General features: G+C 48.1%; 3 protein-coding genes across 4 annotated transcripts in view; 1 reads left to right on the top strand and 2 right to left on the bottom strand.

The window, feature by feature from the left end:
- The first annotated feature begins 14424 nt into the window (after positions 1 to 14424).
- On the top strand, positions 14425 to 21560 carry lamtor4 (late endosomal/lysosomal adaptor, MAPK and MTOR activator 4). Its single transcript, XM_041178905.1, has 4 exons — positions 14425 to 14495; positions 16910 to 16990; positions 17851 to 17968; positions 20936 to 21560. Exons 1-4 carry the CDS (start codon positions 14493 to 14495, stop codon positions 21031 to 21033), a joined length of 300 nt encoding a protein of 99 aa, XP_041034839.1. The 5' UTR covers positions 14425 to 14492; the 3' UTR covers positions 21034 to 21560.
- An 11738-nt stretch (positions 21561 to 33298) lies between these two features.
- On the bottom strand, positions 33299 to 107108 carry trappc14 (trafficking protein particle complex subunit 14). Its single transcript, XM_041178764.1, has 12 exons — positions 106719 to 107108; positions 106410 to 106532; positions 64110 to 64205; positions 54442 to 54571; positions 53004 to 53090; positions 49189 to 49309; positions 46323 to 46470; positions 44926 to 45008; positions 41278 to 41450; positions 38181 to 38335; positions 35755 to 35951; positions 33299 to 33461 (listed from the first exon to the last, which is right to left on the bottom strand). Exons 1-12 carry the CDS (start codon positions 106986 to 106988, stop codon positions 33308 to 33310), a joined length of 1737 nt encoding a protein of 578 aa, XP_041034698.1. The 5' UTR covers positions 106989 to 107108; the 3' UTR covers positions 33299 to 33307.
- A 25437-nt stretch (positions 107109 to 132545) lies between these two features.
- Positions 132546 to 134465, bottom strand: part of LOC121272321 (galactose-3-O-sulfotransferase 2-like) — a 97373-nt gene continuing 95453 nt past the window's right edge. For both annotated transcript variants that reach the window (XM_041178932.1, XM_041178933.1), the window contains exon 4: positions 132546 to 134370. In XM_041178932.1, coding sequence (XP_041034866.1) covers positions 133549 to 134370 — 822 coding nt within the window. In that variant the 3' untranslated portion in view covers positions 132546 to 133548. The remainder of the gene's footprint in view (positions 134371 to 134465) is intronic.

Below are 134465 nucleotides of genomic sequence, written 5' to 3'. Positions count from 1 at the left end.
GACCCCCAAATTTCCAGATTGCAGAGTTCTAAGATGCAGAGGGATCTGGGTGGCCTAGTGTATGAATTGCAAAGGTTAGTATGCAGGTGCAGCAAGTAATTAGCAAAGCTAACAGGATATTCTCGTTTATTGTAAGGGGAATTGAATACAAGAGTAGGGAGGTTATGCTTCAGTTATGCAGGGTATTGGTGAGGCCACATTCTGGATTACTGTGTACAGTATTTGCCTCCTTATTTAAGGAAGGATGTAAATGTGTTGGAGGCAGTTCAGAGAAGGTTTACTAAACTAATACCTGGAATATGCAGGTTGTCTCATGAGGAAAGGCTGGACAGGCTAGGCTTGTATTTGCTGGACTTAACAAGAGTTGAATTTGAACTTGACTGAAACATAAAATCCCGAGGGGACTTGATAGGATGGATGCGGAAAGGTTGTTTCCTCTTGTGGGGGAATTTAGAACTTGGGGTCACTGTTTCAAAATAAGGGGTCAAAATAAGAGATGAGGAAAAAAATTTAATCTCAGGGGGTTGTGAGACTTTGCAATTCTCTTTTTCAAAAGGTGGTTGAGGCAGTGTCCTTGACTATCTTTAAGGCAGAGGTAAATAGGTTCTTGATAAGCAAGGGGGTGAAAAGTTATCAAGGGTAGGCAGGAATATGGAGTTCAGGTTACAACCAGATCAGCCGTGATCTTACTGAATGGCGGAGGAGGCTCGAGGGGCTGAGTTGCCTACTCCTGCTTCTAATCCTAATTCATATGTTCGTATGTTCATCCCTCCAGGGTTCTGATTGGCGCCTTGGTGGGTCAGGAAGTCACTGTGGAACACAAAGCATCTGACCTACTCTAGTAGTCATAGCATAGTTCTGGAGCACTAGTATTCAGCACTTCAGTCATAAAAAAATCGGAGCCAGGCTACACGTCACATAAAGCCAAATCTATTAATGGTAAACTTTGATTGCTCCTTCAGATTAATCGTTTCTCAATTTTGGAGAATGGGACCAACACCAATACACACTGGCTTACCTGCACCAGTGGCTGGGTTCTTACATGGCCAATTAGTCCTAGAGTGGGACTTGAACATGACGCTTTCCAGCCCAGAGGCAGGAGAGCTACCCACTGAGCCACGCCAGCTCCAAGTTTCTGTTTCAAACTATCACACAACAATTTCACATCTGTTATGAATTAAAATCTGTTGTCACTTTGCCTGAACCAGCTCTGATAATTAACCATCTTCGCAGGAACCCGCTGACGAGAGTTTACATAGAATGCTTACGTCTTCTCTCAAATGTCAGAAAGCATCACCAAAATAATAAGAGACTAAAATAACCAACCAAATTTGCTTACAATCAAAATGGTTTGCAAAAGTAAATTGGGCAAAGTCATAAAGCACTATGTATACAATATATCCATGAAACTGTCCACAAACACTTAATTTATTTTCAGACCTTCTCCCATTCATAAAAACAGTCCAGCAAATACTTATTCCAGTAGCCTCTTTCTGCTCTCCATTTGTGAAGTTACAAAGCTGTAGCTTCATGAACCATTAGTCTCTTCTTTAGACTGTATAAAGCAAATAATTCTGAAGTTCGTTGGGATGATTTTGAGGCCTGCCACTAAACGAGAGTAAGGTAGCAGCGATGCCCTGAAAATAGTGGGTAGTGACTCATAGCCCTGTTCCTGCTGATTGATGTGGCAGCTCCCATCTTTCCCAGGAGCCTATCACTAGATGACCTGAGTCAGACGCTATGGCTTTTTAATATGAAAATGGGGTTCTATCGTCTACATAGGACCTCATTTGCCATTTTAGGACAGTACTGGGTATAGACTGCGCATCTCTCTGCAGTTTCAGCTAATGATCCAACCAAAAAAGGAGATAAAGTTTTAATTTATTATGTGGGGCCTGGGGGAGCACGAAGCCACTGACACACCAGGTTCCCCACCTTTCCTCCACTCCCCTCCCAAGCTTCCTCACACCGCCCCAAACCCAATGTTTGCTGGGCCGACAGCAAATGGGAGGCTGATCAGGAACACTTATTTTATTCTTTCGTGGGATGTGAATGTCACTGGCAAGGCAATTTGTTTCCCATCCCAAATTGCCCTCGAGAACATGGTGGTGAGACACCTCCTACAACTGCTACAGTCCATGTGGTTTAGGAATACCCAGAGTACTAATACTTGTTTGGTAGTACAGAACTGAGTATAGCGGAAAAAAGAGACATGTCAAAACTTTTCATCTTGGACTCATAAGGACACTTCGTAAGAATACCAATATAAGGGAGAAACAACAATTTACACTATAGTGCTGATTGGCTGGCAAGTGGATTCTGATTGGTAGAGGCATTATTATAGAGAATGCACCAGTGATGATGACTGACAGTTAACTGCCAAGCATTGTTTTAAATTTAAACCAGGCAGCTTGACCCTGATTGGTCAAGGCATTTCCCTAAGGAATAAGTCAGCAAATGGCTGTCACTTATTTTGTTTAAATATGGGCAACGTACATGTTCTTTCTATCTGCAAAGAACAGGGCCTTGTGTATTAATATATGCAGCTTCCAGTACACATAAATGTGCCACACCGCGAGCCTGACAATCTTAAATTGGTTGTCAGCGTAATTCTTAGCACACTGAGGATTATTCAGCCACCGCTGGTTTGGTACGGTGTGTACTTTGCCCGTTGCGAACAGTGGCTGGGTCATGCCATTTGATATGATTCACCAGTCCTTGGGATGAATGGCCTACATACCTAGCATCACACTGGCACTGAAATTCATATACCTCATTACTCATTTATGTGATAGGCAGAACCTCTTTTTGGCTTGATGGCAGCATCCTGTTACTGGCAAATACCACTCATGTTGCTACTGCATAGTAACAGCGTCATACAGCTAGCTTCACCTGCTGTTCAAGTTTTTGAGATACCTTGCCCTTTCAGGGTAATCTGAGTACTTTACAGGACCGGAAATGACAGCCTTAGGCCCAATCATGAGTTTGCTTGACATACAGCACAAAATGAACGGATCAGGATAGCCATTATCCTACTTGGCAGTTAACTGTCAGTCACCATCAGTGGTGCATTTTCCATGGCAACACCTCCACCAATTGGAGTCCACTTGTCAACCAATCAGCACTCTCTTCATATACAGTATAAATTATTGTTTTCCCCTTATATTGGTATTCTTGCAAAATGTCCTGAGCGTAGGGTGAAAAGCTTCAACATGTCTCTTTTTTCAGCAATACCCAGAATACTGTTAGAGAGCAAGTTCCAGGATTTTGATTCGGCAAAAGTGAAGGAACACTGATCTAGTCCCAAGACCAGACTCAAGGTGTGTGGCTTGCAGGGGAACTTGCTTGCTTTCCATCTCCAACCTACCAATAAGAAAAGGGCTGGGCCATCCATTGTGAAATTTGGCCAGCTACCTAAAACACCATTCAAGGGAAAAAAATCGGTCCTCATGCGCAGTGTAAGACTAGAAATCCAGGTGTGCTACTGAACTCTGAAAGGTTCGTTGTCCTGTGCACTTACTTCATTGAAGACAGGGCTCTCAACCTTCAGGAATAAAACAGTTCAGACTGGCCACAGCAGAATAGAGCAATTCTTCTAATACAAGGGCCAAGATTTTCCAGCACCGACGTGGCTGGACCCGCCATGCGGCCCAGCCAAATGTCCATTGACTTTCAGCTAGACCGAACAATCCCGATGGCAGGCGAGGCTGGAAAATCCCACCCAAAAACACATGCACATAAGAGATAGCACAAATAAGTCATTCGGTCCCTCAACTCTGCTCCACCATTCAGTAAGACCATGGCTCAGCTCCAGGGGAAACAGACTCTCGCCATCCATCCTGGCAATCCCTCCGAGAATTTTATATATTTCAATGAGATCACCTCTCTAAATACTTGCTGGGAAAGGCTCTATACAAATGCAATTTCTTTCTTTTTCAAGCTACAATGAGTTGGAGAGGCAAATTCCAGCTACATTATTAATGCCACTGTATTTAGCAAGAAAGAACCTGCATTTCTATAGCCCCTTTCATGGCCCGAAGTGTTACGCTTTTGGAGGATTGCCACCATTGTGAAGTGCAGCCATTTTGTGCACACCAAGATCTCACTAACAACGATGTGATAATTACCAGATCTTCTGTTCTTATGATGTTGACTGACAGATCAATATTGGCCCAGGACACCAGGGAGAACTAAATAAAAACAAATATGCTGGAAATGCTCATCAGGTCTGGCAGAATGTGTGGAGAGAAAGAGAGCTGACATTTCAAGTCAGGATAACCATCCATCAGAACTGAGAAAGGCTAGAAAGGTAATAGGTTTTGAGGCTATGGAAGAAGGGAGGGCACAAGAAGAACAAAAGGGAAAGTCTCTGATAGGGTGGCGGGCAGGAGAAATTAAATTCCAAAAGGTTTCATGGTCATCGTCGCAGCTGTCACCTGATTGGAGGATGATGTATAAGCAAGGTCGTGAGTTTTAGCCATGGGTTTTCATGTGACTGAACAGGCCAATTCTCCACCCGCAGATCTTTGATCACGTCCACAAAGTAAAGGAACCCGGGGTGCAGGATTTGCTTCCTTTTCTTCCCTTGTCACGAAACTGCCATATTTTTCATAATATTATTGTGGGGTATTGTAAAGCAGGCTTATGCTTGTGCGTGTGGATGGTTCTGTCTGTGCAGCTGATTTAATTAGAGTCGGATAGGCTGCAAGATTGAAATTTTCAAATGAGTTAGGTGTAAAAAGGGTATTTGAAATGCTAATGATTGAGCTAGGGTAAAGTCAGTAGATCAGGTGTGAATGAAATTTGCTTTTTAAGATAAATGGAGAGGCGTTTGGTTTTCAAAGCAACATGATAAAGTTTTACAACTGACAGGATAAATAGGGCAAGGTAATTACGTTTTCTTTTCCCAAACGGAAAAGGCCATATTGACAACATGAAAGATTTTTATAGTATGAGAAAAGTAAATTCCAAAGACTTATGGAAACAATGGGATTTACAGATTAAAGAGGAAAGAATATATTTAAAGAAGGATGGAAGGGTTGTATCAGGGATGGCCGTATGAGGTCTAAAAGATACACCGTGTGGGACAGACTTGGGGAGGCAGCCTCTGGCACTTTGCAGAGGTCTGCTGTTCCAATAATCAAAGGTGTGTTAAAAAGCCGTTGGAATTCGAGTGGGTGTTTGCTGGATGCCTCACTACATTTAAAATCTATTTTGGGCTGCTGCCTTAAAGGGAGTGTGTAGTTGGGAGTCAAGTTAATTAGGAATTTTAGGATTTATCATTTTAAATAATGGTGTAACTGTAATCCTGTGTACGTGTTTTTAATTATTTTCTTTTGCTAATAAATGTCTTAATTTAATCTTTTTTAATCTCTAAAGGTGTTAGTGGACTTAATACTTCTGAATTCAATGTACAAACCTTCCTGTAATAAATACAAATTGCAAAACCGTTGTGATTGCGTGGCCAAGTTTCCCTTGTGGGTTTAGTCAGCCTGGCAAATATCACCTGCTGTATCATAACACCCTTCTCTGCCACCACTCTGCCTCATCATTAAAGCATCGGGACATGGAGTGTGATGGATAAGTTGTCGCCATTCTGAACAATTGATAGCCAATTGTCACTAATGTCAATGCTGCCGCACTTCAAGGAGCTCTTCAGAGTGACTTTAAAGCATTTTTTTTGTCCTGCCCTGGAATTGCAGCCATTTGAGAGTTGAGAGAACAAGAGATTGACAGACAGGGTTTGAGAGTGTGAGTGTGTGGATGTGGGCCCTACTCCAAACCAAGGTAACTTGAAGCCTCCTCTCTGAGATATCACCTGGCCTCCACCTGCTGTGGGAGAAAAAGGGAATGGGAACCTGAACCCTCCTCAACAAGAAAAAGAATAAACAGGGTCGATTTTCCCTCAGAATCGCAGTCCTTATTTCACTAACCGCCTGACAGTGCGGTCCGGGAGGAGAGGAAGGAGGAGGAGGTGCCATCTCCTGAAAATGGCGAAGGTGGAATGTCCTCTTCCTCACACTCGGTCATCCCAACTCTCACCTCAACAGCCGCGCCCTGAATTTCAACGGCAACCACTCCCAGGAATAAAATCAATCAAAGCCCACCAGTGATTTGGGTGCCTATTGTCCACAACCACCAAGATTGCGGCGGCTGTCGAGGTGCCCACCAAAAACTGACAAGATGGCGGTAGTGCCTGTCATCATGGGCCACTAGATCCACTGCCCCCTCCCACCATCCCCCGTAGACTGGGGGAAATGATGCAGACCACTGATACCCTCATCACTTTCTATGGAACCACCAGTAAGTATGGGCCGCACCATTCTATTTTAGGGATTTTGAGGGGACATCCCAGGGTAGTACAGACTACCCTGGGATCTGAGCTTCCCCTCTGATGGGGCAACATGGTGCAGCCCTGTATCTCCCAACTGAGCTTCAAAGGAGAATTTGCTTGACCATCTTTCTTGGAAGGGGTGTGTATGGAAGGGAGAAAATTCACAACTCTGTACACTACCCACTAATCTTTAAAATGAAGGAATGATTTGTACTACAGATTAAATGTGGTTTTTCAGACATTGTGTAACATCAGATCCTCAATTGCCTCTCTGAATGGGGATCCTTATGTTCACCTCTCTTTGTGGGGAACAGATGGCAAATAGTTCAAACATATGAAGGCAATTGTTATATTTCAGAGAGAAGCAATTTGAAAATGTTTTAATCAATCTTCCTGTATAAATTCTGGAATTAACAGGCACAGACAAAAAGAGATATGTGATGACTAGATCAGAAATCCATGGAGTCAATCTATTCCACATTAATCGTATGGTTTGGGAAGAGTGGGTGAGGGGGCAGGGTCTATTGAGGGACGATTGACAGCTGAACAGGCCAACCAGAACGTAATGGGTAGAATGGGTGTCAGCCAATCAGATGAGACAAGGGGTGGAACCTGAGAGATCATGTGATGCTGATTTAACTGAGGGGAAGGGGGTGAGGTCCATTCAGGGATAATTGACAGCTGACTGGACCAAACAGCATGTAGTGAGCAGAGGCCTGTCGGCCAATCAGTTTGGACATAAAGCACAACCTGCACGATATATACAGAACAGCCCACATTTAGTTAATTCACCCTCAAATTTTCACCCATTAATTAAAAAAATTCCAGGAAATACTTATTTCAGTATCCTCTTTCTGCTCTCCATTTGTGGTAATTGCAAAGCTGCAGCTTGTGAACCATTAGTCTCTTCCTTGGACTGTGTGAACCAAAACATTCTGAAATTCTTGGGGAGGATTTTGAGGCCTGCCACTTAACAAGAATGTGGTAGCAGTGATGCCCTGAAAATAGTGGTCAGTGACTTACAGCCCTGTTCCTGCTGATGGTGTGGCAGCCCCCACCTTTCCCAGGAGCCTATCATTGGGTGACCTGAGTTAGGCACTAGGGCTTTCTAATATGAAAATGGGGGTTCTATCTTGTACACAAGACCTCATTTTCCATTTTAGCACAGTTCTGCGCATACCCTATGCATCTCTGTGCAGTTTCAGGGGACGGTCCAGCCAAAGGAGACAAGGTTTTAATTTACTGTGCAGGGTCAATAGGAGTAGGCGTGTTTCTCCTGGCTGCAGAGAAACAATCTAGGCTGCTGCCACACCAGGTTCCCCACCTTCCCTTCCATACCCCATCCCAAGCTTCCCCACAATACCCCAAACCCATCATTTTGATGGGCTGAGAGCAACAGACATTTTCTTTATCCTTTCGTGGGATGTGAGCTTCACTGGCTAGGCCATCATTTGTTTCCCATCCCTAACTGCCCTTGAGAAGGTGGTGGTAAGCTGCCTCCGTCAACTTCTATTTATTCATTCAAGGGATGTGGGCTTCGCTGGCTAGGCCAGCATTTATTGTCCATCCCTAATTGCCCTTCAGAAGGTGGTGGTGAGTTGTATTCTTGAACTGCTGCAGTCCACGTGGTGAAGGCATGCCCAGAATACTGTTAGGAAGGGATTTCCAGGATCTTGATCCAGTGACAGTGCAGGAATTGTAATACAATTCCAAGACAGGATGGTTTGTGGCTTGCGGGGTAACTTGCTTGCTTTCCATCTGCAGCCTGCCAATCAGAAAGGGGCTGGGCCATTCATGGGAATTTTGGCAGCTGCCCAAAATACCATTCAAGGAAAAGAATCTGCCCTCATGTGTGAGTGTAAGGCCAGAAATCCATGAGTACTACTGAATTCTGAAAGGATTTTTCATCCTACGCCCTTACTTCACTGAAGACAGGACTCTCAGTCCATCAGGAATAAAACAGTTCTGATTGGCTACAACAGGAAAGGGCAATTGTTCTAATACAAGAATACCAGCGGATAAGCAATAAAAGTAGGAACAGTTCATTCGATCCATCAAGTCCAATCCGCCATTTTATCAAGAGTACGGTTCATCCCCAGGAGGGACAGTCTCTCACCATCTACCCTAGCAATGCCATGGCATACAAGGCTATGCTGGAAAATAGGATTAGAATAGTTAGGTATTTGTTTGACCGGTGCAGACTCAATGGACTGAAGGGCCTTTTTCTGTGCTGTAGACCTCTATGACTCTATGACTATGGCAATCCCTCTAAGAAATTTTTATGATTCAATGAGATCACCACTCTAAATTCTTGTTGTGAAAGCCTCTATACAAATGCAATTTCTTTCTTTTTCCAAGTTGCAATGAGTTGGAGAGGCAAATTCCAGCTATGTTATCAATGCCATTGTATTTGGCAGGAAAGAACGCGTATTTCTATAGCTCCTGAAGCACTTTACAACCAATGTTACTCTTTTGAAGTGTAGTCACCACTGTGAAGTGCAGCCAATTTGTGCACATTAAGATCCCACTAACAGCAATGTGATAATGACCAGATCATCTGCTGCTGTGACGTAGGCGATTGAGGGATAAATATTGGTGCTGAGACACCAGGGAGAAATAAATTAAAAACAAAACAAAATGCTCAGTAGGTCAGGGAGCATATGTGGAGAGAAAGAGAGCTGACGTTTCAGGTCAAGGTGACCTTCAGTCAGAGCTAAAAAAAAAAGCCAGCGGTGCAGGAAGAACAAAAAGCCGAAGCTCTTTGATAGGGTGGAGGACAGGGGAGATTAAATTCCAAAAGATTTCATGGTCGTCGATGTCGACTGTCCCCGCGAGTGGAGGATGGTATCTACTCAAGGTTCCGAATTTCCGCCGTGGACTGAACAAGCCGATTCTCCACCCTCGGATCTCCTGGCACTGCGGGGGCAGGACGTCCCGTGAGAGAGAGTGGGGTGCGGAGGGAGGCATTTGGTTCCTTTCCTTCCACTGGCCGGCCTCATCATTAACATGCTGGGGTATGAAGCGCGACGCAGCTCGACGGAGAAGTTGTCACCCTTTTGAACGACTGGCAGCCAGTTGTTCCCCGCCATTAACGTCGACGCTGACGGGCTTCAAGGAGAGCTTCAGAGTGTCTTTGAGGTGTTTTCTTTGTCCCCTCCTGGAAAGGTGGCCATTTGAGAATTGCTGTGGGGGGGGGGGGGGGGGGGGGGAGAGAGAGAGGGGTGGAGCAAGAGGTTGGCAGGCAGGGTTTGTGGGTGTGGGTGTGTGTGTACATACATGTGGTGCCTACTCCAAAACCAGGGCCACCTGAAGCCTCCTCTCTGAGGTACTGCCCGGTTTCCACCGAGTGTGGGAGAAAAAGGGGGGGGGATTGGAAACCCGAATTTACCCCTCCTCACCAAGAAAAAGAATAAACAGGGTGGGTTTTCCCTCAAAAGCGCGGTCCTGATTTCACTGCCTACCTGTCGGTACGACCCTGGGGCGGGAGGGAGGGGGAGAGAGAGAGAGAGAGAGAGAGAGAGCGGGCGAAGGAAGGAGGCGCCATCACCTCAAAATGGCGGGGATGGGTTGTCGGCTCCCTCACGCTCGGCCATTCCAGCCGCCAGCAGTCGGCGACCCGAATCTCGACGGCAACCGCTCCCAGGGACTAAAGCGAATCAGACACCGCCGAGTTGCCCGTGATTTGGGTCCCCGAACTCCACAACCACCGAGACTGCGGCGGCAGCGGCTGCGGTCGAGTCGCCCGCCCAAAAGTACCAAAATGGCGGCGGCGGCGCCTCTCCTCGTGGACCACCTGATCATCTGTTCCCCGCGCCCCCACCCGGTACTCCAGAGGAGATGGTACAGCCCGCCGACGCCCCTGTCACGCTCTGCGGATCTTCCGTGGAGAATGGACCCCACCATTCTCTTTTTAGGAGTTTTGAGGGGGACTTCCCACGTCTCTGGTCAACCCCGGGATCTGATCCTCCCCACTTGTCGGGGTAACATGGTGCAGCCCTGTTTCTCCCTATTGAGCTTCAATGGAGAATGGGCTCGACCATCATTTTTTTTTTGGGTTGGGGGGGGGGGGGCTGTGTGTGTATGGAAGGGAGAAAGTTCACACCTGTCTGCACTGCCCACTATGCTTTAACAGGAAGAAATGGTCTATATTACCGATTAAATGTGGCTTTTCAAGCATTGTTCGAAGAAAAAGGTCTGCCCTCATGTGTGGTTGTAAATCCAGAAATCCAAGAGTACTACTGAACTCTGAAAGGTTCTTTCATCCTATGCCCTTACTTCATTGAAGGCAGGACCCTCAGTCCAAATTGAACAAAACAGTTCTGACTGCCCACAGCAGAATAGAGTATTTCCTGTAATACAATAACATCAGCAAATAAGAAATGGAAGCAGGGGCAGCTCATTCAGTCCCTCAAGTCTGCTCCACTATTCAGTAAGAGTATGGCTCAGTTCCAGGGGTGACAGTCTCTCACCATTCATCCTGGCAATCCCTCTTAAGAATCTTATATGTTTCAAAGAGGTAAACTCTCTTATATAAAAGCAAAAAAACTGCGGATGCTGGAAATCCAAAACAGAAACAAAAATACCTGGAAAAACTCAGCAGGTCTGGCAGCATCTGCAGCGAGGAGCCCAGTTAACGTTTCGAGTCCGAGTGACCCTTCAGCAGAACTAAGTAAAAATAGGAGGTAAAATGTAAGCTGGTTTAAAGGGGAGTGGGACAAGTAGAGCTGGATAGAGGGCCAGTGATAGGTGGAGATAACCAAAAGATGTCACAGGCAAAAGGACAAAGAGGTGTTGAAGGTGGTGATATTATCTAAATGACAAAGAGGTGTTGAAGGTGGCGATATTATCTAAGGAATGTGCTAATTAAGGGTAGAAAGCAGGACAAGCAAGGTACAGATAGCCCTAGTGCGGGGTGGGGTGAAGGAATCAAAAAAGGCTAAAAGGTACAGATAAAACAATGGATGGAAATACGTTTAAAAATAATGTAAGTAGGTGGGAAAAGAAAAATCTATATAAATTATTGGAAAAAAAGGGGAGGGGGAAGCGGAAAGTGGGTGGGGATGGAGGAGAGATTTCATGATCTAAAATTGTTGAACTCAATATTCAGTCCGGAAGGCTGTAAAGTGCCTAGTCAGAAGTTGAGGTGCTGTTCCTCCAGTTTGCGTTGAGCTTCACTGGAACAATGCAGCACGCCAAGAATGGACATGTGGGCATGAGAGCAGGGTGGAGTGTTGAAATGGCAAGTGACAGGCAGGTCTGGATAATACTTGCAGACAGACCGCAGATGTTCTGCAAAGCAGTCACCCAGTCTGCCTTTGGTCTCTCCAATGTAGAGGAAACCACATTGGGAGCAGTGAATGCAGTAGACTAAATTGAGGGAAGTGCAAGTGAAATGCTGCTTCACTTGAAAGGAGTGTTTGGGCCCTTGGACGGTGAGGAGAGGGGAATTAAAGGGGCAGGTGTTGCACCTTCTGCGATTGCATGGGAAGGTGCCGTGGGAGGGGGTTGAGGTGTAGGGGGTGATGGAGGAGTGGGCCAGGGTGTCCCAGAGGGAACGATCCCTGCGGAATGCCGCCGGGGGTGAAGGGAAACTCTCTTGCTGTGGAAGGCTGTATAGAAATGCCATTTCTTTCTTTTATTCAAGTCGGAATGAGGAGCTGGAGGTACACCAAGATCTCACGAACAGCAATGTGATAGCGACCAGATCATCTGTTTAGGTGTTTTTGGTTGAGGGGTAAACTTTGGCCCTAAGACACCAGGGAACATGATGCAGCCCTATTTCTCTCTATTGAGCTTCAGTGGAGAATGGGCTTGACCACATTTTTGTGGAGCGAATGGTTTATGGAAGGAAGAAAATTCACTCCTTTATAGGGTACCCAATTTTCCCTAGGAAAGAAAGGTTCAAATTAGGTTAAATGTTGATTTTTCAAGGATTGTGTAACATCAGATCCTCAATTGCCTTTTTGAAAGGGACCCTATGTTCACTTCTTGGTGGGAAATTGTTCAAATATTTGGGGGGAATTGTTATATTTCAGAGAGAAGCAATTTGAAGATGTTTTAATCAATTTTCCTGCATAAATGCTGAAATTAACAGGAACAAATAAAAAAGAAAAATGTTTCGCAACTAGGTCAGAGTTCATAAGGCATCAAACTCTTCCCTTTCAATCTGATGGCCGAAGAAGTGAGGGGGAGGGGCAGGTCTAGGGATGGGTGATTGTTGGCCAAACACACCAACCAAAAAGTCATAGGCGGGTAAAAGTAAAATACTGCGGATGCTGGAAATCTGAAACAAAAACAGAAAAACTCAGCATCTGTGGAGAAAGAAAAACTAAATTAGCATTTCAAATCCACATGACCCTTCTTTAGAGTTGAAGAGTAGGGGAAATCTGATGAAATATATACTGTTTAAGGCAGGGGGTGGGGTGGGGCAGGTGGAGCTGGACAGAAGGCCAGTGATGGGGACAAAGGAGGGATTGAGAAAGATGTCATGAACTGAAGGACAAAGGGATTGTTATTGGCAGTAGTTAGTGCTAAAAAAGGTGCTAATTGTGGCGTAAAGGTAAGAAAGCAGAATGTGATTATAGCAGAACAAGGGTAGCATTGTGTGAAAGAGCAACATGAAACAAGCACTTTACAGCCTTCCAGACTGAATATTGAGTTCAACAACTTTAGATCATGAACTCTCTCCTCCATCCCCACCCCCTTTCCAATCCCCCTTTTTTTCCAATAATTTATATATATATTTTTTCTTTTCCCATCTATTTCCATTATTTTTAAATGTATTTCCATCCATTGTTTTATCTCTACCTTTTAGCTCGTCCTGCTTTCTACTCTATCAGCACGTTTCTTAGATAATATCACCACCGTCAACACCTCTTTGTCCTTTTGTCTATGAAATCTTTTGACAATCTCCACCTATCACTGGCCCTCTATCCAGCTCTATTTGTCCCACCCCACCCCCCTTAAACCAGCTTATATTTCACCTCTCTTCTATTTTTCCTTAGCTCTGTTGAAGAGTCATACAGGCTCGAAACGTTAACTGTGTTCCTCTCCGCAAATGCTGTCAGACCTGCTGAGTTTTTCCAGGTATTTTTGTTTTTGTTTTGGAACAAGTAACAGATAGCCCTGTAGGAGGAGATGGGGTAGCCAATGGTGGAGGGGGGTGGGGGGAAAGGATCTAAAATAGGATTTAAAAAAAGGGGAGAAAACTACGGATAAATGAATAAAAATAAAAATGTGGATAAAAACTAAAAACGAACGTAGAAGAAAGGGGATTGAAAAAGCGGGTGAGGATGGAGGAGAGAGTTCATGGTCTGAAGTTGTTGAACTCAATGAAAGCAAAGCGGTCACCCAGTCTGCGTTGGGTCTCTCCAATGTAGAGGAACCCGCATTAGGAGCAGTGAATGCAGTAGACTAAATTGAGGGAAGTGCAAGTGAAATGCTGCTTCACTTGAAAGGAGTGTTTGGGCCCTTGGACTGTGAGGAGACAGGAAGTAAAGGGGCAGGTGTTGCACCTTCTGCGGTTGCATGGGAAGGTGCCATGGCATGGGGTTCAGGTGTAGGGGGTGATGGAGGAGAGGACCAGAGTGTACCGGCGGGAACGGTCCCTAAGGAACCATAGATGGGTAGGTGAGTGGGGTGGGGGGAAATGGGTGTTGGCCAATCATATGGGACAAAGGGGGTCATGTGACACCTCGTTTCCCGGCAACCGCCGAGGAGCGGAGCCTATTGAGGGATGATTGACGGCTCCATAGACCAATCGGGTTGGAAAAAAAAGGAACTGCCTGCCAATTAACTGAAAGAAGGGGCGGACGCTGGAGGTCATGCGTCGCAGTTTCGCCACGAAGGGGAGGGACAGGGCCCAATGATTGATGACTGCATGGACCAATCAGATAGAAAGGGATGAACCTATCAGCCTATCATCTGGGCTAAGGGGCGGGGCCTGCGTGAGGAGGGGGTGTGGCGGTCATGTGATGCTGGTTTTATTGACAGTTGGAGGAAGGAGACGGATGTCGATTGAGGCATGATGGACAGCTGGCTGGACCAATCAGATGACAGTCGCACCCGTATCAGCCAATGAAATGGGATATGGGGCGGATTCTGTGACGCGGTTTGACAGGCGGCGGCGGCGGTCGGAGCGGCTCCTGGGTCTGTCTCTATGGTGAGTTCAGCCGGTGGGAGTGTGGGGTGGTTAGGAAGGGGGTATTAACTCACCGGATCCGGGCGATTTATTTCCTCTTGCGGTCCGGGAGCATCGCCGAATCTGTGCTTCGAAGTCATTGAGCCACCAGACCCTTCAATCTTCGGCGTTTCCTGGGAGACGCAGCCCGGGAGGTCATAGGTCATGAGCCTGGTGCCCTTTTAAGTCACGATCACTGGCGAAACCAAAATGCTTTAAATTCCAACATTGCAATTAATTTGCATTGCATTGCATTGATTAACTTGCACTGGATTTTATTGTGCATTGATTGCATTTCATGTTTTTGCAAAATGGTCATTGCACCTTCCTCAGGCGCAACCTGCTGTCTTGTGGCCTCCACTTCTCTTTGCAAAATGAGGAAAGGGGTGAGAGGTGGGTGTCATTTGAAAAGTTGAGGATAGGTAAAGGATTTGGTATCTACCTTGGTTGACTGGGTAGCGCACACACACTCTCTCTCCCTTCCACTCACCCCTTGAGTAATGCAGAAAGATCAATAACCAGGGGCATAGATTTAATGGAATTGACAGCAGAAGTCAAAGGGAGTTTGAAGGGGGCAATTTCTTTTGCCCAGAGGGTGGTCGGGGGGGTCTGGAGCTCACTGCTGGAAAGGATGGTAGAGGCAGAAACCCTCGTTGCGTTTTGAAAGGGACTGGGATATGCATTTGAATTTGGTGGGATGCGGGCGTCGCTGGCAAGGCCAGCATTTGTTGCCCATCCCTAATTGCCCCTGAACTGAGTGGCTTGCTCAGCCATTTCAGAGGGCACTTAAGAGTCAACTGCATTGCTGTGGGTCTGGAGTCACATGTGAGCCAGACGGGGTAAGGACAGCAGATTTCCTTCCCTAAAGGGCATTCGTGAACCAGATGGGTCTTTACAACAATTGATGATAGTTTCATGGTCACTATTACTGAGGCTAGCTTTTGTTAAATAAAAAGCTATCAGTGCTACCCATTGACCTTTATATTCCAGATTTATTTAAATTCCACCAGCTGCCATTAACCTGAGCCTCTGGATTACTAGTCCAGTGACATTCCCACTGCATCACCATCTCCTCTTGAAGTGCTGTAACCTACAGGGTGAGAGACCAAGAGCTAGAAAGTGGGATTAGACAATCCTTGAAACCTACCTCTGACCAAGATATTGGAAATCTGTCCAAAAATCTCTTCATGTGGCTCGGTGACATATTTTTGTTTTATAATGTTCTGGTGAAGCTCTGGGGTGTTTATTTACGTTAAAGCTGCTGTAAGATATTCTTGTAAATGTCTGTTAGTCTCTGTAAGAGCATGGGTGTTCTCCTTAGTGCCCTGGACAATATGTCAAAACCAGCATCACTGAACCAGATGACCTGATCGATATCTTGTCATGGGAGCTTGCTGTGCACAAATTGGCTGTGGCGATGCCTACATTACAACACTAACCACGTTTCAAAAAATACATAATTGGCTGTGAAGCGCTGTGGGACATCCAAATTCACAAAGGAGTCACAAGGATGATAGCAGGACAGAGAAAGTATTTACTGATCCGGATTGGGTGATACCAGAACAGACAGAGTATTTATTCATCCAGATCAGGTGGTACCAGAACAGAGAGAGCATTGACTGATCCGGATCGGGTGCTACCGGAACAGAGAGAGCATTGACTGATCCGGATCGGGTGATACCGGAACAGAGAGAGCATTGACTGATCCGGATCGGGTGATACCGGAACAGAGAGAGCATTGACTGATCCGGATCGGGTGATACCGGAACAGAGAGAGCATTGACTGATCCGGATCGGGTGATACCGGAACAGAGAGAACATTGACTGATCTGGATTGAGTGATACCAGAACGGACTGAGCATTGGCTGATCCGGATTGGTATAATGTGCTGTTTAGTGAAGTGAGGCTGATGGGTGACCAAGTGGATAATGTTAAGGTTATCACAGGTTTGACAAGGCAAAGTGTGGGCGAGTCCAAAACTGGGAGCCATAAACATAAGAGTCACTAATAAATCCAAATGGGAAATTCAGGAGAAACCTCTTTACCCAGAGAGTGGTGAGGATGTGGAACTTGCTACTACAGGGAGCGGTTGAGGTGAATAGTACATTTAAGGGGATGCTGGATAAACACGTGAGGGAGAAAGGAATAAAGGGATATGCTGGTGGGGTGGGAGGAAGCTCATGTGGAGCATAAAGACCAGCACGGAGCAGAGGGGCTGAATGGCCTGTTGTTATTTTCTATGTAAGTCGCTGATCACAGGCTGAGCTTTGTGGTTTCCCTTTGCACTCTATGGCCGGAATGTGGCTGGTGCTTTGCGGTGTCCACTGATCACGTTAGCAGCTTGTAACCCAAACCTTTTATATTGTTTCTCCTTATCATTTTCTTCTTGTAACCAGGCTTCCGCTTTGACTCAAGGGTTGGAGAGAATCCCAGACCAGCTGGGTTACCTGGTCATTAGTGAAGATGGAGTGTTGTCTGTAAGTATGACAGGTGGCACAGATATTTCAAAGAACAAAGTAAAGGGGGGTTCCTGAAGCTCAGGAAGAGAAGTTTAAAGTAAGACTGAATATCCCCAAAGGCTGAGGTACCTGCTGTATGTCTCCCTTTCAATCCGGAAGGGGGCATCTTGCACTTGAGGTGGTCGGAGAGGCAACATAAATGCAGGTGATCTCCCTGCCAAAGGGGGGTCTCTTTTTTCTGGCTAACGGCACTGAACAGCTCTGCTCTTGCAGTCTCTCCCTTGCCTAGCTGTCATAGAATCATGCAGTACAGGTGGAGGCCACTGGCTCCATCTGTGAAAGAGCTGTCCATTTAGTCACGCTCCCCCCCACCCCACGCCCCCATTTTATCCAAACACCTGCACATTTTTTCCTTTTCAAATATTTATCCATTCTCCTTTTGAAAGTTCCTGTTAAATCTGCTTCCACTGCCCTTTCAGGCAGAGCTTTCAGATCACTGCAACTCGCTGCGTTAAACAAAACCTCTCGATTTCCTTCCTCTTTATGTTAAATTTGTGTCGTCCCCCCCCACAAGGGAAATTTCGGCAGCCTCAGGTTCCACGGTGGTGGCCTCAGCTTATCGTCGCATCCGAAAGACGGCACCCGACAGTGTGGCACCCCCTCAGTACTGCACTGGGAGAGTGTCAGCCTAGACTTTTGTGCTCAAGTCTCTGGGATGGGGGCCTTGAACCCACGGCCTTTGGATTCAGAGGCCGAGGGAGTGCTACCCACCGAGTCACGGGCGCCGTGTGGTGCTGATTACCATCCAGACTTCAGTGCCAAGGCAGCAGGCCTGTTTACTTGCCCTGTTATTGTGTAACGCTCATCCTTTGATATAGTCGGCAGGTGAGCTGGAGAACGACGAACATGCTGCTGGGGTGATCATGCGCATGATGCAGACCGCCGTCAAACTCTGCATGAACGGCAGCAGCGAGCCTTTCTTCAAGAGGATGTCTGGTAAGCTAACACGTGTCCCACTCCTACAGCCACACTCATCCATGTAGCTTGATGTGGTGCTACCTGTCAGATGCGACTGTCTATTGGGGTTAAGTCTGTGCAAGGAGCGGTTGAGGTGAATAGAATAGATACATTTAAGGGGAAGTTGGATAGACACATGAGGGAGAAAGGAATACAAGGATATGGGGAGAGATGAAATAGGGTGGGAGGAGGCTTGTGTGGACTGGCCTGTTTCTGTCCTATAAAAATCTGTGTGGTGTCTCTGGGTGGGGGTGAAGGAAAGAGCACATTAGAACAGTAAACAGGATCTACACACAAGGTTAGTGTCAGTCAACCTGCTACTTTGGCAGCAGCCTCCATTCCCAAACTGCATCCTTTAGTGATTATAGGAACCTGAGGCAGCTATTCAGCCTCTCGAGCCAGTTCTATTATTCAATAAGATCATGGCTGATCTGTACCTTAACTCCAACTACTCGCCTGGGCTCCACAATCCTTAATTTAACACAAACAAAATCTATCAATCTCGGCTTTAAAATTTTCAATTGACCCCTGTCCCCATCCCATCTCAAGAATTTTGAGTTTTTTTGGGGGAGGGAGTTCCAAATTTGCATTCCCCTTTGTATGAAGAAGTTCTCCCAGATATCACCCTAAAACAGCCTGGCTCTTAATTTTAAGGTTCTGTGACCTTGTTCTGGTCTCCCCTCAGAGGAAACACCGTAAGCACCGTAACCATCTTGAACAAGGAGCAGGCGTAACAGCCAAAAGCTGATGAGAAATTGGTGCTGTGTGTTGACAACTCAGTTCTCTGCCGGAGCAGAGGGAGGCAGAACCAAGTCTCTATCCCCACTCTTGTGGTGTAGAGATGCTAAGTAGAGTTCACAGGCCTTCCCATTGCCGTAAATGGAAAGAGAGATTTGCATTCCTATAGCGCCTCTCAAGACCTCGACTAATATTCCAGTACTGAGGGAGTGCAGCATTGTCAGAGGTGCTGCCTTTCAGGCAGGATGTTAGACTGTTTACTTGTTTGACCTGGTGGACCACTGCACTATCCAAAGCACTTTACAGCTTTATAGTGTCATCACTATTTTAATGCAGGAGATGTGGCACACAGCAAGCTCCCACAAACAGCAACGTGCCAATGACCTGCTAGCCTGTGTTAGGGATAAATATTGGCCCCAGGACACTGGGGGTGAACTCCTCTGCTATTTGAATAGTGCAGTGGTCCACCAGGTCAAACAAGCAAACGATCTAACATCCTGTCTGAAAGGCAGCACCTCTGACAATGCTGCACTCCCTTGATACTGGAGTAATAGCCGAGTTTGAGCCCAGTCTCTGGAGCGGGCTTTGATCACCATGATCTTTGACGCAGAAGGGAACGCGAGCGTTCAGCCACAGCTAGCAATCGGCAGCATTGATTGGTTCATTAATGTCCTTTCAGTTTGCTGTTCTTCTCTATTGTGAGTTATATAACTAACTTCAGTTCACACCTTACATGGTTAACTCCTGAAATGTCCTCCAAAGTGGCCTAGGAAGCCACTTGGTTGTATCAATGTGCTGCATAGAAGGCGGCCCCCATTCAGTACCCACGCTGGGGTACCAAACGCTGACCTTGCCTGTGACTCCAGCATCCCGAGGATGAACAATAGAGAAAAAACAGATGGAGAAATCAGGTGGATTTGGTGGATCGATTTTGTTTTGCTGTATTGGGTGCAGATATGAAAGGAATAAGAAGGAAATTGGCATTGTGTAACAATTGAGAAATGACACAAGTAGTTAATGGTCGATGCTCAACACAGAAGGAGGCCATTTGGACGGTTGAGTTCATGCTGACTCTGTGTGGAGCAATCGTAGCTGACGCAGGAATTGCTTAATGTCAGTTCAGAAGACTGAGTGTTGGGCCCTGAAAAGACCCGAATAAGACGGTAAATTGTATAGAAAAAATAAATCAGCAACTCCATAGGTGAAACTATTTAAGATGGGTTGTGATGAAGGGAGATCGTACTAGTTAACTAGTAATCCAGGCCTTAAATGGTAACGTGATTAATGTGAAGACACAGCAATGATGGGAAGTGGTAACTCGATGGATGGACTGGTTGCAGAACATAGGAAATAGGGACAAGTTGGCCATTCAGCCCTTCAAGTCTGTCTAGCCATTCAGCTAGCTTGTGGCTGATCCTCTACTTCAACGCCATTTTCCCACATTATGCCCATATCCCTTGATATCTTTAATACATAGAAATCTATCAATCCCCCCTCTTGAACATGTTCAATGACTAAACCTGCACAGCCTTCTGGGGTAGAGAATTCCAAAGATTCACCACCCTCCAAGTGAAGAAATTCCTCCTCATCTCAGTCCTAAATGGTCTAGCCCTTTTTCTGAGACTGTCCCCCACCACCCCACCCCCCCCCCTCCCCGGTTCTAGATCCTCCAGCCAGCGGAAGCATCCTTTTAGCATCCACTCTGTCAAGCCTTGTAAGAATTTGTACACTTCAATGAGATCACCTCTTGTCCTTCTAAACTCGAGAATACAGACCCGGCCTCCTCAATCTCTCCTCACGGGATAATTCTGCCATCCCAGGGGTCAGTCTGGTGAACCTTTATGGCACTTCCTCTACTAATATATCATTCTTAGGCCGGGAGACTAAAATGGCACTCCGTGCTCCAGATGTGGTCTCAACAAGGCTCTACAGAACTGCAACAAGACTTCTTTACTCCAGTACTCAGGCTTTAGAATTAACTCACCTCACTTGTATTGATTTTGTGCTCTCTGTATCTGTAGTATTATTGTTAACCTTATCCTGAGGTACTTTTGGGGAAATGTTGTTTAAAAGTTGTGAGCAGCCTCTTAATTACACGTTGCACAGCCGCTAGTGTCACTAACTGCGGTGAGTGGGGTTGAGTGAGTGGCTGGTATGAGTAGGGTCAACAGCTGGGAATGAACTCTAATGGGATTCTGTCACTTGCAGTGGTATTCGGGGAACACACATACATGGCAACGATCTCTGGACAGAAGGTGTTTGTGGTAAAAAGGCACAATAACCCTCACGAGGCAGTTGAAGTATAACTTGGTATCGGAGAGAGATGAAGCTGCCTTCGTTCCTAATGGTGTGGATCATACCATCAAGAGGACTTTTCACACAAACCCATTTCCATCAGTAAACTGAATCTTCTGTTTAGGAACAGCCAAATTTTTTTGCTGCCTCCTGACTTGTTCCTTCAAAAGAATGTCTGGCTTCCTCCAGCCCGATCTCTCGATGTCTGTGACTCCTCTGCAACGTTTGACAATCATTTTCCCGTCGCGTGCACACAAAACAATGCTGAGACTATGAAGCTGTTAGACTTAATTTTCCCCCCCACCTCTGCCCTCAACTTTTTCATTAACCAGTGAAAAGATAACTTCAACATGCATTAGTCTAAATATCACCAGACTCTCTCTCGATGCTATGTATATTAATGGAATGGAGAAGATGGGGAGAGATCGGTAGAAATTCAGATGCTACTGTACTGTGGAATCTATCATTACTGCTCTGCTTGTAACTTGCATCGTATCAGTTAACTGTAGAGTCACAATAAAGTTTTGTTATACACAAATCTACTGTTGCCTTCTCTTCCAGTCTGTAGTCTATGTGGGGGAAGCTAATATTTTACTAGGCTTATCTAACAAGGCTGATGATTGCAAATTCACATCCCAAACCTGTGGCCTCTACCACCTAGAAGGACATGGGCAGCAGGTGCAGGGGAACACCACCACCTGCAAATGCCCCTTCAAGCCACACACCATCCTGACTGGAAAATATGTTGGCTGTTACTTTGTTATTGTTGGGTCAAAAATCCCAGAATTCGCTCCCTAACAGCACTGTTGGTGTACCTTCACCACACAATGTGCATCAGTTCAAGAAGGTGGCTCACCACCTTCTCAAAAGCAAGAGGAGATTTGACTTGTGTTTGTAAATGGCGGACAGGCTTTGGGGAGTCAGGAGGTGAGTTACAGCCTACCTCTGACCTGCTCTTATAGCCACAGTATTTACATGGCTGGTGTAAATAAATTCCTGGTCAATGGTGACCCTTACGATAAATCACACTTCAAACAAATCTGGGGCATTAACTCAGTGATTGCTTGACTTGTACCAACCCTGGGCCTGGATCACAAACCTAATCTAACGTTTTGCTCCAAGTGTTTGCCTCTAAAGCACTAACAGTGAAGGGATGTAGGTGTGTGGTTGCACAGTAAGCTGATTTCAGTCCAAACACTTTGGGTAGTTACTAAGTTGGGTGGGTAGGTGCAGTTGGGGAGAGGTGCACAGGCAACCAGCAGGGGTAAAGAACCATGGCTGACTGTTCTACTGAATGACCTCCTGACACGGATTGACCAGATGTCTTTGCGTATATGCACACTGCTCACACGGTGTTTGCCATTTCCCAGTACTGGTTTGTGCCTTGTGCATAATGGCAACCTCACCCTTGCTACTTGCAGCTGGGAGAGCTGTCTTTTTTTTGCCACTGGCCTACTTCCTCCACTGGGTCGCAAACCGCACACCCCCCCCCCTCCCGCCCCCCAGAGCTGCAGTTCTTACTTCTGTCTGATGCTCCCTCATCAGTCCCCATATCACCTCCAATTTACAGAAACTCCTGAGTTCCCAGCTCACTTTTACTCCTGGAGCTTGCTGCTGAGACTGTGCTTTCCAGCCAGGGGGAATCCAGGAATCACTGCCACCCCACACCCCCCTCCCCGCCCCACTCTTTTGGATTGGATTTGGTGTTTGCATCTGCTTAGGATGTTGCTGGCTTGAACGGCACAGGCACTGCAACATGTTGCGCCCTCTGCAGTTGAAACATCGCCAAACACAGCCTTTCTAATATTTGTAGTCTTTTGCTAGGTCAAAATAACAGAAGCATTCTATTCTAGCTCAGTAAATATCCCAGCAGATGATTATTTTATTTCATCCTTGCTGTCAAATCCCTTCATGGCCTTGCCCCTTACCATCCCCATAATCTCCTTCCGTTGCTACGACCCTCAGCCTTCCAAGATCTCTGCGCTCCTCCGATTCTGGCCTCTTGAGCATCCCCCGATTTTGATCACACTACCATTGACGGCCGTGCCTTCAGCTGCCTGGGCCCTGAGCACTGGAAGTCCCTCCCTAAACTCCCCCCACTCCACCACCACCAACTCCCCCGCCTCCTTTTGAGTCACATGATAAAACCCACCTCCTTGACCAAACCTGGCTGCTTCAGAGGACGTTTTGGTGAAAGCTTTGTGCCAAAGGGAGGTGGGGGGTGGTTTGCAGACTCTCCTCTAGAATAAGCTCAAAGAAATATGCAGCACCTTTTCAGGAAGCAGTGTTAGGCAAATGTGTGTAATAAACAGACCGTGAAACAACATGGTGATGATTGGGCACTTTATTTACAGCAGTGCGACGTACAACCATACTGTACAAGCAATCTAGGCAGATTATCAGGGCAGTGATCGTGCTCTTAAATCAACCCATTAACACACAGAAGGAAAAGGGTTTCTCAGTAGTGACATTGATTGTTACAGCACCCTGAATCTCCCCACAAGAATAAACACAGGCTCGAGAAAACACCACATACACAAATTCCAGTTTTCTGATTGTTAAAACAAAGTAAATAAGTTAAATTTAAATAAAGTGCATTCTGTCATTAAAACATACTTTAAAAGTTTTTACACTGAAAGGCTGTTCTCTGATGCTTTTTGCTTCATGATTTCAGATTCTTTCAAGTATAGTGTTTCTGTATCAGTAGTGTTGCACATAGTGGCGTTCAATTCCCTTAAAAAACACTTAAATAGGAACTTCTGAAATCTCGGAAATGGGAGAATTTCCGAATTCTTACACACAGAATTGTTTAACTTGGTAACTTGTTCTGGTTGGATTGTACCACTGTGTTCCCTTAACAACCCACTCATTGTAACATAGCACTCAGTGCAAGGGGTTGGCAGCCATAGCTGACCAGAGTCATCTCACTCACGATTTATCCTAGATTGAGTGTGTACAGCAAACTGCCCTTCTCTTTAACCATCCTGGCAACAGATGGTGGCAACCAGGGTATTGAAGGGAAGGTATTCATGCCATCACAATGCTGTGCCCAATCCTCATGCTTCCAGATACCACCATCCCTTCTATTCACTGTCATCGCCTCTCCTCACCCACCCACTTCAAGCTCTTCTTCATATCCGAGCTTATATAAAATGGGCCTTGGCAGTCTTTCACATCTTTCCAACGCCCTGAGATCGGGACTGAGGCGAGGGGACAGAGCAATGCAGGGAACTGTTGGCAGGAAACAACAGAATCTGAAAGGGGGAAGGTGGATTAACATCTTGGAATTTTCCAAAGAGCTTCCACCACTGAAATGTCTGTCTCTTGCAGACACTGGCCAATCTGCTGTCTCTTCCTAAACCTTACCAGTTATTGGATTACCCGGCTCATACGGACCATCATTCCGTCTCCTGTATACAGAACAGATTTCCAATCTGCAACATTTAGTTTGTTAGGCTTTGCGAAGCTTCTTTGGCAGGAGAATTTGAAACACATGGACCAAAGGGGGAATGAAGTACTGACTTCCCTCCATTATCAAGAGGTGGCCTGTTGCCCTAAAACTCATGTTCAAGAGATTCTGGAACATGAGCTACAACACAAACCTCGCAACTCTAGCCAGGTCAACTGATCCGACAAGTTAACTGGGAACAATCCAGGGTTCCATCTGTGCGAAGTGAGCCCACCTCTAGCCAACAGCAGGTTTGTCACGGCTGTTCTCAAACCCACTGGAGGGCAAAAGCCACCCAGACCCCCCTCTCCCACAAACCTCCATCCCCCTTGAAACTCACTGGCCGCACTGTCTCAAATCAAACCGCTTGGCAACTGCCAGATCCGATTTGGTGACTTGGAAGCTGCTGAGGGAACCCAGTCCCATGACACCGTAAATTTAGAATCAAGACTTCAGGAAGGGGAGGAGAGAAGAGAATTGAAAACAGAGGAACAACTTCTGAATACGTTCATACCGACTGTGCGTCAGGGTTGCTGTGATCCATACGGTGCCATTGGTTGACCAGGAATGGATGGGTCATGGAAGCGGAATACTGACCATGATCCCTGGTTGAGAGGCTGAGAAGGGTGTGCTCAATCTAACAGCAAATAAGAAATTCTTAGCATCTCCTGGAGCTGGCTGATGTACCTGACCAGCAAGTAATCAAACCCTGAAGGCCAGCGCATTCCTGAAGTTAGTCCTCTCTGCTACATTTTGCGCCTGTATTGTGGGGACAGTAGGGTCACAAGTAACCTCAATGTCCAGGGGTGGGGGGGAAGAGGAGGGTGGTGGTGATGGGTGGGAGGAAAGAGAAGCCAGGGTTCCAGGCCCCCCAATGCTGGAACATGCAAGGAGAGGTGGCTGGATGAGTCAGGTCAATCTCCCCCTCAACCCAACACCAAATAGTGTCTGGCCAAGTCTCTCACACGCTTGGAAAGGCACTGGAGAGCAGAGGGACAGATTCTTCAACCATAAAAAAAAAGGGAGGAGGGGGATCTCGCACAGGGGAGGGGGCTCTTGCACAGAGATGATGAGGATTCATTTTGAGGTGGTGGGAATACAGCAGAATGCTGAAGGGTAAAGAAAAACATTGACTGACGAGAGGCAATCCTACATTGGGACACATTGCATGTTGGCATTCCATTGCATAGCCTTGGTCTTGCTCGTGAGAGCAACACTAAAGCTGGGTGATTATGTGCCAGAACTGCAGGGATGGTCGGACTGAGTGCAAGATTAAATCACATCATGGTTCAGTGTTAGATCTCAAGTGCAATTGACTGATTAAAAAAACCAGCTGATTATCAAGTAAAGAATACAGATACATCATCACATATCACAACAGCAGCAAACATTAAAAAAAGTCACAATATCCTGGGTCACTTTCCATCACCGCAAACATTTAGCTCCAGAGTATTAGCAAGAAAATCCCCACCCCCACTCCCACCTTGCACGCACCTTAATTTCATCCCAGTCTAGTATAAAGGTTCTGATCCTTGGCTTCAGGAGAGTTTCAAGAGGCAACTTATACATTATATACATACATACACACACACAGTTGTCAAATTTGGAGTGAGGACATTTCCCTACAACCAACTGACTTGCCCACCTCGCTGGGCAGAAGTGGGTGGTAAGTGGAGCATGCGGGATTCATGCTGTCACTGCAGGGCGACAGGGCACGCAGGAGATGTGCACTGCGAGAGAACGCTTGCACTTTTTTTTTTGTTGTTTTTGCTCAGCAGTGACCAGTGTTATCGCACCCCTACCCTGACACACCCCAGTTACTAATGTAAACAGCCCTTTAATAACACGCAAGAGATTGGCTAAATAGTAACTGGGGTTGACAACGCTGACACCCTGTCAGCCGGGAGTAGTCTGGGCAGCGTCAAGACTCATAAAACCTCCAGACGTTGCGGGTTCGATGTTCAATACAATGAATCTTGGGACTAACTCAACGATAACCCTAGCCAGTGGATTGTGCTCAGTAAATAGCCCCCAATCAGCCTACTTGCAATGTTGCTCTTGGAGCAGTTTGCAAGGTTGTGGGGGCAGGGAAGAGAGAACCGATCAATTTTCCTGCTTGTAATGCCTCGCAGCAGAAGTATATAGAACACAGGGGTGGACTTGGAGAGGTTAACAGAGTGAGGGGCAGCTGCGCAGGCTTCTCATGACTGCGTGAGAGGATAGACAGTCTGAACAAATAAAAAAGGGTTGCATAAACCCATTGTCTAAAACGTACAGAAGCTTGCAAAGCATTTCACCAGCAATGAACAACATAACCATGGGAAAAAATAATACCACCTGGAAAAACTCAGCAGGTCTGGCAGCATCTGCAGAGAGGAACACGGTTAACGTTTCGAGTCCGTACAACTCTTCAACAGAACCTGAAGAGTCATACGGACTCGAAACGTCAACTGTGTTCCTCTCCGCAGATGCTGCCAGACCTGCTGAGTTGTCCCAGGTATTTTTATTTTTGTTTTGGATTTCCAGCATCCGCACTTTGTTTGCTTTTAACATAACCATGGGGGCTTCCTTCTCTCAGCAGCCACCCAGCACGGACAAGCAGTTGTATCCTGGATCCCCACCCCGAGGCTCTTCCCCTCTGACACAGAATGATGGTCATGAGCAGTCGATAAAGAATCTGGAGTGAAAGTGGCAAGCCTCAAATTAAAAACTATTAAAAACAACGTACAGCAGCTACCTGGGGTACAAAAATTAATTTACAAGGCTAATGGGATGGTCTTTATCTCTGGAGCTTTTTGGCAACAAAAGGCTGCATATTATGCTGTAGTTTTATAAAGCTCTGCTTAGACCCCATCAGGAGTAACTGTGTTCAGGTCTGGGCGCTGCACCTTAGGAAGAATGTATTGGCCTTGGAGGAGGTGCATCATAGATTCACCAGAATGATACCAGGGGGTTAAAAGGGTTAAATTGCAAGGACAGGTTGCATAGGCTAGGTTTGTATTCCCTCGAGTATAGAAGATTAAAGGCTGATCTAATTGAGGGTGTTCACGGTGACTACAGGGTTCAATAGGGTTGATAGAGAGAAACGATCTGCTCTGGCAGGGGGAAAAGAGTCCAGGTCAAGGAGGCAGAACCTTAAAATGAGAGCCAGGCCATTCAGGGGTGATGTCAGGAAGCGCTTCCTCACACAGAGGGGAGTGGAAATCTGGAACTCTCTCCTGCAAAAGAGCTGTCGAGGCTGAAGGGTCAACTGAAAAGATTGATAGATTCTCGTTAGGGGTAGATGCAGCTAAGATCTAATTGATTGGCAAAACAGTCTCGAGGGGCTAAAATGGCCTCCTCCAGTTCCTATGTTTAGAGTTTAATTGATCCTACATGTCCCATGACACAGTTTGCAATTGGAAATAAAAAAAATAAATACAAACATTCGATCTGTTGCTTCAATGAAATAGTAAAAGTAATTATTTAGCTGCAGTTTCAAGCTCAATAAAATATACATCCATTTCCTAGCTGCCAGGTTACCCCACTCTCCTGGAACCTGCTTAGATGAAAAATATCAGAACTAGGAGCTGGAGTAGGCTCAAGCATGCTCCACCATTCAGTAAGCTCATGGCTGACTTTCTACCTCAATTCCACCTTTCCACACTCTCCTTGATTGTAAGGTTCAGACTCAACAACCTGCCAGCATACAGCCATCTTCAGGCTTAGAGAGGAAGTACTCGGGAAGCATTTGTGCACGAGTTCTTAACTTAATATTGTTCCAGTTGCCGCACCACAAAGTCTGGAAGCAACATCGTCACAACTGCAGCTTTAGTGCAGTCCTGGCTGTTAATAAGAGTGAGGGCAGCAAGGGTTGAGCCACAGTTTTAGTGCATTCACTGCAATATGTACAAAAATAGAAAAAATAAATAAAAATCCCTGCCACGGAGATCAGATTTTATTTTTTCAGTACTTTGTGCAAATATTTCTTAATTGCTTGCTCGAATCGGAATTCTGTCTCCGTGGCAAACGCAATCCTTGCGCAATCATTCCCATCTCCCGTTAACAGCCGTGCACTGTGAATCTGGGATTACAGGAGGAGAAGGGAAGTAACTTTTTCCCTTGGCAGGGACTTTTCACAACGGATCGGCCCTGGAATATTTGCCCCTGCATTATAAACTCCAAGGGTGAAAAAGAACAGAACACATGCTATGCAACTATTGGACAATAAGCCCCCAAGTCAAGAGAAAGGTACATGGCGCGATGTTGGATATTTGCCAGACTTGCATTTCACTGCACACGTCAAACCAGATTATTCATGCATACAAAATACCATAAAAGCAAAACAAAACAAAAAAGGTCCCGACTTCGGCACCTTTCCAGTTCAAAGTGAGGTAATGGTCAATTCCCAAACGGTGAAGCAAGTGGGTAAATCCTCCCTGTGGGAAAAGCAGCCCTCCCATTTATTGAGTAGCACTGTTCAGTAACCCTCTCTCACGCGCACACATGCTCCGCCTCATACGGGCACACACACTTTCTCTTCAAAAACTGACTCAAATCCCAGGCAGCAGGTGACGTCTTCCAGCCTTCCCCTCCCCGCCCCCTCTAGCATTGGCTTGGGATACCCTAAGCAACTGAAATTGCCAAGTTCCCTTTTCCCTAGAGGAATTTAGCTCCCTAAAAAGTTTCCCTAAAACAGGGGCTGGGGTCTATAAAGCAATGAAAGGCTGGAGCAGCCTGGAAATGCTCTGAAGGCATACAACAACAAAGGAAATGCTGCAGAAGAGCAACAAGGAAGCAAGCAGGTCCCTGTGCAATGCAGGCAGCAAGCACAGTTGCTTAGATGTCACGCAGGGCAATATGGCACCACTGGCAGCACAGATAGAAACCTGAGCTGATTACACCACTCAACGAGGCCATGACTGATCTGTCCTCATTCCATATACCCGCCTTCGCCCTATAAAGCCCTTAGTACCTTTGGCTGACAAAATTCCATCAATCTCGGATTTAAATTAATTGATCCAGCACCAATTGCAATTGTGGACAACAGTTCCAAACTTGGGTGCATGTAGAGGTGTTTCCCAATTTCACTCCTGAAATGTCTGCCTCTAAGTTGCAGGCTATATGCTCTCATTCTAGACTCCCCAGTCAAGCGAACCTAGTTTCTCTCCATCTACCCTGTATGCAACCCTTAATATGTTGAAAATTTTGATCAAATCGAATCAATTAGCCTTCTAAATTCATGGTTACCAACTGCCAAAGGGCTCCTCATGGGGGAAGGGGCTTCAGGTCAGTTGATGCTGTGGGATAGGGGTGCAGTGAAGAGACACAAAACTGAAAAGCACAGCACCACTGGATGATCGCAGCAATGCTAAACACAGCCTCAGCTTCTGAAGGACAGCCCCGGGAAAATATAAAGGCGTCCCATTGTCTAAGTGTGATTCAGAGCTCCTGGGTACTGCATTCTTCCTTTCAAACAAAGGGCCACCCTCAATGTCTGCAGCACAGCAATGGGATGATGGATGGGGTGAAGGGGTCACACAAGAGAGCAGAGGCGGAGATATAACTGCGGAGGTTGCCGCAGTGGCCAGTGGGTGGCAAGAGGCCTTGGAAGGAATTGTAAATAAGAGGTCGAGGGTCTTGAATTTCATGCAAGGAGTTAACAAATGGTGCTGATGCCCACTGGAGCACCCCTAGCAGCATTATCAATTAGTGTGGCATAACCAAACCAGCATCGGTGCTGCTGCTGACTGTAAGAACACTAAGCGTAAACACAGAGGCTGTCGAAAGACAGAGAGATCAGGAGTGTGCCTGTCACTTTGTCGGCTCTCTCGATGGAGTCACCGATCACCCCCCAACAAGATTCCCATGTCAAGGGAGAAAATACCAAACAAATCCAGGTTGCCCAGTGCAGCCTTAAGTTGAGAGAGTACCTGGGTACAAAATGATGGATTACAAGCTCACATAAGAACACTGCACCCAACAAGATTGGCCAAGATTTCAGTTCTAAATAATGAATGCGAGGCTTTTTGAAGAACTCGAGGTAACTTGTGAAAAGCTTGATGCTTATGGCACATTAGGGTTGGAGTGTGAAGATCAGAATGGCGAAAATCACTTCATTTCTTTCCATTGCTTTCTACAGTCGACGAAACTTTTCCCTGGGCATGGAATGCGTATGTGGAGAATAATCCAGATTGCTCTCGTAGGCCGTCATCAAGCCACCGATTCCCAGCTTCACTATAAATTTATACGTACAGAATAAATCTTACCTCAGTCCTTTAGCCTGTTAACAGAGTCGTTCGTAAACACACCGAACTGGATAAAGAACATCATTTCGAAATCCACAGGGGTGGAGCAAGGAGAGGCCCTACAGACACTGGCACCCGACAAGATGATGCAGTTGGATAACATCAATTCTGAAATGCTGGACACATTGATAGATGTCTTGAAGTAGTTCCCTTCTCAATTACCCCCCACTTTGCCCATTTTCATAGTTTTCCTCCAAGTGAGATGATATATGGGCAAGTGGGTTAAACAGTAGCACTCACATTGTTTGCATTCTGCTACAATATGCAGACAGTAAAAAACAGTCAGACCATGCCAGTTTCTGAGCTGTCGCTTTAAGTCAATGGAACAAACATACTATTTATTGATCTCATTCTTTTGAAGGTTGATTGCAGCCATCGATCGCCCATCAGTGACCAAATCTGCATCTCTTACTGGAACATGGCCGTTGCCAATGCTGGCTGAGGAGCTGACCGTAGTTAAGTTGTGGTCTTTGTGGAAGGGGCAAACTCCCAAAATGCTGCCCTGTAACCGAGATCTCCAGTGCCTGCTGTCACTCGGAATGTCAAACAGACCAGAGTTGACCATTTGTGCATTTACAGTTAAGAGTAATGGTTACAGAGCTTGGCTAAAGTGCATCTGGTTAATAACTCTCAATCACATTCTCTGCAGTACTTGGATGAAAAGTCTTGCACTGATCAGGTTAAAATACTTAATTAAATCTGTACAGTTACCCCATTACACACATGAGCAGAAGCAGTAGTGGGGTGTCTCCAGTTACAGTACCAGTCCCATCGTTTACATTCCAATTGGATCTGGGGATTTGGGCAGTGACAGTCATCGCCCATCCCAATGATGCCACGAGTGGACTCAAGAATTCTCTAACTCATCAAAGGCTCAGACATCTGCTTGACTGATGCCCATGGTTTAAGGAACTGGACTAGTGTAGCCAAGGCTCAGAGAACCAACATCTGTGGCAAGGTGCCAATATCAGTCGGGTCAGTGCTTTTATAAAGCACTGGTTAGACTGCAGCTGGAGTATTGCATCCAGTTCTGGTCACCACACTTTAGGAAGGATGTGAGGGTCCTTCAGAGGGAGCAGAGGAGATTTACCAGAATGGTTCCAGGGATGAGGGATTTTGGCTGCAAGGTTGGGTTGGAGAAGCTGGGATTGTTCTCCTTGGGGCGAAGGAGATTGAGGGGGGATCTGATCGAGGGGCACAAGATGATGACAGGTTTAGATAAGGTGGACAAAGAAAAGCTGTTCCCATTTGGGACAAGGGCTCGAAGACACAGATTTAAGGTTTTGGGTAAGAGTTGGGTGGGGGGGGGGGGGGGGGGTTGCGGACGTGAGGAAGAACTTCTTTATGAAGCGAGTGCTAATGATGGGAACTCGCTGCCTATGAGGGGGGTGAAAGTGGATTTCAAAAGTAAAGTGGATGGACACTTGAGGAAAATAAACTCGCAGGTATATGAGGAAAGAACTGGTGGAAGGGGACTGACCGGATTGCTCTGGAGAGCCGACATGGGCTCGATGGGCTGAATGGCCTCCTTCTGTGCTGTAACGACACTACCAACAGAGATTGCTGGGGCAGAAGGGAACAAAAGTTGGAGCCACTCTCTGCATTGCATTTGATGCCAGTCATAACAGCATTGGCATAGTGCAAGGCAAGCTTAGATGGCTGCAGGAGTAGGTGCGTGGCAATGAAGACACCACAAATTAATGTCGAGAGTGCAAAGCACCCCTGCCACCTCCACTACCGTCCCTGGGAGCCTCTGAGACATTAGGGCCATTTTCACAACTGGCATATAACCACTGGTTGAAGAGCTTTGCAAGTTGGTGAGTCTAAAGGGAGCGCTTGGCAGTCTCGCTGTTACTAATGGAGTGTGCAGCACAAAACTCTGCCCTGGTGCTTTCCAGCGTCACATCTAGATGGTGCATCAGAGAAGAAAATGGAAGAAACTTGGACTGACTCGATGCAGAAATGGCATCCAGGGTTCAGATAGCTTGTTGGGATCCTACCCGAATGGGTAGAAATCAAAAAATGGGTGGGGGAGGGGGTGGAATTTGACATTTCAACTCTGGATCGTGAGGGCTGATACAATTTGTGACCAGCTCCTCTCCCCTGTAAAGCAAACCGTGGACATAGTTAATCCGTGGCAAACCCGTAATACTGGATTCAGCTATGTGCGGTTCCTCGGATTAGAAAACACAATTCTGGTCAGAGAATTCATATCCCAGCCACCACCCAACCCAACCCACCCCACCAATATGCGAAACGACTCGCAAACAATACCAACAACTTCAACCAGCGTCACAAAGCACGAGACACATAACACACATCGTAAAATTGAGACCGGGGGTTCCCAAGCCGGCATGAAGTAAAGGGGTGAGGATGAAAGGGCTTCTCCTGGGATGAGTAAGCAGCGAGTGCTTTGTGCTGTTCTGCCTGATGCAGAGTTGCTCAGATGTAGCTTTGTTCAAGGCGGCAGCATAGCCGGATTTCCCCCACTTGCCCCCCCCACCCCAACGCCCCCACCCCCTCCACCGACTTCCCCTCGCTGCCTTTCTCCTACTTGACAGGCTCCACCACCAGCACTTTGCACTCGCGTTTGGCGATCTTGTCTACGGAGAGCACCGCTTTCTCCGAGGGCAGGTAAAGCGGGCGGCCGATCGGAGACCCGACGGGAGGGGTGATCGCTCGGCGCTCCATCACGCTCCCGGTCCTGCGTAGGGAGGTAATGAAAAGAGAGAGAGAGAAAAGAGGAGGCAACGTCATGAGGGGGGTGCAGAAGCAAACCGGAAAGAGTGAGTGGCTCAGGGCGGATCCCAGACAAGAGGCAACATTCCCCAGAGGGATGGGATGTTGATCAGAGGTCCGGATCACGATTGGTTGGGGAGGCTGGGAGAAGAGATAGGAGGGATTCGGGACCATGAGTAGATAGGAAAGGACCAAGAACCAGATGACACCGATTTAAGGTGAGGGGCAAAAGAAGCAATGAGGAAGCATGAGGAAACCGTTCCTTGCACCGCGAGCGGTGAGGATCTGGAACAGTGCGGTGGAAGCAGGTTCAACTGAGGCTTTCAAAGGGGAATTGGGTAAACGACAAGAGACAAAATGCGCTGCACTACGGGGAAAAGGCGGGAGGAGTGGGACTAGCTGAGTTGTTCTTGCAGAGAGTCAGCACAGATGATGGGCCAAAGGGCCTCCCTCCTATGCTGTAACTGTTCTATGAATCTTTGAAAGGTGAGAGGTATCTAGAGTTGAGCTCCTGACTCCAGGGTGTGTAGCTCCTGGGGAAAAACGTATTCTGTAAACTGCTTGTGCTTGACATCCTTGTGCAAAAGCTGGGTTTTAAACTTCCCATTTACCATGGTCCCTGCTCTCTCCCTTTTTCTGTAATCTCCTCCAGCCGCACAACTATCCAAGGCATCTGCGCTCCTTCAATTCCAGCCTTTCGAATCCAACATTTCCAGAGAGGTGTAGGGAGGGAATTCCGGATCATAGGGCCCTGGCTGCTGAAGGCATAGGGGAAGTGATGGAAATCCAAATGCTCAAGAATGCAGAGATCTTGGAGGGTTGTAGGGCTGGAGGAAGTTTGTCAGTCAGATATAATGATGTTCTTGGAATTTATTGTAAAATAGTGGTATCTGTGTCTGTGTGCGCGGGTGTATGTCTGTGCTTGTGTGTGTGTGTGTGAGAGACTTAATTGGATTAAAGGCAGCTGGTCTGAAGGCTTTGATATACTGGAAGATAAGCTCAGTTTGAAATGTTAAGAAGGTAAATGTGGGGAAGTTTAGAATGTAAAGTGTAAAAAAAATTTGCATTTTTAAATAAACCAGGCTAGATTGTTTTCAAAGGAGGAGTGAAATGTGTCACCTAGCCAGGTGAAGTTCAGAAACAGTGTGCTTATTTTTCCCAAAGATTACTGGTAAAATTGGTAATATGATAAGTTATGATCAGGGAGGTCCAAAGACATTGTGAAACAATGGGAATTTGCTTTCAAAGGGGAAAATATATATAAAGGAGAGAAGTCTGTGTGTAAAGGCAGGCATTTTAAGATCTAACAAGTGTGAACAGCCTTCAGCATCTACGTCTCAAGCTGCTGTCTACAACAAACTGAAGTTAAGAAACTCACTTTGAATTGGATTGTTCAGGGTATCATGTTTCTTTGCCTGGGTCTTTTAAAATCTGTGTGTCTTACATTTGCCTTAATGGAGATGTAACTGGGAGTCAGATTACTTAGGGGATTTAGAAGTTATTATAGTATATTATAGTAGTAATTTGTAGGCACACATATGTGCTTATAATCAATTATCTTATTAATAAATGTTTAATCTAGTTTTGTAAAAACCTATAAGGCTCGGTGGTCATATTACTACTGAATTCAAAGCCCGGAACTCAAAACATACAAATTGCAAAAATAGTTGTGGCAGTTGTGTCAAGTTTCCCTCTGGGATTTGAACAACTCAGCATTTACCATCGGCTGTGCCATAACAAGGTTACAGAGATAGGGAGGGGGTGACGTCCATGAAGGGATTGAAAACAAGGATAAGAATTTTAAAATCGACGATTACAACCAAACCTGATCATTTCCAAGAACAATAAAGTAGAGTTGAAACGGATGGACGGCCTCATGTTGCCCTTGTGTTTCAGATCGTGAGGGGTTTTGATAAGAGTAAATCAGGAGAAACTGTTTCCAGTGGCAGGAGGGTCAGTAATCAGAGAGTCACAGATCGGAGAGAATTGGTAAGAGACCCAGAGGGGGAGATGTGGAGCTTTTACTTTTAAAAGCAGCAAGTTGTTGGGATCTGGGTCGTGCTGGCTGAAAGGGCGGCAGAAGCAGATTCAATAGGAACTTTCAAAAAGGGAATTGGATAATTACCTGAAGGGGGAGGGCTATGGGAAAAGGGGAGGAATGTGGGACTAACGGAATCATTTTTTCAAAGAGCTGGCACGGGCATGATGGGCCAAATGGTCCTCTTATACTGGCTTATTGCCTTTGGTGGTGTCCTTACCTCATCAGGTGGCTGTTCCGTGAGGGCTGCTGATGGGAGAAGGACTGTGAACGGCCCAGGTTGGCTTGGTGACGCTCCATGAGATCTCGGACTGCAGGGCTGCTCGGGCTGTTCTTCCTGGAAACCGGCCGGGCCTCAGGAGGAGGGTTCGTCACGCTGGCAGTGAACTGTAACTTCAGCTTCATGTGCTGGCTCAGCTAATGGGACCGAAGAGACCGAGAGAGGGTCGGGGTGTTGATGGGGAGATGGACAGAGGGAGGCCGAGCGAGGGAGGGAGGGAGGCCGAGCGAGGGAGGGAGGCCGAGCGAGGGAGGGAGGGAGGGAGGCCGAGGGAGGGAGGGAGGGAGGGAGGGAGGCCGAGCGAGGGAGGGAGGGAGGGAGGGAGGGAGGGAGGCCGAGCGAGGGAGGGAGGAAGGGAGGAGGCCGATGGAGGGAGGGAGGCCGAGCGAGGGAGGGGAGGCCGAGCGAGGGAGGGAGGGAGGCCGAGCGAGGGAGGGAGGGAGGCCGAGCGAGGGAGGGAGGGAGGCCGAGCGAGGGAGGGAGGGAGGCCGAGCGAGGGAGGGAGGGAGGCCGAGCGAGGGAGGGAGGGAGGCCGAGCGAGGGAGGGAGGGAGGCCGAGCGAGGGAGAGAGGGAGGCCGAGCGAGGGAGGGAGGGAGGCCGAGCGAGGGAGGGAGGGAGGCCGAGCGAGGGAGGGAGGGAGGCCGAGCGAGGGAGGGAGGCCGAGCGAGGGAGGGAGGGAGGCCGAGCGAGGGAGGCCGAGCGAGGGAGGGAGGGAGGCCGAGCGAGGGAGGGAGGGAGGCCGAGCGAGGGAGGGAGGGAGGCCGAGCGAGGGAGGGAGGGAGGCCGAGCGAGGGAGGGAGGGAGGCCGAGCGAGGGAGGGAGGGAGGCCGAGCGAGGGAGGGAGGGAGGCCGAGCGAGGGAGGGAGGGAGGCCGAGCGAGGGAGGGGGGAGGCCGAGCGAGGGAGGGGGGGAGGCCGAGCGAGGGAGGGGGGGAGGCCGAGCGAGGGAGGGAGGGAGGCCGAGCGAGGGAGGGAGGGAGGAGGGCGAGGGAGGGAGGGAGGGAAGGAGGGAAGAGGCCGAGGGAAGGAGGGAGGGAAGAGGCCGAGGGAAGGAGGGAGGGAAGAGGCCGAGGGAAGGAGGGAGGGAGGAGGCAGAGCGAGGGAGGGAGGAGGCAGAGCGAGGGAGGGAGGAGGCAGAGCGAGGGAGGGAGGAGGCAGAGCGAGGGAGGGAGGAGGCAGAGCGAGGGAGGGAGGAGGCAGAGCGAGGGAGGGAGGAGGCAGAGCGAGGGAGGGAGGAGGCAGAGCGAGGGAGGGAGGAGGCAGAGCGAGGGAGGGAGGAGGCAGAGCGAGGGAGGGAGGAGGCAGAGCGAGGGAGGGAGGAGGCAGAGCGAGGGAGGGAGGAGGCACAGCGAGGGAGGGAGGAGGCACAGCGAGGGAGGGAGGAGGCACAGCGAGGGAGGGAGGAGGCACAGCGAGGGAGGGAGGAGGCACAGCGAGGGAGGGAGGAGGCACAGCGAGGGAGGGAGGAGGCAGAGCGAGGGAGGGAGGAGGCACAGCGAGGGAGGGAGGAGGCACAGCGAGGGAGGGAGGAGACAGAGCGAGGGAGGGAGGAGACAGAGCGAGGGAGGGAGGAGACAGAGCGAGGGAGGGAGGAGACAGAGCGAGGGAGGGAGGAGACAGAGCGAGGGAGGGAGGAGACAGAGCGAGGGAGGGAGGAGACAGAGCGAGGGAGGGAGGAGGCAGAGTGAGGGAGGGAGGAGGCAGAGCGAGGGAGGGAGGAGGCAGAGAGATGGCGAGAGACAGGGGCGAGAGGTAGAGAATAAGGAAGGGGGAGCAAGGCCAGAGCACAAACAGAGAAAAAGACAGAACCATGTTCAATACCTCGATGCTGACAGTTTAAAAACCTCGATTAGCAAAGATCGTTCGAGGCTACAGTAGGAAGAACACAGTTAATTATAGGTAACTAATTCAGCAGCATTATAAGCACACCAAAATAATCTTGTTAAATTAATCTCTACAACATCAACACTCCACACATAGTAGATATTAACTAAATAAAAACTGGACACTCAGGATTTGTGCAGCATTACATCCAGTTCCCTTTAGGAAGGATGTCAAGTTCGGGAAGAGGGTGCGGAGGAGATTCACAAGAATGGTGCCAAGGATGAGGATCTTCAGTTACGTGGAAAGACCAGAGACTGTTCTACTCTGCGAGATACAGGTCTCCGGAGGAGCACAGACATCGCCTTGGACCAGTTGGGCTGAAAGGCCTGTTTCTGTGTTGTATTTAGTTTGAAAAGATCTGCTTTGTTAAACTTGGCATCATTTGGGAAGCTGCAATGGTTCTAGAAAAGAGCAAAGCTGTAAATGATTTGGAGACCGTTCTGAAAGCACGAGGGCGGGGTGTTTAAACGGTGTGCCATTACCTCAAAGAGTCCAGCACGGAGCACCTGGAAGGCCACTTTGTAGGTCACCGTGCTGCCTTTCTTGCAGTAGCCCAAGTGGTTGAGCGGCGTGTGGCACACGACTGAGTTGAGGGTGGTCTCAGCAGCCCGCAGATCTTCCTCAGACAGCTTCTTTCCTAATGAAGGTGAGAAAGGGCGATCTGAAGAAACGTTCAGGGAAATGCAACAGCAAACACCACAGCAGCTGGAGCGAAGCGGGCTCCGGACAGAACAGACCACGGCCACCACAGTAACAGTGTTATCCCCTAGCAACTCTGCAGGTTCCATCGCATGGAAACAGGCCATTCGGCCCCACTGGTCCCGTGCTGGCATTTATGCTCCACACGAGCCTCCTTTCCACCTTATCAGCTTAACCTTCTATCTCTCTCTCTCTCTCTCTCTCCCCCCCTCATGTGCTTAACTGGCCCACTCAGCTCGTGGCCGCTTGTGGAATTCCACTAGTGTAGAAGGACTGCTGCGTTTGCCCACAAAACAACAGTTACACTGCTGCAAAGAGAAACATGTCGCCGAAGCTTTTCATCTTGCACTCATCGGGACAAACGCAAGAATGCCAAATTTCAAACTGTCACAACAATTTACACCACAGGAGAAAAGCCGACTCCGAGTGGCCGACAAGCCGACTCCGACTGGCCGACAAGCCGACTCCGACTGGCCGACAAGCCGACTCCGACTGGCCGACAAGCCGACTCCGAGTGGCCGACAAGCCGACTCCGAGTGGCCGACAAGCCGACTCCGAGTGGCCGACAAGCCGACTCCGACTGGCCGACAAGCCGACTCCGACTGGCCGACAAGCCGACTCCGACTGGCCGACAAGCCGACTCCGACTGGCCGACAAGCCGACTCCGACTGGCCGACAAGCCGACTCCGACTGGCCGACAAGCCGACTCCGACTGGCCGACAAGCCGACTCCGACTGGCCGACAAGCCGACTCCGACTGGCCGACAAGCCGACTCCGACTGGCCGACAAGCCGACTCCGACTGGCCGACAAGCCGACTCCGACTGGCCGACAAGCCGACTGCGACTGGCCGACAAGCCGACTGCGACTGGCCGACAAGCCGACTCCGACTGGCCGACAAGCCGACTGCGACTGGCCGACAAGCCGACTGCGACTGGCCGACAAGCCGACTCCGACTGGCCGACAAGCCGACTCCGAGTGGCCGACAAGCCGACTCCGAGTGGCCGACAAGCCGACTCCGACTGGCCGACAAGCCGACTCCGACTGGCCGACAAGCCGACTCCGACTGGCCGACAAGCCGACTCCGACTGGCCGACAAGCCGACTCCGACTGGCCGACAAGCCGACTCCGACTGGCCGACAAGCCGACTCCGACTGGCCGACAAGCCGACTCCGACTGGCCGACAAGCCGACTCCGACTGGCCGACAAGCCGACTCCGACTGGCCGACAAGCCGACTCCGACTGGCCGACAAGCCGACTCCGACTGGCCGACAAGCCGACTCCGACTGGCCGACAAGCTGACTGCGACTGGCCGACAAGCCGACTCCGAGTGGCCGACAAGCTGACTCCGACTGGCCGACAAGCCGACTCCGACTGGCCGACAAGCCGACTCCGACTGGCCGACAAGCCGACTCCGACTGGCCGACAAGCGGACTCCGACTGGCCGACAAGCCGACTCCGAGTGGCCGACAAGCTGACTCCGACTGGCCGACAAGCCGACTCCGAGTGGCCGACAAGCCGACTCCGACTGGCCGACAAGCCGACTCCGAGTGGCCGACAAGCCGACTCCGAGTGGCCGACAAGCCGACTCCGACTGGCCGACAAGCCGACTCCGACTGGCCGACAAGCCGACTCCGACTGGCCGACAAGCCGACTCCGACTGGCCGACAAGCCGACTCCGACTGGCCGACAAGCCGACTCCGACTGGCCGACAAGCCGACTCCGAGTGGCCGACAAGCCGACTCCGACTGGCCAAGGCGTTGCTATGGAGAAAGTAACAGGGAACTATTGGCTCCCGAAGCTCCCAGTAATGTGCAAGGCTTGAGCCTTGCTATCTCAAATTTGAGCCTTGTAAATCTTTGGTAACATGTCTCTCTTTTCAGCAATATTCGAGTTCTGTACTACTAAACCAACAGTTCGACAGTAACCCACTGCACAATCAGACAGCAACCAAACGCAGGGGATCGTGAAGTGCCTGAACAGTCTGAATTCCTTCGCATCATCTCCTGTAGTAATCGTCACAACCATAATCGATTAATCTGCTTGTGGTGGGAGGTTCCTCATTACAGTTTTGCTTTCTATCAGCTGAGGCAGGACAACCACATACAAACATACGAAACAGGAGCAGGGGGAAACCATTCGGCCCCTCCAGCCTGCTCTGCCATTCAATAAGATCCTGGCCGCTCAGTTTGCGTTTCGAGTTCACATTCCCATCTACCCCTCCCGATAACCTTCGACCCCCTTGTCTAACAAGAATCTATCTACCTCCGCCTTAAAAATATTCAGTGACCACCCCCCCACCTCCGGAGGCAGAGAGTTCCAAAGCCTCAGTGAAAAAAATTTCTCCTCATCTCTGTCCTAAAAGGGCGACCCCTGATCTTAAAACAGTGACCCCCTCGTCCTGGACTCACCCACAAGAGGAAACATCCTTTCCCACGTCCACCTTGTCAAAACCATTCATAAGACATAGGAGCGGAAATTAGGCCAATCGGCCCATCGAGTCTGCTCCCCCATTCAATCGTGGCTGGTAAGTTTCTCAACCCCATTCTCCCGCCTTCTCCCTGTAACCTTTGGTCTTACATACTTCAATCAAGTCGCCCCTACCCCACCATCGCTCTTCTAAACTCCAGTGGAAATGAACCCAGCCTACCCAATCCATCCTCTTTCCCCAGGCTTTTGACAGAGTGAAACATTTGACTCGCAGCAGCCGACAGGCCAGCGAGGTGCACAGGGCCTCACCTGTCAGCCGCCCGGGAGGCTCGCACCGCTCCCCCCCCCCCCCCCCCCCCCCCCCCCCCCCCCCCCCCCCCCCCCCCCCCCCCCCCCCCCCCAACCCACCCACCCACCCACCTACCCACCCGGGAGCGTCCGTCAGCACTCACCGGCCTGCGCGCTGAGGGCACTCTCTGGGGTCCACACCAGCCGGACAGCCAGGAAGTCCTGCAGGTTGTTGAGCAGCGTGTACTTGACGGTGAAGCGCTTGTACAGGGAGATGGGCGACTCGCATGATGCCATCATCACAAACTTGGGGCGGTTCAGCTGGATGTTGGGAAGTCTGATCGGAGGAGAAAGACATCAGTGGCGGAAGCGAAATATTCCCACTCCGTCCGTTCCCCCCCCCCCCCCCACGCAAATGTTTTTCTTCTTACAAAAACCAAAACCCTTGCTAACAAAACCCAGTTAGAGGGAAATAACAGAATGACAATACTCGAAAGAAATGGGCATTCGCGTTTATGCAGTGTGAACAAAGATTAAGGGGGGATCTAATTGAGGTCTTGAAGATAATTCATGAATTTGATGGGGTCGATAGGGGCGGGTGAAGTCCAGAACTAGGGGCAAAACATTAAGATTAGATCCAGGCCATTCAGAGGTGATGCCAGGAAGCACTTCTACACACAAAGGGGGGTGGAAACCTGGGACTCTCTCCCTCAAAAAAAAATCCGGCGTCAATTAGGACCGAGGCTGATAGAATTTTTTATTGTTGGGCAGGGGGTTTAAGGGTTACAGACCAAGGCGGGTAGCTGGAGTTAAGAAACATCAGCTCATGATCCAAATGAGCAGTGGAACAGGCTCGAGGGGCCGAATGGCCTTCTCCTGTTGCTGTGTTCCTAGTCCCCTTATTGTTTCTCAAATGTACTGGAGCACTTCACATAGAGCGAGCAACTTTGGAACTGAAGTGACTGCTTCATGGGCAAAGTTATCAGGTATCGGGCATGGACTCAATGGGGCCCCTTCTGTGCTGTAATATCTCTACGGCTATCATCGCGTTGGAAACAGATTTATTCTTTCCACCAAAAAAAATACCAGGCAGACAAGTAATCTGCTCCCACGTCTTGCCTCCCCCGTGCTGCTTAGAAGTATTTGACAGCAGCTCTGTTTGTCTAGCTTTCATCTAGGTGGTATAAATTATGGGTGAAAATCCATGAACTACCACAGGGTGGCGCAAGTTAACTATTCCCTGCAGCCTATTGCAGAAATCCTTTTGCACAGAACTAGCAGACTTCACTGTAGTCTCAACTGGGCCAGCCATATAAATACTGTGCCTACAGTGGCTGGGAATCCTGCAGTGAGTATCTCACCTCCTGACCCCCCAAAGCCTGTCCACCATCTACAAGTCAGGGGTGTGTTAAAATACTCTTCACTTGCCTGGATGAGTGCAGCTCCAAGATGCTTGACACCATCCAGGACAAAGCAGCCCCGCTTGACAGGGGACCCATACGCCACCTTCAACATTCACTCCCTCCACCACCGACGCACAGTAGCAGCAGTGTGTACCATCTACAAGATGCACGGCAGCAACCCACCAAGGCTCCTTCAACAGCACCTTCCAAACCCACGACCACTATCATCTAGAGGGACAAGGGCAGCAGACACATGGGGAACACCACCACCTGGAAGTTCCCCCCCAAGCCCACTCACCATCCTGACTTGGAAATATATCGGCCGTTCCTTCATTGTCGCTGGGTCAAAATCCTGGAACTCCCTTCCTAACAGCACAGTGGGTTTAACTACACCACAGGGACTGCAGCGGCTCAAGAAGGCAGCAGCTCACCCACCACCTTCTCAAGGGGCAATTAGGGATGGGCAATAAATGCTGGGCCCAGTCAGAGACACCCACATCCCCGTGAATGCGCTTTAAAAAAACAAGTCCATCCCACATTTTTAAAATGGGACTCGGGTGGGGAAGAATATTGAGGGGTGAAGGGGGGACCCCCAAGGATTTGAGAGACCATCACCCCACTTGCCCTCAGACCAGGTAAAGCATCTTGGTCTTTATTGCAGGCGGACTGAAGAACAGGAATGAAGAAGCGATGCTGCAATTGTACAGGGCTTTGGTGAGGTCACACCTGGAATACCATGTGCAGTGTTGCTATCCATTTTTAAGGAAGGGTCTTCTTGCATTGGGGGTGGTAGAGAGATGGTTCATCAAATTGGTCCCTGGGATGAGAGGGTTGTCCTACGGTGAGACACTGAGTAAATGGGGTCTATATGCTCTGGAGTTCAGAAGAATGAGAGGTGATCTCATTGGGTGTGGTCATCACTGGCTGGGCCAGCATTTATTGCCTATCCCTAGTTGCCCCTTGAGAAGGTGGTGGTGAACTGCTGCCTTCTTGAGCCGCTGCAGTCCCTGTGGTGTAGGTACACCCACCGCACTGTTAGGGAGGGAGTTCCAGGATTTTGACCCAGCGACAGTGAAGGAACGGCCGATATATTTCCAAGTCAGGATGGTGAGTGACTTGGGGGGGTACTTGGTGATGCTAAAGGTAGGCTTGACAGGGTAGACACAGAGGTTGCTTCCCCCTGGTCGGGGAATCTAAAACACGGGGGGCACAATCTCATGATAAGGGGCCAATCATTTAGCACTGAGATGAGGAGCAATTACCTCACTCAATATTTGGAATTCTCTACCCCAGAGGATTGTGGATGCTCATTGTTGAGTACATTTAAGGCTGGGAGAGACAGGTTTTTGGTCTCTCAGAGAATCAAGGGATATGTTGTGTTGTGTGTAGTGAGGAAGACACAAAGCAGCTTCAAGGGGGTTTGGACGGGCTTTGAGAGTGGGCAGGAACATGGCAGATGGAATATCACATGAAAAAATGGGAGGTTATCCACCTTGGCAGGAGGATCAAATGTGCAGGGCATTTCTTAAAGGGTAAGAGATTAGAAAGTGTAGATTTGCAAAGGGACTTGGGAGCTTTCGTCAATAAGTCACTGAAAGCTAACTTGCAGTGCAGCAAGCCATTAGGAAAAATAATAGTGTTGGCCTTTATCACAAAAGGATTGGAGTACAGGAGCAGCAAAGCCTTGCTTCATTTGTATAGAACCTTGGTTAGACTGCACCTGGAGTACTGTGTGCAGTCTTGGTCGCCTTATCTCAGGAAGGATATTATTGCTATAGAGACCGTGCAACAAAGGCTCACCAGACTTGTTCCCAGGATGGTGGGACTGTCTAATGAAGAGAAATCAGAGGAAACTGGGCCTGTATTCTCTAGAGTTCCGAAGAATGAGAGGCGATTTCGTCGAAACCTACAAAACACTCAAAGGGATAGACAGGTAAGCTGTTTCCCCTGGCCGGGGCAACTAGGACCAGGGGGAGACAATTTCAAAATAAGGGGGAAGCCGCTTAGGACTGAGATGATGAGGTTCTTTTTTACTCAAGAGGGTTGTGAATCTTTGGAATTCTTTACCCCAGAGGGCCATGGAAGCTCAGTCCTTGAGTGTGTTTAAAGCAGAGATTGACAGGTTTCTAAATACCAATAACATAGGGATATGAGGATAGCGTGGGGGGAAAAAAGCACTGAAGTGGATGACCAGCCATGATCGTATTGAATAGCGGAGCGGGCTCGATGGGCTGAATGGCCTTCTCCTGCTTCTATTCCTTGCCTGTACGTAAACAACTGAAATAGTCACAAAGCAATAAATCATTAAAAGTAGGCTTACTGTTTGGCAACACACAGGGGGTCACAGTGAAGAAATGGCTGATGATGAGTCACTGTAAAAAGTGGGAGAGGCTGCGCTCCAACACCCACCTGTAATGTGTATAGATCTTGTTGTCAAGGTCCAGGTTAGCAGTGGACCAGCACACTATCGCAGTCAACGGCACTTCCAAACCCTAATCGTGTTTCAAAAGAGAAGCAAAAAAAACAAGGTGGGGAGAATAAAAAAAAAAGAGCAAATTATTCAAGCTGACATGACCGAGCATCAGGACCGTTTGGTGAGACCGGACTGGAATGAAGTCAGTCAATTCTGACCAGATCGTTTAAACTGCAAACTGGGTGCCAGTGGCAGGCGGCAAGAGGCCACCCTGTCTATCAAGCCTGCCCCAGCACAGTCACGGTGCGCACAGCATCAACGTCAGACAGGGCCTGCACTCCACGCACCCCCAGCAGGTCACGTCATCTCCCCGAGGAAGGGGGGGGCAAGACAGGGCCGTGGATTAATGTCACTTCCAAGTCCAAGGTGGATAGTTTCTTGTTTCAACGGGGGGTGGGTATCGAGGGAATTGGAGTGGGGGGGGATAAATAGGGCCGAGATATGGGTCAGCCAGGAGCTGATAGAATGTCGGAATAGGCTTGGAGGGGCTGAATGGCTTCCTCCTGTTCCCACTGCCAACAATGGCCCATATATAGAGTCATTACGGCACAGGACACCGCCATTCGGCCCATCGAATATCTTTCCTTATCTTTGACCGGTTTCACTAAGATGGAACCCCACCACCGCCCCCCCCAACCATTGCTCCCAAATATCCTTGGTGTAAAATAGTTAAACGATTGGCCAACTTTTTCGCTTGTCCCAGGGAAGCACTTCAATCAACACGCCCATGAAATTAGTCCCCATTCCTCATTCAGCCCATCGTAACAGCGCTGTCTCCCGGAAACAATTATCCATTCTGTTATCCCATCCCCCCTAGCGCACCCCCCCCCCCCCCCAACCCCCCATCAATTTTTTTGTCTTTTAGTTGTTTTTGGCAGGTGGGCGCTAACTGGCCATCCCTAACTGCCCCTCGGGGAGGCTGCCTTCTTGAACCACTTGCAGCCCATGCAGGGCAGATGCACCCAGGGTGCTTTTTATCTGTCGCGGGTTGATACCAACCGGCGGGGTTCAGAGGGGCAGTTAAGATTCAACCACGTCACTGTGGGTCTGGAGTCACGTGCAGGACAGACCGGGTAAGGGTGGCAGATTTCCCTCCTTAAAGGGTGTGAGTGAACCAGGTGAATTCAAACATTTTGTTCCAGGTCTATCGATGAATTAAATTTAAATCCTCCCCGGCTGCTGAGGTGGGGTTTGAACCCATGTCGCTGGAGCATTAGCCCGGGCCTCTGGATTACTAGTCCAGTGGTGTCACCGTTAGGCCTCCTTGGCTAATTTACTTGCAAGTTTTTTTCCCTTCCGCAGAAGCGGCTGCTGGCCTGACGCGCGTGCCTACCTCCTTTGTCTCCTGCTGTGGCCGCTCATTAACCTGCAGCTGGAAGAGGAAAGCCTGCTCCTCCAGGGCGCTGAGCTTTGTCGGGAGGTGGCTGGAGATGCCGTCCATTCTGTAGAACGAAGCCACGGACACATCACCCGACTGGTGGCTGTGGGGGTAGGAAACCCAATGGCGGGCAAAGGTTCAGGTTCAAACCATCGCGACAGAGAGCCCAACATCAACGGCTTGCATTTACACAGCACCTTTAACATGGTTAAGCGTCCCAGGGTGCATTACAGGAGCATTACCCAATAAAACGTGACCCCCGAACCACATAACGAGCAATTAGGACTGGTGACCAAAAGCTTGGTCAAGGAGCTAGGTTTTAAGGAGCGTCTATGAGGGAGGGTGAGGCGGAGGGGGGGTTGGGGAGGGGGGGGGTGTGAGGAAGGGGGAAGGGAGGTTGTGAGAGGGGAAGGGTGGGGGGGGGGGGAAGAGGTTTAGGGAGGGAATTCCAGAGCTTAGGGCCCCAGGCAGGTGAAGGCACGGCCGCCAATGGTGGAGCGATGGAAATCAGGGACAGGCAATAGGCCTGGAATAGGCGGAGTGCAGGGATCTCGGAGCCGTATTGGGCTGGTGGTGGTTACAGAGATAGAGGCGGGTGGGGTGGGGAAGTTGAGGTTGTGGGGGGGGTGGCGGGGGGGGTGGAGAGACCAGGACATGGAGGGATTTGTGAACAAGGACGTGAATTTTGAAACGGTAGCGCTGTTGGACCAGGAGCCAATGTAGGTCAGCGAGCACGCTGGGGTGCGGCAAGAGACAAACAGGACATGGCGTGAGTTAGGATACAGGGAAACAGAGTCCGCTTCTCCCACGTTAAAGAAACGTTCCATAACTCTCATTAGGCCGAGTTGAGACTCATTTGTCAGGAAAGGCCCTGACAGGAGTCACATATTATAGTAACATTGTCAGAAATTCTACAGTGTACTTGCAGGGAGTTTATGGATGTGCTTTTAAGGGCTCTACATAAGGTACTGGTATGTGTCATTTCAGATGCTGCTTGCACGAAATTACAAAGTTAGGACTGAGAAAGGAGAGACACACAAAACCGTTATTCCCGATTCACTGCACGAAGCAGTTTTTTCTGAAGTTCCCCAATATTACTCAACGGACCTGGAGTCAGTGACATGGGGTTCAAACCCCACCTCAGCAAGAAGTTAAGCTGCCATCTGACCAGCCTTTAGCGATCTCCCACCAACTGGGCCCAATGCATAAAGAGTCCATAGTACTGACTCAGCACAGCATAAAGGCCATTTGGTCCATTGGGTCTACACCATCCACTCCCCCAGTCTAATCTCGCTCCACAGTTCACCACCCAAACATTCTTGCCCCTCTCTGAAGAAACTGTTTCTGAATTCCCTATTCGACTTGTTAGTGACTACTTTATGTGTATGGCCTCTAGTTCACACACCTCCACAAGTGCAAATATCGTCTCTATGTTTAGCTATCAAATCTTTTCATAATTTTAAAGATCTCAATCAGGTTATCACTCGGACTTCCAGAGAAAAATGCCCCAACCTGTTCCGTCTTTCTTGATGACTTTAACCTTTCAGTTGGCATCATCCTTGCAAATCTGTTTTGCCAGTCTTTCTACATCTTTCAGGTAGTATCGAGACTGGAACTGTGCACAGTGCTCCAAGTGTGATATGGAGACCAGGACTGTGCACAGTGCTCCAAGTGTAATATGGAAACTGGAACTGTACACAGTGCTCCAAGTGTAATATGGAAACTGGAACTGTGCACAGTGTCCCAACTGTGTTACAGAGACTGGAGCTCTGCAGGTATAGCAAGTGATTAGGAAGGCAAATGGAATGCCGTTTATTGCATGGGGAATGGAATATAAAAGTAGAGGTGTTTTGTGACAATTGTCCTGGGCATTGGTAAGACCACATCCGGACTACCGTGCACAGTTTTGGTCTCCTTATTTAAGAAAGGACATATTTGCATTAGCAGCAGTTCAGAGAAGGTTCACATGACCAATCCCTGGGCCTGTATCCCGTGGAGTTTAGGAGATTGAGATATCTTATTGAAACATAAGATCCTGAGGAGAAGTCAAAAAGTAGACGTTTCTCCTTGTGGGAGAGACTAGAACCAGGAGGACACAGTTTAAAAATAAGGGGTCCCCCATTTAAGATGAAGCTGAGAATATTTTTTCTCTCAGAGGGTGGTGAGTTGGTGGAACTTTTCCCCAGAGAGCGATGGAGACCGGGTCATCAAAAATTTTTAAGGCTGAGTTAGATTTTTGACTGACAAGGGAATCAAACAGTACAGGGGGGTAGACAGGATGGTAGAGGCTGCAATAGGATCAGCCATGATCTTATTAAGTGGTGGAGCAGGCTTGAGGGGCTGAATGGCCTACTCCTGCTCCAAATGTGTATGTTCGGATGTGTTCTTAAGTTTAATTCTATTGCTCAGGTTTGAATCGCACCCAGGAACTCCTAAGTCTCACACTGAGCCCGAGCAGGGGGTAACCAGGCTGCTATTTCAGCACAGGTCGCTGGATAACCCTCCACGCTCTTCTCCCCTGCTATTCCACCCCCCCCCCTTCTCCTTCCCCAGGACGATCGGTGCAGCCCGACCACCACTCCAGATTCACATCACGCTCCTTGCCGCTCCTCCCAGTTGCAGGGGGCGCCAATGCCAGGAGGCAGATTGCACAAACCCCACCGAGCCCCAAACACTGAGCCAACGGGACCAGGCTGAAGTGCAAATCCCCGGCGAACCTGTCACCGGTGGGACACCGACCCAGCCGCCCGTCCTTCCCGTCTCCTGCCCAGTCCCTTTATAAATCCCAACAAGAAAGAAAGATAAGGAGCTCAGCTCTCACCAAACATTGTCTACGAGCAGCACCGAACCATCAGGCATCATGGGCAAGTAACTGGCATTGAAGTTTGGCAAAATCCGGATATCCTGGATGGAGATCTCCTCCTGAGAGGAGGTGTTTAACACTGTGGGGGAAAAGAGAAAGCAGCCGTTTCAGCATCTGGCTGAGACATGACGGCACTGGCAAACGACAATCCCCATAAAACGTCGCGTTCAAACCATCAAAACCAGCTCACGTAGGAAATAAGAGGGGGAGGCGGCCCCTTTGAGCCTGTTCTGCCATTCGACAACACCACGGTTGGTCGCCGACCTCAACTCCACTTTCCCGCCCTATCCCTCGATTCCCTTCGCATCCAAAAATCTATCCACCCAAAAACAGAAGAGGCTGGAAAAACTCAGCAGGTTTGGCAGCGTCTGCGGAGAGAGAGAGAAAAACAGAGTTAACATTTTGAGTCTGCATGGCCCTTCTTCAGCGCTCTGAACAAGGGCCATACGGACTTGAAACATTAACTCTGTTTCTCTCTCTCCACAGACGCTGCTTTTTCCAGCATTTTCTGTTTTTGTTTCAGATTTCCAGCCTCCGCCTTATTTTGCTTTTAATCTATCGACTCTACTACAGCTTTGAGCATCCACTGCTCCCCGGAGCGGAGAATTCAAAAGATTCACAACCCCATGAGTGAAGGGGTTTCTCCTCATCTCAGTCCTTGATGGATGGCCCCTTATCCCAAGGCCGTGACCCTCTAGTTCTAGGTTCCCCAACCAGGGTAAAGAGCAGCATCTACCCTGTCAAACCCCTTAAGAATTTTATATGTTTCAAAGAGATCACCTCTCATTCTTTTAAACTCCAGGAAAATAGGCAAGGACTGTTGCACTCTGAACTGGTCTCGGAGGAAGCAGCTACTTCCTGAGGAGGTCAGATAAGTGGATGGAGACCAGCAGAAAGCAGAGGCAGAAGGTGAAGAATAACTCGGGTTGTATTCCCAGAAGTTAGAAGGTTAAGGGCAATTTGGATCCAAGCTTCCAAGATGGTGAGGGGAACAGATAGGGTCAACTGGGAGAAAATATTTCTGTTGGTTGGGGAGTCTACAACGAGGGAGAGGGGTCAGAGTCTTAAAAATTGGAGCCAGACCTTTTCAGGAGTGAAATTAGGAAATACTTCCACATGCAAAGTGGAGTAGAGGTTTGGAACTCTCTTCTGCAACCGGCAGCTGATGCTGGATCAATTGCTAATTTTAAATCTGAGACTGATAAGAGTTTTGTTAACCAATGGTATTGAGGGATATGGGGCAAAGGCAGGTATATGGAGTTGGAGGCAGATCGGCCATGATCTCAGTGAATGGCAGAACAGGCCCGAGGGGCTGAATGGCCTCCCGCTGTCCCCACGTTCACACTCTGAGCAAGTAATCCAATAAAGGAGTCGCCTAGACCTCCTCGGCGCCGCTGACAATGGTAAGAGGTTTTCAGCCGAGGTGCCAAGGAGAGGAAGGTAAACCTTCAAAAAGGGTTCGATTACCCTTCCAACGGCTGCTCAGCATCGTGCAGTTCCAACCCCAGCTCCCATCGGCACTGCAGCTTTCCTCACGCTCCATATATCCAACTGTCCTTGCCTTTGAGTTAATTTTGTGATAAACCTGTCCAACTGGCACAAACGAGCCATCTCTCGCAGATCGGCCAGCTCAGAGGGCATTTGTGAAGATGCAGAGACATGTGCCACGCGATTATTCAGACTTCCCCACCACCCCCATCCTCCCAAACACAATGATTAAGCTGACACAAATATTTGGAAATTCGGGATGAAGCTTTGCTCATCGTAGCCTATATCATTTGTGGTTGCTAATGAGAATATTGCCTCCAATTCTGGTTACGACACTTTAGGAAGGATGGGAGGATCCTTGAGGGGGTGGGGAGGAGGAGATTTACCAGAACGGTTCCAGGAATGAGGGATTTTAGCTACAAAGGTTGGGTTGGAGAAGCTGGGATTGTTCTCCTTGGAGCGAAGGGGTTTGAGAGGAGATTTGATAGAGGTGCTCAAGTTTATGACAGGTTTACATAAGGTGGACAAAGAAAAGCTGTTTCCATTAGTCAATGGTAAAAGTTTTAGGAGAGAGAGAGATCGCGGGCAAGAGATGTGAGGGAGAACCTTTTTTTACGCAGCGAGTGGTATTGACCTGGAACTCACTGCCTACGAGGGGGGTGGAGGGAAGTGGAGACGATGAATGATTTCAAAAGGAAATTGGATGGGCGCTCGAGGGAAATAAACTCGCAGGGGATACGGGGATAGAGCGGGGGGAATGAGACTGACTGGATTGCTGTACAGGGAAGTCGGCATGGACTCGATGGGCCGAAAGGCCTCCTTCTGTGCCATAAACAATTCTATAATTCTAAACTGTTTGTTAACAGAAGGCGAGTAAAGCTTTACAAAGCTTGACAAATTTTAATTAAGTGAATCAGCACGTATCCACGGCCGATTGAGCCTCCGTGTCTGACCTGAAGACGACTCGAGAGAACGATCGGTCAGGCCCGACGATCTTAATATCCAAATGATCCTAATACTGAGCAACTCAGGGCCAGGCAGGTCACCGCTGGGTGCTCAGCCTAGGGAGGGGGTGGAGGGAACATGTTTTAAAAGACACACGGTTACTCTGCACCGACTGAACGGAGATCACGCAGGAAAGGCAGGCAGACGGTGACAATCAGTCTTAACACCCACACGTCTTTGAGTGGGGTGGGAGGCGGGTGGGGAATCGAAAGAAGGAGAGAATCAGCCAATGTCACCGCTGGTTCAAGGGATAGTCAGAGGTGTTCCACGCTATGCAACCTTTGACCCACAAGGCAGCCTCTTAACACCCTGTCACGGTGCAGGGAGCAGAACAGTAAACTTTATGGGGGGGTGGGGGGGACAGGGAGAGCCGCAGAAAGGGCTGACTGCACTGAGAGGGAAGAAGTGGAATTTCCACTTGTGGGAGCATCCAAAACTAGGGGCGATCAAGGTAAGGTGGTGGTGGTGGTGGTTACAGTTCACCCAGGGAGCCCAAATTGCGGTGGCAAAATGCACTTTTACATGCGTGTTGTAGCCTGGAGCTATGGATAGTGGTGGCGAAGGCTCCTTCTGTCACAGGGCTGACCAGGAGGCTCTCCCGTTCTTACTGCCCATCACCGGCGTGCGTTTGAAAGGTTTGGCCACGTTATGGACGCACCTTCCTCGGCCATTGAGTCCTGGGTGGGACTCGACCCAGGAGCTTCTGATTCAGAGGCAGGGCCAGCACCGACTGTGCCACAAGATCTCCTCCAGATAAGACAGTCAGTAGCAAATTCAGCAGGGGATTCACGGGAACCACCTTTACCCAGAGCATGGTGAGAACGTGGAACTCGCTCCCACAGGGAGTGGTTGAGGTGAATAGAATAGATACGTTTAAGGGGAAGCTGGATAAAGGACATGAGGGAAAAAGGAATATGGTGATGGGAGTGAGAGGAAGAGGAATGGAGCCCGAAGGCTTGCTTTCTTACGCTGGATGTTCTTATGTCAGTCTTTCCAGGTGTAAAATAACAGGGCAGCTCAGTCTTAGTCCCCTGACTGCTCTACGTTTTGAAGATTATGACACAAAACACAGGAGGCTGACGAAGGCTGCAGAGGAAGGTTGAAATACCGAGAGCTTCAAGTGGGTTCGGTCCGAGCAGCACACACAATAACGTTTGTGCGCCAATGCACTCAAATTGTCTGATTTTTAACGCGCGATTGGCAGCCCACTGTGCATGTTAAAGGGGATGTTTCTGCAGAGCTGGCAAGACAATTGCTGCAAAGTGGGTCGACACCATTACCTTTAAGAACAGTCAGCTGTTTCCCCGAGACATTGAGCTGTCGACACTTGACCGTCGGAGGTGGTAGCACCGTTAGCAACGTACTCACTGCAGTGGTGGGGGGAGGGTTGGAAGGAGGGCAAAAGAGACATTAAAACAAAGCATAAACGACTGTCATCACACAATCAAAACATACAGGGAAGGGGGCGGGTGAAACCCAACTCAGGCAGGGACGCCAGACAAGTGCCTCCAATCAGTCACTCGCTCCATCAGATACCCTGCTCCATTGGTGTCAGGAGGAACTGTATATCGGGCATGTCGTATAACCGTTGGTCAACTTTGTTCCATCCGTCTTCCATTCCCACCCTCCCCGTCTTTGCTTTGCATGGAGACCCCTTCAATTGTGCCCTGCTCTCGAGGGGGAGAAACTACTTCCTGGCAAAGCTATTCAAGCCAGTCTGGGGATTTAGAATTTTACAGGGACAACAGGAAACCATTCGGCCCATTGCGTCTGCACTGGCCCGTTGAAAAAGGGGTGGTGCTTGCTGGCACGCCTCTAACTTTTTGTCCACAATCCTGCAAATTGCAAATCCTTTCATAGTTATTAAATCGCCCTCAGCCAACTTTCCAGGTCGGGCATCCCAGATCCCAACTCTTCACCATCTGGCTTCAGGAGGAGTGAAGTCAGAAACCAGGCGCCAATCTTTTCAATATAACATTGGGTTTATTTACAGAACGCAGCATTATATGTGTCTGCCTCCTCCCCAAGCAATCTCAGGGGGGTTGTAGAGCAGGAGGAGGTGACAGAGGTGTGGGGAGGGGATGGGCGTGGGATTTGAAAACTGAGGTGCTTCTGGGCTGGGAGCCAACGTAGGTCAGCAAGGCGTGTCGATGGGGCTTGGTGCAAGTTCGGACACAGGCAGCAGAACTTTAGGACGGACTCATTTTCTGGAGAATGGAAGGTGGGCAGGCCAGCCAGGAGAGCAGAGAAAACTTGGAGCCTGGAGGCAACACGAGGGTATCAGCAGCTCACGGGCTGAGGCAGGAATGGCTGGCGGAAAGGATACAGGGTCTGAGGCTCAGCTCAAGGGCAAGCAGCAAAATGGAACTGTACTTGGAACGCACCCTCCTTAACAATTTCCTACTCCTTTGAGGAACTCAGATACAACGACTTAGAAGGTGGTTGAACATGATGATTGTACCTGGGTCTACATGTAGGTTCCACACAAGCACACACTCGCACAGTCTCACAACCACAGCACAAGGGAAATTTTCCCACTTCTCAGTCTGGACATCTTTCATGTTGATGAGAATTAAGAACAAAATAATCATCCTATTTGCACTGACCTTGCTATCTTTGCAAACATACCTTGGCTTTAAATCTTCTGCAGGATGTCAGCGCAATATTCCTGACTCTCTTTGCAGTGTTATATTGCTGGGCTGTCTGCCATTCACCTACCTTGGGCTTTAAAGGAGTATTGATCTTCCCGGAAGATTTGCGAGGGGTTGCGGTTCTGGAGGATGGTCAGGTAACCGTGCTCCCGCACTTCTGCTTTCTCCCGGTCCTGTTTCCACACGGTGACGATGATCTGCCATTAAGTAGATGGTGCAGTGAGGCCACTGGTGCAGCATTTCAGTGTTGAAGGAGAGGAGGGAAGGTGGGGGAGAAGAAAAAGAGAGAGACAGAGGGCGGGTGGGGAGAACTGGACAGATGGGGAGATGAGAGGGATGGTGGGAGTGAAGCGAATGGGGGGTTGCAGTCGGGAAGAGCGCACGAGGGGCAATGGAAGAGAGAGGGGGGATGGGAAGGGGAAGAAGGGGGAGCGGGAAAGGGGAAGAGAGACAAGAGAAGAGAGAGAGAGAAGGAGGGATGAGAGGAGAGAGAGAGGGGGGCGAGAGAGAGAGAGAGAGGGGGCGAAGAGAGAGAGAGAGAGGGGGCGAAGAGAGAGAGAGAGGGGGCGAAGAGAGAGAGAGGGGGGGGCGAAGAGAGAGAGAGGGGGGGGCGAAGAGAGAGAGAGAGGGGGGGTGAAGAGAGAGAGAGGGGGGGCGAAGAGAGAGAGAGGGGGGGGGCGAAGAGAGAGAGAGAGGGGGCGAAGAGAGAGAGAGAGGGGGCGAAGAGAGAGAGAGAGGGGGGAGAAGAGAGAGAGAGGGGGGGCGAAGAGAGAGAGAGAGGGGGGGCGAAGAGAGAGAGAGGGGGGGCGAAGAGAGAGAGAGGGGGGGCGAAGAGAGAGAGAGGGGGGGCGAAGAGAGAGAGGAGGGGCGAAGAGAGAGAGGGGGGGCGAAGAGAGAGGGGGGGCGAAGAGAGAGGGGGGGCGAAGAGAGAGAGGGGGGGCGAAGAGAGAGGGAGAGGGGGCGAGAGAGAGGGAGAGGGGGCGAGAGAGAGGGAGAGGGGGCGAGAGAGAGGGAGAGGGGGCGAGAGAGAGGGAGAGGGGGGCGAGAGAGAGGGAGAGGGGGCGAGAGAGAGGGAGAGGGGGCGAGAGAGAGGGAGAGGGGGCGAGAGAGAGGGAGAGGGGGCGAGAGAGAGGGAGAGGGGGGCGAGAGAGAGGGAGAGGGGGCGAGAGAGAGGGAGAGGGGGCGAGAGAGAGGGAGAGGGGGCGAGAGAGAGGGAGAGGGGGCGAGAGAGAGGGAGAGGGGGCGAGAGAGAGGGAGAGGGGGCGAGAGAGAGGGAGAGGGGGCGAGAGAGAGGGAGAGGGGGCGAGAGAGAGGGAGAGGGGGCGAGAGAGAGGGAGAGGGGGCGAGAGAGAGGGAGAGGGGGCGAGAGAGAGGGAGAGGGGGCGAGAGAGAGGGAGAGGGGGCGAGAGAGAGGGAGAGGGGGCGAGAGAGAGGGAGAGGGGGCGAGAGAGGAAGAGAGGGGGCGAGAGAGGAAGAGAGAGGGGGCGAGAGAGGGAGAGAGAGGGGGCGAGAGAGGGAGAGAGAGGGGGCGAGAGAGGGAGAGAGAGGGGGCGAGAGAGGGAGAGAGAGGGGGCGAGAGAGGGAGAGAGAGGGGGCGAGAGAGGGAGAGAGAGGGGGCGAGAGAGGGAGAGAGAGGGGGCGAGAGAGGGAGAGAGAGGGGGCGAGAGAGGGAGAGAGAGGGGGCGAGAGAGGGAGAGAGAGGGGGTGAGAGAGAGGGCGAGAGAGGGAGAGGGGGCGAGAGAGGGAGAGAGAGGGGGCGAGAGAGAGAGGGGGCGAGAGAGAGAGGGGGCGAGAGAGAGAGGGGGCGAGAGAGAGAGGGGGCGAGAGAGAGAGGGGGCGAGAGAGAGAGGGGGCGAGAGAGAGAGGGGGCGAGAGAGAGAGGGGGCGAGAGAGAGAGGGGGCGAGAGAGAGAGGGGGCGAGAGAGAGAGGGGGCGAGAGAGAGAGGGGGCGAGAGAGAGAGGGGGCGAGAGAGAGAGGGGGCGAGAGAGAGAGGGGGCGAGAGAGAGAGGGGGCGAGAGAGAGAGGGGGCGAGAGAGAGAGGGGGCGAGAGAGAGAGGGGGCGAGAGAGAGAGGGGGCGAGAGAGAGAGGGGGCGAGAGAGAGAGGGGGCGAGAGAGAGAGGGGGCGAGAGAGAGAGGGGGCGAGAGAGAGAGGGGGCGAGAGAGAGAGGGGGCGAGAGAGAGAGGGGGCGAGAGAGAGAGGGGACGAGAGAGAGAGGGGACGAGAGAGAGAGGGGGCGAGAGAGAGAGGGGGCGAGAGAGAGAGGGGGCGAGAGAGAGAGGGGGCGAGAGAGAGAGGGGGCGAGAGAGAGAGAGGGGGCGAGAGAGAGAGAGGGGGCGAGAGAGAGAGAGGGGGCGAGAGAGAGAGAGGGGGCGAGAGAGAGAGAGGGGGCGAGAGAGAGAGAGGGGGCGAGAGAGAGAGAGGGGGCGAGAGAGAGAGAGGGGGGCGAGAGAGAGAGAGGGGGCGAGAGAGAGAGAGGGGGCGAGAGAGAGAGAGGGGGCGAGAGAGAGAGAGGGGGGCGAGAGAGAGAGAGGGGGCGAGAGAGAGAGAGGGGGCGAGAGAGAGAGAGGGGGCGAGAGAGAGAGAGGGGGCGAGAGAGAGAGAGGGGGCGAGAGAGAGAGAGGGGGCGAGAGAGAGAGAGGGGGCGAGAGAGAGAGAGGGGGCGAGAGAGAGAGAGGGGGGCGAGAGAGAGAGAGGGGGCGAGAGAGAGAGAGGGGGCGAGAGAGAGAGAGGGGGCGAGAGAGAGAGAGGGGGCGAGAGAGAGAGAGGGGGCGAGAGAGAGAGAGGGGGCGAGAGAGAGAGAGGGGGCGAGAGAGAGAGAGGGGGGCGAGAGAGAGAGAGGGGGCGAGAGAGAGAGAGGGGGCGAGAGAGAGAGAGGGGGGCGAGAGAGAGAGAGGGGGCGAGAGAGAGAGAGGGGGCGAGAGAGAGAGAGGGGGCGAGAGAGAGAGAGGGGGCGAGAGAGAGAGAGGGGGCGAGAGAGAGAGAGGGGGCGAGAGAGAGAGAGGGGGCGAGAGAGAGAGAGGGGGCGAGAGAGAGAGAGGGGGCGAGAGAGAGAGAGGGGGCGAGAGAGAGAGAGGGGGCGAGAGAGAGAGAGGGGGCGAGAGAGAGAGAGGGGGCGAGAGAGAGAGAGGGGGCGAGAGAGAGAGAGGGGGCGAGAGAGAGAGAGGGGGCGAGAGAGAGAGAGGGGGCGAGAGAGAGAGAGGGGGCGAGAGAGAGAGAGGGGGCGAGAGAGAGAGAGGGGGCGAGAGAGAGAGAGGGGCGAGAGAGAGAGAGGGGGCGAGAGAGAGAGAGGGGGCGAGAGAGAGAGAGGGGGCGAGAGAGAGAGAGGGGGCGAGAGAGAGAGAGGGGGCGAGAGAGAGAGAGGGGGCGAGAGAGAGAGAGGGGGCGAGAGAGAGAGAGGGGGCGAGAGAGAGAGAGGGGGGCGAGAGAGAGAGAGGGGGCGAGAGAGAGAGAGGGGGCGAGAGAGAGAGAGGGGGCGAGAGAGAGAGAGGGGGCGAGAGAGAGAGAGGGGGCGAGAGAGAGAGAGGGGGCGAGAGAGAGAGAGGGGGCGAGAGAGAGAGAGGGGGCGAGAGAGAGAGAGAGGGGGCGAGAGAGAGAGAGAGAGAGAGGGGGCAGAGAGAGAGAGAGAGAGAGAGGGGGAGCGAGAGAGAGAGAGAGAGAGGGGGCAAGAGAGAGAGAGGGGGCAAGAGAGAGAGAGGGGGCAAGAGAGAGAGAGGGGGCAAGAGAGAGAGAGGGGGCAAGAGAGAGAGAGGGGGCAAGAGAGAGAGAGGGGGCAAGAGAGAGAGAGGGGGCAAGAGAGAGCGAGAGGGGGCAAGAGAGCGAGAGGGGCGAGAGAGAGAGAGGGGGCGAGAGAGAGAGAGGGGGCGAGAGAGAGAGAGAGAGGGGGCGAGAGAGAGAGAGGGGGCGAGAGAGAGAGAGGGGGCGAGAGAGAGAGAGAGAGAGGGGGCGAGAGAGAGAGAGAGGGGGCGAGAGAGAGAGAGAGGAGGGTGAGAGGGGGAAGAGAGCTCATTCTGTTCAGCAGCAAACACAGATCAACATGAACATACAGCCATACATTTACTGATGCTCCACCACTGACACACTTGGCTCTAATGTTTTGTAAAATGGAGGCCATGGTTGGTGGTGAAAAGAGGCAGAAGTGAGGAAGTGGTACGTCACGAAGATGAGTTGGAGGTGGCATCGAAGCTGTTCCTCTGGATTAAGAGGAACTGGAATACATGGCAACCAAGACCAGGACAGTGGGAAATGGGGGGGGGGGGGAAAAGAGACACATACTGTATGCAACAGGTACACACTGTACTGTAAAAGCAACACACAAGATCTCAGTGGCTCAGAATCAACAACTGGCTAGACTAGACATGCAACTGTGCCAGCATCTTGGTGACTCAACTGGATGTTGCTTTGGTTAACTTCAGCCAGCCAAACCTAATGTTTGCACTGCCTCACTTTGCAAGGACAGCCCAATATGGAGTCTTTGTGGCTGGGTCCAATAAGGAGCCTGGCAAAGAACCATAAAAAAGTTATGGCACAGAAAGAGGCCATTCAGCCCATCGTTTCTGCACCAGCTGCCCATTCCAATCCCATCTTCCAGCACTTGGTCTGTGGGGTTTCTGACTCAGCCACCAAACCGGGCACCGAATGCCAGACACCTACCGCCCTCTGGGTGAATAAGCTTTTCCAAAGAGCCCCTCTAATCCTTCTACCAATCGCCTTCAATCTGTGCCCCCTGATAACTGACCTCTCCACTAGGGGAATCAAGTCTTCCAACAAGGCATTCCAACATAGACCCAAAACTGGGCAACATGCCCAACAGCACAGAAATTGTACACTTGCTGCTGTAATATCGAGGCACCAAATCACAAGAGGTTTTGGCAAATTTACAGCGATAGTCAGTTCCTCGAGCAGATTAGCAACTCTTCGTTCATCCTCCATTCTGGGTCAAGATAGCCACTGAATGCACCAGTGACATCATTCCCACCAGCTAACCAGAGTGGGTTTTTAAAATATTCTTTCATGGGGCGTGGGTGTCGCTGGCAAGGCCAGCATTTGTTGCCCATCCCTAATTGCCCTTGAACTGAGTGGGCTTGCTAGGTCATTTCAGAAGGGCAGTTAAGAGTCAACCACAGCGCTGAGAATCTGGAGTCACACATCAGCAGATTTCCTTCCCTAAAGGACACTAGTGAACCTGATGGGTTTTTACAACAATCGATGATAGTTTCATGGTCACCATCACTGAGACTCGCTTTCAATTCCAGATTTTATTAACTGAATTTAAATTCCACCAGATGCTGTGGTGAGATTCAAACCCATTCACCAGGCCATTAGCCTGGGTTTCTTGGTTACTAACCCAATGACAATACCTCTCCCCTCTTGTTCACTCCACACCTCCGAGTGGGCAGATTTGAGATTGCCGGAATTTATTTTGCATGGAGCATTCACAGCTGGACATCGAAGACCAAGTTTCAGAGCAGATCCTAAAGGTGAAACGACAGTGCCCAAAGGCACTCCATGACCCACAAACCCCCGTCACTTTAAAATCCCCAAATCCCTCGGGGGGTCCGGAGAAATAGACTAGAAAGCCTCTCATTATTAAATGAGTAAGCTTATTAAGAGCATCTGTTAATGGTGCCAGCCATGGTTCAGTCGACAGTACATTTTTTCCTCCAAGCCATAAGGTTGTGGGTTTGAGGCCCACTCCAGAAACTCGAGCACAAAATCCAGATTGATATTCCCAGTGCTGTACTGAGGGAGTGCTGCACTGCCAGAGATTGTCTTTCGGATGAGATATTAAATTGAGACACTGTCTGCCATCTCCAATGGACGTAGAAGATCCCGCGGCCACGATTTTGAAGGAGGGGAGCTCTCCCCTGTGCCCCAGCCAATATTTACCCCTTGGTCAACATTACATAGAAGATAAATTATCTGTTTATTACTTCATTGCTGGTTGTGGGGTCTTGCGTAAATTGGCTGTCACGATTTCTACGTTACAACAAATAACAACGCCTCAAACGTTCTACATCGGCTGCAAAACACTTTGGGACAACTTGAGGCCATGAAAGGCGCTACAGAAATGCAAGTGCACCCTTAAGCTTAACTGGCTTGAGAAGTTGCACCATCTATAAGGAGTCAGAAATAGGAAAGAAAGTCAGGGTCCAGTTTCAATCCCTCTCTGGTTTACCAGCTGACCTCAAAGAGAACATTCCAGGGATGGAACAGAAAAGACTGATTTATGAAGCCTTCCCTTAGTTCCTGTCAGTTCTCAAAATAGAATTGTTGAACTTGGTCACACAGGTTATTTGGCTTTCCAAGTCAACCCCCACAGTGGATGCTAGGAAGAATGAGGTCATGGTGCATTTCCTCTGTCTATTTTCAAACTGAGCCCCCACATCGCACAGGGCGAGCTTAGGTTGCCAACTCCAGCCAGACATTTCCTGGAGGTTTCACCATATAGCTTCCCACCCAGGCAACTTTTCTTCCTCCCACAAATACTGAAAGACCAAGAAAAAGTCCTAGAAAAAGACGCACTGTTTTTTAAGTGTCCTCGCAATTTCTCGCTCAGTGCTCCAGGATTCATTTTTTTTAACTGGCAGCGCCAGGACACTTCCTGGAGGGTTGGCAACCCAAGATGGAGGTGGTAATGTTCAATGGAAGGCCATTCAGCCCACAGTCTATGCTGGCTCTCGACAGATAATCCAATCAGTCCCATCTCTCCGTTCTCTCCCTGAAGCCCTGCGAGTTTATTTCCCTCGAGCGCCCATCCAATCTCCTTTTGAAATCATTCACCATCTCCCCTTCCAGCCCCCCCACTTGTGGACAGCGAGTTCCAGGTCATTACCGTTCGCTGAGTAAAAAAGTTCTTCCTCACATTCCCCTACATATCTTACCCAAAACCTTAAAGCTGTGTCGCCTAGTCCTTGTGCCATCAGCACAATAGATTTTCTTTGTCTCTCTTTTCCAAACCTGTCATCATCTTGTACACCTCTATCAGGTATCCTCCCCTCAACCTCCTTTCCTCCAAGGAGAACAATCCCAGCTTCTCCAGCCTACTCCACGCGGTGCTTGGAAACAAAACGAGCTGCAGTGGGTGCAGTCCTCAGTGCTTTACAACGTTCTTGTAATAAATGATTTACCTCGTTAGGCTGGCCATCGGTTTAATTGAGGTGCATGAAATGATGAGGGGCCTTGAGAGTGTGGATAGGAAGGACCTGATTCCCTTAGCAGACAGTATCACCAGGGGACTTTTTTCTTTATTCGCTCTTGGGATGTGAGCATCGCTGGCAAGGCCAACACTTGTCACCCATCCCTGACTGCCTTTGAGTAGATGGTGGTTAGGCGCCTACAACTGAGAGGCTTGCTAGGTCACTTCAGGGGGCAGTTAAGAGTCAACCACCCTGCCGTGGGTCTGGAGTCATGCGAACCTGCAGTCCATGCGGTGTAGGCGCACTCACAGTGCTGTTAGGAAGGGAGTTCCAGGATTTGGACCAGCGACGACAAAGGAGCATCGACACGGTTCCAAGTCAGGGTGGTGTGCGGCTTGGAGGGGCTTGCAGATGATGGTGTTCCAAGTCAGGACGGTGTGCTGCTTAGAGTGGAACTTGCAGCTGGTGGTGTTTCAATGCACCTCCAGCCCTTGTCCTTCCACGTGGTAGAGGTCGTGGATTTGGGAACTGCTGTTGAAGGAGCCTTGCTGAGTTGCTGCAGTGCATTTTGTAGATGTTACACACTGTGTACCATCGCTGATGTACTTCAGTGGTGGAGGAGAATGGATCATTAATGAGACAGCTTTAAAAGGCTTGGTTAATGCCTAAATCAACACATGGCCCCTAACTTTCACACAGCGTGTATTTAGTACAGCGTGTCGGCACACCCCACAAGCATTTACCTGATGGGTAGATTTTTTCCACTTTCAGCCATAAAAAGAGCAGGAAGCAGAGTCTCAATGAGATGTCCACTGCTGGCGAGTCTGACTCTACCTCTTATACTTCTATATTGGTGGGGTTTATGGGTTCCTCTGTTGAAGGAATGTGATCATTCTTCATGGGAGACCCAGGCAGTAAGGATCAGCAAGCTATTCAACTGGGGAAGGCATCTCGCACTAGGCTTTATTTCTATAGATACAATTGAAAAGTAGGGAAGTTATACTATACCTGTACCAAACTTTGGTTAGACCACATTTACAGTACTGTGTGCTGTTCTGGTCGACATATTATAAAAAGGATATGGAGGCACTGGAGAGGGTACAGAAAAGATTTACAAGGATGATACCAGAAACATGTGAGTATACATATCAGGAAAGGATTGACAGGCTGGGTCTCTTGTCTGATGAGAAAAGAACGCTGAAGGGTGACCTAATAGAGGAGTTAAAAATTATGAAAAGTTTTGATCGAGTGGATAGAGAGAGAATGTTCCCTCTTGCGGGGAAGAGTTTTGAGGCCATCAATTTAAGATAGTCACCAAGAAATCCAATCAGGAATTCAGGGGAACTTCTTTACCCAAGGAATGGTGAGAATGTGGAACTTACTATCACAAGGAGCGGTTGAAGCCAATAGACATTTAAGACTATTGTCTTAATAGACAATATTCTATGGTGATGGAGTGAGGAGGAGGAGGGTGGGAGGTTCCTCTTTTTCCCCTCTCCCTCTCTCTGAGGTATTGCTATTCTCTGCAGCTTTAGTTGCTCTGTTCTCAGCCCTTCTTGATCATTGCCATTATTCTCTCTGTTATGATGCGTGCGTCTGACCTCTGCTTTCATTTCTACTGTCGCTGTGCTGCTGTCTCCAGCTTTGTGAAGTTACATATTATCTTCTCAAATTGTCTGTTCAAATCAGTTCTGTATGAGGTGGTGAACCGCACCCATTTTTAATATGACTAAACACATGAAAGGAAACGAAATACCTTAACAATAATTAACAATTGAGACCATACTATGCTGTAATGAACTGCTGACTGTCTCTTGATAAGCTTTAGTTATTGCTTTGAGAGTTAGAAAGAAATTCCTGCAACTAATTGACCTCAGGACATCCCAAAGTACGTTACAGCCAATAAACCACTTTGGAAGTGTAGTCGCTGTTGTAAAGAAAGAAACGTGGCAACCAATTTGTACACAGCAAGCTCCCACAGAAACGAAATGTGACAATAGCTAGATAATTTGTTTTTTTGTGATGTTGATTGAGGGGTAAGTATTGGCCAGGACACTGGGGATAACTCCCCTGCTCTTCTTCGAAATTGGGGCTGTGGAATCTTCGACATCCACCCCATGGGGCCTCAGTTTAACTTCTCAGTTGAAAGATGGCACCTCCGACAGTGCGGCACACCCTCAGTACTGAACTGGGGGTGCAGCCTAGATTTTCATGCTCTAGTTCCAGGAGGTGAACGCAGAACCTCAGGGCTCAGAGGCAAGAATGCTGCCCCTTTGAGCCACAGCTGACACTCACCAATCAGAAATAGGCTGACCTTTCGATTCCTTCGACCAGAGGCCATTTGGTTGGACAACAGGAATGGAAAGAATTGCACCCCAGAAAGAATCTGCACCTTCCGGGGGAGACAAAGTCGGAGTACAGAAAAAGGCAACCTCCCCCAGAAGCAAAATATCCCAAGCGATCCAGCCTGCAACCAGCCCCTTAACAGTGGAAAGATAAATTTCTGAGGAGGGCACATAAGACACTAGCATGTTTTCGGAAGCGGAGTTGACTCTGAACAGTGCCTGACGCGTGGTCACATAATAAAGTCTCTCACCTTCGCCTTTACAGTTCCAACCGGGAGCTTGTCCAGAGCCACTGAAAGGGGGAAAATGACTTCATCGTTGGAAATGATTGGTTCCTCCACCACAGTCTGGAGAACAAGAGAAACAGAAACAATGAGATACCATGTGGGGCATGGCCCTGTTAAGCGCATGGCAAAGGTCAATTTGTTAAAGCACATCCTGATGTTGCTTGGTCGTTCAGAGCTTGAATATTGCTGAAAAGAAATATGTGTTGCCAAAACTTATTAACTTGCACTCATCAGGACAAACACATGGATGTCAAATTTCCAACAATTTATATTATTGTAGTATAAATCATCGTGATCGTTTGAAATTTGACATTCTTGCATTTGTCCGGATGATTGCAAAACGAAAACATGTCGGCGCCACCTCTCTCTTTTCAGTAATATTCTAATGTGGAAAATATTACAGGACTAAGAGGATGGAACAGATCAGTGAGGGTAACTGAGTAGCTCTATCATAGAGTTAGCACAAGGACATTAGGCCAAATAGCTGACTTCTGTGCTTGAGCATTCTGTGATTCTACGCTCGGTACCCTTGCGTTCATACAAAAACTCAACGGGTTCAATAACGGCCTTCAACCAAGGCAAAAGGAATGAAGGCTTGCCTTTCTATAGAGCCTTTCACAACCTCAGAACGTCCCCAAAAGTACGTCAGAGGCAAAGAAGCACTTGGTTAGGCAGGTGCAGTGCTGGGTTCGAATCCCATAGCAACACCCGATAGCATACACAAAACCTTCTCTCCAGTGCAGGGCTGTGCTGCTGAGGTGCCATCCTTTGGACGGGACTTTTAGCCAAGGACCTGTCTGCCCATTCGCATTCCCGCAGCACCATCATAGCATTGGGATTTCTGCTAGTATCCAGGCTAACACTCCTACCCCCTTCCCAACCCACCCTCAACTCATACCAAAACAGTTCAGTCAACAGGAAGCCATTGTCATGTAAGCCTAGCTATTGCACTCCAAAAAATATTGAACTGCGACAAGATGTTGTGATAAGGTGCTATAGAAATGAAACTTGCCTTTTTAATAAATGACAATATGTCCATTTGATCTCTATGTGAACTTAGAAATCATCCAAAATTTGTAAAAATTAGGTGAACCCATAACTGGCAACATATACAAACAGGCAGGAAATTAATCACTTAATCAAGGTTTCTTCACCTATATAGTTTCTCTCACTGGCCTTCTCTCATTTTCTGTTAATATTACAGCTGTTTCATCCATGCTACACTATCAAGAGGCTCTAAGCTTCTAGAACTGACCAATATCTGAGCGAGGTGCGTTAGGAAAGCTCCAGGATGTAGTTGTCCCACATTATAAATGGCACTGACTCCTGGGTTCATCCATCAATAGACCTTCACTGCTGGTGCTGACATATAAATCCTACTGTAGAACTGCAACACAAGGCAAATCGATTGCAACAGCAGAAGCGAGACTCTCTCGGGAGAAGGTTTATAAAAGGAGAAGCTCATTGCACTGCCGGCCCTCTGGATCTATCAGCAAAGTGCGATGGGATTACGTGCGAGCTAGATTCACAAGAGGAATGCTGCAAGTGGCAACAGCACACTGAAAGGTCTGAAGTGCCGAGATAATGCTGACAAAATGCAGCTTGCCCGTGGGAGGTAATTAGGGGAGGATGTCCAGAGAGTCAGGAATCCAGCTCATATATCATCCACACATCACCCCTTCTCTTCATCCAGCCTGTTAATTATCCTCAATGAACAGACTTTGATAAATGAATCAACGAGGTCAGGCAATGAGCCTCTTGTTTAATTGTGGGCTCCAATGGTGCTCCCTTGAGCTGCCTGTATTCCAAATGGCTTTGTAATATGGAAGCTAGTGCTCACAAGAATGATACAGCCCAACAGGAGGCCATTCAGCCCAACGTCCCTTTGAAAGAGCTGTCCAATTAGTCCCACTCCCTCGGCTCTTTCCTCAGAGCTCTACAAAGTTTTGTTTATTGCTGAAGAAAGAGATAAGCTGTTGAAGCTTTTCACCTTAAACTCATCAGGACAGATGAAAAAATACCAAATTTCAAAGAGTGCAACTATTTACACTGCATCAGAAAAGGGTGCTGACTGGTCTGGCTTCAGACTTTCTTGGACTCGAACGCAAGTTCTGTCGAAGGGTCATGAGGACTCGAAACGTCAACTCTTTTCTTCTCCACCGATGCTGCCAGACCTGCTGAGTTTTTCCAGGTAATTCTGTTCTTGTTTTGGTTGACTCTTAACTGCCCTCTGCAATGGCCTCGCAAGAAAGCCACTCAGTTATTAGGGATGGGCAACAAATACTGGCCTTGCCAGTGATGCCCACATCCCATGGAAGAACAGAAAAAGCATTAGATGTAACACAGCCTCTGGGCGACATCATTTACATTGAATCATAGAACGATTACTGCACAGGAGGAGGCCGTTCGGCCTGTTGTGTCATGCTAGCTCTCTGCGACAGCATCTCACCTATTCCCACTCCTCCATCTTTTCTCCGTAGCCCTGCCAATTTTTTCTCTTCAGATAATGATCCCTTTGGCACAACTGGTCAATTGAAGTGTTCATGCCCTACACAAGCCTTCTCCCACCCCTACTTCACCCCAGCTTCTATTTCTTCATCTGCACTTCAACAACACAAACCATTCACAAGCCAGAACAGATCAGCCCCCAACTCACTACTTCATTGGCACAGTACACTGGAGCGTCAGAGCGACAGGGGATCCCTTTGTCCTCCTGTCGTCCTCCTTACAGTTTAAAGTATAGGAACATCAGAACAGAAATAGTCCATTCAGCCCATCGAGCCTGTGCTGCCATTCAATTAGATCATGGCTGACCATCTACCTCAATGCCACTTTCCCTCACTATCTCCACATCCCTTGATGTCAAGTGTGCAAACTATCTCAATGATATTTCTAATGCCTTCACGACACAATGCCCATATTTAAATATAGGGTCAGAAATGCATGAACTTGGCAGAAACTTCCTCATAAGGGACAGGTAGCTAAAGTTAAAGCTCACAGACCTGAAGGCAAATGGTTGACCTAGTGAGGGGACTGGTTAGGCAGTAAAAGACCGAGTAGCAATAATAGGACTGCACTCCAATTGGAAGGAATTAACTGATGGTGTCTCACAAGAGTGTGTGCTGGGGCCTCAACTATTCACTACATTTATCTAATGACTTAGATAACACAGCCCATGGTTTCCAATTGCACAAAGGTTGATGGTACATGGAAGCATAAACTTACAAAGAGAAGTTGGTAGATTAAACAAGTAGGCTAAGCTGTGGCAATGGGATTTCAATGCAGCTAAGTTAGTCCAAAAAGGATAGACTTGAGTATTATTTAAATAGCAGAAGCTAGGAATAGTGGAGGGTTGAAGCCCTGGTTAGATCACCTCCGCACTGATGGCCGTGGTTCAGTTCGTAGCACGCTCTCTCTCGCCTCCAAGTTACAAAGTTTAGAGTTCAAATCCCACTCCAGCGCTTGAGCACAAAAACCCAGGATGACACTCCAGTGCAGTACTGAGGGAGTGCTGCACTGTTGTAGGTGCCCTGTTTCAGATAAGATGTTAAACCAAGGCCCCATCAGATGGGTGCAAAAGATCCCAGGGTACTATTTTGAAGATAAGTGAGGGAGTTATCCCTGGTGTCCTGGCCAATATTTATTCCTCAATCAACATCACAAAAAACAGATTTCCTGGTCAGTATCATATTGCTGCTATGTGCAAATTGGTTGCTGTGTTTCCTACAACAGTGGCTGCACTTCAAAAAAAATATTTCATAGGCTGGAAAGTGCTGTGTGATAAAAACAGAAAATGCTGGAAAAACTCAGCAGGTCTGACAGCATCTGTGCAGAGAGAAACGGTTAACGTTTCGAGTCCGTGAGACTCTTCATCAGTGCTTTGTGATGTCTGGTGGTTGTGAAAAATGCTATCTAAATGTAAGTCTTTTTTTTTGCTGTGTACAGTTGTGGGTATCGCACCCCGGAAAGGACGCCCTGGCCTTGGAAGGAGTGCAGTGCAGAATCAGCAAAATCAGGGCTCCAAGGGATAGATCGGGAGGAGATATTCAATAAACTAGGCTCGTATTCCGTGGAACAATCCAATTGGGAGGATTTTGAAAAGAATTGTTTGATTAGAAACATTGCCCAGTGCTGGGGTGGGGTGGAGATGTGGTGGCACTAGGACAAGGAAACCCTTAAAATTAGAGCCAGATCTTTCAGGAAACTCTTCTCCACACAAAGGGTAGTCAAAGTGTGGAACTCTAGCACAAACAATAGTAGATGCTCAGTCAATCAATAATTTGAATTCTGACTGATAAATGTTTGCTAGTCAAGTGCATTAAGGGATGTGGAGCTAATGTGAGTGGATGGAGTTAGGATACAAATCAGCTATGATCTCACGGAATGGTAGAACAGGTTGAGGGAGCTGAATGGCATGCCGCCATTTCCTATAGAGAACGTTCCTTCATTGTCACCATAATATTAGTGGGGCCATTAGCATCACCTTGCTTTCTTCTCTGGCTTTCTTCCAGCTTCCCTCAGTCCATGACTCAATGTCATCCACCCGTGCGATTTCTCTTCTTCCTCTTCTGTTTTTACCCTCAATTTCTCCTTCAACTGTTGCCAAGGCTGTTGGGTCTTCGTTTTCAATGTCTGTACTTGACTAGCTGAATCTTTCTAACTGTACACAGCAACCCCTTCTGATCTTTCAACTTCTACTCTTAATCTAACCCACTCATTCGTCTTTCCATTCCTTTCCTAAAGAGAACAGCAGCAAAGGCACTAAAACCAAGGCACTACCTTACTGTGATCTTCTGGATAGAGAATAATTAACCAGAATACCTGACTCACTCTCAGATTTGCATTACTCAGATTCTTTTATGAATTTTTAGGGGTGCAACCAGGCCATTTTCCTAGTTCGTTCATCCTTTCTTTTTTAAAGAAACCAGATGACAGAAAAAGTCTCTCCCATTCTCCCTCAAAGACTTCCTCACTCTTCTAACCACTTCTATTGATTTTTATCTCTTCCAAGTAAGTAATTGGTCTTCTCCAGACCGCAGCACTCAATTAGTTGACCATAATTTGCATCACATTTCCCAACATAAATCTATGCTCTCTGATTATTGACCTCTCCACTCAGGGTAAAAAGATCCTCGACTGCCCTTGACATCAAGGAATCATTTGACAGAGTGTGGCATCAAGCAGCCCTTGCAAATTTCCAGACCCTAACCACTTGTGGTGTAAAGATGTTTTCCTCATGTCACCATGGCTTTGTTTGCCAATCACCTTAAATTGGTGCCCTCTGGTTCTGCATCCTCCCACCAATGGGAACAGCTTCTCACTAGCTACTCTGTCCAGACGCCTCATGATTTTGAGCACCTCTGGTAAATCTCCTTTCAACCTTCTCTTCCTCAAGGACAGCAACCCCAGCTTCTCCAATCTGAAGAAAAGACCCCAATTGTTTGCAAGTCTTTGTTTTTGCTTCATATTGACAGTGGGGAAAAGTCAAAACTTGCACCAACTGCATTACCGAGCTCCTTAGAGCAGAGAAAGTTAAGGAGTTTTGATAAGAGGTGTTTAAATTCATGAAGGGTTTAGGCGAAGAAAGTAAAGGGAAACTTTATCCGACAGTAAAGGGATTGATAACATGAGGACACAGATTTAAGGTGATTGGCAAAAAAACCAGGGGGCGACATGAGCAAAACCTTTCGACGCAATGAATGGTTTAGGTTTGGAACACACTCCCTGATAGGGCAGTGGAAACAGGTTCAATTGTGGACTTCGAAGGGAACTGGACAAATACTTGAAAGGAGAAAAAAATTGGGGGAAGAGGGAAGGAGTTGGGACTCACTGGATTGCTCATTGAAACAGCCAGGGCAGACATGACGGGGCCCGAATGGTCCATGTTGTGCTATTCTATGACGCCTGCTAATGCACCACTGGCTTTGGGCATCCCCTGATTTTAATCGCTCCACCACTGGCATTAGTGCCTTTAGCTGCCTGGGCCCTAAGCTCTGGAATTTCCTCCCTAAAACTTCCATCCATCCCTCTCTCTCTCCTCCTTTAAGACGCTCCTTAAGGCCAACCCTCACTGACCAGCCTTTTGATCACCTGTCCCTAATATTGCCCTTTTTTATTTCACAGGATTCCGGCATCGCTGGCTTGGCCAACGTTTGTGTGGCTCGGCGTCAAATTTCGGGCTGCTTTATTACTTTAATGGTGCTAGATAAATCCAAATTACTGTTGCCAGATTGGCGGGAATCACAGGTAAAAGGAACAGTCATGGCAAATTAAAGTTTGACTTTCTGCTCAGCTAAACACACTCTGGAGGCTAACTATCATGTTCGAATCCTGAGCTCCTTGACTCTATGCTAGGAAAAACATTTACTTTACGGACACTCTGGAGAATTAAACAGTAACCAGTGCAACAAACCCGCACTTACCATGCTGTGAGATTAACTGGTGTCTCAATTTACTGGAAGGGGTGAAATGCTGACAATCAGAACCCAATACTGAGCATTGTTGCTGAGTGGACTCATGCTGCACCTATATTGAGGATTGCAGGGGCTCCCTCCAGAGCTTCAGCCGGCTCTTCTTGTTAACTCTGCCTGAGCTGCTGAACATTTGACATCCTGGGGTTTTACTGCAGATTTCATTGTTTACCTGAAGCATCTCCTCTATCAAAGGGTTCGAGGTGTCCCACAAGTGAAAATAAACACATAATAGAGCCAGGTACCATGGGATGAGATCCACGCTGTGTTAATGTCTAGGGTGGGCGGGTGGGGGGCGTCTTGGTGGTAAGAAATGAGACAGCAAGGAGTGGAGGGAAAGTAGGGGCGAGAGGGGAAGGGGGAAAGGGGAATGAGGGGAGAGAGAAAGGTGGGGAGAGACAGAAAGCCGGAGGTAGGGAGAGAGAGAGAAAGATTGAGAGAGAAAGAGAGATACAAGGGGGAGAGAGAGAAAGATTGAGGGAGAAAAAGAGGTGAGAGGAAAGAGACAGAGAGAGAGAGAAAAAGAGATAAAAGGGGGGAGAGAGAGAGAGAGAGAAAAAAAGAGATAAAATGGGGGGAGAGAGAAAGAGAGAGAGAGGGGGGGAATGAGAGAGAAATAAGGAAATGGAGAAACAGAGAAAGGAGGGAAAAGAAAAAAGAGGGAGGGGAAAAACCAGGAAGGAGGGGAGTGTAAAATCATAGAAGCTGGAGGAGAAAAAAAATCAAAGTAACACTTAAGCTGTTAAACATGTCCTCACACCCAGTTCATTACTTATCTGTCTCATGGAAAAAACAGTAGGATAGGAAAGATTAAAATGCTGGCAAGATAAACAGCTGTTTAATGTGAAACAAAAGAATCCTTACCCAGTTGCATTGCTCGTGTCATTTTTAAAAAGCTAGACAGACAGGATAAGACAGTACAAGGGTCACCGCAGCTTTTACCAGGCTCTCAGCATGAACAGTAACTGGAGTCTGTTTTATGTTATTAAAAAGAAATCTCATTAGCCTGCTCATGAATGTACACATCAATTTGGAGACCATAAGATTGCAAAACAGTAATTTTTATAGATTGCCTCTGGAGGATTCTTGATGTATGACCTGCTAATCAACTTCACAATGGGATCTGTCCGCAAAGAATAATCTTTTCAAAACCAAGTCTGTGAAGGTCACAGCATCCAGTCAAGCACTCAGTAAATTGACAATTTAAACTGTTCTGAGCTCTACATTGCCCCCGACGTGACAGCAAAGTTCTTTTACTTGGAAGGTCTTTTCTCGACTCCCCTGGGATTTAGTCCCAAGCACTGAAGAATTCTACACAATGCTCCATTAACCTGGTTTTAAAATGGTTGTAGCAAAGCACTTTCTGCATTGGTTTCAGGAACGTGCACTTTGTCTCCCCAAGGCATTAGTCTCTACTTCTTGCCCTGGATTCCTGCCAACCACAAGTGTCTTGGAGTGTTAAATGGTGCCAAGAGCAGAGTGGCATTTCTCAAAATGCAATACCAGCGTAAAATCGTACCTTTCAGCTGTGCGGATTACGCTGGAGAGAATCAAGGCCAAGTAGACACAACTAAAGGACGTTTAGTCTATGGAGATCAACGTCTGCATATCCTGTCCCACAACTGCCCTGCAATTCATTTGACCTTTTTGATAGCAACCACAGAAAAACTTGGCACAGGACTGCGTGTATGCGCATGCATGGTATGTGGGGTGCGTGCATGGCATGTGCAGTGAGCATTTACCCAATACTTTTACTCTTGTGAATTGTTTAAATGTAAATAAATTTGATTAGTTACTTTAGCCTGCATGCAGCTAAATCATCCAAGGCATGAGAACTTCACTATTCGACTCTGGTGCAGCTTGTTGCTCCACGTTTGACTGCTGGGATCATTGGACAGAGCACTTATGAAAAAAAAAATTACTCCACAAACAAACAGCACCTGTGTATAGGTGGGCAGTAGGGTCACCACAAAGAGGTGCTCTTTCAAACTAGTGAGGCTCAATTCCAGATGCTACCCACAGGAAGCATAAAGGCCCTTATGGAGAGCCAGTATGGTTCAGGCGGGATGGATTAACAAAGGGCAGATAGTTGTACAGATCCTTTGTCAGACTCTCATCTGGAACAGTACACCCATTTTAGGACACAGCACTTCCACAGGGACTCGCTGGCCTTGCAGACTCAACAGGACGTTACCAAGGATCAAACAATTGCTGAAACGTGGCTTGCATTCCGAGAACAGAAGATCAAGGGGTAATCTGATCGAGGTGTTTTAAAAATGTTAAAAGGATTCGATATAGTTGATTCTGAGAAACCATTTCCTCATATCGGGGAATCAAGGACAAGGGGGCACAATCATAAGTTTTGAGCTCGGCCATTTCGATGGGAAAATAGGGAACACATTTCCAGAAGAGCAGTGGAAATCTGGAACACTCTCCCCAAAAAGGCTAGAGGTGCTGGGGGCCTATTGGAGCTTTCAATACCGTGATTGGTAGGTTTTTATTAGGTAAGGGAGTTACAATATTGGGAGTTATAACATTGTTCTAAGCTATATTTTTAATCTTAGTTAAAATGGAATAAAGAACAAAGGAACTTGCTGAAAAGTGCGAAATGCTCACACCTGGGACAAAGGGCCAGGGCAGCTGTGCTCACAAAGTATAGGCTTGGCGGCTGCAGGCTTTTGAATAGAAGAGAGAAGAGTGGGAGGGTAGAGAAACAGCAGTTCTATGTGATCAGCAGAGAGAGAAGGCTAAAAACAAAAAAACTGCGGATGCTGGAAATCCAAAACAAAAACAGAATTACCTGGAAAAACTCAGCAGGTCTGGCAGCATCTGCGGAGAAGAAAAGAGTTGACGTTTCGAGTCCTCATGACCCTTCGACAGAACTTGAGTTTGAGTCCAAGAAAGAGTTGAAATATAAGCTGGTTTAAGGTGTGTGTGTGTGTGTGTGTGTGTGTGTGTGTGTGTGTGTGTGTGTGTGTGTGTGGGGGGGGGGGGGGGGGGGGGGGGGGGGGAAGACAGAGAGAGAGAGAGAGAGAGAGAGAGAGAGAGAAGTGGAGGGGGTTGGTGTGGTTGTAGGGATAAACAAGAAGTGATAGAAGCATACCATCAAAAGATATCAACAACAATAGAGAGAAGGCTGCTTGGCTTTGCAAGCTACTACAGCTGGATGTGGGAGGGATACAGTCTTTAGTCGAAGAGACACACCCTGCTGCCTTTTACGGATCCCAGGAGATTTGTTCCGGCCTGGCCAGAGGAAAGGGTCGGCATCGGAACAAGATTTACTGCTTATGGTGGATTTAAGAAACTCTCCAAAAACTGAGGGAAGTGCATGGAAGCAGTCACTCAAAGTTACCACTTGCAAAATGCTGATACAGGAACCCATTGGAAGCTGGGAGTAATTATGAATTGTTTGCTAAAAGGAGTGCAATTCCTTGGAGAACGTGATGGATAAGTGGACAAGGAGAATGGCACAGTATAAATTGCCTACAGAAAGGAAATAGTGTTTAGTCAAGTGTTTTTTATTAGTCATTTGTTAGTAAAAGTTTTAAAACTTGAAATCTTGTCACTCCTTCAGCTAATAACTTTAAAAAAAAAGAGATGATTCAAACTTCTAGATATTGGACTCTATGGAGAATTGAACAAGGGCATCGAGGTTAAGGCGGCCGAATAGATTTGAGGTGTAGATCAGCATGATCTAATTGATTGGGCAGAGCAGACTCAAGGGGCTGAATGGCCTCTCCTGTACAAACCAGTGGTGCATTCTTGTTCCATCATTTGACCTCGACAGGCATTTCCCCCAGCTACTGAGAAAATGGCAGCAGCCACAAGATGGTCACAGGCTGTGCCTTTAAACCAATGCTGCACACACAGCTTTCTTCCCCTGGTTCCATGCTGTTTAAAATACCGCCCAATTAGGTAGATAGTAACTTTACTGTGTAGAGAACTTCACACAGTAGTAAGGATTCCTTTCAAGTTTGCAGAGGGAACTTGAAAGGGGAAGTACTCCTTCACTTAACACAATTCTAGTACATGCACATCAGAGAAAAGAGCACTTACTCAATATTTCTACTCTTTATGCATCAAATAAGTGTAAATAAATTTGATTAGCTATTTTAGCCTGCATGGAGCAAGGCTAAAGTGTAATATTTCCTTCTTCTGAGAAAAGCAATGGGAATCCTGCAGAAACTCCAATAACCAAGTGACTGCCAGCAATGTAGGTTGCCAGACCCATGCTCCAATGCAAATTTGCAAGCCATTTGGATAGTAAGGGAAATAAGCCTCTTTGCAGAAAAGAGTCAGGACATTTAAACCAGAAAAATACCAACTCATAGCAAACCCCACAACGCAAACTGAGGTGCAGAACCAATTTGAAACCCATTTACATGTCCTAGATGACACACTTTGATTGTAATTATCTGTTGGATCAAAATGCATCACAGGTATATAAGCAGGTGAGATGGGCAGCAGAATCGTCGGCCACTTCTATTAAACATATCAAAACCGCCTGCCGCTACACCAAGTGCTGGGGGAGGGAAAAGGGAAGCTGAAGTCATTTTTGTTGGAGGAATGCAGCATCAATTCTGCACCAAAATAAATGATGTAAGGAATTAGTCCACGAGAATGTCATCTGCCCACAAACAGCACCAGTTAATAACTGTTACAAAAGACAGTAATATGTTGTCCTCCAACATCACCACTGCTTGCCAAAGTCCTTACTAAACTAAGCGAAACATACTCAACATCACAGTGGAGTCATTTACATTGCCCATTTCCAGTATGTACCTTATATATAAAACAGTGACAACTGCAACATTGGTAGACCAGCAACCAATTATAACATTCTGTTGCAAAGACGTAATCCTTTAAATGCTTATTTCCAATTTCAATTGCTTCCCACGTCCCTCTCTAGTTTGACGATCACACTTTATTCTGAATCTGCTTCCAAGTCATTACCAGGATAAGCTGGTGACTAATGATAGGGTAGACATGAGTTAGGGATTTGTATTGATCCTGCCAACTATCTGATTCACTGCGAAGTAAAGTTGCATTGTGAGGTACCTGCCAGCAACATGACCATGTAACCTCCTGACCATTGGGAACTAATCACTCAGAACTCAACTCCGCCAGACGGGACATGTCGTTTGTATGCCTGACAGCAGATTCAGAGCCTGGTCGCAGCAGGAGACTTCCAGGAGGACAGCGGAAATGCTTTAGGGCTGTCCTCAAAAGAGGCCAAAAATCCCCGCCAACTCATTGGAGGCCCTGGACCTTTGACAGACCAAAATGGAGAAGGCTGATTCGGTAAGGCACTGAACACAGAGGCTTCTTTCGGGAATGTTCAGAGGTGAAGTTAAAGCATTGGAGGGAGTGCAAAAAACCTCCAAGCAACCTTATCTACCCAACAGTCTGAGCATAAGCTGCCCTGCATGTCTCAAGAGTTTGCAGATCGCGCATTGGACTAATCAGCCATTTCAGAACCCATCGAACTGGAGTGGGAGCAAGTCATCCTCAACCCCCCCCCAGGGGCTGCCTAAGAACAAGAGGGAACAGAAGTGGACATTCAGTCCCTTGAGCTTGTACCTTGAAGGAATCGAGTGTGTGTAGGCCCACGCACCTTTCACCGCTGCAAGAATCCTGAAAGGATCTGGATATCAACCTTTTATTTAATTAATGGACCACTATGATTGGATTGCTGTAACTCCAGAGAAAAGCCAACTTCTTCATTCAATAAGCTAGCCCCCGCGTTTAAAAATACTTCCAAGTACAACGATTCACTTTGAAGTGCAGTGGAAATTAAGGAACCATGGCAGCCAACTGGCACACAGCGAGATTCCGTAAACAATGATGAGATGAATGGCCAGTTGATCTAGTTTAGTCGTTTGGTAGTACAGAACTTAAATATTGCTGAAAAAAGAGACATGGCCTAGCTTTTCACTTTGCACTCATCAGGATACTTGCAAGAATGCCAATATAAAGGAGAAAAACAACAATTTATACTCATTTTGAAGAGAGTGCTGATAGGTTGGTAAGTGGCGTTGCAATGGAGAACGCACTACTGATGGTGGCTGACAGTTAACTGCCAAGCATTTGTTTGCAATTTAACCCAGGCAGCTTTGAGCCTGATTGACTCATTCCTCAGGGCAATGCCTTGACCTGTTGCAGAGGGTCAGCAAGGACACAACAGGCCAAATGGCCTCCTTCCATGCTGTAACCATTCTATGGTTCTATTCTATTCCCCAAGCAGTAAAAGTTTCAAGAAAACTTTTTTTAAGAAAAAATAAATCAGGGACTTGAAGTAACAAGCGCTTGCCAGCAAGCTAAAAGGAATAATCCATCTTTGATTCCCAATGTAATTTGTTAGTAGCTCCAGCTGTGCTTTTCTCTGATGGTTTATAAAGGGGCAATTGCTCGCCTGAATTACTGCCTGCAATGGGCTGTTAGCCATGCAGTTAAATTATAGCACCCTCTGATCAAATTAAAGCAAAGGTTGACTGATCAGTGGCTGAAATGTGTATTCTTTCCACGTTTGGAGGAATCGGCAGGGCGGATTTAAAAAAAGTGTTCGTCCTTGGTGAAAATTGCCCATAAAAAATGACAATGGCAGGTTCTGTCAGTCACCCCAACCCATTCCTCATCGCAGCAGTGAAGCTGCATTGAATTTAAACTTTTATAGGTTTCGCACATCAGCTTCCATTTATAAAACGCCTTTAATGCAGGAAGATGTCCCAAGGCCCTTCACAGGCGAGACTATTAAACCAGATTTGACACTGAGCCATATAAGGAGATATTAGGGCAGGTGGACAAAAGCTTGGTCAAAGCTATCAAGGGATTGTCAGCCATGATTAACAGAAGTAGGCTTGAAGGGCCAAATGGCCTCCTGCTCCAAAAGTCAACAATAAAAAGTATCTCCATTAAAAAAAATACAGATTCAGAGCTACATGTGGTGAAGAGACTCGGTTGGTTTCTACAAGTTGGACAGTGCCAGCTATTACCCACTCTATGCCCACGCTCATGTTATGTGGTAGATTTACAAGAATGATGGCAGAACTGTAAGGTTATAACTATTCAGGCCATAAATAGCAAATCGTCAATAATAAATCCAACTGGGAATTCAGGAGAAACTGCTTTACACAGAGAGTGGTAAGAATGTGGAACTCGCTAGCACTGGTTGAGGTGAATAGTACAGATTCATTCAAGGGGAAGCTGAATAAACATTTCTTTTCACTTTTTCATGAAAAGTAGGTGAAAAGAAGATGCGGAGCATAGATACCAGCATAGATCAGTTGGGTCAAATAGTCTGTTTCTGTCCTGTACATTCTATGCAATGTAATCCAATATAAATCCACAGACACAAGAAATTTTGTGCGTGCCTGACAAGCAGAAATATAAATCGTCAGTCGTTTCAACCTGCTCCGGTTTGGGATTCGATCCCCATCGAATGTTAAGTGGGATATCTTATTCAGCTGCTGACTGACCCTGCTCTGTGTTCGAAGCCACTTCTGATTTTATTTCAGTTGTCCAAACCTCACTTCATAAATTGATGATCAAAAGAAAGGCAATGCCAAAAATGGAAAAAAAAACAGCATATCCAGTGATCAGTCAGAATTTTTCAGCCATTCACTGTCCTTTGTGAATACTTAAAAGATAATTGGCAAAAAAAAAACCTGAAAGGAGAAATGGAGATTTTTTTTTTTAAAAAACAGCGAGTTGGGTCGACTTGGACCAGGTTCAAGAGGAACTTTCACATGGGGAATTGGATAATTTCTTGAAAAGGAAAAAATTGCAGGGCTATGGGGAACAAGCAGGGAGTGTGGGACTAATTGGAAGAGCTGGCATAGGCACAATGGGTTGAACAGAAGCCTTCAGGGCTGCATGATGCTCATCAGCACCAGGGGCTCTTAGCACTCAAAGGATTAAACCGAATTGCAAATTATTTGTGATTAATGAATATGCTCTGCACCAGCATGAAATATTAAGGGGTGTAAATATTTTACATTCTAAGTGCTCTGTAGTAATGAGTTACAGTGAACAGTTGTAATCTGGCTGCATTTTATTATAGAATAGGAGGCAGGGGCTGTGTTTTACTGGAAAATAAACCCCAGCAATGTCAGGCCCAAGAACTTAACCATCTTCTCGCAGCACAAGTGAGTTATAGGGCTGACACTCTGATTTATTCCAATAACCCTCTGCTTGGTCGGCACATATTTAAAGCTACAATTTAGGCAAGGTCAGCTGAGGAATGCAGTCTATTTTAGCCTCATAAGAAGAATGGGGGTAGGGGTAGGAGGGAGAGAAGTGAGTAAATCACACCTAAGCCCTTTCAATGTTGTGTAATGTAGTCATGAATTAAGAACATGAGAAATAAGAGACATTCAGCCCCTCAAGCCTGCTCCGCCATTCAATAAGATCATGGCTGATCTGATTGTGGCCTTAACTCCACTTTCCTGCCTGTCCCCAATAACCCTTGACTCCCTTGTCATTCAAAAATCTGTCTAACTCAGCCTTGAATATATTCAATGACCCGGCCTCCACTGCTCAATGTGGAAGAGAATTCCACATAATAATGACCCTCAGAGAAGAAATTCCTCATCTCCCTTTTAAAAGGACAGCCCCTTATTTTAAAACTATGCCCCCTAGTTCTAGATTCCCCCATGAGAGGACATTTCCTCCCAGCATCTATCCTGCCGAGCCCCTTCAGAATATTATGTGCTTCAATAAGATCACCTCTCATTCTTCTAACTCCATGAATATAGGCCCAACCTGCTCAACCTTTCCTCATAAGACAAACCCCTTCATCCCAGGAATCAACCTAGAGTTCTCTGAACTGCTTCCAATGCAAGTATGTCCCTCCTTAAGTAAGGAGACCAAAGTTGTACACATTACTCTAGGTGTGGTCTTAGCAAAGCCCTGAACAGTTGTAGAAAGACTTCCCTACTTTTATACTCTATTCTCTTTGCAATAAAGAATTCATCACCTCTCACTTCTCACCAACGATAGACCAAGAGCACTACCCTCATGCACTCAAGTGAATATAGGAACAGGAAGAAGCCATTCAGCCCCCCGAGCCTTTTACTCTATTCAGTTAGATCACAACTGATCTGCATCTTACCTCCATCTCCCCACCTTAGTTCCATGATCCTTAATATCCTTACCCAACAAAAAAAAAACCTATCGATCTCAAGTTTTAAAATTTTACAATTGGGCCCCGGCCTCAACAACCTTTTAATTTAAACAGCAAGATCCCATAAGACAAGAAATAGGAGCAAGAATTGGCCCATTTAGCCCTTTGAGCCTGCTCCACCATTCGATAAGATCACGGCTGATTGGATTGTGGCCTCAATTCCACTTTCCTGTCAGCACCCCCATAACTTTTGATTCCCTTGTTGATCAAAAATGGACCTAACTCAGCCTTGACTATATTCAATGACCCTGCCTCCACTGCTTTCCGGGGAAGAGAATTTCATAGACTAACAGCTCTTAGAAAAAAATTCTCCTCACCTCAGTCTTAAATGGGAGGCCGGTGTTTTTTGTAAACCGTGTCCCTTGGTTCTCGACTCCGCCACAAGGGGAAACATCTTCTCAACGTCCCATAAACAAGGGGAAGTAAAAAAACACAGCCAGTTTAGTGCGCCCGAAAACATTCTGGCTGTAATGCGGAAAACAAATCCAACAAAGCTAGCTGTTTCAATACAGCTATTACACTGGCATCAACGCAACGGACAGAGACTTCGCAGGTATGTCTGAGGCAGGAAATAACAGGGTAACTCCAATCCAGTCAATGGCCTCATCCCAATCTTCAGTGAAGTGAGTCCATCAAACGACACCTACCCTCTAATAACCTGTTTCAGCACCGAGGAGCTCTGGTAAAAAAATCATGTGGAATGGGGGCAAACTCTCCAGTGCCTGGAGTCATACCGGACATAGAGGAACATGGTCAGAGCTGTCAGAGGCTTACAGGGGTTCCCCAGGCCCAACCATCTTCAGCTGTATCATGACCTTCCCTCGTTGTAACGTCTACACCTAAAGCTGCTCGCTGACCGTGACTGCTTCCACAGTATTCAGATCCAGCCAGAACTGGGGAAGTGGTGGTGTAGTGTCACTGGTAATCCAGAGGCCCAGGGAAATGGTCTGGGGACCCAGGTTCGAATCCCACCACTGAAATTTGAATTCAATAAAAATCTGGAATTAAAAAGTCAAATGGCGACCATTAAAAAGAAATTGTTGGAAAACCCCACCTGGTTCACTAATGTCCCATTAGGGAAGGAAATCTGCTGTCCTTACCTGGTGTGGCCTCCATGTGATTCCAGACCCACATCAATGTGATTGACTCTGAAATGGCCTAGCAAGCCACTCAGTTCAAGGGCAATTAGGGATGGGCGATAAATGCTGTCCTAGCCGGCGACGCCCACATCCCATGAATGAATTTTTTTAAATGACCCATCACACTGAAGCAGTCAGATCAACAGAAGTAGGGCAGAGATAGCTTATCCTGCAACAGGTAGCTTGCTTCCTGATCCATCAGTGCCCTTCCGTCCCATCTATAAGGCTCATCAAATACTCACCTGTATGGGTCCAGCTCCAACAACACTAAAGCAGCTCAACACTATCCAGGACAGAGTAGCTCACTTTATTGGCATTCCTTCCACCGGACTCCATATCCACTCGCTGCATGACCAGTGCACTGTGACTGCACAGGCTACACCACAGCAACTCGCAGTCACTTTGAAAGGACCAACGAGAAGGACAAGGGCAGCAATGTGCTGGAAACACCGTCACGTCACTCCCCCTACCTATCACACCCAACAACCCACAGATATAGCACCTCTAACACAGTGAACTATCCCAAGCTGCTTCACAGGGACAAGCATCAAAAGTCTGATGCCAAACCACATAAGGAGATATTAAGGCAAGTGACAAAAAGCTTGGCCGTGGGGTAAGGTTTTAAAAGGTTAGGGAGGGTCTTCCAGGGCTTTGGGCCCAGCAGAATCATGGCCGCCAATGCGGGAGTGATTAAAATCGGGGATGCTTGAGGTCAAAACTGGAGGAGCACAGAGATCTCAGAGGGTTGCAGGGCTGGAGGATTCTGCAAGGATAGAGAGGTCGGAGGCCACGGAGAGATTTAAAAACAAGAATGACAATTCTAAGAGTAAGGCAATGCTGAATCAGTGGCCAACGAGGAGTAAGGAAGCCTTTCTGCAACTGTACAGGTCTTTGGTAAGCCCAGACCGCGAGAACTGTACAGTTTTAGTCTCCGTACCCAAGGAAAGATTATCCGTGCCTCAGAGGAGGTGCAATGAAGATTGGATAGGGCTGTCCTATGAAGATAGATCAAGTACAATTAACCTGTGTTCTCTGGGGTTTAGAAGAATGAGCGTTGATCGTATTGAAACACAAAATTCTTAGGGGACTTCACAGGATGTTGAGAGATCCCACAAGCGACCCCGCAATCAACGGATCAGATCTAAGCTCTTCAGTCCTGCCACATCTAGTTGTGAATGGTGGTGGACAATTAAACAACTCACTGGAGGAGGAGGCTCCACAAATATCCCAATCCTCAATGATGGAGGCTAATCTAATCATTGCCCCTTGACGCTCAATGGCATTACCATCACTGAATCCCCTACTATCAACATCCTAGGGGGGGGTCACCATTAACCAGAAACTGAACTGGACTAGCCATATGAATACTGTGGTTGCGACAGCAGGTCAGAGGCTAGGTGACAAGTAACTCCTGACTCCCCAAAGTCTGTCCACTATCTACAAGGCACAAGTCAGGAGTGTGATGGAATACTCCCCACTTGTGGGAGCTGCACTCATCCAGGCAACACTCAAGAAGCTTGACACTGCCAGGGCAAAGCAGCCCGCTTGATTGGCACATCCACAAATATTCACTCCCTCCACCACCGACACACAGTAGCAGCAATGTGTGCCATCTACAAAATGCACTGCAGGAATTCACCAAGGCTCCTCAGACAGCAGCTTCCAAACCCACGACCTCTACCATCTAGAAGGACAAGGGCAGCAGACACATGGGAACATCACCACCCGGAATTTCCCCTCCAAGCCACTCACCATCATGATTTGGAAATATGTCACCATTCCTTCACTGTCGCTGAGTCAAAATCCTGGAACTCCCTTCCTAACAGCATTGTGGGTGTACCTACAGCACACGGACTGCAGTGGTTCAGGAAGGCAGCTCACCACCACCTTCTCACATTCACAACTAGGGATGGGCAATAAATGCTGGCCCAGCCAGAGACGCCCACATCCCATGAATGAATAAAAAAAGACTGTATCAGCTGGGTAGAAGTAGGGGGTCACAGTCTTAGGATCAGGCGGCAGCCAGTTCAGGCTGAGACGAGGACTGGGGGCTGTGAACCTTTGGAATTCTTTACCACAGGCAGCTGTGGATGCTGAGTCCTATAATATACTCAAGACTGAGATCAACTCAGGTAGCCCCATTTCTCTGCCTTTTCCCCGCAGTCTTGCAAACTATTTTCTCTTCAGATAACTATTTTTCGAAAGCCAGAGATCGACATATTTCTGAGCTCGGAGGCAAATCACAGTAGGGCATTGGAGGAAGTTGTGTCAATTAAGCAAGAAGTGAAGAGGAGATGCAAATAAAATATATTAGAAGTGCAAAATTAAAGTGCAGAAGAATTAAATGTGTTGAACAAATAAAGGGAGTGTCACCTCAGAGCTTGCTCACGCTGTTTACAATTACACACATCAGGAAATAATGCCAGCACAAATGAATGATTCAAATTGCACACATAACTGCATTTTGCTCCAGCCTCTTGCGTTGCTCCTCCAAGCATTAAAAAGCCTTTTGACAGTCACCTCCACGAAAGGGAGGAATCACATGCTGCAGAGGAAAACCACTCAAGTTCACACTCTGAACTCCGAAAATACACTTCAATCTACTCATCACCCGCCTCAGCTAACAAATGTAGCAGCCTGTCCGACAATTCATAACTCTCTCTGCACCAATTTTATGGAAATTGATATGCAAGATAGCAGGCTCCACTCCAGCGCTGCATTATTGCTGGGAGTTACATTCAGAAGGGATTTTTCTGTTCTCTGGATTCAGAAAAGATGGGCTTCTTGCTTGGAATCCTAGTATAGCAACGTTAATGTTAGAGGCGCTCACTGCCATTCAGAACTACTTGTATTTCTCTAGCGCCTTCCACAACCTCAAGACATTCCCAAAGCACTTTGCAGTCAATGAAGTATTTCTGAAGTGTAATCACTGTCGCAATGTAGGGAGCAGGACAGCCAATTTGCACACAGCAAGCTCTCACAAATAGCACTGGAGGGAACTCCCTTACTCTTCTCCTTACTGCATCATGGGATCTCCCACCTTACTGGACCTCTGTTTAATGTAGAATAGAATCATAGAATGGTTACAGCACAGAGGAGGCCATTCAGTCTGTCAAGCCCAAGCCAGCTCCCTGTAAGAGATGTTTAGCTAGCCTTGCTCCTCCACCCTTTCCCCACAGCTCTGCAATTTTTTCTCTCTTCAGGTTCTTATCCAATTCCCTTCTGAAAGACATGATTGAATCCGTCTCCACCACACTCTCAGGCAGAGCATTCTAGATGACGACCACTCATTGAATAAAAAAGCTTACCAATGTCACCCTCTCCCAATCCCACCACCAACAAATGGGAACAATCTTTATCCACTCTGTTCAGCCCTCCCACCACAACCCCAAACACCCCCATCAAATTTCTCCTCAAACCCCCTCCCCGAAGGAGAATGACCTCAGTCTCTCCAACCAGTCCAAGCAGCCAAAGTCCCCAGTGTCTGGAGCCACTACGGCAAACCACCCATCCCCCCCCCTCACCCGTCACAAGTGCAGCACCCAGAACTGGACACAACACGCAAGCTGGAGCTGAACTAGCGCTCCATAACAGTTCATCACAGCTTCACAGAATGGTTACAGCACAGAAGGAAGCCATTCAGCTGATCATGTCTGCGTCGGCTCTCCAAATGAGCAATGCAGCTAGTGTCATTCACCCAACCTTCTCTCTGTTACCCCGCACATTCTTCCTTTTCAGATAACAATCCAACTCCCTACTGAAAGCCTCAATTGAATCTGCCTCAAGCACACTCTCAGGCAGCACATTCCAGATCTTAACCACTCGCTGCATGACTCCGTTGCTTCTTTTGCCAACTGTCTTATAAATGGGCCCTCTCGTTCTTGATCCTTCCGGCAATGGGAACAGTTTCTCCCTATCTGCTCTGTCTAGACCCTCATGATTTTGAAAATCTCTATCAACTCTCTCAATCTTCTCTTCGCCAAGGAGAACAGTTCCAACTTCTCCAATTTATGTAATTGAAGTTCCTCATTCCTGGAGCCATTTCCATGAATCTTTTCTACACCCTCTCAAATGCCTTCGCACCTTTCCCAAAGCGTGGCTCCAGTTGAGGTCAAACCAGTGTTTTATACAAGTTTAACATAACCTCCTTGCTCTTTTACTCTATGCCGCTATTCGCAAAGCTAGGGTACTAAATGTTTTATTAACTGTTCTTCCTTGCCTCTCTGAATTTCCTATCAATTTCCTTGCCTTTCTGAAAGATGGCACCTTCGATACAGCAGCATTCCCTCAATACCGCAATGAAATGTCAAAATAGATTTTAAGCTTCAGATTAAACATCTCAAAGAGGGTGCAGGGGAGATTTGTTAGAATGGTACCAGAGATGAGGCACTTCGGTTACGTGTAGAGGTTATAGAGCAACTGTGATTATCTTTAGAGCAAAGGTTAAGGAGAGATTTAATAAAGGCATTCAAAATTATGAAGGGTTTTGACAGAGTACCTAAGGACCTATTTCCAGTAACAGGAGGGTCAGAAATCAGGGGAGATTTAAGATAATTGGTAGAAGAATTAGAGAGGAAGATGAGGAGAATTTTATTAAAAATACAGCTACTGTGTGCTGCGTGAAAGGGTGGCAGAAGCAGATTCAACAGGAACTCTCAAAAGGAGATTGGATAAATACCTGAAAGAGAACAAATGCAGGACTGAGACACCAATCGGGCAGTTCATTAAAAGAGCTGGCAACAGATTAATGGGTTGAATGGCCTCTAGTTGTGTGATTCTGATATAAAAATACTTTAGTATTTGTTCCTTCCACTGCAGGGTAGAATTTATTAGGAGCTCTATAGGTTTATTCCATTCCAATATCACCTCCGTTCATCCATACCTCCACCTGTTATGCCCCATCACATAAACGCTCCCTTCCTGCTCTCTAGGTGCCAGTGTCTGCCCTCACAAACAAACTGAAATCTCTGTTCAGAGCCAAGTTGATTTTGAGTTCACTCACACAGGCACACGTTTCCACAGAGGACACTGAAAGCAACTGCGAGAAGGAACTCTTCAGAGTTCTTCCTCTCTCAACTCTGGACGATTGAAAATTATTATAACACATCTCGAGGCACGCCAGTTAGCATCAAGTTTTTTTCTTTCATGGGATGTGGACATCACTGGCAAGAACAGCATTTATTGCCCATCCCCTGGATGAACCATCCTCTTGCAAGCGCTGCAGTCCATGTAGTGTAGGTACACCCAGTGCTGTTAGGAAAGGAGCTCCAGGTTTTTGATCCAATGACAGTGAAGAAACATCGATACAGTTCTAAGTCAGAACGGTGTGTGCCTTTGAGGGGAACTTGCAGATGATGGTGCTACCCTTGTCCTTCTAAATGGTAGAGGTTGTGGATTTGGAAGGTTCTGATGAATGAACCTTGGTGAGTTGTATGTTGGTGGTGGAGGCAGTGAATGTTGAAGGGGGTAGTTAGGGTGCCAATCATGCAGGCTGCTTTGTCCTGGATGGTGTCAAGCTTCTCGTGGGCTATTGAAGCTGCACTTATCCAGGCAAGTGGAGAGTATTCCAAGACACTCCTTACTTGTGCCCTGTAGATGGTGAGTCAGGTGTTGAGTTACTCACTGCAAAATTCCCAGCCTGCTCTTGTGGCCACAGGCTAGTCCAGTTTACATTCTTGGTCAATGGGAGCCTCCAGGATGCTGATGGTAGGGGATTTAGCATTTGCAATGTCAAGAGGACATGGTTAAATTCTGTCTTGTTGGAGATTGTCATTGCTTAGCACTTGTGTAACATGAATATTACTTGCCACTCCAGTGGACTTGAGCACTAAACCTAGGCTGGAACCTTTGACAGGCAGCACCAAGGGAGTGCTGCGCTGTCAGAGGTGCCATCTTTCGGATGAGACTTTAAACCAAGGTCCCGACGCTCTCTCAGGTGAACATAAAAGATCTGTTTCATAGAAGAGTCCTAGGCCAATATTTATCCCTCACTCAAAAATCACTAAATCTGATTATCTGCTCATTATCACATTTCTGTTTGTGGGTGCTGGCTGTGCACAAATTGCCTGCCATATTTTGAACATTACAACAAGGACTACATTTCAAAAGTGGCTGTGAAGCACTTTGGAACATTTTGAGACTGTGAAAAATGCTGTACATCTAGTTTAATGTAGTATTACAATTGCATTAACAGCCCAGAATCAGGCCATTCAGCCCAACAAGTCCATACTGGAATTTATGCTCCACAAGAGCCTCTTCCCACCACTCTCTATCTCACCTTATCACCACATCCTCCTATCCCTGTCTTCTTCACGTGTTTATCTAGCTTCCCTTTAATGCATCTATACCATTCACCTCAAACACTCCCTGTGCTAAAGAGTTCCACATTCTCACCACTCTCTGAGCAAAAAGGTTGTTCCTGAATTCCCAGTTGGATTTATCAGTGACTATCATATATTTACTGCCTCTGATTCTGGTGTGTCCAGCAAGTGGAAACATTTTTCTCTCTACATCTAGCTTTTTCAAACCTTTCCTGTCCTTTCCTGAACAGACTTAATGAGTGGGCAAGAACATGGCAGATGGAATATGATGTGGAAAAATGGGAGGTCATCCACTTCTGTAGAGGGAACAGATGTGCAGGGCATTTCTTAAATGGTAAGAGATTAGAAAGTGTAGATGTACAAAGGGACCTGGGAGTCCTCAACAATAAGTCACTGAAAGCTAACTTGCAGTGCAGCAAGCAATTAGGAAAAATAATAGTGTTGGTCTTTATCACAAGAGGATTGGAGTACAGCCTTGCTTCATTTGTATAGAACCTTGGTTAGACTGCACCTGGAGTACTGTGTGCAGTCTTGGTCACCTTATCTCAGGAAGGATATTATTGCTATAGAGACTGTGCAACAAAGGCTCACCAGACTTGTTCCCAGGATGGTGGGACTGTCTAATGAAGAGAAATCAGAGGAAACTAGGTCTGTATTCTCTAGAGTTTCAAAGAATGAGGTAATCTCAACGAAACCTAAAAAATACTTAAAGGGATAGACAAGCAAGGTGTTTTCCCTGAGTCTAGGACCAGGGGACAGAACTTCAAAGTAAGGGGGAAGCCACTTAGGGCCAAGATGAAGAGAAATTTTTTACTCAGAGGGTTGCGAATCTTTGGAATTCTCTACCCCAGAGGGCCATGGAAGCTCAGTCATTGAGTGTGTTTAAAGCAGAGATTGACAGGTTTCTAAATATATGACATAAAGGATATGAGGATAATGTGGGTAAAAAGGCACTGAAGTGGATGATCAGCCATGATTGTATTGGATGGCAGAGCAGGCTCGATGGGCTGAATGGCCTAATCCTGCTCCTACGTTTGTATGTTCCTATAACCATAAAAACCTCTGGGGTTCCCTCTGCTTTCTTTTCTGAGGAGAAAGAGAGAGAAATTGAGATGTGGAGAGGTTTAGGAAGGGAATTCCAGAGTTTGGGGGCCCAGGTAGCTGAAGGCATGGCCACCAATGGTGGGGCAAAGGAAATGGGGGAATGGACAAGGGGCCAAAGTTGGGTGAGTGCAGAGATCTTGGAGGGTCGTGGGGTTGGAGGGCCTTACAGAGATAGGGAAGAGGCAGCGAGGCCGTGGAGGAGCAGAGAAAGTGAAACAGAAAACGAGGCAAATGCTTATTTTTTTTTAAAAATGAGATCAGTCTGAGATTAATGTCATGGGGACCAACCAACATTCCCCAGACTTTCTCGGGAGCAGGATGTTTGAATAGTCCTTTTGCTGAGAGAAACAAAGCGATCAGCATTCATGCAAAAAACTCCAAGGGTAGGGAACAAAAAAAATCTGCTGTTCTCATTCCACTCACGAGAAAAGAAACAAGATATTAACCTGCGGCAGGAGGAAAGGGGAAAGAGCCAAATGAACAGCTTACAAAGCAATAATTCCCAACATCTGTGAACATAATTAAATCATCCTCTTTTTCAATTCACCTAATACAGGGGTTTTGAGTGGGGCTCGAGGGGGAACAGCAGGGATTGATTAATAGCAGCAATAGCAATCCATCCTTCTCCACAGACGGACTAACATTTCAAACTGCCTCACAGGAGCACACACTAAAGGCGATGCAACTCAAATGCTACAAAAACAGCTGCAGTCAAAAAAATAGACAGACTTGCATTTATATAGCACTTCTCAAGGCTGCCTGATGTCTCAAAGCTCTTTACAGCTAATGGAATACTGTGGAAGCATAGTCACCGTTGTAGGAAAAAGCAGCAAGATCTTTCACACAGCGCACATTAAAGTGATAGAACAGAGAGGGGTAGGGGTGGGAATGGAGAGAGCAGGTACACTAAAGGTACTTGAATAAACTCTCCCCTCCTCTCTTACCCACAAACTTTTTAGTCAGAGGCCAGAGTGCACTGCCGATTGAGACAGAAGCCGAGGCATCAGGCTAGCTGGGAGTGGGGCTTTGGAGGAGAAGTGCTATATAAATGCAAGTCTGTCTTTTTTTTTTGACTGCAGCTGCTTTTGCAGCATTCGAGTCGCAGCACCTTTGGTGGGTGCTCCTGTGCGACAGTTTGAAACGTTAGTCCGTCTGTGGAGAAGAAATAGAACGACAAAATTTGCCTCTCTTTTATTCACTCACAGGAGGAGGGCATTGCTGGTGAGGCTTGCATGTATTTCCTAGCCCTATACAGCTGAGATGGAGGTCTTGTGGAGCAGTGGATTGCATCCAATGACCCAAAAGCTCCAGGTTTGAGTCCCACTCCAGGCCTTGATGGCCAAGGAAAGTGCGTTCACAATGCGGCCAAGCAGGTTTGAGATTCAATCTTTCCAACACACACCAGTGGCAGGCAGGAAGAGTTGAAGAGATTCCTGGTCAGTCGGGGGAAGTAAGCTGGTGCCTCCACCATCATTATACATAGCTCCAGACTACAACAGGCATGTAAAAAACTGCATATTGCCACAGCAACTTGGACTGCGAGTGTAACACACCATATAACTGAGTGGTTTGCTCAGCCATTTCAGAGAAAAGTTCGGAGTTGGCCACGTTGCTGTGGGTCTAGAGTCACATGTAGGCCTGACCGGGTAAGGATGACAGACTTCCTTCCCTGAAGGACCTTAGAAAACCGGATGGGTTTTTATGACAATCGACGATCACTATTATTGAGACTTGCTTTTTAATTCCAGACTTTAACTAAGTAAAGATGAATTAACCCTAACTGAACTTAACTCAGCAGTGGGATTTGACCCCACGTCCCCAGATCATTAATTCAGGTCCAGTAATATATCCATTGTCCCACTGCAGCCCAGGGCCAACATAGATCACTGATTTAGGTTGAATATCAATAGTCACAAAGAGCACAGTCATGGTAACTACAAATATCAGTCCAAATAAAAGCCTATGGGGAAACCGCTACAAGACCACAAATTGAAGACCTTCAAGGCACTGACACATTATCTGCACTCTCCAGGATTGCCTTAATTACTTAAACTTTAGTCTTGGAGCGACTGTCAAATCTGCAGCGTGTTACAACTTGTCATGCTACACCACAGGCTACATTCTGCACAGAACCACGCATTCCCAAACACTGTACTGCAGAGTAAATTCTATTCATTATGGAGCAATTACCTCATTAATTGAATCGCAATGAAAAGGTTCTCACACATGAACCAGAATGGCACAACCTTACTCTGATGCCATCTAAACCATCTGGCTGGTTTTGTCTGAATGCTATCGTGCTACGTTAATCGAGGCCTTCAATGAATCGGACTCTGTCCCTGCCTCAGCTCGTCTGTTGCTGAAATCCTGAGCCGTGCCTTCATTAGCTCATTCCAACGCACTTCTGGCCAGCCTCCTACATCATGCCCTGTGGAAACTTGAGGTCAGCCAAAACTCTGAACTCGCACCAAGTCCTGGTTACCCTCACCCCCTGTGCCCACTGACCGACATTGGCTCCTGGTCAAGCAAGGCCTCAATTTTGAAGCTCTCTCAGTCATTTACGATCGTTCCGTGGTCTCCACCGCCCCTTGCCCACCCCTATTCTGTCTCTGTAGTCTCCTCCAGCCCCACGACCCTGTGAGACCACACTTAACAAAAATCTATTGATCTTCACAGGCTTTGCGTGGGGTGGGGGCAGAGAGCGAGAATGTTCCAGAACTTCATTACACTTTGCTGGAGAAACGCTTCCTGGTTTTGCTTTCGAATGTCCCAGCTCCAATGTTAAAGGTTATGCTGTGTGATTCTGGCTTGCCCCAACAAAACATGTATTTTCTCTCTATCATCTTGCTGCCGCCGCCAACACCCCCCCCACCCCAATCTTTGCTTGCCCACTCACTCAAAAGAAAGGCCACCATTTTCTCCTTTCTCCTCAAAGCAATCGATTCCTCCATTCGGGTGAGGGAAATTCTCAGCATTTTTTTTCATTACTTGCGGGGCGCAGGGGGGCTCTACATTTTCCGAGAATTATTTTAGGTTGTAAATAAAGGAAACCAACTCGCTGTAAGCTAGAAAGGCACAGCCATGCCGCTTTGATTAAAAGGAATACGTGCAGGAAGAGGCCATTCGGCACCTAGAGCCTGGTCTGCCATTCAATACAATCCTGGCTGATCTACCTCAACCCACTTTTCCCATATTGTCCCCATGTTGCCTTAACACCCAAAAATCTATCATTGTCTTGCCTCAGTGACGGGGCATGCATAGCTCTGGGGTAGAGCAATCTAAACATTCTCAACCCTTTGAGTGAAGAAATTTTTCCTTATCTCAAGTCATAAACGGCCAACTCTTTATTCTGAAATGGTGACTCCTTAATTCTAGACTCCCCAGCCAGGGGAAAGAAAGAGTCTCCTAATATCGACTTAAGAATTCAATCTGAAAAACGGGACAGAGAGAAAAAGGGATGTTTCCCAATTCAGCTTGGAGTCAATGGCATTGGGTTTCATACCAAGACTGCTAGGAGCTGAAAACATTAATTTCTGTTCACAGGCTTAACATATAGATCAAATGGAAAAGAGAGGATGCCTTTCCTTCCCCTCATGCGTTCCAACAGAAACAAATACTGCCACATTTTTGGGAAAAAAATCTCTTGGATGGTTTTCCATAGTATAGACCCATATTGTACAAGAAATAACAATGTGGCATAAAAATTTCCAAAATGCTCCACTCGAGTCTCCTCAAACCCCCTCCCCCCCGCTTCATCTCACCCTTTCGGCACACCCTTTCTTTCTTTTCCGAGAGGATTGCCCTATGAGAAGAGATCGAGTAGATTAGGCCTACATGGCGTGGAGGTTAGAAGAAGGACAGGGGATCCCGTTCCACTTCCTGGAAGTCCCCCTCCAAGCCACTCACTTGCAACTGCATCGCCGATCCTTCACTGTTGCTGGGTCAAAATCCTGGAACTCCCTCCCTAACAGCACTGTGGGTGTACCTACACCACATGGACTGCAGCGGTTCAAGAAGGCAGCTCACCGCCACCTTCTCAAGGGGCAATTAGCAATGGGTAAGAAATGCTGGCCCAGCCAGCGATGCTCAAATCCCAAGAACAAAAAAAGAAAATCAGATCCCCTCCTAAACTGCAAGAGAGAAAATAAATGACAACTTTTATCCCATTGGCCTTTGCTGGGTTAACTTTAATCTTCTATTAATCACTCCTTTGTTAACTAGAAAATAAAATTATCGAGCCGGACAATGGACTTTTAAACATACTGTGCTGTAAGCTGTTTGTAAAATGATATCTATTTAAGGGATTTTCCTTTTTTTGATGTGGCTTTATCGCTAAACGATTAAAGGGCATTCAATCTGAAGACCTGGCAGTGTGTTTGGAGAAATGCTGACCCTTGTCCAGTTATCAAGTTAAAAATGTTCTTGTGATTACATCATAAAGCTGGCATTGACCGCAGCCAGAAAGATACTTGCCCCACAGGTGATTGTGAATCCCATCTCTGTAACCTCCTCTGACGCTACAAGCCTATGTATGAAATCACAATGATCCTCCAACTCTGGTCTCTTGTCCATCCCTGCACTCCTCCATCCCACCCTTTAGCTATTTAAGCTTCGGAATCCTCCCCAATGTTCTTTGCTACTCTACCACCACCTCTCCTCCTTTAGTACCCCTCCTTAAAACCTGCCTCTTTGACCAAGCTTTTGCTCACCTACCCCTAACATCTCTTTTGGCTCAGTGTCAATTTTTGTCCCATCCCGCCACCGTGCAGCATGGTCGGACGTTTCATTACGTTAAAAGGCGCTATATAAATACAGGCTGTTGTTGTGTCCCTGTGAAAGGGAAAGGGACAAGTAATTTTAAAGCAGACGTCCTCCAGACGCATCACTAACTAGCCACGCCTGATAGAAAATGCAGTCGCTGGGAAGAGGACACAATGGGGATGGTTTCAAATGTTATACTTCTGATAGCCAGCTGGCGAAGGAAGAAACCAGAGCCAGTCTTTAATTGGGGTGGACTTTATTCACATTATAGGTATATATCTCCTGACTCCTTCCTACTCCTGTGTCAGTAAGTGTCTCTTTAAATGTGCTCACGTAACTATCCAATCAATGCCCCCTACCTGTATGTACTTACCTTTAATTGATACAATTAACATCGACCATAATGCATTGTTGGTCGATTTGCCAACACAGTCAAATCACGATCTGGTGCAAGGACACAAGGTGCTCGAAGACTTCTGATTCATGGAGGACCACACCCAAACAAGAATCAGGAGATAGAAAAAAAACAAGGAGAAGTCAGGACTGAAAACCGTTCTGTTTGCAGAGTGGAAGCGTGAGGCAAATCTGCAGGAACACAAGGATGAAAGGCACCAGCTGAGGTGATGCATTTGGAAGGGAGCGGCAGAAGCTGAAAAGGTTTCCCACACTTCAGAGCTGACTAGCAACAGCATCAGCGGGACCCTCGGATTAAACCCAAGGGGAGGGGGATACTGCTAAACCTTTATAAGAAGAGCAGTTGGAAAATAAGCAAGGTTTCCTCGACCAAACTATTTGAAAGGGCCATCACGAACCCCACTTTACTTTGGAGTGAACTGGTAAACAACTCTCAGCCAACGCTCCTGTCGCTCTGGTTGGGATTCATGGATAGTGTGCGAGGGGACACAGGGAGTAGAGAAGGAGAGCAAAGAGCCGAGAATGGGGGGAGGGGGAGAAAATAAAGAAAATTATGACGGGAAAAAATAAGAGGGTATACACTTTGGTTAACAAGTAGCTTTGTGACAGTTGTACAATGGGCTTCAATCGAAAGAACAAATTCACATTTATACAGAGCCTTTCACAACTCCAAGGCACTTTACAGCCCATTAACTCTTTTTGACGTGGAGTTATGTAGTAATGTGGGAAACCTGGCAGAATGTTTGCGCATGGCAAGATCCCACACAAAGCAATGGGACAACAACCAGATAATAGGCCTTTCTTTTAAAAAAAGTGACATTGGTTAAGGGATAAATACCAGAGAGAACTCTCCAGCTCCTCTTCCTCGAATAGCCCCGTGGGCAGATGGGGGCCTCAGTTTAAAATCTCACCCGAAAGATACCACCCTCTGACAGTGCAGCACTCCCTCGGTACTGGCACTGGGAGTGCCGGCCTGGATTTTTTACTCAAGTCTCCGCAGCGGGACTTGAACCCACGAAACCTTCCGACTGTGAGGCGAGAGTACCACAGCCGGCATCCAAATTATCTTTGCAGGAACAGGAATGTCACGATGCCACATTACAGGGTGAGGGAGCTTCACCAGCGTACGAATTCGCAGCCGGAGTAGGCCATTCAGCCCCTCGAGCCTGCTCCGCCACTCAAAAAGATCACGGCTGATCTGATCGCGGCCTCAATTCCACTTTCCCACCTACCCCGGAGGTGAATGACTGACCCTGCAACGCTCAGTGGAAACTGTTAACAGCCCAAGTGAAAACATGTCCACAAATGCGATAAAGCTTTAACTGAGGCTAACTCCTTAAGTAGTGTGCACAGGGCCTGCTGCAGTTCAAATGCTGAGCACTGCAGATTTGACATAACCACTCCATTTTCTATGGTCATCCATTACGTCAACTCCTTTCACAAATAAGAGGCTTCCACCGGTGGTATGATAGAACTTTTCTTCCCCCCCCCAAAACGAAACCATGCTGGAGAATACTCACGCCAACTGAAAATGAGATTCACATAATCTACTGCAAAACAAGAAACAAGGTCCCGGGTGCAAGATAAGGCCGACACTCCCAGTGCCAGTACCAAGGAGCGCTGCACTGTCAGAGGGTGATGTCTTTTCAATTCCTCGACACTCCCAACATTTATGGCTCCATTAACAATTTATTGATTGTGCACAGCAGACAGTGAAAATTCTCTTTTCCAACCCTGGGCATCGCAAGCATTTATTACACAGTCACTGGCCCTGTGGGTCTGCACAGGTCAATTCCTGGTTGAGGCAAACACTGCCACAAAGCTCTTGCTTCCTATCCCACTCAATAGACACAAAGACAAATCTGAATGCGTTCTATATCCTCAACCCCCTCGAACAAAGCTCACCAGTTCAGCCCAACGAGGGGCTTACAACGCTCAGGTAGTCACTTGGTAGTATAGAACTTGAATATTGCCGGTGTGATGTCAGGTACATAGGCTGTACATCCCAAACAACTGGCTGATCAAATCAAACAGCATGTTTCTTTGATTGCTCATAATAGGCAGAGTAAAGGCCATACTCAACCAGCCCATGCTGGCAAAACCCAAAATAAAATGTCCGCTATCAGATTCTGCGGTTGGGCAACACTTGCTAAACAATCCTGAGTGCGCTAATAGCCACACCAACAGCCAATTTAAAATAATCATCCAGCTCATACTATGGCTCATTTACACTTGCTAGAAGCGACTTACATTTATACACAGGGACCTGTTCTTTTCAAACAAAGGGAATATGTTCAAGCCTTTTTTGAATTACTCAGGTGTTCAAGCCTTTTTTGAATTACTCAGGATAGTTCCCTTTGTTTTCTCCATGGCAACCTAGGCTAATCAGAGATGACTTGCCAAACAATCATCACCCTTTTCTCCTGTAGTATAAATTGTAGCGAACATTTGAAATTTGGCATTCTTGTGTTTGTCCTGATCAGTGCAAGATGAAAAGCTTCAGCAACATTCAATGCTCAGATACTGTGAACACTTGCATTTTAAGAATGATGACAGTACACACAAGGCCTTTCAGCCCATCAAGTCTATGTTAGTGCTAGCTCTTCATTCAATCCTATTTCCCTGGCCTTTCTTCTTGTTAGATTCCCTCTTCTCAGAACAGAGAGGTTATATCTCTGTAGAAACAGGCTGGGGCTCTTTACTCTTGAAAAGAGAAGGCGGTTCTGATAGAGGTCTTTAAAACTCCGAAGGGGCTGGATAGGGTAAATGTAAAGAAGATTGACCCCACTTGTGGGGACGACCTGAACTAGGGACCCTCAATATAAGATAGCTCTCCAGGTAAAGAAATTTCGCTGAATTCCCGATCGGATTTATCAGTGACTCCCTTATATTGATTCTGGACTCGACCCCACCAAGTGGAAACGTATTCTCTACATTTACCCCCTTCTCATTTTAAAGATCTCCATCAGGTCACCCCTCAGCCTTCACTGTCCTAGTGAAAAGAGCCCCAGCTTTCAGCCTTTCCTGAGAAAAGGGGAATTGCTTAAGTGTCTGAACAGGTAGAATATGGGAGGGAGAGCGAGAGAAAAAGCGAGAGAGGGAGAAAGCCAGAGAGAAAGCCAGAGAGGGAGGGGTGGAGAAAGAAAGAGAGCCAGGGAGGGAGGGGGGGAGAAAGAAAGAGAGCCAGGGAGGGAGGGGGGGAGAAAGAAAGAGAGCCAGGGAGGGAGGGGGGGAGAAAGAAAGAGAGCCAGGGAGGGAGGGGGGGAGAAAGAAAGAGAGCCAGGGAGGGAGGGGGGGAGAAAGAAAGAGAGCCAGGGAGGGAGGGGGGGAGAAAGAAAGAGAGCCAGGGAGGGAGGGGGGGAGAAAGAAAGAGAGCCAGGGAGGGAGGGGGGGAGAAAGAAAGAGAGCCGGGGGGGAGGGGGGGAGAAAGAAAGAGAGCCGGGGGGGAGGGGGGGAGAAAGAAAGAGAGCCGGGGGGGAGTGGGGGAGAAAGAAAGAGAGCCAGGGGGGAGGGGGGGAGAAAGAAAGAGAGCCAGCGGGGGAGGGGGGGGGAGAAAGAAAGAGAGCCGGGGGGGAGGTGGGGGGGAAAGAGTGCCAGGGGGGGAGCAGGGGGAGAAAGAAAGAGAGCCGGGGGGGGGGGGGAGGGGGGGAAAGAAAGAGAGCCGGGGGGGTAGGGGGGGAGAAAGAAAGAGAGCCAGCGGGGGAGGGGGGGGAGAAAGAAAGAGAGCCAGGGGGGGAGGTGGGGGGGAAAGAAAGAGTGCCGGGGGGGAGCAGGGGGAGAAAGAAAGAGAGCCGGGGGGGGAGGGGGGGGAGAAAGAAAGAGAGCCGGGGGGGGGAGGGGGGGGAGAAAGAAAGAGAGCCGGGGGGGGGGGTAGGGGGGGAGAAAGAAAGAGTGCCGGGGGGGGGGGGGGAGAGAAAGAAAGAGAGCCGGGGGCGGGGGGGGGGGGGGGGGGGGGGAGAAAGAAAGAGAGCTGGGGGGGAGTGGGGGGAGAAAGAAAGAGAGCCGGCGGGGGAGGGGGGGAGAAAGAAAGAGAGCCGGGGGGGTAGGGGGGGAGAAAGAAAGAGAGCCAGCGGGGGAGGGGGGGGAGAAAGAAAGAGAGCCGGGGGGGTAGGGGGGGAGAAAGAAAGAGAGCCGGCGGGGGAGGGGGGGAGAAAGAAAGAGAGCCGGCGGGGGAGGGGGGGAGAAAGAAAGAGAGCCGGCGGGGGAGGGGGGGAGAAAGAAAGAGAGCCGGGGGGGGAGGGGGGGAGAAAGAAAGAGAGCCGGGGGGGGGGGGAGAAAGAAAGAGAGCCAGGGGGCGAGAAAGAAAGAGAGCCGGGGGGGAGAAAGAAAGAGAGCCAGGGGGGAGAAAGAAAGAGAGCCAGGAGGGGAGAAAGAAAGAGAGCCAGGGGGGGAGAAAGAAAGAGAGCCGGGGGGGGGAGAAAGAAAGAGAGCCGGGGGGGGAGAAAGAAAGAGAGCCGGGGGGGGGGAGAAAGAAAGAGAGCCGGGGGGGGAGAAAGAAAGAGAGCCGGGGGGGGGAGAAAGAAAGGGAGCCGGGGGGGGGAGAAAGAAAGAGAGCCGGGGGGGAGAAAGAAAGAGAGCCAGGGGGGGAGAAAGAAAGCGAGAGAGAGAGAGAGAAAGCGAGAGAGAGAGAAAGAAAGAAAGCGAGAGAGAGAAGGAAAGAAAGCGAGAGAGAGAAGGAAAGAAAGAGAGAGAAGGAAAGAAAGCGAGAGAGAGAAGGAAAGAAAGCGAGAGAGAGAAGGAAAGAAAGCGAGAGAGAGAAGGAAAGAAAGCGAGAGAGAGCGAAAGAAAGCGAGAGAGAGCGAAAGAAAGCGAGAGAGAGCGAAAGAAAGCGAGAGAGAGCGAAAGAAAGCGAGAGAGAGCGAAAGAAAGCGAGAGAGAGCGAAAGAAAGCGAGAGAGAGCGAAAGAAAGCGAGAGAGAGCGAAAGAAAGCGAGAGAGAGCGAAAGAAAGCGAGAGAGAGCGAAAGAAAGCGAGAGAGCGAAAGAAAGCGAGAGAACGAGAAAGAAAGAAAGCGAGAGAACGAGAAAGAAAGAAAGCGAGAGAGAGAGAAAGAAAGCGAGAGAGAGAGAAAGAAAGCGAGAGAGAGAGAAAGAAAGCGAGAGAGAGAGAGAAAGAAAGCGAGAGAGAGAAGGAAAGAAAGCGAGAGAGAGAAGGAAAGAAAGCGAGAGAGAGAAGGAAAGAAAGCGAGAGAGAGAAGGAAAGAAAGCGAGAGAGAGAAGGAAGGAAAGCGAGAGAGAGAAGGAAAGAAAGCGAGAGAGAGAAGGAAAGAAAGCGAGAGAGAGAAAGAAAGAAAGCGAGAGAGAGAAAGAAAGAAAGCGAGAGAGAGCGAAAGAAAGCGAGAGAGAGCGAAAGAAAGCGAGAGAGAGAGAAAGAAAGCGAGAGAGAGAAAGAAAGAAAGCGAGAGAGAGAAGGAAAGAAAGCGAGAGAGAGAAGGAAAGAAAGCGAGAGAGAGAAGGAAAGAAAGCGAGAGAGAGAAGGAAAGAAAGCGAGAGAGAGAAAGAAAGAAAGCGAGAGAGAGCGAAAGAAAGCGAGAGAGCGAGAAAGAAAGAAAGCGAGAGAGCGAGAAAGAAAGAAAGCGAGAGAGCGAGAAAGAAAGAAAGCGAGAGAGCGAGAAAGAAAGAAAGCGAGAGAGAGAGAAAGAAAGCGAGAGAGAGAGAGAAAGAAAGCGAGAGAGAGAGAGAAAGAAAGCGAGAGAGAGAAAGAAAGAAAGTGAGAGAGAGAGAAAGAAAGAAAGTGAGAGAGAGAGAAAGAAAGAAAGTGAGAGAGAGAAAGAAAGAAAGCGAGAGAGAGAGAAAGAAAGCGAGAGAGAGAGAAAGAAAGAAAGCGAGAGAGAGAGAAAGAAAGAAAGCGAGAGAGAGAGAAAGAAAGCGAGAGAGAGAGAGAAAGAAAGCGAGAGCGAGAGAGAAAGAAAGCGAGAGAGAGAGAGAAAGAAAGCGAGAGAGAGAGAGAGAATGAAAGCGAGAGAGAGAGAGAAAGAAAGCGAGAGAGAGAGAGAAAGAAAGTGAGTCCATTGGAAAACCAGCACCAGGACAGGCTCACTGGGAACATCAGCCACTCTCTATCCCCCTGTGCTGCATGAGTGATGACTCTGGCAATCCCTGGTGCATTCACCATGGCAATGCCTCTACCAATCAGAGTCCACTTGCCAACCAATCAGCATTCTCTTCTCATACAGTGTAAAGTTGTTGTTTCCCCTGACATTGCTATTCTTGCGATTGTCCTGATGAGTGCAAGATGAAAAGCTTCAACAAAAAATGTCTTTTCTTCAGCAATGCATAAGCCCTGTTCTTAAACTTATTTTTTTTGTAAACACAATTCAGGAAAGATTTCAAGTCCTGTGACCAGGAGCACATCCTGAAGGAGAACATTGGAAACTCTGAACTAGGTCAGTTAGTGGCTGCAGAAAGAACAGGCACCTTAGGTGTGACCCCCTTCAGCAAAACTGGTGGGGGTCTTAACAGATGAACAAATGAACAAGCATTTAAAACATAACTATCGGAGTAGGTGGGGGTTAGCATGTAGCCCCTTGGGCCATTTCTGCCAGTGAATGAGATGATGGATGACCTGTGACCTAACTCCATGTACCTGCCACAGCCCCACACACCCTTAACAAAAATGTATCCATCTCAGTTTTCAATTTAACAATAGATCTAGCATCAATTACTGTTTGCAGAACAGATTTCCAAACTACCACCCTCTGCATGAAGAAGTGTTTCCTAACTTCACTCTGACACCAATTTTAAAGAGCCTGGCGAGAGAAGCAATGGCGATGCAAGAAAATCCGCCCCCCCACCCCACCCCCCCAGCCCCCACCCCGCGCAGTGAGTGGTTTGGATCTGGAATGCACAGCAAGATCCCACGTGGATGGGCTGCGGATACTGGATCAAGAAGACTGAGACTGACAGATTCCAATACCTTGCATTTATAAAGCGCCTTTAATGTAGTAAGATGTCCCGAGGCGTTTCACAAGAGCGTTCGAGAGTCACACAAGGACAGGTGACCAAAAGCTTGGTAGGTTTTAAGGGGCGTCTTAAAGGAGAGAGAGGCAGAGAGGTTTTAGGAGGGGGTATCGCAGGGCTCAGGGCCCAGGCAGCTGGAGGCACCACTGCCAGTGGCGGAGCGACAGAAATCGGGGATGTTCAAGGGACCAGTATCGGAGGAGCACAGGGATCTCAGAGGTTACAAAGATGAGGGGGTGAGGACATGAAGGGATTCGAACATAGGATGAGAATTTTAAATTCCAGGTGTTGCCAGATCACAAGGGAGCTTAAGGTGAAGGAACCCTTAGGAGGAAGTGACCATAATATGATAGAATTTGAGAGGAAAAAGCTGGAATCAGATGTAACGGTATTACAGTTGAACAAAGGCAACTACAGAGGAATGAGGGAGGAGCTGGCCAGAATTGACTGGGAGATGAGCCTAGCAGGAAAGACAGTGGAACAGCAATGGCAAGAGTTTCTGGGAGTAATTTGGGAGACACAGCAAAAATTCATCCCTAGGAAGAAGAAGCATACTAAAGGGAGGACGAGGCAACCATGGCTGACAAGAGAAGTCAGGGACAGCATAAAAGCTAAAGAGAAAGCATACAATGTGGCAAAGAGCAGTAGGAAACCAGGAGATTGGGAAGCCTACAAAGACCAACAGAGGACAACTAAAAAAGAAATAAGGAGGGAGAAGATTAAATATGAAGGTAAACTAGCCAGTAATATAAAAGAAGATTGCAAGAGTTTTTTAGATATATAAAGGGTAAGAGAGAGGCAAAAGTGGACATTGACCCGCTGTGGAAGTAGTAGTGGGGAACAAAGAAATGGCGGAGGACTGAATAGGTACTTTGCGTCAGTCTTCATGGTGGAAGACAGGAGTAACATCCCCAAAGTTCAAGAGAATCGGGGGCAGAGGTGAGTATGATGACCAATACCAAGCAGAAGGTGCTAGGAAAACTGAAAGGTCTGAAGGTGGATAAATCACCTGGGCCAGATGGATTACACCCCAGAGTTCTGAAGGAGATAGCTGAAGAGATAGTGGAGGCGTTAGTGGTGATCTTTCAGGAATCACTGGAGTCAGGGAGGGTCCCAGAGGACTGGAAAATCGCTAATGTAACCCCCCCTGTTAAAGAAGGGATTGAGGCAAAAGTCGGGAAATTACAGGCCGATTTGCCTGACCTTGGTCGTTGATAAGATTTTAGGGTCCATTATTAAGGATGAGATTTCAGAATACTTGGAAGTGCATGATAAAATAGGGCAAAGTCAGCATGATTTCATCAAGGGGAGGTCATGCCTGACAAATTTGTTAGAATTCTTTGAGGAGGTAACGAGTAGGTTAGATAAAGGAGAGTCAATGGATGTTATCTACTTGGACTTCCAGAAGGTCTTTGACAAGGTGCCGCACAGGAGGCTGCTCAGTAAGATAAGATCCCATGGTGTTCAAGGCAAGGTACGAGCATGGATAGAAGATTGGCTGTCTGGCAGGAGGCAGAGAGTGGGGATAAGGGGGTCCTTCTCAGGATGGCAACCGGTGATTAGTGGAGTTGGGACCACAACTTTTCACTTTATATATTAATGATCTAGATGAAGGAACTAAGGGCATCCTGGCTAAGTTTGCAGATGATACAAGGATAGGTGGAGGGACAGGTAGTATTGAGGAGGCGGGGAGGCTGCAGAAGGATTTGGACAGTTTAGGAGAATGGGCAAAGAAGTGGCATGTGGAATACAACGTGGGGAAGTGTGAGGTCATGCACTTTGGTAGGAAGAATAGAGGCATAGACTATTTTCTAAATGGGGAGAGAATTCAGAAATCTGGAGTGCAAAGGGACTTGGGAGTCCTAGTCCAGGATTCTCTTAAGGTTAACTTGCAGGTTGAGTCGGTAGTTAGGAAGGCAAATGCAACGTTGGTATTTATTTTGAGAGGACTAGAATATAAAAGCAGGGATGTGCTGCTGAGGCTTTATAAGGCTCTGGTCAGACCACATTTAGAATATTGTGAGCAATTTTGGGCCCCGTATCTCAGGAAGGATGTTCTGGCCCTGGAGAGGGTCCAGAGGAGGTTCACGAGAACGATCCCAGGAATGAAAGGCTTAACATATGAGGAATGTTTGAGGACTCTGGGTCTATACTCGATGGAGTTTGGAAGGATGAGGGGGGATCTGATTGAAATTTACAGAATACTGAAAGGCCTGGATAGAACGGATGTGGGGAAGATGTTTCCATCAGTAGGAGAGACATTAGTAGGCGTAGAAGGGCACAGCCTCAGAGTAAAGGGAAGACCTTTTAGGACAGAGATGAGGAGAAACTTCTTTAACCAGAGAGTGGTGAATCTATGGAATTCATTGCCACAGAAGGCTGTGGAGGCCAGGTCATTGAATGTACTTAAAACCGAGATAGATAGGTTCTTGATTGGTAAGGGGATCAAAGGTTATGGGGAGAAGGCAGGAGAATGGGTTGAGAAACTTATCAGCCATGATTGAATGGCGGAGCAGACTCGATGGGCCAAATGGCCTAATTTCTGCTCCTATGTCTTATGGTCTAATTCAACGTCCAGCGCGATTGATCTACATTAAAGGCATTTTCAGCATACATTGGATTTCCTAACAACCATCGTACTGCAGATCCCACATTCTCTCATTCGTCCTAACTGAAGCAAGGATAACCAGTTGCAACAGTAGAAATGAAAGTTGTTTATCATGATGGGTAATTACACATCCCAGTTCTTTCTGCCTGTCTTACTTTGGCACAGGCGGGTCACCGGTTTGGAGTGGCAGATACTCCAGACACACAAATGCACTCACTCTCTTAATTTTACACTGGAAGGTGTCAGAATGATATTAGCTGATAATAGATGCAAAATGTCAACAAAACTAAACAACAGACTTCAATATGCGCTAACACTGCAACCAAACTGGAAGGAACACAGTTCTCAACAATTAGGAAGCTAAGAGGCTGCAGGGAATTATCACAAGCATTACCAACTCAGAGCGTGAACCAGGAAGTGCTGGAGCCCCAGTGAGTTTTATTACTATCGCCAACTAATACATCTGTTCAAGCAAAAATCAGAGTGTTCACAAGTTTATCAATTTAAGGCTGCATCTGAATCACAGAACCATAAATAACCTTCACAGACACCCCACTGCCAACAGGCACCCCACTGCCAACAGTATAGTCAGGATTTGCTGGGACCCTCTGATCGCAGCAGTAAGTTGCGAAACTGGAGACAACCTCCTATAATATCAATCCAGCCGTGCCACCACCATACAATCGTTTTCAACTGACCACGACAACCATGACAGGGTGCAAAGCGACTTGCACCAACACTGTGCCTTCAGCACAGCAATCAGCAGGCACTCTCCCAACCCAATTCACCCAGCTAGCACCCCAAACCTACCCCACACATCCCACACTCGCCCAATTCACCCAGCTAGCACCCCAAACCTACCCCACACATCCCACACTCGCCCAATTCACCCAGCTAGCACCCCAAACCTACCCCACACACCCCACACTCGCCCAATTAACCCAGCTAGCACCCCAAACCTACCCTACACATCCTACACTCGCCCAATTCACCCAGCTAGCACCCCAAACCTGCCCCACACATCCCACACTCGCCCAATTCACCCAGCTAGCACCCCAAACCTGCCCCACACATCCCACACTCGCCCAATTCACCCAGCTAGCACCCCAAACCTGCCCCACACATCCCACACTCGCCCAATTCACCCAGCTAGCACCCCAAACCTGCCCCACACATCCCACACTCGCCCAATTCACCCAGCTAGCACCCCAAACCTGCCCCACACATCCCACACTCCCCCCATTTCACCCAGCTAGCACCCCAAACCTGCCCTACACATCCTACACTCGCCCAATTCACCCAGCTAGCACCCCAAACCTGCCCCACACATCCCACACTCGCCCAATTCACCCAGCTAGCACCCCAAACCTGCCCCACACATCCCACACTCGCCCAATTCACCCAGCTAGCACCCCAAACCTGCCCCACACATCCCACACTCGCCCAATTCACCCAGCTAGCACCCCAAACCTGCCCCACACATCCCACACTCGCCCAATTCACCCAGCTAGCACCCCAAACCTGCCCCACACATCCCACACTCGCCCAATTCACCCAGCTAGCACCCCAAACCTGCCCCACACATCCCACACTCGCTCAATTAACCCAGCTAGCACCCCAAACCTGCCCTACACATCTTACACTCGCCCAATTCACCCAGCTAGCACCCCAAACCTGCCCCACACATCCCACACTCGCCCAATTCACCCAGCTAGCACCCCAAACCTGCCCCACACATCCCACACTCGCCCAATTCACCCAGCTAGCACCCCAAACCTGCCCCACACATCCCACACTCGCCCAATTAACCCAGCTAGCACCCCAAACCTGCCCTACACATCTTACACTCGCCCAATTCACCCAGCTAGCACCCCAAACCTGCCCCACACATCCCACACTCGCCCAATTCACCCAGCTAGCACCCCAAACCTGCCCCACACATCCCACACTCGCCCAATTCACCCAGCTAGCACCCCAAACCTACCCCACACACCCCACACTCGCCCAATTCACCCAGCTAGCACCCCAAACCTGCCCCACACATCCCACACTCGCCCAATTCACCCAGCTAGCACCCCAAACCTACCCCACACACCCCACACTCGCCCAATTCACCCAGCTAGCACCCCAAACCTGCCCCACACATCCCACACTCGCCCAATTCACCCAGCTAGCACCCCAAACCTGCCCCACACATCCCACACTCGCCCAATTCACCCAGCTAGCACCCCAAACCTGCCCCACACATCCCACACTCGCCCAATTCACCCAGCTAGCACCCCAAACCTGCCCTACACATCTTACACTCGCCCAATTCACCCAGCTAGCACCCCAAACCTGCCCCACACATCCCACACTCGCCCAATTCACCCAGCTAGCACCCCAAACCTGCCCCACACATCCCACACTCGCCCAATTCACCCAGCTAGCACCCCAAACCTACCCCACACACCCCACACTCGCCCAATTCACCCAGCTAGCACCCCAAACCTGCCCCACACATCCCACACTCGCCCAATTCACCCAGCTAGCACCCCAAACCTACCCCACACACCCCACACTCGCCCAATTCACCCAGCTAGCACCCCAAACCTGCCCCACACATCCCACACTCGCCCCATTCACCCAGCTAGCACCCCAAACCTGCCCCACACATCCCACACTCGCCCAATTCACCCAGCTAGCACCCCAAACCTGCCCCACACATCCCACACTCGCCCAATTCACCCAGCTAGCACCCCAAACCTGCCCCACACATCCCACACTCGCCCAATTCACCCAGCTAGCACCCCAAACCTACCCCACACATCCCACACTCGCCCAATTCACCCAGCTAGCACCCCAAACCTGCCCCACACATCCCACACTCGCCCAATTCACCCAGCTAGCACCCCAAACCTACCCCACACACCCCACACTCGCCCAATTCACCCAGCTAGCACCCCAAACCTGCCCCACACATCCCACACTCGCCCAATTCACCCAGCTAGAACGCAATACCTACCCTAAACATCCCGCCCCCACCCCACCCACCATGCTGGCACCACCCCCCACACAATGCACCCGGCTGGCGCCGACCCCCACCCCAGGTGCCCGGCTGGCGCCGACCCCCCATCCCAGGCGCCGATCCCCCACCCCAGGTGCCCAGCTGGCGCCGGCGCCGACCCCAGGTGCCCGGCTGGCGCCGACCCCCCCACTCCAGGTGCCCGGCTGGCGCCGACCCCCCATCCCAGGTGCCCAGCTGGCGCCAACCCCCACCCCAGGTGCCCGGCTGGTGCCGACCCCCCCCCTCCACCCCTCGGTGCTCACCTGACTCCTGCAGTCGCCCTCCTTGCCCGCCGCCCCGGCGCCGTGTGTGAGCAGCGGGCGGCACTCGCGGAAGCCGCCGAGCTCCTGCTGCTGCCGCCGCCGCTGATGATGCTGCTGCTGCCGCTGCCCCCGGCCCTGATGCTGATGCTGCTGCTGCTGCCGCCGCCGCCGCTTCCTCTCCTCGGGCTGCCCGAGGCCCAGTCCGGATCCCCGGGGCTGATCCCCACCTTCCTCCGCCGCCGCCTCCTCCACCACCTCCTCGGCCTCATCCCCCTCCTCACCCTCCTCCTCCTCCTCTTCCTCCACCACCTGCTCCTCCGGAGGAGGAGGCGGCGGCTGCTGGAGGCCGGGGCAGACGCTGGCCAGGGCGGACAGCGAGCTGGAGAGCTCCCGCCAGCCGGGCGGCTCCAGGGCCCCGGCCTCCAGCGGGGAGTCGCGGGCCCGGCAGCGGACCACCAGCACGAAGCGCACCGTCTCGCCCAGGTAGAGCTGGGCCCGGCGGGGGAGGCTGCGGTAGCGACTGTAATCCGGAACCGGCCCGGCCGGGAAATACATCAGGTACTCGCAGAGGGACTCCATTAGCGCACGGACCAACCTCCCCCGCTGCCGCCGCCCCCTAGAGACAGGCCCCCTCAATGGCAGCCCGAGTTCATCCACCTGCAACCCCTCACCATGGCAACCGCCCGCCGGAGGACTAGAGCCGGCCGCCGGAGGACTACAACGAGGCACGACCAATCGATCGCCGAGCCCACAGGTGTGTCCCCCCCCCCCGCCCGGCCCCGCCCCCACCTCGTCCAGCCCAGCCCAGCCTCGCCTCGCCTGCAGCAGCGAGGCTTGCCAACCCCTCCAGGATCGCCCCGCCCCGCCCTGGCTGGCCCCGCCCCACCTCGCCCAGCCAAGCCCAGTCTCGCCTGCAGCAGCGAGGCTTGCCAACCCCTCCAGGATCGCCCCGCCCCGCCCTGGCTGGCCCCGCCTCGCCCCGCTTGCGCCAACGAGACTTGCCAACCCTTCTAGGATGGCCCTGGAGTCTCTAGGAATTGAGGATCCATCTCCAGCACCAACCCCCAACGCCCCCCTCCAGCCCTACTGGATTTTCTTGACCATTTTTAACAAAAATTTCCTTCAGACATTTTCGCCCATTCGCTGGGCAAATATTGTGTCCTGGTGATGGGAGAGGAGGTTTGCGGACACAGCGAAGCCTCACCGGATTGGTCCCTGGGGTGACCTTCTTTTAAGACCATAAGACGTAGGAGCAGGAGTAGGCCGTTCGGCCCATCGAGCCCGCTCCGCCATTCAATGAGACCATGGCTGATCTGATAATCCTCAACTCCACTTTCCTGCCTTTTCCCCATAACCCTTGGCTCCCTTAAAGATTAAAAATCTGTCCATCTCAGCCTTGAATATACTGAACGACCCCCAGCCCAGCCCTTACCCCCCCCGCCCCGCCCTGCGGTAAAGAATTACATAGATTCTCTACCCTCTGAGAGAAGAAATTCCTCCTCATCTCTGTCTTAAATGGGCGACCCCTTACTCTGAGATTATGTCCTCTGGTCCTAGACTCTCCCAGAAAGGGAAACAATCTCTCAGCATCTACCCTGTCAAGCCCCCTGTGAATCTTAAGTATTTCAATAAGGTCACCTCTCAATCTTCTAAACTCCAATGAGTACAGGTCCAACCTACTCAACCTCTCCTCAGAAGAAAATCCCTCCATACCAAGGATCAACCTAGTGAACCTTCTCTGGACTGCCTCCAATGCCTGTATATCTATCCTCAGACAAGGGGACCAAAACCGTTCATAGTATTCTAGGTGTGGTCTAACCAGTGCCTTGTATAGTTTTAGCAAGATTTCCCTATTTTTATGCACTTTGAAATAAAGGCCAACATTCCATTTGCCTTCCATATTTCCCGTTGAACTTGTATGTTAGCTTTTTGTGATTCATGCACAAGGCCCCCCAAATCCCTCTGCGCTGCAGCATTCTTTAGTCTTTCTCCATGTAAATAATATTCAGCTCCTCTATTCTTCCTGCCAAAATGCATAACCTCACATTTTCCCACATTAAATTCCATCTGCCAAGTTTTTCCCGCTCACTTAACCTGTCTCTATCCCTCTGTAGTGTCATCCTCACCACTTGCCTTCCCACCTATTTTTGTGTCATCCGCAAACTTGCCAATAACACATTCACTTCCCTCATCTATGTCATTCATATATATTGTAAATAATTGAGGCCCCAGCACTGATCCCTGTGGCACTCCACTAGTTATAGGTTGCCATCCCAAAAATGCCCCCCAACCCAACTCCCTGTCTTTTATTAGTTAGCCAATCCTCTGACCATGTTAATACACTACCCCAACATCATGGGTTCTCATCTTATTAAGTAGTCTTATGTGTGGTTCCCTATCAAACGCCTTTTGGAAATCCAAATATATTACATCTACTGGTTCCCCTTTATCTATCCCGCTAATTACCTCTGCAAAGAATTCTAATAAATTTGTCAGGCATAATTTCCCCTTCATGAAACCATGCTGGCCCTGCTTGATTATATTATGTATTTCTAAATGCTCTGCTGTTACATCCTTTATAATAGGCTCTAACATTTTCCCAATGACAGATGTTAAGCTAACTGGCCTATAGCTACCTGTTTTTTGTCTCCCTCCCTTTTTGTACAAGGGTCTTACATTGGCTATTCTCCTATCCTCTGGGACTTTTCCAGAATCTAAGGGTTCTTGGAAGATTACTACCAGTGCATCCACTATCTCTGTAGTTACTTCCTTTAATATCCATCAGGTCCAAGGGACTTATCGGTCTTTAGCCCGATTAGTTTCCCTAGTACTTTTTCTCTAGTGGTAGTTATTGTATTAATTTCCTCCCCCTTTTGCCCTTGATTATTCAGTATTTTTGGAATGCTATTAGTGTCTTCTACCGTGAAGACTGATGCAAAGTATTTATTCAACTCCTCTGCCATTTCCTGGTTCCCCATTATTATTTCTCCAGCCTCATTCTCTGAGGGCCTTATGTTCGCTTTGGCCTCTCTCTTCCTTTTTATACATTTAAAGAAGCTCTTACTGTCCGCTTTTATATAACTTGCAAATGTACCCTCAAAGTTTATTTTCTCCCTCTTTATTATTTTTTGGTCATCTTTTGTTGGTTTTTAAAACTTTCCCAATCCTCTGGCTTATCACTAATCTTTGCCACATTGTATGTTTTTTCTTTCAATTCTTTATTTTTTCAAAGGATGTGGGCATTGCAGCCAAGGCTAGCAAACCACTCAGTTCAAGGACAAATAGGGATGGGTAATAAATGCTGCCCTTGCCAGTGACACCCACATCCCATGAAAGAATATTTTAAAAAAAGAGGCTAAAAACAAAATACTGTAGATGCTAGAAATCTGAAATAAAAACAGAGAATGGTGGAAAAGCTCAACAGGTCTGGCAGAATCTGTGGAGAGAGAAACAGAGTTAACATTTCGAGCCCATGTGCCCTCAGAACTCTGAACAAGAGTCATACGGACTCCAAACATTAACTCTGTTTCTCTCTCCACAGATAGTGCTAGACCTGCTGAGTTTCTCTAGCATTTCTGTTCCTATTTTCTTTAAAAGAGGCTGTTTTATAGGCAGCTAGGAAACAAATATTAAAACCTGGGAGGGTACCAGTAAAACCTGTCCAATTTGGCCTTGCATACCTTAAAATGGAACTCCAGTATTACTGGTGTCAGTATTATAGATTTTTGCTGGAGATTTGAAACTTCTGAACTGCTTTTTCCTCCTGGGGTTTGAGTAATGATAAGTTTGCTTTCCAATTATTGGTGGGAGAATGGAGCTCCATGATGATGGGGACATTGGATAACCAATGGAAGCGTGTAGGGGTAGGACTAGTGGAGAGAGGAGACAATGCATTGACAACTCCAGGAATACGACCAGACAGAACTGGCAACCCCAGCGGAAACTAAGGTTGCCAACTCTCCAGGATTGACCTGGATTCTCCAGGAATTGAAGTTCAATCTCCAGGGCACTGCTGTGTTCAAATCCTGGAGAATAATCATAGGGACATTTAAAAAGATTGTTTCTTGTTTGTCATTTTCTTTGAGCATTTCTCTTCACCGGGTATAGAAATTTTGAAAAAAAAACTGTTTGGCTGACACTTTGTTGGGGTTGCCAACTGTGTGTTCCTGGAGGTTTCGTCACATGACTTGCCCCCGCGCTCCAGCCATTAGTGGCCAACACGTCCATCCTTGTGACGTACGGCCTTCCTACAACAATTGGAAAGCAAAAAGACTCATTACCCAGTTGGATGGCGCTTGACTGTCAACCAAACAACCTTTGTTCCCCCCATTTTCAATATTTTTATATCTGGTATAGAAAATTTTTGAAAACAAAAGGCCAAAGAAAATTAATATCCGGATGATTTTCCTCCAGGATTTGCACACAGCAGTGTCCTGGAGATTGATATTCAATTCCTGGAGACTCCAGGCCAATCTAGAAGGGTTGGCAACCCTACACATAATCCAATTGGGTAATGAGACATTTTGCTTTCCAATTGGCACAGGAAGGCAGAACGATACAACGATGGATATGTTGGCCGACTCTTGGATGGAGCGTCGGGAGGTGGGGGCGGGGTGGGGGGGGGGGGTGGGGGGGGGGTGTGGGGTGGGGGGGGGGGGGGAGTCATGTGGTGAAACCTCCAGGAATACATTTGATCACAGTTGGCAACCCTCCTCTCCAACAACAACGCCCTGCATTTCAATAGAGCGTCATTCCAAACCACAACGAGCCTGTTTCCATTCAACAACACTGAAGGAGCTCTTCACCATCCAGAACAACCAAAGCAGCTCCTTGATCGGCCATTCAGCCCCTTGTGTGCGTGCCGGCGATGGAACACGCCATCCAGCCTAATCCTGCTTTCCAGCTCTCTGGGTCCATAGCCCTGCAGGTGACAGCACGTCAAATGCATGTCCCAAGCTCCTTTTTAAAGCAGGAGGAGAGAGAGAGAGAGAGACAGAGACAGAGAGGTTTGGTGGGGGTGGGGTGGAATTCCAGAGCTTGGGGTCCAGGCAGCTGAAGGCGGCCACCAGTGGTGGAGCGATGGAAACTGTCGGTGCTCGCGAGACGTGAATTGGTGGAGTGCAGAGATCTTAGAGGGTCGTAGGGCTGGAGGAGGCTACAGACATAGGGAGAAGGCACGGCCAATCTCAGAGAAATCATGGAATGTCATACCCTAATCCTAGTTAAGCTGTTTTTCCCTCTCTTTTATTTATAATTTGGGTTTCTGTTGTTTATAAAGGGGCATTTTTTTTTGTTTGGTAGCTGCTCCATAACACAGTTCACCACAGTTGCCACCAAAAGAAAAAGAGAATTACATTACAGCATTGGCACAAGCCATTTAGCCCATCTGCTTCATGCTGGTTTTAATGCTCCACACATTGGCCTCCTCCAAACTCCTCTTCATCTCACTCCCATCAGCATATCCTTCGATTCTTTTCTCCCTCATGTGTTTATCCAGCTTCCCATTAAATGCATATACGCTATTCACTTCAACCACTCCCCATTTTCACCAGTCCCTGAGAGAAATAATTCATTCGCATATGCAAGGAAGATTTAGTTGAATGGGCACATTTGTGTCCCTAGTAGAGATTTTTTAAATTATCAATGAATCTGTTAGGCTCCACATGGAGAATTCTTTTCTTAGATTCGTTCATGGGATGTGGGCGTCACTGGCTGGGCCCAGCATTTATTGCCCATTCCTAATTGTCCCCTGAGAAGGTGGTGGTGAGCTGCCTTCTTGAACCGTTGCAGTCCAAATCTTTCCAAGTGTGGGGGAGACCAGAACTAGGTGTACAGTTAAGGGTTAATGGTTATGTTAATTAGACAATGATGTCAATGATGATGTAATCATGACATCAGGGTCAGATGACCAAGAGACTCCAAGGGAGCAAGGCACAAAGCAGTCTGTATCCAGAGAACAATGTACTTACCATGAGGTCTTGGATGTGAATAGTGTAAATATACAGTTTTAAGAAAAATTAAATACTGACTGTCTCCAAGTCACTCCTAGAGTAAGTGAAAGCTCACCAAGCCAGAAGACAATACAAGTAAAGGACAACAGGCGAAATCACTAGGGGCCATCAATATATGACAGTCACTCCAGTAGAGAATTCAGGAGAAACTTCTTTACTCAGAGAGCAGTGAGACTGTGAAACTCAAAACCATAAGGAGTAGTTGAGGTGAATAGTATCGATGAATTTAAGGGGCCACTAGATAAACTCATGTGTGATGAAGGAATAGGAGGATGGAGCCATTATATGCCCTGTCAGTGTGGCTAAATAGAGCTGACCCAAGGACACTTGTGAAATGCCTTGTGATATTTTTTGACGTTATTGGTGCACTGATGGATTATTGGCCCCTATCAGGTGAAAAGGAATGAATTTACAACGTTTAGGGTGCTGTTCAGAGGCGGTGCAGTGGGTAACAACCCCGCCTCTGAGCCAGGACCTCCAGGTTCTCAACCCAATCCAGGACTCGACAGCCAGAGAAGGTGCGTTCGTCATGCGGCCAAACTAGTTGAGTATCGGCCTGCAAATCCTTCCAATGCACATGCCAATGGCAGGCGGTAAGAGTGGGAGAGATTGCTGGTCAGCCATGTGATGGATAGAAAGTTGGACCCTCTACCATCACTATCCGTAGCTCCAGATTACAACACGCATGGAAAAGTGCATGTTGCCACAGCATCATCTCCCTCACTGAACCGCACCACACCAACACCGCAGTGACGTTGAAATCCTGTTCTTTGGAACTTTAAGGGATGTGGTGAAAATGACCAAGTTTAGAAGATTTGCAATTGTGAGAATAAGTTTCAGGGAGACCCTGTGGTTTAGGAAAGTGTATTTTGAGTACCTTTAGTTAACACGTTGCACCGTTCCTCAAAGGAACAAGAAAATAATGCTTTAACTCTTTCGAGTCAAAACAAATAAACTAAATTAACAAACCAAGGGACAAATTAAAAGGCAGCCCCTTAAAGGGAAACTGCAAAAACAAAAGGCAAAATTTAAAGGGAACTTACAAACATCAAAACAAAATGTTATTAAGAGGGTCAATAAAACACCCCAGTCCCCGCGTTGCCTACCGAGCACGGAAAGGCCTTGAAGGTGCCGGCAGACACCGCGTGCTCCCTCTCCAGGGACACCTGGCTGTGTACATAGCCACGGAAGAGAGGCAGGCAGTCGGGCGGGACAGCCCCATCGATCGCCCACTGCCTGGACTTGTTAATGGCCAACTCAGCCCGGTCCAGGAGCAAGTGCACGAGGAGGTCCTCCTCCCTCCCCAATCCCCTCCACACCCGGTGAAAGTAAAGCTTTAGACGCCAACTTAGATAATTTCTATTAATTATTCCTATTAATAATTCCTGCTGTTAAATAATTTCTAGTCCTGGTTGCAAAGATAAATATCTCATCAAATGTTAAATGTGTGCAAGGACGTACACATGCTTGTTAGGCACATCAACACCAAACATATTTTCCAATTTTGATAATATGGCTTCAGTTCAGCTCATTTCCAAAGCAGGCTTTACAATGCAATGCCAATAAACTTAAAGCAGCGTGAAAGGGACATTGATTGCTTCCTGCTGTAAGGGTTTTGTGGCAGGGTTACTATTGCCAGTCTTAGACAATTCCGAAGCTCTCTTGGTCAGCCTCCCACCTCCTACTCTGCATAAAGTTGAGGCTCCTCCACTGCTACCCAGAACCAAACGGGCACCAAGTCCCATTCACCCATCACCCCGCGGTGCTCACCGACCCGACACTGGCTCCCGGTCCAGCCAATGCTCCTTGTTTTCAAATCTCTCACGCACACACATACCCCACCCCCTCCCAACAACCCCCCCAACCCCCACCCCACAGCCTCTTCTTCTCTGTGACCTTCTTCAGCCCGACAGCCCACCGTTCCTCCAGAACTGGCCTCTTGCCAATTTTAACCGCCCGACCCGTCAGTGACCGTGCCTTCAATTGCCTGGGCCCTAAGCTCGGCAATTCCTTCCCTAAACCTCTCAGCCCCTCTTTCGTCCTTTAATATGCTCCTTCAAACCCTTGGCCAAGTATTTTGTCACCAATCCTAATATTTTGTAACGTGGCTTGGGGTTAAATTTTGCCAGATGGCAGCCCTGTGAAGCATCTTGGTACGTTTCCCACGTCCAAATGCCTCCTCATATTGCCTCAGTGAGGCCGCTTGGGGTGTTGTACTACTTGAAAGGCGCCATATAAATTCAAGTTGTTCTTGAACCACTGCAAACGCTGGATTGATCAATGATAAACTCCCCAGGGGGACACAGAATGTAAACCATAGCCAGGAATGGTTAGTGATTCACTATGTCCATGAGACCATAAGACATAGGAGCAGAAATTAGGCCATTCGGCCCATCGAGTCTGCTCTGCCATTCAATCATGGCTGATAAGTTTCTCAACCCCATTCTCCCGCCTTCTCCTTGTAACCTTTGATCCCCTTACCAATCAAGAACCTATCTATCTCGGTCTTAAATACACTCAATGACCTGGCCTCCACAGCCTTCTGTGGCAATGAATTCCATAGATTCACCATTCTCTGGCTAAAGAAGTTTCTCAACCCCATTCTCCCGCCAGTCAAGTGTCATCCAGTTGGCCAACGAGCCTTTCCAGTTGGCCTAGGAAGGCAGAGCCTTGGCGCGTTTGCTGACCAATGGCTGGAGCAAACCTCCAGGAGCACATTTAATCAGAGTCGGCAATCCTGTTCCCTTTTGAATGTTGCTGTTGAGTTTGCTTCCAGCCGTGGAACACATTTCAGATCGCAACAGCTCACTGCAGGAATTCTTTTGGCCCTCATGTCCTCTCTGGCTCTTTGTCTTATGTTAAATCCATGTCCCTCTCAGGCGATGGAAGATGGTCCTGGGAGATCAGACAGGGTAATACAAACAAAGGGCCGGATTTTCCCGGTCCCACCCACAGCAGGAATTGTTGCAAATGGGACAGAAAACATGATGGGACCACCAGAACGTCCATTGCCTTCGGGCTGGAATTTCTGGTCCCCTGGTGGGTGGGACTGGATAATTCCGGCCATAGAAAGCATGGAAGGAAACCATTCAGCCCGTCATATGCATGCGAGCCAAAAAAGGGGGTTACGAAGCCTTAGCTCACCTTCTAGCTCTTGGTCGGTAGCCCTGTAGGTTAACAGCACTTCCAATTCATACCCATGTGCTTTTTTTTAAATGCAATGAAGGTTTTTACGTCCGCCACCATTTCAGGCAATGAGATCTGGACCCCAAAATAGGGGATTGTCTTATGAGCAAAATTGGAGGTGGTTGGGCCTATACTCATTGGAGTTTGTAAGAATGAGAGGTGATCTCATTGAAACACATAAGGGAGCTTGAAAAGGTAGGTGCGGAAAGGATGTTTCCCCTCCTGGGGGCATTTAGAACTCAAGGGCACAGTTTCAACATAAGGGGTCTCCCCATTTACGACAGAGACGAGGAGGAATTTCTTCTCTCAGAGGGTCATGAGCGTTTGGAATTCTCTTCCCCAGCGAGCAGTGGAGGCTGGGTCACTGAATACATTCAAGACTGGGATAAAAACAAAAAAACTGTGGATGCTGGAAATCCAAAACAAAAAACCGAATTACCTGGAAAAACTCAGCAGGTCTGGCAGCATCGGCGGAGAAGAAAAGAGTTGACGTTTCGAGTCCTCATGACCCTTCGACAGAACTTGAGTGAATCCAAGAAAGGGGTGAAATATAAGCTGGTTTAAGGTGTGTGAGGGTGGGGGTGGGGGGGACGGGGGCGGTGGGTTGGGTGGGGGGAGAGAAGTGGAGGGGGGGTGGTGTGGTTGTAGGGACAAACAAGCAGTGATAGAAGCAGATCATCAAAAGATGTCACAGACAACAGAACAAAAGAACACATAGGTGTTAAAGTTGGTGATATTATCTAAACGGATGTGCTAATTAAGAATGGATGGTAGGGCACTCAAGGTATAGCTCTAGTGGGGGTGGGGGGAGCATAAAAGATTTAAAAATATTTAAAAATAATGGAAATAGGTGGGAAAAGAAAAAATCTATATAATTTATTGGAAAAAACAAAAGGAAGGGGGAAGAAACAGAAAGGAGGTGGGGATGGGGGAGGGAGCTCACGACCTAAAGTTGTTGAATTCAATATTCAGTCCGGAAGGCTGTAAAGTGCCTGGTCGGAAGATGAGGTGTCGTTCCTCCAGTTTGCGTTGGGCTTCACTGGAACAATGCAGCAAGCCAAGGACAGACATGAGGGCAAGAGAGCAGGGTGGAGTGTTAAAATGGCAAGCGACAGGGAGGTTTGGGTCATTCTTGCGGACAGACCGCAGGTGTTCTGCAAAGCGGTCGCCCAGTTTATGTTTGGTCTCTCCAACGTAGAGGAGACCAAATGGAGCAACGAATGCAGTAGACTAAGTTGGTGGAAATGCAAGTGAAATGTTGCTTCACTTGAAAGGAGTGTTTGGGCCCTTGGATGGTGAGGATAGAGGATGTGAAGGGGCAGGTGTTACATCTTTTGCGTGGGCATGGGGTGGTGCCATAGGAGGGGGTTGAGGAGTAGGGGGTGATGGAGGAGTGGACCAGGGTGTCCCGGAGGGAACGATCCCTACGGAATGCCGATATGGGGGGGTGAAGGGAAGATGTGTTTGGTGGTGGCATCATGCTGGAGTTGGCGGAAATGGCGGAGGATGATCCTTTGAATGCGGTGGCTGGTGGGGTGATAAGTGAGGACAAGGAGGACCCTATCATGTTTCTGGGAGGGAGGAGAAGGCGTGAGGGCGGATGCGCGGGAGATGGGCCGGACACGGTTGAGGGCCCTGTCAACGACCGTGGGTGGAAAACCTTGGTTTAGGAAGAAGGAGGACATGTCAGAGGAACTGTTTTTGAATGTAGCATCATCGGAACAGATGCGACAGAGGCGAAGGAACTGAGAGAATGGGATGGAGTCCTTACAGGAAGCGGGGTGTGAGGAGCTGTAGTCGAGGTAGCTGTGGGAGTCGGTAGGTTTGTAATGGATATTGGTGGACAGTCTATCACCAGAGATTGAGACAGAGAGGTCAAGGAAGGGGAGGGAAGTGTCAGAGATGGACCACGTGAAAATGATGGAGGGGTGGAGATTGGAAGCAAAATTAATAAATTTTTCCAAGTCCCAACGAGAGCATGAAGCAGCACCGGAGTAATCATCGATTTACCGGAGAAAGACCCTTGTCAGCGGCTTTGATGACAATGTCAGGGTTGGACCTGAGAGAATGGAGTGCAGTAAGTTCAGAGAGAGAGAGATTAGAATGGGTGAGAGGAGCAGAGAAATTGAGACGACTAATGTCGCGCCGACAGTTCTCAATGAAAAGATCAAGAGAAGGTAAGAATCCAGAGGGAGGAGTCCAGGTGGAGGGAGAATATTGGAGGTGGGTGAAAGGATCCGTTGAACGGGGAGAGGACTCCTGCCCAAAGAAGAAAGCCCGGAGACAAAGACGGCGGAAGAAGAGTTCAGCATTGTGCCGAGCCCGAAATTCATTGAGGTGAGGGCGTAAGGGTATGAAACTAAATCCTTTGCTGAGCACTGAACGTTCAGCATCGGAGAGGGGAAGGTCAGGGGGTATAGTGAATACACGGCTGGGGCTGGGATTGGAAGATGGGGTGGGGACGGAGGGACAGGCCGGGGTGGAGGGTCCTAGATGGGTGTTGGTGTCGATGAGTTGTTGGAGCTTGCGTTCCTTAGCGCTTGAGAGAAAGAGAAAAAGTTTCTTGTTGAGGCGTCGGATGAGACGAAGAATAAAATGAAACTGGGGGCACACGCAGCTTTGAAAAAGGGTACGGCGTGCTGCTGGAGGGAGAGGTCAAGTGTGTTCATATGGCGGCGCATGGCACCGAGTGTGGATTTCAGAATGTGACGGGAACAGCAGTCCGAGAAACGTTTTATGTCCCAGAGATACCTGTAATCCTGGGTGGGTTCGAAACATGAGGGGTGGAATTTCAGTTGCCACTGCCACTGCTCTTCAAGAAATGCCTACCTCCTTGAAGAAGTTCAGTTCGTCTATGCGACAAGATCACCGTATCTCTCTTTTGCCTTGCTCACCTTCATTGCTTTCCATTTCTCTCCTGGTGTTTGACAAGGTGTTTACTAAAACCCACTTTCACAGCCATATCTCCTTTCTCAGTGACTGTCTCCGTCTCCGAATTACCCCACGTGGATTTCAACTGAAATTCCACCCCTCATGTTTCGAACCCACCCAGGATTACAGGTATCTCCGGGACATAAAACGTTTCTTGGACTGCTGTTCCCGTCACATTCTGAAATCCACACTCGGTGCCATGCGCCACCATATGAACACACTCGACCTCTCCCTCCGGCAGCACCGCCGTACCCTTTTTCAAAGCTGCGCGTGCCCCCAGTTTCATTTTATTCTTCGGCTCATCCGACGCCTCAACAAGAAACCTTTTCTCTTTCTCTCAAGTGCTAAGGAACGCAAGCTCCAACAACTCATCGACACCAACACCCATCTAGGACCCTCCACCCCGGCCTGTCCCTCCGTCCCCACCCCATCTTCCAATCCCAACCCCAGCCGTGTATTCACTATACCCCCTGACCTTCCCCTCTCCGATGCTGAATGTTCAGTGCTCAGCAAAGGACTTAGTTTCATACCCTTACACCCTCACCTCAATGAATTTTGGGCTCGGCATGATGCTGAACTCTTCTTCCGCCGTCTTCGTCTCCGGGCTCACTTCTTTGGGCAGGAGTCCTCTGCCCGTTCAACGGATCCTTTCACCCACCTCCAATATTGTCCCTCCACCTGGACCCCTCCCTCTGGATTCTTACCTTCTCTTGATCTTTTCATTGAGAACTGTCGGCGCGACATTAGTCGTCTCAATATCTCTGCTCCTCTCACCCATTCTAATCTCTCTCTCTCTGAACTTACTGCACTCCATTCTCTCAGGTCCAACCCTGACATTGTCATCAAACCCGCTGACAAGGTTGGCGCTGTATTTGTCTGGCGCACTGACCTCTACCTCGCGGAGGCTGAGCGTCAACTCGCAGACACTTCCTCCTACCTCTCCCTGGACCATGACCCCACCACTGAACATCAAGCCATTGTTTCCAGGACTGTCACTGACCTCATCTCCTCTGGGGATCTTCCTCCCACAGCTTCCAACCTGATAGTCACCCAACCTCGGATGGCCCGCTTCTACCTCCTACCCAAAATCCACAAACAGAACTGTCCCGGTAGACCGATCATCTCAGCTTGCTCCTGCCCCACAGAACTCATTTCTCATTATTTTGACTCCCTTCTCTCTCCCCTTGTCCAGTCCCTTCCCACCTACATCCGTGATTCCTCTGACACCTTACGTCACATCAACAATTTCCAGTTCCCTGGCCCCAACCGCTTCCTCTTCACCATGGATGTCCAATCCCTCTACACCTCCATCCCCCACCAGGATGGTCTGAGGGCCCTTAGCTTCTTCCTCGAACAGAGGCCCGAACAATCCCCATCCACCACTACTCTCCTCCGTCTGGCTGAACTTGTTCTCACACTGAACAATTTCTCCTTCAACTCCTCTCACTTCCTCCAAATAAGAGGTGTGGCTATGGGTACCTGCATGGGCCCCAGCTATGCCTGTCTCTTTATGGGGTATGTGGAACATTCCTTGTTCCAGTCCTACTGTGGCCCCCTTCCACAACACTTTCTCCGGTAAATTGATGATTACTTCGGTGCTGCTTCATGCTCTCATTGGGACTTGGAAAAATTTATTAATTTTGCTTCCAGTCTCCACCCCTCCATCATTTTCACGTGGTCCATCTCTGACACTTCCCTTCCCTTCCTTGACCTCTCTGTCTCAATCTCTGGTGATAGACTGTCCACCAATATCCATTACAAACCTACCGACTCCCACAGCTACCTCGACTACAGCTCCTCACACCCCGCTTCCTGTAAGGACTCCATCCCATTCTCTCAGTTCCTTCGCCTCCGTTGCATCTGTTCCGATGATGCTACCTTCAAAAACAGTTCCTCTGACATGTCCTCCTTCTTCCTTAACCAAGGTTTTCCACCCACGGTCGTTGACAGGGCCCTCAACCGTGTCCGGCCCATCTCCCGCGCATCCACCCTCACGCCTTCTCCTCCCTCCCAGAAACATGATAGGGTCCTCCTTGTCCTCACTTATCACCCCACCAGCCACTGCATTCAAAGGATCATCCTCCGCCATTTCCACCAACTCCAGCATGATGCCACCACCAAACACATCTTCCCTTCACCACCCATATCGGCATTCTGTAGGGATTGTTCCCTCCGGTATACCCTGGTCCACTCCTCCATCACCCCCTACTCCTCAACCCCCTCCTATGGCACCACCCCATGCCCACGCAAAAGATGTAACACCTGCCCCTTCACTTCCTCTCTCCTCACCGTCCAAGGGCCCAAACACTCCTTTCAAGTGAAGCAACATTTCACTTGCATTTCCCCCAACTTAGTCTACTGCATTCGTTGCTCCCAATGTGGTCTCCTCTACGTTGGAGAGACCAAATGTAAACTGGGCGACCGCTTTGCAGAACACCTGCGGTCTGTCCACAAGAATGACCCAAACCTCCCTGTCGCTTGCCATTTTAACATTCCACCCTGCTCTCTTGCCCTCATGTCTGTCCTTGGCTTGCTGCATTGTTCCAGTGAAGCCCAACGCAAACTGGAGGAACAACACCTCATCTTCCGACTAGGCACTTTACAGCCTTCCGGACTGAATATTGAGTTCAACAACTTTAGGTCTCGAGCTCCCTCCCCCATCCCCACCCCCTTTCTGTTTCCCCCTTCCTTTTGTTTTTTCCAATTATATATATTTTTCTTTTTCCACCTATTTCCATTATTTTTAAATATTTTTAAATCCTTTATGCTCCCCCCACCCCCACTAGAGCTATACCTTGAGTGCCCTACCATCCATTCTTAATTAGCACATTCGTTTAGATAATATCACCAACTTCAACACCTATGTGTTCTTTTGTTCTGTTGTCTGTGACATCTTTTGATGATCTGCTTCTATCACTGCTTGTTTGTCCCTACAACCACACCACCCCCCTCCACTTCTCTCCCCCCACCCAACCCCTCCCCCCACCCCCACACACCTTAAACCAGCTTATATTTCACCCCTTTCTTGAATTCACTCAAGTTCTGTCAAAGGGTCATGAGGACTCGAAACGCCAACTCTTTTCTTCTCCGCCGATGCTGCCAGACCTGCTGAGTTTTTCCAGGTAATTCTGTTTTTGTTTTATATTCAAGACTGGGTTAGACAGATTTTGAGGGAGGGACAAAGGGGTCAAGGGTTATGGGGGATGGGTAGGAAAGCGGAGTTAAGGCCACAATCAGATCGGCCATGGTCTTGTAGAATAGTGCAGCAGGCTTGAGGGGCTGAATGGCCTACTCCTACCCCTGTTTCTTGCATTCTTTTTATCACCCAGAGGGTAGTGAACATCCCCTCCAATCCTTCCACCAATTAATTTAAAGCAATGCCCACTGGTTTATTGACCCCTCTGCTGAGGGAAACAAGCCCTTCTATCTACCTTGGCCCCTCATAATTTGAAACACTCAATTAAATCTCTCCTCTGTTCCAAAGAAAACCACCCCAGCCTATCCAATCTTTCCTCATCCTCAGCTAAAATTCTCCATTCTTGGCAACATCCTTGTAAATCTCGTTGGTACCATTATCTACAAAGACGCTTGAACTCTACATAACCTCCGGCCCAGCCAAACTCCCTCTGGCAGGGAGTAAGAATAGCCACAAGGGCTAGTCAGCAGAGATAGTCATCCCTTCTCCTCCCAAGGAGACCATCTCTGAAATCTAATCCTGGTAAGTTCTCAGGGTGCAACCTTCTAACCCACAGGCATGGGTCTCGCAGGTATGCAGTGGCATGTTACAGGGAGCCCGTGTTGCTATGGACTTTTTACATGCATGTTGTAGTCTGTTGGTATGTGGATAGTGATGGCAGAGGCGCCAATGTTCCTTCTGTCACGTGATTCACCAGGAATCTCTCCCACTCTTACCGCCTGCCATTGGCAGAATTTGCAGGTTGATCCTCAACCTGTTTGGCTACACAACGAACACACCTTCCACAGCCATCAGGTCTGGAGCTTCTGGCTCAGAGGCGGGGACGTTATTTACTGCGTGCATGAGACTGCCTTGCTGTGGGTATAATTTCAATTGATAAAGACTTACAATTACGTACACAACATCCCAAAGCGTTTTACAGCCAGCTAAGTACTTTTTTGAAGCGCGCTCACTGTTGTAAAGTAGGAAATGCCAGCAGCCGATTTGTGCGCAAGATCCCTCAAACACAGCTACGAAATAAAAGCCCGGATCATCCGTTTTAGTGATGCTGATTGTGGGATATGTATTGCTCCAGGAGGAGCTCCCCTGCTCTTCTCTGAAGAACGGCTGTGGGCATTTTTACGTCTCCCTGAGAGGGCAGATGGGGCCTAAAAGACGGTGCCCTCCGGCAGTGCTGCACTCCCTCGAAACTGCACCAGCAGTGCTGGACAAGCTATGTTGTGCTTAAGTTTCTGGAACAGGGGCTTGAACCCACAATCTTCAAATCAGCTTAGATCAAGCAGTTACCCTTGTGCTTTGGGTGCACATGCTACACTTTTTGTGCTGTTTTGAGGGCTGGTTAGCTCATGGCCAAAAGCGCAGGTTTGATTCCTGCTCCAGCCGAGGTAGATTTGGGACCTGCAGCTGAGATTGGAAGTCAATAACAAACCATCAGTGCCAAAAAGCAAAGCCAAGAGAATGGCTCAGGATGAAACATCAGCAAACAACGATTAAGGAGCTGCCTCTGGGCAGAGCACTCATGATGATAATTATTTCTTGTGGTGAGTAATTTAATTTGCATTGGAAAGTACGCCTGTATAATTTGTGTTTAAACAATCAAAGTTAATATTATAAGTCACCAAAAATCAGAACATGCATATGGTTCTCGTAAACCCCATCTGATTTGGAGAAGCAGTGTGTCTCACTGATAAGTTTTCCACAGCAGATTAAAGAGCATTTTTTTTTAGGATTATGATTGATATTATTTTAATAAATTAACGTTTGTAAATGTTTCTTCATTTCAGTTTTCCACATGTTGAGTAAAGACATGCCACAACATTTTTTCTTTCAATATCTGGATTAAAAACAATTGTTAAATGAATTTGCAAGTACACAAGTGGAATATGCTTCAAATTACAAAAATATTCCCATCACCTTTCTCCAAAGAACATAATTTAGTCTTTACACAATGAGTGTTAGTCGGATCCCTGCATTTTTCTGAATGGGTTGTTTTACAAATAAGTAACAAAGGACAAATATATACACCCAATTTAACTTGTACAGACTGAGGCATGCATTAACAATATTAATAATTGACCCTAAATCAAATATTCACTGTTGCTTTATTCCAAAGATCAACTTTACTTGCATTCTCTGGGTACCATGTACCTGGGGAGGCAATGGCATAGTGGTATTGTTGTGGGACTAGTGATCCAGAGATGCAGGGTAATTCTCTGGGGGACCCGGGGTTTGAATTCTGCCACGGCAGATGGTGGAATTTTGAATTCAATAAACATCTGTAATTAAAAGTCTAATGATGTTGATTGTTGTTAAAAATCCATCTGGTTCACTAATCCCCTCTTTAGTGAAGGGAAATCTGGCCCACATGTGACTCCTGACCCACAACCAAGGTGGCTGACTCTTAAGTGTCCTCTGAACAAGGGCAATTAGGGATGGGCAATAAATGCTGGCCTAACCAGTGATGCCCACATCCCATGAATGAATAATTTTTTTTAAAAAACCCTAGCCAGATACCATCATGGGATGGATTTTGCACTCCAAGGAAGCAAAGATCACACAGAGAGCTGACTGTGTAGGAATCAGCAAAAGTCAGCTCATTTTAGGAACTGTTCCGTTCTCTGTATTTTGTTTTTAAATGGATATAGCGACACTGGCAAGGGTGCAACATTACTTTTTGCAAGGACGATACCAAAATTGAGAGGTTATAACTATCAGGAAGGATTGATAGACCAGTGTGCTCTATTCTCTAGAAAAGAGAAGGCTGGTTGGGTTGGGGGGGGGGTGCGGTGGTGACCTGACAGAGGTCTTTAAAATCATAAATTGTGTCCGATAGGGTAGATATAGAGAAGATGTTTGCACTTGGTGGGGTGGGGGGGGGTGAAACCAGAACCAAAGGCCATAAATACAAGACAATAATTAATAAACCCACTGGGGAAATGTCTTTACCCAGAGAGAAGGTGGATCTTGCTACCGCTTGCAGTAGTTGAGGCAAAGAGTACCAATGCATTTAAGGAGAAGTTAGGTACCTGCTTAAAATCTGCTAAATCTCTCACTGCTTCCAGTTCTGATGAAGGGTCTGACCTGAGACGTTAACTCGGTTTTTGTCTCTCCGCGGATTGCTGCCTTACCCGTTGAGTGTTTTCTACATTTTCTCTTTTTATTTCTTGAACTATTGAACAAAATGTAGTTCCGCACAGAATGACCTGCTGTAAATTCCTCAGCCTGTTCCCCTTGAATAAAGTCAATCGTACAATTTCTTTTCATTCTTTCACAGGGAGATGTTAGCGTCGATCCAAGGCCGGCATTTATTGCCCATCCCTAATTGCCCCTTGAGAAGGCAGTGTGGAGCTGCCTTCTTGAACCGCTGCAGTCCGTGTGGTGTAGGTACACCCACAGCGCTGTTAGGGAAGGAGTTCCAAGATTTTGACCCAGTATATACCACAATCCAGTAACCAAACACAAAAACATCAAAAGTATTTATACAGAAATAAATAGGACAAGTTGCATTTATATGGCGTCTTTCACATACAAAAACATCCCAAATCGCTTCACAGGAGCATTATCCAACAAAAATATATTGGGCTCTACATTCAAACTGAAAAAAATCTTTTTTTTCTCCTCAGGCATTTTTTTCTGACTTCCGACGATGTTGCTTGTGCATCCAAATATCCTCTCATTAAAATACATTCCCTCCATTTGCATTCCTCTACCCCCTCCTCCCTAGGTTTGAACACTTTGAACACTTCTTATTGAAAGTCTCATTGATGAAAGGAGACATGTTGCTGAAGCTTCTTGCACTCATCAGGACAAGTGCAAGAATGCCAAATTTCAAATGATCACAACAATTTATACGACAGGAGAAAAGTATAAATTGTTGTGATTGTTTGCAATTCGGCATTCCTTCATTTGTCCTGTGTGACCATTTGAAATTTGGCATTCTTGCATTTGTCTTGATGAGTGCAAGAAAAAAAACCTCAGCAACATCTCTCTCTTCTGAGCAACATTAAAGTTCTGTACTACCAAGCAACTGTAAGATCAGTTTTAGCCCTTTCTGCCCTGTGCTTTATTTAAGCAGAGCATTTCGACTACAATCACCTCTTTTATATGTCAATACATAATACTTACAGTTGTCAACTCTGTTGAAGTTAGCTTTCCTCTAACTTCCGAAGACCTATTGACTCGTTACCACTACACCCCTCTCCAGTTTCTGAAAGGGTCGGAAGGTAGTTCCTGCCCAATGTTTGTTTTCCAAGGTTGGTAACTAAAACTGGCAAGCTATAAGCATAAGGCGGAGATACCTTGCATCCTACAAGGGAAGGTGCTGCCTCTGCCAGCAAGGCTCCTTGTAGTAGTGGCGGACTTCATTATTTAGGTCTTTCATACACCACTGGTCTGTGTCGCCTGAAAGGAAAAGACTGGGGGGGGGCGACCAAACAGAGACCCTTAAGAGATTGAGAAGGGGCTCGATAGGGTAGATGCAGAAAAGATGTTTCCAATTGTGGGGGAAACGAGAACCAGAGGCTATAAATATAAGACAGTCACTGATAAATCCAATCGGGAGCTCAGGAGAAACTTCTTTACTCAGAGAACTTATTTTTCATCCGCTCGTGGGATGTGGGCGGCGCTGGCTGGCATTTATTGCCCATCCCTAATTGCCCTTGTTCAGAGGGCATTTTTTTTTTTAAAAAGAGTCAACCACATTACTGTAGGTCTGGAGTCACATATGGAGCAGACCAGGTGAGGATGGCAGATTCCATTCCCTAAAGGGCATGAGTGAATCAGATGGGTTTTTACAGCAATGGTTTCATGGTCATCATTAGACTTTTAATTCCAGACATTTATTGAATTCAAATTCCACCATCTGCCATGGCAGGATTCAAACACAGGTCGCTGGAACGATTAACCTGGGTCTCCGGGTTATTAGTCCAGCAACGTGGAGCTTGCTACCGCAGGGAGTGGTTATGGTGCCAAGACAGGCTTTAGATAAGATAGACAAAGCAAAGCTGCTCCTATTGATTCATGGCACAAAGGCTGGGGGACAAGGAATTGCAGGTTTTGGATAAGAGATACAAGGGGGATGTGAGCAGCGAGTGGTGATGAGCTGGAACTCGCTGCCCACGAGGCAGGGGGGTGGAAGCGGAGAGGATGAATGATTTCAAAAGGAAATTGGATGGGCGCTCGAGGTAAACTTCTAGGGCTACGGGATCGAGTGGGGGAGGGGGGAAAATGAGACTGGCTGGATTTCTCTATAGAGAGCTGGCATGGACTTGTTGGGCCAAATAGCCTCATTCTGTGTCAGTCTGATTCTATGAATAGCACAGAAACATTTAAGATGAAGCTAGATAAACGCATGAAGGAGAAAGGAATAGAAGGATATGTCGTTCAGGTGAGATCAGGTCAGTAAGATGGAGCTACGTGTGGAGCATAAAGACAATCATGGACTTGTTGGGCAGAATGGTCTGTCTGCGCTGTACATTCTATATACACAAACCTTGCTCCATAGGTGAGTTGGTTTTGGCCTACACCAAAGGACAAACACCAGTTCATAGAGAGCACAACACACCACCAGATATCACTCTGGATTTCTATAGCAATAAAACAAGACTGAATATTTACAGAATCACAGATTTGTTCCAGTGCAGAAGGAGGCCATTCGGCCCATCTGCACCAGCTCTCCAAAAGAACAACACACCGTGTCCCCGCACATTCTTCCTTTTCATATAATGCTCCAATTCCCTCTTGAAAGCCTCGATTGACCCTGCCTCCACCCTCCACACACTCAGGCAGTGCATTTCAGATCCTAACCACTCGCTGTGTGAAAAAGTTTCTCCTCATGTCTCCATTGCTTCTTTTGCCGATTGCCTTAAATCTGTGCTCTCTTGTTCTCAATCCTTCCACCAGGGGGAACATTAAGAGCTGGACTGCACGGTTTTTGATGGATTAATCCGGTTTGACCGGCTGAGGTAGACGAGGGACCTCCATTTAAACTATTCATAAAGCAGAATAGACTGGATGTTAGGCAGTTCCAGTGAGCCTCTGGAATGTGTTGCTAGTTGCTAGGGTGATGTTCTGTACACTGTAAAGAGGGAGCTGGACTGATCCCTGACTGGAGCAGAGGTGGGACCATATAGAAAGCAAGAATCTTGCATTTCTATAGCAACCTTCGCAACCTTTACAGTCAATTAAGCACAGGACAAATGCAAGAATGCCAAATTTCAAACTATCGCAACAATTTATACTTTGCTCCTGTAGTATAAATTGTTGTGAGCATTGGAAATGTGGCATTTGTTCTGTTGGATGTAGGAGACACAGCAGCCAATTTCTGCACAGGAAGCTCCCTTAAACAGTAACTGGATAATCTGTTGTTTTGACAACCAGATCATCTGTTTTTAATTGATGTCAGTTTGAGGGATACATAGTGGCCACAGAACACCAGGGATAACTCTCCTGCTCCTCTTTGAATAGTGGCTGTAGGAATTTTTTACATCACCTTATGAGGGCAGACAGGCCTCAGTTTAAGGCCTCATCTGAAAGATGGCACCTCCAACAGTACTGTATTGACACTGGAGTATCAGTCTAGATTTTGTGCTCAATTCCTGGAGTGGTACTTGAACCCACAATATTCAGTGCTACCCATTGAGCCACAGCTAAAGCCCCAAACTGGTAGCAGGTAAATGGTTGAAAATACATTGCAGAAGACACTTCCCTCATTTGCATTATATTTTAATACCCCCCTTTACCCCACCACCACCACCCTGCAGAAGATGTCACTGACGAGCGTGCCAGTAGCTTTCCTGGTAGGGGTAGCTACAAGCAGCGGCAGCACATGATATTCATAGAATCACAGAATAATACAGCACAGAAGGAAGCCATTCAGCCCATCATGCATGTGCTGGCTCTTTGAAAGAGTTATCCAATCAGTCTCCCTCTGTCCCGCTTTCCCCGTAACATTGCAAATTGTTCCCCATCAAATATTTATCCAATTCTCCTTTGAAAGCTCCTATTGAATCTGCTTCCACCACCCTTTCAGGAAGCGCCTTCCAGATCACAACAACTCGCTGTATGAAAAATAAATTCCGTTCATCTCCCCCTCTGGTTCTTTTGCCAATCGCCTTCGACCTGTGTCCCTCTGGTTGCTGACCCTCCTGCCACTGGAAACAGCTTCTCCTTATTCACACTATCAAAACCCCTCATGATGTGAAGTGTCTCCATTAAATCTCCCCTTAATCTTCTCTGCTTTATGGGGTGGGTGGGTCAGGGGCAACACCAGTTTCTCAAGTCACTCCGGGTCGTTGAAGTCCTGCAACCACCGTCAAATCGAGGCTGCTGCTCACTCCATTGGACCAAATCCAGCTCCCAGCCGCACATCAATGAATAATTGAATCTTAATTTCATGAAACAGTAAGAAAACCCAGGAGTAAAGCTACACTTGTAATTCAGTCTTAGGGTTCCGATGATACACTTGCTCCTTGGTCATCAGAGCTCCTCGATTGAATTACAACCTGTTAATTCCTCGGCTAGGGACTACTTTCCAAATGCAGGAAACAATCTGTCGCTTTTGTGGGACAGCATGGATGCACCTTTCGTGAACCAACAAGTCGATGCCTGGAAGAAGTGTGTTGCTATCAATGCCTGCTGCAAACTATAATCCAATAGTTGTGAAGGTGAATTAAAAATATACAAAGTAAAGGTCTTCGCCTACAGAAACATAAGAGCCTAAGGAATAAGAGCACAAGTCGGCCATTCGGTCCCTCAAATCCATTCCACCATTCAATAAGGTCATGGCTGATCTGACTGTGGACAGTCTGTCCCCCATAACCCTCATCGATCAGAAATCTGTCTAACTCAGCCTTGAACATATTCAATGACCCAGCCTCCACTGCTCTCCGGGGAAGGGAATTCCAAACGCTAACAACCCTCTGAGAGAGGAAATTCCTCCTCGTCTCCCTCTTAAATAGAAGACCCCCTGTTTTGAAACTGTGCCCCCCTAGTTCAAGATTCCTCCCCACCCCAGTGAGGGGAAACATCCTCTCAGCATCTGGTCTCACAATCTTATATGTTTCAATAAGATCACCTCACATTTTTCTAAAGCCCAATGAGTATAGGGCAGGTGATGGCATAGTGGTATTGTTGCTTAGGCTAGTAATCCAGAGACTCAGGATAAACCTCTGGGGACCAGGGTTCAAATCCTGCTGTGGCAGATGGTGGAATTTGATACAAATATGGAATTATAAGCCCATTAGGGAAGGAAATCTACCATCCTTATCTGGTCTGGTGTACATAGGACTCCAGATCCACAGCAATACAATTGACTCTTAATGAAAAATTGGTTCTTAAACAAAAATGACAGAATCTGTGGAGAGGAAAGACAGAGTTAATGTTTCAAGTCTGTTAAACTCTTCTTCAGAGCTTTATTTTGTTTTTTTTCCAGATTTCCAGCATCTGCAGTAATTTGCCTTTATCTTAGTGGTTCTCTCTTAAAATGCCCTCTGAACTACCTCCGATGCAAGTATATCCCTCCTTAAATCAGTAGGCCAAAACTGAACTCAGTAGTCACCAGCTGCAGCGAGACTTCCCTACTTTTATATTCCACTCCCCTTACAATAAAGGCCAACTCAGAAAATAAATCACAGTGACACAAAGTTTAGTGGAAATTATTGAAACAAAAAATATTCCTTGCATTTATATAGCAACTTTTACGACCTCAGCCCATCCCAAAGTGCCTTCCCGCCAACGAAGTACTTTCTGAAGTGTGGTCACTGCTGCGAGGTAGGAAACACGGCAGCCAATTTGCACACAGCAAGCTCCCACAAACAGCAATGTGATAATGGCCAGATAACCTGTTTCAGTGATGTTGGTTCAGGGATTGATAGCCTCTCAGGCCACTGGGGGAGAACTCCCCTCCTCGTCTAGAAAGTGAAGCCTTTTACATCTCATCCGAAAGACGGCACCTCTGACAGTGCAGCACTCCCTCAATGTCAACCTGGTTGTTCCAATGATTGTTCCGCAGTAGCATAACTGAATGTTAATGTGAATGCTGCAGAGTATCAGTCTTGTCATGTCATAAGGACAATTTGGAAAGCTCCACATGATTTATCACTAAAGCATCTCAGACTGTAAACTTTTGTGTGTGTGCGTGCATGTGTGTGTACGTGTCTTTGTAAGGCCTTTATTGTGCATGTGTGTGTGTATACGTGTGTATAAGAATGTGTGTGTGTATATGTGTGTATAAGAATGTGTGTGTGTATATGTGTGCATATGTATTTGTGTGTGTGCATATATGTGTGAATGTGTGTATGTTTGTGTGTGTATGTGTATATGTGTGCATATAAATGTGTGTGTGTATATATGTGCATATGTATTTGTGTGTGTGTGCATATATGTGTGAAAGTGTGTATGTTTGTGTGTGTATGTGTATATGTATGCATATAAATGTGTGTGTGTATATATATGCATACGTATTTGTGTGTGTGTGCATATATGTGTGAAAGTGTGTATGTTTGTGTGTGTACGTGTATATGTGTGCATATAAATGTGTGTGTGTATATATGTGCATAAGTATTTGTGTGTGTGTGCATATATGTGTGAAAGTGTGTATGTTTGTGTGTGTGCATGTGTGTGTATGTGTATATGTGTGCATATAAATGTGTGTGTGCATATATGTTTGAATATGTATTTGTGTTTGTGCGTGTGCAAATGCAGCCCATTTGTTTCATCCATCAATTGAGTTACTGGCTAAAGACTTAGCAAAATCTAATAAAGGACCCAATCAGTTGATCAAATGAACAAGGAACATTCACTCTCAGTCCAATCAGTCAGTCATTATCTGTTATATATTTACCTTCCTCCATCCTGAAGGCTGAGCGTTGAGCCGATAGCAGTCTTTAACATTGTGAAGGGATTTAACGGGTAAATGTGGAGATGATGTTTCCACTTGTGGGGGAGATCAGACCAAGTGCTATCAACGTGAGATAGTCAGTAATAAATCTGATAGGGAATCAGTGGGGAAAGGGTGGTGAGTGGTCGTATCACTAGACAACTAATGTCACTAGACTAGTAGACGGGGAAGTGGTGGCGTAGTGTTAGTGTCACTGGACTAGTAATCCAGAGACCCAGGGTAATGCTCTGAGGACCCAGGTTCAAATGGTTACATTTGAATTCAATAAAAAATCTGGTATTAAAAGTCTGATGATGACCATGAAAGCATTGCCGATTATGGTAAAAACTCATCTGGTTCACTATTGTGTCCTTACCTGGTCTGGCCTAAGTGTGACTCCAGACCCACAGAACAAGGGAAATTAGAGATGGGCAATAAATGCTGGGCCTAGCCAGCGACACCCACACCCCATGAATGAATAAATAAATGAATAATGAGCGCAGGATGAAAACTTCAACCACGTATCTCTTTCCTGAAGGATAAATTGTTAGATATGACAATGGCTCTGACTGGCTTAAAGATGGCAAGCTTCCTTCCCTGGAGGGCGTCAGTGAACCAGCTGGCAACTTTTACGGCCACCCGACAGCTCACTTGTCACTTTTGACCAATACCAGCTCTTTCGTCCCAAACGCAAGTGTAAAGACTGCCATGGCACGGTTACTAGCCCAGCAACATTCTCGCTGCACCACTGCACCCAATATTACCTGGCTGTTGCTTTACTGGGCATTCACTGCCCTTCTCAGACATGGTTAGTAAAAACCACCCCATTATCAACAAATAGAAAACATCTGCTTAACGAGTCACGATTTGTGAAAGGGGAACACAGGGAAGGAAAGATCACCGCTTGGTAGTGCAGACCTCGAGTGTTACTGAAAGATAGAGAAATGCTGTTGAAGCTTTTGCTCGCTCGCACCCATCAGGACAGACACACGAAAGCCAAATTTCAAAAGTGAGCAACAATTTATACTGCTTGAGGAAAGGGGGTGCTGATTGTTTGGCTCTGATTGGTCGAGGAGTTGTCACGGAGATTGTACCAGGGAGCTATTGCCCCTCATGCATTTTTTAAATTCAAAACAAGGAGCTGCCTGACTACAGCGGACAGATCCCTGCCTATGAGTGTAGGTAGCTTCTAGCAAGTGTAATTGAGACACGTTGCAAGGCCAACTCATAATCTTAAATTGGTTGCTAGTGTCATTTGTTGCTTCCTTTGAAATTTGGCATTCTTGCGTCTGTCTTGATTGTGAGGGGAGCATGGGAGGGCGCGGTGACAATGTCACTGAGCTAGTAATCCAGAAGCCCAGCCTAATACCCTTGGGAAACGGGTTCAAATCCCACCACAGCAGCTGGTGGAATTTGGAATCAGTGAACAAGTCTGGAGTTGAAATCTAACCTCAGTAATGGTGACCACGAAACCATTGCCGATGGTGTAAAAGCCCATCTGGCTCACTAATGCCCCTTTAGGGAAGGAAATCCGCCGTCCTTACCCTGTCTGGACTACATGTGACTCCAGACCCACAGCAATGCGGCTGACCCTTAACCGCCCCCTGAAAATGACCTCGCTAGCCAGTCATTTCAAGGGCGATTAGGGCTCAGCAACAAATGCTGGGCCTTCCCAGCGACTCCCACATCCCATGAATAATGAGCGCAGGATGAAAACATCAACAGCGTATCTCTTTCCTGAAGGATAAATTGTTAGATATAACAATGGCTCTGACTGAAACGGGACACTGCCCCCACCTTCACACCCAATGTTGTCCAACTGGCAGTGAGGAATGTTGCTTTTGGAGATTTTGGCAGCCAAATTTTGACATAACGTACAATAACCGGGCGATATGTTTCTGTCGGACAAAGGAGGGTTGGTTCCTTCACAACATCTGTTCAAAAATGGAGCTGTGGCGTCTGTAGACTTTTTGCCGTGGAAACGAAGGGGAATAACTTGGCATCGAGCAGGTCCTTGTACTGAAGTTCGGGCATGACCATCCGTAAACACTTCTCCCTGCTGCTGTTGTCAAGATTCGGATTGAGGTTGTAGCCCATGATCTGGGCTCGTCCGTACTGGAAGGGTTTGATGTTCTTGTCCTGGATTTGACTGGCCTCCACTGGCCTGCTCCCCTGGAGGCACAGATCCATCAGCCTCTTGCGCTTCTCTTGCAGGACCAGCACGTCGTTCCTCATCCTCTGCCAGCCATATACCTCCACTCTCTGCCAGAATGTCCGGTTGAAGTGCAGGTAGAGCTTCCAGTCCAGCGAGTTCCACGCCTTGACCCGCCCGACTGTCTCGTCAGACAGCTTCCTTACCGTGACGTTGCTGCGGAAGTTTAGCTTGAAGGAGACCACGTCGTCAAACTCCCAGCACAGAGCGTCCTTCAGCAGGACCATCGACTCGTCGAAGTACTCTGACAGCAGGATGAGGTGGAAAGTGCCGCCGATCTCTTTGAGGACCAGGTCCACGTAATCCTTCGTGTCGTTGGCGTTGTGGTCGAACCCAAAGTCGAACCACATCAAGTTCCTGGCGTACTGGTTGCCACGGTCTCTGGCCGCATAGTACTTCCACGGCTCGCTCAGGAACTGCTCCAGTGACTCCACCTTCTTGAACGCCGTGCTCGAGCCCTTGTAATAGGTGAACGCCGACTCGGCCAAGGTCACCGGGTTTCGTAAGATCGAGAAGTAAAAGGTCCCCTTTGACATCACCTTTTCAACCTAGAGAAGAGATGAGAGTAGATACAATGATTCCGCTGCTGACAGAGGGGTCAAGAGCTCAAAAAGATATCTGATTTCAAAACCAGCATTGACTT

The sequence above is a fragment of the Carcharodon carcharias genome, chromosome 33 (genome assembly GCF_017639515.1).
Source record: "Carcharodon carcharias isolate sCarCar2 chromosome 33, sCarCar2.pri, whole genome shotgun sequence".
Taxonomy (NCBI): domain Eukaryota; kingdom Metazoa; phylum Chordata; class Chondrichthyes; order Lamniformes; family Lamnidae; genus Carcharodon; species Carcharodon carcharias.
The sequence above is the reverse complement of the archived record's forward strand: the minus strand, read 5'-3'. Positions and strand labels throughout refer to the sequence as shown.

Bases quoted from the DNA above. Each gene is read 5' to 3' on its own strand.
- lamtor4 (XM_041178905.1), top strand. The intron at 16,991-17,850 runs GTAAGTATGACA...CCTTTGATATAG, and splicing joins GTGAAGATGGAGTGTTGTCT to TCGGCAGGTGAGCTGGAGAA. The intron at 17,969-20,935 runs GTAAGCTAACAC...TGTCACTTGCAG, and splicing joins TTTCTTCAAGAGGATGTCTG to TGGTATTCGGGGAACACACA.
- trappc14 (XM_041178764.1), bottom strand. From the start codon at position 106,988: ATGGAGTCCCTCTGCGAGTACCTGATGTATTTCCCGGCCGGGCCGGTT. The intron at 54,572-64,109 runs GTGAGAGACTTT...ACTTAATGGCAG, and splicing joins TTGGAACTGTAAAGGCGAAG to ATCATCGTCACCGTGTGGAA. The intron at 45,009-46,322 runs GTAGGCACGCGC...AAACACGATTAG, and splicing joins CACAGCAGGAGACAAAGGAG to GGTTTGGAAGTGCCGTTGAC.